Source organism: Arachis hypogaea, chromosome 8, assembly GCF_003086295.3.
Source record: "Arachis hypogaea cultivar Tifrunner chromosome 8, arahy.Tifrunner.gnm2.J5K5, whole genome shotgun sequence".
NCBI classification, from domain to species: Eukaryota; Viridiplantae; Streptophyta; class Magnoliopsida; order Fabales; family Fabaceae; genus Arachis; species Arachis hypogaea.
Genome location: NC_092043.1, coordinates 24858706 through 25001239, shown reverse-complemented (window position 1 = coordinate 25001239; position 142534 = coordinate 24858706). Strand labels below are relative to the sequence as shown.

The window sequence follows — 142534 nt, the reverse complement described above, 5'->3', positions numbered from 1 at the left end:
GGATAATATATATTTGAGGAAGGGCCTGCTACACATACAAGTAAAAAGATCGTACAAGTTTTACAAGTTATCAGCCCAAACTTTATTAACACGCGCACTAACTCATTTTGAATGGAGCGTAACTACACGCGCCCCACTCAAACAGTTCCTCTTCGTCTTCCTCTTCCTCTTCCTCTTCTTCTTCTTCGTCTTCGTCTTCTTCTTCTTCCTCTTCCTCTTCCTCTTCCTCTTCCTCTTCCTCTTCCTCTTCTTCTTCTTCTTTTTCGTTTTTTTCGATTTTCATGGTTTCTGAAATTCTTCTTCCTCTTCCTCTTCTTCTTCTCCTTTTCTTTCGTTTCTGCACGTTCTTCTTCCTCGTTTTCTTTTTCTTCTTCTTCATTTACGTCTTTTCTCTCTGTTTTCTCTTTTTTTTTTTTCAATTTTTCATGGTAAAATCGTTTTTGAAGAAGAAGAAGCAGCAGAAGATGAGGAAGAGAAAGAGAAAGAGTTCTGAATTATGCATAAGATGTACTTCAACGAATTTTGGGTGTATTTTCTTAAATCCTTTGGGCGTATTTTCTGTAACCCTTTGGGTGTATTCTATAATCGTTTGGGTGAATTCTTGTAACCGTTTGGGTGTATTTTCTGTAATCCTTTGGGTGTATTTCTGTAATCATTTGGGTGTATTTGAGTGATATCTGACTGATATCTATGGGTGTATCTGACTCATATCTATGGGGTGTATCTTACTGATATCTATGGGTGTATTTTTCATTTCAGAAAAAATAGCAGGCATTACAAAAATACACCCAAACGATTACATAAAATACACCCAAGAGATTACAGAAATACACCCAAACGGTTACAGGAATTCACCCAAACGATTATAGAAATACACCCAAAAGATTACAGAAAATACACCCAAAGGATTTAAGAAAATACACCCAAGATCATGCATAATTCAGAACTCTTTCTCTTTCTCCTCCTCATCTTCTGCTACTTCTTCTTCTTCAAAAACGATTTCAGAGTTTGATGTCAAAAAATAATAGAAATCGAGAATAACGAAAAAAGAAAACAGAGAGAAAAGCACGTAAATGAAGAAGAAGAACAGAAAGAGTAAGAAGAACGTGTAGCAAGAAGAAGAAGAAGAAGGAGAAAGAGAAGGCAAGAAACGTACCTTGAATAATATTTCTTCGTTTTTTCTAGTGATTTTGATGAAGGAGAAAGAGAAAACGAAAAGAGGAGAAGAAATTTCAATAAAAAAAAGAGGGAGGAAGAGAAAAAAAAGAGACACAGAGAAAGAAGAAGAAGAAGAAAAAGAGGAAGAGGAAGAGGAAGAGGAAGAGGAAGAAGAAGAGGAAGCACGGAGAAAGAAGAAGAAGAAAAAGAGGCACAAAAAAAACGTAAAACGACATGAATAAAGCGCGTGTAAGTGACGTAGGAGTTGCAACACGTTTTGGTGGATTAGGCATTAATAAACTTATAATAGTTACAAGCCTTAATCGCTTGTATACCAAGCTTTTCCCTCTAAGGAAACATAATTTTATGCTCTTACATTAATAATTTCGCATTTAATCCAAAGACTACTAAGGCACAAATTCCACAAGTTCGTGAAAAATGATTTGCATTTGTCCAATCATTAACCAAGACAAGAAGATCTTTTCCACCATTTGAAGGAATGGATCATATCATATCATGCATTGTAGTGTGTAAACGTGTCAGGTCGGTTATGCTTTTGAGTTATGACTTATGACACCAATTAATCAGAATCACCCAATAGAAAAGCAACATAAGCGAATTCCTTTTTGTGATCCAAAAGATAAGGCCCAACTTAGTTTGAAGCAAACAGCCTATGAGTTTGGGTTTGGTTAATTGACTTTTCTCACATTAGTTTGGTTTTGAATAGCCCACAAATCATAAAGTGTTTTGCACTATTGGGATAATGTTCTTTTGGATAATCATTTAGATAGTTAATATAAAAAATATTTATTTTTACTAATATAAAATTAAATAATTGAATACAGGTATAAAACAATTTTACATTATAGTGCATCAAAATTAAATTCTTAAACTAAATCCATACAAAAAACATGTAGAACCTTGTTCCAGTGGTCATTTTCTATACCTTACAATTAGTGCACTAAATTCGAAAATTGTATAATGCTTAAAATTGAGAGCCGAAAAAAATTTATTTTTTTATTATATTTTAGATCAATAATTTAAATTTAAAAATTTAGAATATTATTTTTTAACCTTTAATAATAAGTTAATTTTTGGTGAATACTAATTTTTTTTTATAAAGCATTAGCATTGGCCAGAAAACAAATCATGAAAAATAGTACTAAGAAAAGACCCTGAAAAAAGAGAGAAAAAAAAGGGCAAAAAATCTTAATAAGCCAAGGATAGTTGGGATTTACCTAAATAAGCCAAAATGAAATTCGTTTCAGCAATGAGTCAGGACCTATCTTTATGTAATTCGAACCAGCATGGTTCGAATTACAATCCTTAGTAAATCGAACCATACCAGTTCGAATTAGGTTGGGAGAACGATGCAAGTAATTCGAACCAATGAGGTTCGAACTCTAATCCTACATAGTTCGAACAAGGCTAGTTCGAATTATGGCTAAGAGTGCAACGTGAGTAAATCGAACCAACCTGGTTCGAACTTCCCTTTGTGTGGAGGCTTAATAATTTAAACCTACCTGGTTCGAATTAGTAGTGATACGGCTATTTAAGGAGTTCGAATCAGCCTCATTCGAACCATTCTTCCTTTCCCCTACCCCACCAAATCTCTGAGAAAACGACCCAGATTTTCTCCGACGAAGACCTGAACGGTATACTCTGCTAATGGGGGACGATCCGGCATGGTTATATCGCTTGGACGGAGTTGCTCATATAGCCGGGGTCATCAACGACGAGGTTAGTACGGAAATAAGTTCGAGCTAGTGGTATATGTGACTTAGTGGTTTTGCATGCGGGCTAGTTGGTGGTTTGGTTGGTGGTTTATCTAGGTGGTTTATGTTAGTGGTTTATGTTAGTGGTTTATCTAGGTGGTTTATGTTAGTGGTTTATGTTAGTGGTTTATGTTAGTGGTTTATCTAGGTGGTTTATGTTAGTGATTTATGTTAGTGGTTTATGTTAGTGGTTTATGTTAGTGGTTTATCAAGGTGGTTTACGTTAGTGGTTTCATGTAAGTGGTTTCATGTTAGCTGTTTTATGTTAGTGGTTTGTGGTAGTTGTTTTATGCTAGCTGTTTTATGTTAATGGTTTTTCGTTAGCTGTTTTATGTTAGTGTTTCTATTTACGCTGTTTTATGTTAGCGGTTCAGTTGTGCGGTTTAGGAGTTTGTTTTGCATGTGGTTTTTGTTCAATGATTTTAATGCGGTTTTATTTAATACATTGTTTTGTTGCTGATTGGTGGACGAAATTGTGATCACTTGTTTTGTATTTATAAAAGATGTATACTCTGAGGGCATTGTTTATTTTCTTCACAATCTCGTTCAACTAACCAGCAAGTGTACTGGGTCGTCCAAGTAATAACCTTACGTGAGTAAGGGTCGAATCCACAGAGATTGTTGGTATGAAGCAAGCTATGGTCACCTTGCAAATCTCAGTTAGGCAGATTAAAAATGGTTTATGGGTTTTCGAATAATTAATAATAAAAAGAAATAAATAATAAAAGAGATAGAACACTTATGCAGATTCATTGGTAGAGGTATCTTTTAAGTATATACAGCTGCTGCATGGCTCAAGCACGCCTGCTCTCCTACTGCTTCTACTCAATCCTTCTTACTCCTTTCCATGGCAAGCTATGGTCACCTTGTAAATCTCAGTCAGGCAGAAAAAAGAGGAATTGTAATTATAATAAATAAAAAGGAATAATAAAAGGGATAGAAGACTTATGCAGATTCATTGGTAGGAATTTCAGATAAGCGGATGGAGATGCTGTAGAGCCCAAGGACGCCTGCTCTCCTACTGCTTCTACTCAATCCTTCTTACTCCTTTCCATGGCAAGCTTTGTATAGGGGTTCACCATCAACTGTGGCTACTTTCATTCCTCACGGGGAAATAACCTGTGCGGCTGTCACTCGCACAGCTAACCAGTCTGGAGGCATCACCCATGGCTGATGGCTACATCCCATCCTCGCAGTGAAAACTATGCAACGCACTCTGTCACAGTACGGCTAATCACCGGTTGGTTCCCGCTCCTACTGGAATAGAATCCCTCTTTTGCGTCTGTCACCAACGCTCAGCAGGTTAAAGTTTGAAGCACGTCACGGTCATTCATGATCGGAATCCTACTCGGAACACCACAGACAAGGTTGGACTTTCCGGACTCCCAGGATCCTACTCGGAACACCACAGACAAGGTTGGACTTTCCGGATCCAGATGAATGCCGCCAACTATCTAACTTATACCACGAAGATTCTGTTGGGGAATCTAAGAGATACGCATTCAAGCTCTGTTGCATGTAGAACGGACATGGTTGTCAATCACGCGCATTCATAAGTGAGAATGATAATGAGGGTAATCTGACTCATCACATTCATCATGTTCTTGGGTACGAATGAATATCTTGGAATAAGAATAAAAGAGAATTGAATAGAAGAAGATAGAATTTCATTAATACTTGAGGTACAGCAGAGCTCCACACCCTTAATCTATGGTGTGCAGAAACTCCACTGTTGAAAATACATAAGCAAAGAGTTCAGGCATGGCCGAATGGCCAGCCCTCTCTAACGTGATCACAGGATCAAAATACAATCCAGGATGTCTAATACAATAGATAAATGTCCTATATATACTAGACTAGCTACTAGGGTTTACATGAATAAGTAATTGATGCATAAATCCACTTCCGGGGCCCACTTGGTGTATGTTTGGGCTGAGCTTGATCAATCCACGAGCTAAGGCATTTCTTGGCGTCAAACTCCAGGTTATGACGTGTTTTGGGCGTTCAACTCCGGATCATGACGTTTTTCTGGCGTTTAACTCCAGACAGCAGCATGAACTTGGCGTTCAACGCCAAGTTACGTCGTCATTCTTCGAATAAAGTATGGACTATTATATATTGCTGGAAAGCCCTGGATGTCTACTTTCCAACGCCATTGAGAGCGCGCCAATTGGAGTTCTGTAGCTCCAGAAAATCCATTTCGAGTGCAGGGAGGTCAGATTCCAACAGCATCAGCAGTCCTTTTGTCAGCCTTTTTCAGAGTTTTGCTCAAGTCCCTCAATTTCAGCCAGAATTTACCTGAAATCACAGAAAAACACACAAACTCATAGTAAAGTCCAGAAATGTGAATTTAACATAAAAACTAATGAAAACATCCCTAAAAGTAGCTCAAACTTACTAAAAACTATATAAAAACAATGCCAAAAAGCGTATAAATTATCCGCTCATCACAACACCAAACTTAAATTGTTGCTTGTCCCCAAGCAACTGAAAATCAAATAGGATAAAAGAAGAGAATATACTATAAATTTCAGAATATCAATGAATATTAATTTAATTAGATGAGCGGGACTTGTAGCTTTTTGCTCCTGAATAGTTTTGGCATCTCACTTTTTCCTTTGAAGTTCAGAGTGATTGGCGTCTCTGGGAACTTAGAATTTTGGATAGTGTTATTGACTTTCCTAATTAGGCATGTTGATTCTTGAACACAGCTACTTTATGAGTCTTGGCTGTGGCCCTAAGCACTTTGTCTTCCAGTATTACCACCGGATACACAAATGCCACAGACACATAACTGGGTGAACCTTTTCAGATTGTGACTTAGCTTTGCTAAAGTCCACAGTTAGTGGTGTCCAGAGCTCTTAAGCACACTCTTTTGCTTTGGATCACGACTTTAACCACTCAGTCTCAAGCTTTTCACTTGGACCTTCATGACACAAGCACATGGTTAGGGACAGCTTGATTTAGCCGCTTAGGCCTGGATTTTATTTCCTTGGGCCCTCCTATCCATTGATGCTCAAAGCCTTGGATCCTTGCTACCCTTGCCTTTTGGTTTTAAGGGCTATTGGCTTTTTCTGCTTGCTTTTTCTTTCTATTTTATTTTTTTTTCGCCACTTTTTTTTTTCTTTTTCACTGCTTTTTCTTGCTTCAAGAATCAATTCATGAATTTTTCAGTTCATCAATAACATTTCTCTTTGTTCATCATTCTTTCAAGAGCCAACAATTTTAACACTCATAAACAACAAGATCAAAAAATATGCACTGTTCAAGCATTCATTCAGAAAACAAAAATTATTGCCACCACATCAATATAATTAAATTAAATTCACTAATAATTTCGAAAATTATGTACTTCTTGTTCTTTTGAATTAAAACATTTTTCTTTTAAGAGAGGTGAAAGACTAATGGATTTTATTCATAGCTTTAAGGCATGGTTACACACTAATGATCATGAAGTAGAGACACAAAAACATAGATAAACATAACACTTAAAAACCGAAAACAGAAAGAAAATAAAGAACAAGGAATGAATCCACCTCTAGTGGCGTCTTCTTCTTGAAGGACCAATGATGTTCTTCAACTCTTCTATGTCCCTTCCTTGCCTTTGTTGCTCCTCTCTCATAGCTCTTTGATCTTCTCTTATTTCTTGGAGAGTGAGGGCGTGTTCATGGTGTTCCACCCTTAGTTGTTCCACGTTTTGGCTCAAGTCTTCTAAGGAGGTACTGAGTTGCTCCCAATAGTTGTTGGGAGGAAAGTGCATTCCATGAGGCATTTGTTGATGAACTTCCTCATGTTCTCCTTGGGGGCCGTGAGGGACTTCCCTTGTTTGCTCCATCCTTTTCTTAGTGATGGGCTTGTCTTCTTCAATGGAGACATCTCCATCTATGATAACTCCAGCTGAATAACATAGATGGCATATGAGGTGGGGGAAGGCTAGCCGTGCCATGTATGAAGGCTTGTCAGCTATTTTGTAGAGTTCATTGGCTATGACTTCATGAACCTCTACTTCCTCTCCAATCATGATGCTATGAATCATGATTGCCCGATCCACAGTAACTTCAGATCGGTTGCTTGTAGGGATGATGGATCTTTGGATGAACTCCAGCCATCCTCTAGCTACAGGCTTGAGGTCCAGTCTTCTTAGTTGGACTGGTTTGCCTTTGGAGTCTACTCTCCATTGGGCGCCTTCCACACAAATGTCCATTAGGACTTGGTCCAACCTTTGATTGAAGTTGACCCTCCTTGTGTAGGGGCGTTCATCACCTTGCATCATGGGTAGATGAAACGCCAACCTCACATTCTCCGGACTGAAATCTAAGTATTTCCCCCGAACCATTGTGAGATAGTTCTTTGGATTCGGGTTCATACTTTGATCATGGTTCCTAGTGATCCATGCATTAGCATAGAACTCTTGAACCATCAATAATCCGACTTGTTGCATGGGGTTGGTTATGACTTCCCACCCTCTTCTTTGGATCTCATGTCGGATTTCCGGATACTCATTCTTTTTGAGCTTGAAGGGGACCTCAGGGATCACCCTCTTCTTTGCCACAACATCATAGAAGTGGTCTTGGTGGCTCTTGGAGATGAATCTCTCCTTTTCCCATGATTCGGAAGTGGAAGCTTTTACCTTCCCTTTTCCTTTTCTTGAGGAAACTCCGGTCTTGGGTGCCATTGATGGTGAAAAAAATAAAAAGCTAGGCTTTTTACCACACCAAACTTAAAATTTGCTCGTCCTCGAGCAAAAAGAAAAGAAGAGTAGAAGAAGAAGAAGAAGAAAATGTGAGTAGAGAGGGAGAAGGGGGGTTCGGCTATGTAGAGAAGAAGGGGTTATGTTGTGTGAAAATGAAGAAGAAAAGGGAGGTATTTATAGGGAGGGGGGAGGGTTAGGTTTCGGCCATTTTGGGTGGGAATGGGTGGGAAATTGAATTTGAATGTAATGGGGGTAGGTGGGGTTTATGGGGAAGAGGAGGTTGTTGTGAATGGTGCATGGGGTAATTGGGAAGAGAAATTGATGTGATTGGTGAAGGTTTTTGGGAAGGGTGACATTGAGAATGAGATTTGGATTAGGAGAGTGTGAATAGGATTAAAAGAAAAGGTAGGTGGGGATCCTGTGGGGTCCACAGGTCCTGAGGTGAAAAGAAATACCATTCCTTCACCCTATAGGCGTGTAAATTGCCTTCATGCACCATTCTGGCGTTCAAATGCCCATTGGTGCATGTTCTGGGCGTTAAACGCCCATGTGATGCTTGATTCTGGCGTTGAACGCCAGTTTCAAGCTTGTTTCTGGCGTTCAGCGCCAGATTGTCCTCTGCGTGCGCATCCTGGCGTTAAACGCCAGGATGTTGCTTGTTTTGGGCATTCAGCGCCAGGAAGATGCTCTGTTCTGGCGTTGAACGCCCGCCAGATGCATCTTCTGGGCGCTGAACGCCGGCCCGTGCGTCCTCCAGGGTGAAAAATTTTTTTCTTCTGTTTTTGACTCTGTTTTTAATTTTTTTTGATTTTTTCGTGACTCCTCATGATCATGTACCTAATTAAACACAAAAATAACAAAGAAACAAAATAAAATAAAATTAGATAAATAAAATTGGGTTGCCTCCCAACAAGCGCTTCTTTAATGTCAATAGCTTGACAGTGGCTCTCATGGAGCCACAGAGCAATCAAGTCAATGTTGTCTAGTCCCAACACCAAACTTAGAGTTTGGATATGGGGCTTGAACACCAAACTTAGAGTTTGGTTGTGGCTTCACAACACCAAACTTAGAGTTTGACTGTGTGGGCTCTTCTTGACCTTGAACTGAGAGAAGCTCTTCATGCTTACTCTCTTTTGTCACAGAGGGATGGCCATGTGCTTGAAACACAAGGTATTCCCCATTTAATTGAAGGACTAGCTCTCCTCTATTGACATCTATCACAGCTTCTGCTGTGGCTAGGAAAGGTCTTCCTAGGATGATGCATTCATCATCTTTCTTCCTAGTATCTAGGACTATGAAATCAGTAGGGATGTAAAAGTTTTCAACTTTTATAAGCACGTCCTCTACTATCCCATGAGCTTGTCTTATGGATTTATCTGCCAATTGTAATGAGAACAAGGCAGGTTGTACCTCAATGATTCTTAGCTTCTCCATTACAGAAAGTAGCATAAGGTTTATCCCTGACCCAAGATCACACAGAGCTTTTTCAAAGCTCATGGTGCCAATGGTGCAAGGTATTAAGAACTTGCCAGGATCTTGTTTCTTTTGAGGTAGAGTTTCCTGAATCCAAGTTTCTAATTCATTAATGAGCAAGGGAGGTTTACTTTCCAAAGTCTCATTACCAAACAGCTTGGCATTCAGTTTCATGATAGCTCCTAGATATTGAGCAACTTGCTCACTAGTCACATCTTCATCCTCCTCAGAGGATGAATAATAGTCAGAGCTCATGAATGGCAGAAGGAGATTTAGTGGAATCTCTATGGTCTCTGTGTGAGCCTCAGATTCCTCAGGATCCTTATTAGGAAGCTCCTTCTTGCTTGGAGGACGTCCCAGGAGTTCTTTCTCACTAGGATTTTCGTCCTCCTCCTCCTTTGTGCTTTCGGCCATGTTGACTAAGTCAATGGCTTTGCACTCTCCTTTTGGATTCTCTTCTGTATTACTTGGGAGAATACTGGGAGGAGTTTCAATAACTTTCTTACTCAGCTGGCCTACTTGTGCCTCCAAATTTCTAATGGAGGATCTTGTTTCATTCATGAAACTGAAGGTGGCCTTTGACAGATCAGAGACTATATTAGCTAAACTAGAATTATTTTGTTCAGAGTTCTCTGTCTGTTGCTGAGAAGATGATGGATATGGCTTACTATTATTCAGCCTATTGCGTCCACCATTGTTAAAACCTTGTTGAGGTTTTTGTTGATCCTTCCAGGAGAAATTTGGATGATTTCTCCATGATGGGTTATAGGTATTTCCATATGGTTCACCCAGATAATTAACCTCTGCCATGGCAGGGTTCTCAGGATCATAAGCTTCTTCAGAAGCTACCTCTCTAGTACTGTTGGATGCATGTTGCAATCCATTCAGATTTTGAGAGATCATGTTGACCTGTTGAGTCAACACTTTGTTCTGAGCCAGTATGGCATTCAGAGCATCAATTTCAAGAACTCCCTTCTTCTGAGGGACCCCATTATTCACGGAATTCCTCTCAGAGGTATACATGAACTGGTTGTTTGCAACCATGTCAATGAGTTCTTGAGCCTCTTCAGGCGTTTTCTTCAGGTGAATAGATCCACCTGCAGAATGGTCCAGTGACATTTTCAAAAATTCAGAGAGACCATAATAGAATATATCTAATAGGGTCCATTCTGAAAACATGTCAGATGGACATCTCTTGGTCAGCTGCTTGTATCTTTCCCAAGCTTCATAGAGGGATTCACCATCTTTTTGTTTGAAAGTTTGAACATCCACTCTCAGCTTGCTCAGCTTTTGAGGAGGAAAGAATTTATCTAAGAAGGCAGTGACCAGCTTATCCCAGGAGTCCAGGCTATCCTTAGGTTGTGAATCCAACCATATTCTAGCTCTGTCTCTTACAGCAAAAGGGAAAAGCATGAGTCTGTAGACTTCAGGATCAACTCCATTCGTCTTTACAGTATCACAGACTTGCAAGAATTCAGTTAAGAACTGATAAGGATCTTCAGATGGAAGTCCATAAAACTTGCAGTTTTGTTGCATCAAAGCAACTAGTTGAGGCTTAAGCTCAAAGTTATTGGCTCCAATGGCAGGAATGGAGATGCTTCTTCCATCAAATTTGGATGTTGGCTTTGTGAAGTCACCAAGCATTCTCCTTGCATTATTATTATTATTATTTTCGGCCATCTCCTTCTCTTGTTCGAAAATTTCTGAAAGGTTGCTTCTGGATTGTTGTAATTTAGCTTCTCTTAATTTTCTCTTCAGAGTCCTTTCAGGTTCTGGATCAACTTCAACAAGAGTGCCCTTTTCCTTGTTCCTGCTCATAAGAAAGAGAAGAAAACAAGAAAAGAAAAAGGAATCCTCTATGTCACAGTATAGAGATTCCCTCAGGTTAGTAGAAGAAGAAAGAGGTAGAAGAATGAAGAAGGATGAAGAAGAATTCGGATGAAGAGAGGTGAAGAGAAGTGTTAGTAGTTAAATAATTAAATAGAATAAGAGAAGAGAAAGAAATTTTCGAAAATAATTTTGAAAAAATGGTTAGTGATTTTCGAAAATTAAAGATGAGATGAGATTAAAATTAGAATTTAAAACAATTAAAAAGAATTTTTGAAAAAGAGGGGGAGAATTTTCGAAAATTTAGAGAGGGAAAAGTAGTTAGGTGGTTTTGAAAAAGATAAGAAACAAACAAGGAGTTAGTTAGTTGATTGAAAAAGATTTGAAATCAAATTTTGAAAAAGATAAGAAGATAGGAGGTTAGATAAGATATTTTGAAATCAAATTTTGAAAAAGATAAAATTTTTGAAAAAGATAAGATAAAAGATAAAAAGATATATTTGAAAAAGATATTTGAAAAAAAAGATTTAATTTTTAAAAATTACTTAACTAACAAGAAACTACAAGATAAGATTCTAGAATTTAAAGATTGAACCTTTCTTAACAAGAAAGTAACAAACTTCAAATTTTTGAACCAATCACATTAATTGTTAGCTAATTTTCGAAAATTTGATAAAAAGATAAGAAAAAGATTTTGAAAATATTTTGAAAAATATTTTTGAAATTTTCGAAAATGCTAAAAAAAAATGAAAAAGATATGATTTTTGAAAAAGATTTTGAAAAGATAAGATTTTTAAAATTGAAATTTTGACTTGACTTGTAAGAAACAACTAATTTTTAAAATTTTTTTGACCAAGTCAACCCAAAATTTCGAAATTTTAGAGGAAAATAAGGAAAAGATATTTTTGATTTTTAAATATTGAATGAAAAACACAAAAATGACCCAAAACATGAAAATTTTGGATCAAGACACAAGATGCATGCAAGAATGCTATGAATGTCAAGATGAACACCAAGAACACTATGAAGATCATGATGAACATCAAGAACATAATTTTGAAAAATTTTTGATGCAAAGAAAACATGCAAGACACCAAACTTAGAAATCTTTAATGCATGAAAATTATGAATGCAAAAATGCACATGAAAAACAACAAAAGACACAAAACAAGAAATCATCAAGATCAAACAAGAGGACTTGTCAAGAACAACTTGAAGATCATGAAGAACACTATGAATGCATGAATTTTCGAAAACAATGCAAGAAAAATTTTAAAAGCATGCACTTGACACCAAACTTAAAAATTAACACAAGATTCAAACAAGAAACACAAAATATTTTTGATTTTTTATGATTTTCTAATTTTTTTGTATTTTTATAATTTTTTTTTTTTCGAAAAACATTTTTTGGAAAAAACGAAAAATAAAAGAAAAATTTTTAAAAAAAGATTTTTGAAAAGAAAATTACCTAATCTGAGCAACAAGATGAACCGTCAGTTGTCCATACTCGAACAATCCCCGGCAACGGCGCCAAAAACTTGGTGGACGAAATTGTGATCACTTGTTATGTATTTATAAAAGATGTATACTCTGAGGGCATTGTTTATTTTCTTCACAATCTCGTTCAACTAACCAGCAAGTGTACTGGGTCGTCCAAGTAATAACCTTACGTGAGTAAGGGTCGAATCCACAGAGATTGTTGGTATGAAGCAAGCTATGGTCACCTTGCAAATCTCAGTTAGGCAGATTAAAAATGGTTTATGGGTTTTCGAATAATTAATAATAAAAAGAAATAAATAATAAAAGGGATAGAACACTTATGCAGATTCATTGGTAGAGGTATCTTTTAAGTATATACAGCTGCTGCATGGCTCAAGCACGCCTGCTCTCCTACTGCTTCTACTCAATCCTTCTTACTCCTTTCCATGGCAAGCTATGGTCACCTTGTAAATCTCAGTCAGGCAGAAAAAAGAGGAATTGTAATTATAATAAATAAAAAGGAATAATAAAAGGGATAGAAGACTTATGCAGATTCATTGGTAGGAATTTCAGATAAGCGGATGGAGATGCTGTAGAGCCCAAGGACGCCTGCTCTCCTACTGCTTCTACTCAATCCTTCTTACTCCTTTCCATGGCAAGCTTTGTATAGGGGTTCACCATCAACTGTGGCTACTTTCATTCCTCACGGGGAAATAACCTGTGCGGCTGTCACTCGCACAGCTAACCAGTCTGGAGGCATCACCCATGGCTGATGGCTACATCCCATCCTCGCAGTGAAAACTATGCAACGCACTCTGTCACAGTACGGCTAATCACCGGTTGGTTCCCGCTCCTACTGGAATAGAATCCCTCTTTTGCGTCTGTCACCAACGCTCAGCAGGTTAAAGTTTGAAGCACGTCACGGTCATTCATGATCGGAATCCTACTCGGAACACCACAGACAAGGTTGGACTTTCCGGACTCCCAGGATCCTACTCGGAACACCACAGACAAGGTTGGACTTTCCGGATCCAGATGAATGCCGCCAACTATCTAACTTATACCACGAAGATTCTGTTGGGGAATCTAAGAGATACGCATTCAAGCTCTGTTGCATGTAGAACGGACATGGTTGTCAATCACGCGCATTCATAAGTGAGAATGATAATGAGGGTAATCTGACTCATCACATTCATCATGTTCTTGGGTACGAATGAATATCTTGGAATAAGAATAAAAGAGAATTGAATAGAAGAAGATAGAATTTCATTAATACTTGAGGTACAGCAGAGCTCCACACCCTTAATCTATGGTGTGCAGAAACTCCACTGTTGAAAATACATAAGCAAAGAGTTCAGGCATGGCCGAATGGCCAGCCCTCTCTAACGTGATCACAGGATCAAAATACAATCCAGGATGTCTAATACAATAGATAAATGTCCTATATATACTAGACTAGCTACTAGGGTTTACATGAATAAGTAATTGATGCATAAATCCACTTCCGGGGCCCACTTGGTGTATGTTTGGGCTGAGCTTGATCAATCCACGAGCTAAGGCATTTCTTGGCGTCAAACTCCAGGTTATGACGTGTTTTGGGCGTTCAACTCCGGATCATGACGTTTTTCTGGCGTTTAACTCCAGACAGCAGCATGAACTTGGCGTTCAACGCCAAGTTACGTCGTCATTCTTCGAATAAAGTATGGACTATTATATATTGCTGGAAAGCTCTGGATGTCTACTTTCCAACGCCGTTGAGAGCGCGCCAATTGGAGTTCTGTAGCTCCAGAAAATCCATTTCGAGTGCAGGGAGGTCAGAATCCAACAGCATCAGCAGTCCTTTTGTTAGCCTTCTTCAGAGTTTTGCTCAAATCCCTCAATTTCAGTCAGAATTTACCTGAAATCACAGAAAAACACACAAACTCATAGTAAAGTCCAGAAATGTGAATTTAACATAAAAACTAATGAAAACATCCCTAAAAGTAGCTTAAACTTACTAAAAACTATATGAAAACAATGCCAAAAAGCGTATAAATTATCCGCTCATCAGGCACCCCTCCATGTTACGCCACCTGCACAGCCTGCCCCGGATGATGACGGGGATGACATCGAGGATGAGGAGTCGTTTATCCACAGAGGTCAGAGGGCACGGGTAGCCCGTCGCTGTGGTACTGGCTCGCATCTATTTAGATGATCTACGTTTCATGTATTTTTGTTCCTTATGGTTCAATCATGTATGATAGCCATATGTACTTTTCTTTTTATTTGAGAGTCTGTTTTCCTATGTTATTTGTGCATGGTAACGTACTTTGAAACCTGGAAATTATTTAGTGGGACCGTGACTATTTATAATCATTGAATCATGTAACAGTTTAATGTTTACATTTACTTATTAAATTTTGCATTTATGGGAATTGTAGCAATACTCAAAGTGAAACACAACATAGTCATTACTACTCGCAACAATCACAGTACAATGTAGAAAGATCAACCAGTTACATAAGTTCCTAAACATAACATCTAACAGGAAAAGTTAAACATAATTACTACTAACACTAACAACATGCCAACTAATGGCCCCTGTCTGAGACGATCCTCCAAGCTGTGGACAGCTACATCGTGTGTGTCCGGGTTGGCGACAGAGGCCACACCTCTTTGGCCAGTTCGGATCTGCCTCGTCCATATTCGTCTGTATCCTCATGGATCTAGGACGACCCTCTCTCGCACGCCTCCTGTCAGGGCCCGGAATCACCGTGGGCCCGTCGTAAGGTGGCCAGAAGCCCTCCGGGATTGGAGGTGTGAATCTCATCCGATACACACTGAACACCGAACTAATCTGATAGACGCTGTGAACGTAAGAGGTCCAGGTAACCCGTGCGTAGGCACAGCATGCAAGTGCGTGCTGACACGGGAAATGAAGCGCCTGGAAGTACCCGCAGTCACATGTCCGAGAGGCAAGTGATACTCTGTAAGTACCCCAGGAGAAAGAACCTGTCGGAGTGGTCTCTGCTACGGTGAATTCGGAGTTATCCCGGTCATACAACGTCACCGTGAAGCACCTGGCTGACTTCAAGTTGGCCTCAATAGACTTCACCAAATGCTGACTGAATTGTTGTCCGGTTTCCATCTGGGCCTCAGTCTCTCTCCCCTTGCAAACAAAGAGTTCCGCAAGCCTACCATATGTTGCCTTCACCAGGGACGCTACAGGGAGATTTCTGACCCCCTTGAGGATTGAGTTCGCACACTCGGAGATGTTCGTCGTCATGTGACCGAATCTTCGCCCCGCATCACGATGCTGAGTCCACAACGAATAATCAATCCGGTTCGCCCACTCACACATCGCCAGGTCTTCAGACTGCAGAATATCAAACCAGTAATCAAATTCAACCTTGGTCTTCGCATACGCCGCATTCACTAGAAGCCTCCTTGCGTCTTTGCCCTTGAACGTAAGGGCAAAATTAGCCGCTACGTGTCGAATGCAGAATGCACGGTACGCAGATGGAGGTAACCAACCTCCGTCAGGGGCCTCAAGGGCAGCCTTGATGCCGTTATGCCTGTCCGATATAACCAGCAGTCCCAGCTGGGGTGTCACGTGCTGTCGAAGGTGCGAGAGAAAGAATGTCGAGGACTCTGCATTCTCACCCTCTACTAGTGCGAATGCAACAGGTAGAATGTTGGAGTTCCCGTCCTGTGCAATCGTGATGAGCAACGTTCCCCCATACTTCCCATACAGATGTGTGCCGTCAATGCTGACTAGCGACTTGCAATGACGGAATGCCTCGATGCACGGTAGAAAAGTCCAGAAAAGTCTGTGAAAATACGCTTGAGACTCGTCCACCTGTCCTCCAACTCGAACGGGGCTCGTCCTTAGGACTGCAACAGTACCAGGCATCGTCAGCTGGACACCCAGCACCCACCTAGGTATCTCGTTGTATGACTCATTCCAGTCTCCGTAGATGACGGCAATAGCCTTCTGCTTTGCCATCCAGACCCTCCTGTAAGTCGGCCTAAACCTGAAGTGTGCTGCCGTGGCGTTCAGGAGCACCTTTATGCTGACGGATGCATAAGCTCTAATCATTGGCATAATGAACGCCGAAATCACATGATAATCCAAACTCCTGTGGTCACTTGAGATGGATGTGGCCAGGCAAGTGTGAGGTCCATTATACCGTTTGACCTCCCAAATGCCCTTGCGCTTCCGGAGACTCAGTCGAATCAACCATGTGCACCCATTCCCAAACTCGGAACACTTGCCCACATACCGGCGGTGATCGGACTCCACTACCTTGTACTGTACCCCTCGCCGGATGCTGTAAGTCTTCACACTTAGAAGGGCTTCATCTTTATCCTGGAATTGCTGACCAACTTGGAACTCTGTCAGACCAGCAGTCCCTTCCGCATCTCTCACTCCGAATCCAACAGAGTGCCCAGAAACCCCCTCCTGCCTCATGGCATCCAAGTCCAAGGAGGAAAAATGTGGTGGATACTGCTGTGTGCCAGTGCTAGAACTACCCGCCGCCAATGCAAGCTCACTCGCTCCAATATCATCGCCGTTGTCATCGTCAATCATATCCGGCTCGACATCATCCTCATCTGGATCACCCAACACTCCGTCTCCAACGCCAAGCGGTGCAACGCCAAGTAAATCGTTCGGCAGATTTTCCCTTGAACGTACGTCGTCACCTACGCTGCCATTGAGATCAACAGCAAAAGACGGGGAGGCGACAGCTTGGACCACTGGCTGGTAAACAGGGACGAAGGAAGAAGTAACGGCAGGCCGGGAACTAGAACCGGCTGGTGTGGCTAAAGTGGTGGTATTCCGATTCGAACCCCCTGAGCTGGATACCACATCAACCAGCTTTGCCAACAACTCTGGAGTCCTGACCTCCGGAAACTGCCGCCGACAAAGAAACATTACCTGCAAGTCCTCATCACTACTAATCGTGAAACAATCATACTTCACGGTATCTTGGAGCACCGTGACTGGAATGCGATAGAAAAACTTCTTCACCTGCTTCGCATCTTCCAGACCGAGCTTCATCAGTACAGATCTAACAAGGTCATCATAGCTCGTCCAAGGAGTAACGACAATACAGAGAGGATCTTTATCTGTGAACTTCACTCCGGAACGAGTTTTCCTCTTAATGGATCCTCTGTGGTGAACCAAAACAACAAAACTCTCCTCACTAGCCATCTTACTTCCTCTAATGAGACCAACTCATGTTTACACCGGTTAAATAGAGCTCTGACTGCCACTAATTCGAACCGGCCCGGTTCGATTTATGGTTTGTTTAATTCGAACTAGCCTGGTTCGAAATACTATGGCCGGCCTCTCTCTCTATAATTCGAACCTCCCTGGTTCGAATTAGTTGCAATCGTAGTTCGAACCACCTTGGTTCGATTTATGAAGAAAAGTCAACTCGTAATTCGAACTGCCCTGGTTTGAATTGCTCTCATATGCAATTCGAACCATATCGGTTCGAATTATATAAAAATAGGATCCGGCGCATTACTGAAACGATTTTCAGTTTGGCTTATATACGTCAATTCTACATTGTATTGGCTTAAAATGGTTTTTTACCCAAAAAAAAAAAAGGGGGGGGGGAGGGGGGTGAGGTGGGAAATATGACTGAATTTTAAGCTAATATCATATATGAATGAAGCTTACAATGGAAAATAATATTACAGGAAGCAAGAGGCTTCCACACTAAGAGAAAAAAAAAAAAAAAGCAATTGCACATGGACTTAATTAGCATGTCTCAGTGTGCATCTACCAAATCTTCTTAATCTTTCACCTTTTTTGTATAACAATTAACAAGCAGAACACCAATGTATATACACATATCCACATTCATGTCTGCAATCTCTGCAGGCTTTCAACCAGATGGTGTGTTGTGGTTTCTTCAACTTCACCTTTGGAAGAAGCCAAAATCAATGCTTGTCTTCTGCTGCTCTAACAAAGTGTGAACTTTACTTCACCAGATAAACCTGTATTGAATTTGAGGGGAAAAAATAATAATAATAATAATAATGGAACTATCAGGTACATATGGCCTCCACTGAGAGTTTCTTCATAACATTTGGACATGGATCTCCTCCGAAATTTTCGGGTGACACTGTTACAGTGCACCAGCTCTGTCCAACACAATTCTGCAACAACAAAATCATTGTTGACTTATGAACCAAGTAAAAGTAACAATTGAACTTTTTGAAGATTCTGCAAGAAAGGAAGCAATACCCTTTGAAATGCATCATATGATTTGTGAGCATGGCAGCTTCCTTCATGGAAGTTTCCACAAGATCCTTCTGGAGTACCGAAGCTAGCGAATTTGATCGACGAGATCTTTTGTCCAAAGCCGCATGATAAATGCACTTTAGGCCTAATAGGTTTGTCAGCTTTGCCAGAAGCTTGCATCTGGTAGCTTCTAAGATTTGGCTGCCACTCATAAATATCAGCACACACACTATCTATATCGCGCCTAACCAGAAAGATGCCGTTGGGATCTCCCGCCAGTTCTTCAAACACAACCAATAAATTTCCAGTTGGCTTCAGCCATGAATGAGGAACATGATACCTGAAATTACCAGCTAGCCATCAGTTTGTGAATAGATTCTCAACAGCATTGATACAACTTCAGAGAAAGCTGTATGTATATTTCTCACCATCTTTGAGAAGCCTCCCCACAGTTACTTCTGCATTTATTCTCGTTGTAAGTTCCGGCATAGTCACAAGAATCACAGGTACCTGATGCTTTATAAGCAGGCCAGTATCGACCGAGACTCTGTCCATTTAGCCACACTTGACCTTTGCCCATGCTGCCCATATCTAAACCAAATGGTGCGGTTCCAGCCGGAGCATCAAAAGTAGTCTGCAATTAATAAAGAAAAGAAAAGAAAAGAAGAAAAAGAGAGTAGGATGTTATCATAAGCCTTTCAACAAGTGCAACCGAAAAGAATGCTAAAGAAGCTTTGTGATATACTCACTTTGTACCAAGTCAGTGGCTGCCTTTGAGAAATTAAAGACCCTTGAATCCAGTCAACTGAGGAAATTCCACTGAGAGAATGGAGACTCAAGGCTTCTCCTTTAAGACCAATCTAAATAAAAGAAGCATTCAAGTGAATCTCAAGCAAAATAAAGCAATAGAAAGAGATGGCATGATGAATGTTTTAGGAAGAACCTTATAAGACCATTTCTGCCAAGACAAGTCCCTTCTCCCCTCGTTGAGACCGTATAATGTAATTGGGCCAAGAACACCAGCATTCCATGTTTCAAAATGTGGACCAACATTCTGCAAGTCAGGAACAGACACAAGTTAGTTATGTAATATATACATTTCGTGATTATGAAAATTGGCAGAGTGGAAATGAAGGTGGTGAATCTGACAATATCGTTTGTGTATGTGTGCGCACGTGTGTGTGATGGAGAACATACCGGTAGTCCAACTGCAACACTTAGAAGAGAGATTTTATTAACACCAGCTCTGAGCTTCACAGCCTGGCTAAATGTTAGTTTGGGGAATTCTAAGCTTCCATAAGCAGTTCCTGTTCACCAAGTGTTATGTACATAAATTACTTGATGAACCCTGATATATTAATTCCATTCAATCTTCTAATTTGTCAAATCTCAAATACAATACCCTAACTTGTTTTATGATGAATTAAGTATAACCGAAAATTCATAAACCAGCAATATGCTGCTCACCTGATAGCTGACCATTGACAAACACATGCAAGGCATGCCCAGCAGATAACACTGTAAGAACAGGATCCTTTCCATTCCACAAAAATCCTTCATTGGAATCAATCACAACACTAGCAAGAAATGGAGCAAGACAAATTTAAGATATGGAAAAACCAGAATGGATAACTGGAATATGATCTGTTAAGTTTATAGCAAAGGATTGTGATAGAAAGAAATTGTATGTCACTCACTCTGTGGAGTACCAAAGGTAGTCAGATAAATCTCTAGTTGTATTTAACTGTTCCAATAGGCCAGTCATGGTGAAGGAACTGTCATCAGTAGAGGCTGGTTCTTCATTAAATGATTGCCAAGTGAGTCCTCCATGAATGGGAATTCGGGTCATCTTCATCTGTGCCTTCTGCGAACCAACCTGTACAGATATTTGCAACTTCACTTCAACTGAAATCTATACTTGATCTTGAATATGCTGAAAGAGGATATCCTTCTCTTTATTTCAAGCATGCTATTAATTCACTCAATCATATATACTTGGTATATCTCTTTAATCAAATCTCAAATTATATTATAATTCTAAAGAAGATCCGCTCACCCTTGCAGTGTTATAAACAGTGTTCTTGCAGTCAGGAAGAATGCTAATAGACCAAGGAGGCAGGTTATAGTGCATATTCCCAAATGCCACTTTTGCAAAAGATTTTGGGTCATAGTTTGCAAGGAATGCAGCACAAGCTCCTGAGTCTGATTTGAAGACATGAGCCTGGACATCAAAGTTAGGAATTCACTTTGATTAGAGCATCTCACTCAGGATCGATAATTGTCACATTACTAGATCAAGTTATACCTCTTGATAGTTTCCAATCTTTGTTACAGCAGGATCCCCCGAAACTAAAGCAGGTTCACAGAGTTTTATTGCTCTATGTAAATCTTTAAGATGACCCCACTTCGGCTGCCTGAGAAGTCCTGAATATAGGAAGAAAAATATAGTCCAATTTACTCCAATGTGTAAATGTGTGTTATGTCAATCAAGTTAACTTCACATATAGTATGATAGAGTCTACAAGAGAAAGAATGAAGCAATTCCAGAAAAGGACCTACTAATAGATGTTGAAAATGAATAATTTCAAATTATTTCTTATTTTGGAATCTAATGTATATAATGAGACAAACCAAAGTATTTATGGTTCATGTCAACTATTTGAATGCTGTGTGTTTACCATATTCATCAATAGGTGCATCATAATCATAGCTTGTAGCAATAAATGGACCACCAGCAGTTCTACCGAAATTTGTTCCCCCGTGATACTGAAATGAACAAATAGTTAGAAAGGATGAGTATTTAGAAAAGGTGAACCTAAAAACTGCTACCAACAAATAATCAAGTTACCATGTAATAATTGACAAATGCTCCCCCTTTCTGTATAAATCTTGCAACTGCAAATGCCAAATCTTCAGCAGGTCGATAAGGAACCGAACCTCCGAATTCAGTAAACCTGAAAAAGCATAAAGGTAAAGAGTCATAAAATGAAAAACCAGGCATTACCCTCTAGCTTGTATGTTACTAATTCTCATGGAAACCCCGAAGAAATAATAAACAGGAAAGAGGGAATCAATACCATGCAGTCCAAGCTTCCGTCCACATCTTTGGTTTGTAAGCTTTATTTGGAGAGAAGTAATCACAATAGAAACCATTGCAAGTGTTAATCTGAAAAAAAGTTTTTCACATTGAAATTAGAAGCTGCCTAAAACCTATAAAGCATTGCATCAACAATGCAATAATAGAGGCTTCAAAAATATAACCCTTTTTAGTATCCTCACTTAGGTGAGAATGCTAAAGAGAATTACAGTTTAGGTTGAACTTACCATAGGATCAGGAGCATCATCTTGTTTGCACATGACCCATGGAACCCCAGTACCAAGTCCTACAGCCATATCTGCTGCCCACTTAGTGTAGGACTTACCAGAAGCACCAATTTCATACTCCATAGGTCCATATTCATTTTCAATCTGCACAATGAGTCAATGACACCAGTGTAAAATATAAAGTCTCAATACAAGTCTCCAAGATTGGACTAAGTAACAAACAAGGTGAACAAATAAGTGATGTCTGCAAGATAATGTAAATTAAGAGATTGGACTTATTAGAGGATTGCAGAAGCACATACCTGGGATAGAATTATTGGACCTCCCTGAGTTTCATATAATCTTTCTGCCTTCATCATATCGACAATCTTCGTGGTAAACTTTTGCATTTGAAACTTCAACATGGCAATGCAAAAGTCAAGATTAATTAGAAGATGCTCACATGACATCAATGGAGAAGAAAAAGGTTGACATTTTCCAATTATGTCTCCTATCTTACCTTAAAAGGGCCATTGTCTGTTCTGAAGCTGATACCTGGAATGTACTTCAGCCAAACAGGGAAACCCCTAAAATCCAATCAGGCAAAATTGCTATAAGATATTTCTAGTTCTAACATGTGCCAGAATAATTTTTCCAATGTTCTTAGGAGGAAAGGAAATCAATGCTTTCATTACCCAAAGTTCCACTCAGCACAGACATAAGGACCAATCCTTAGATGCACATAAAGGCCTGCTTGCTGCACCAACTTTATGAACTTCACCAGATCATAGTTTCCCTCAAAATAATACTACAATTACCAAAGGGGGGAAAACTTGTTAACCATTAATCACTCAGTGAAAAGCAAAACACACAAGGCAATAGCTTACTTTGCCAGGTGAAGGTTCATGGCCATTCCAGAAAACATAAGTCTGAATCACATCCAAACCTCCTTCCTTAGCCTTTTGAATGAGATCTGGCCACATCTGAAATAGCCACAAGCAAAGACCAGAACCTCAGGAATCCATAAAACAAAACACTAAAAAGGAAGAAACTTCAAGGTACCCATTTGAGCAAAAAGAATAATAGAACATCAGAAACCAGAAAGGACACTGAGAGCAATACCTCAGGGGTGCTTCTAGGGTAATGAATGGATCCAGAAATGAGGATCCTTCTTTGGCCATTAATGGTGATAGCCTTTGAGTCATAGGACACAGAAGCATTACAAGAAACAAAGAATGAAGATGCCAGGAGCAGCAGGGGAAGAAGCACATTCCACATTATGAGCTTGAGGCTCATGCTCACCATTGAAGAACAAGACCTTCGCTTCCCCCCTTCAGCTTGGTAAAGTCAAAAAGCAAAAGCAAAAGCAAATGCAGGTTGTGTTATTCTAAGCAAATGAAGAAGGGAAGTAACATGGAAATGGCTTTTGATTCTTTCTCACACTTTTGTGTTTTGTCTTCTATGAACTCTCTCTCTTTCTATTATTTAATCCTTCTTTTTCTTATTTTTGCAGTGAATGAATGATTGAAGTGGTAGCCAGAAACAAGTTGGGAGCTTCAGAAAGACATTGTTTTTGAGTTTTTCTTTCAATTTTCATCTCCCTTCTATTTTTTATTGCCTTTTCTCTTTCCTGCAGCATAGATTAAATTTAACAGGAAAAAAAAAGTACATAGAACAATATTTTAGTAAGAAAATGAATGCTATTTGCATGTACTTATATAAAGAGAGAGAGAGAGAGAGTGAAGTGAATGGAGTGGGGAATGAGGAGTGTAACACAGTGAGGAGGTGCTGTTGGATATATGGTGGACCCAACTAAATATTTGTAATTTTTTTGTTTGGGGAAAAAGTATTTGTATGATTTTATTTTTTTATTATTATTGTTATTATATTGAAGAGGTTCAAACCTTCAAACTTCAAACTCCAAATTTGTTATGAAAAGCTAAAGATTAGTGTTGCTCTTGTCAAGATTCGTGTGTTTAATGTGTTTTTCTTTTTTTTTTTTTTTGAGTAATGAGATTCGAATTTGTGATTCTTACTTCTTAGATGAATACGAAGAAATTATACTATTTGAACTAATTTATTGACTAGTATCGTCTAATTTAATATTAAATAACTATTATTTTTAAATAATTGTTTATATAGAATATAATATATTATTTATTTTATGCCAAAAAAATTTAGTAAACACCCCAACTAAACATTTCATAGAAAAAATAGTTTTTATTCTAAAAGTATCTTCGGAAGCGTCAATTTCCAACTTCTTATTAAATAGCGTTTTGTTTTTGTCCAATATGTATGTGTTTCACACACTTGCTAAATATCAAAATAAAAAATACTTTGTTTAGCAAAATTCTATAAATTTAAAAAAGTGGATTAAATAATTTATAAGAATCTGGGTTGACGGGGAACACAAAACATAGGTTGATCTTCCAAGACACTGAATTCCATTTTCGAAGGTATTTAAATCATTAAATGGGCTCTAAGTCTCTAACATGATTTTTGAAAGTTAAAGGCGTGTTTGGGTGAGGAAGTTGCCCGAAAACGAGTTTTGGAGGACAGGAAGAAAGAAAGATTCTCCACCCAATCCCGATGTGGTCGGTTCCTTTTTCACCGCCCGTATGTTCCTCATCCACGCGCTTCATCCCTTCGTGTCCATACGAGAACCAACTCAATTCAGATTTAAGTGAAAATTTAATTACAGTTAATTTCATATAAAATTGATAGTTTAAAGTTATTAGATGATAATTTAGTTAAATTTATTAAATTATTTAATAATTTTTAATTATCAACTTTATATAAAATTAACTATATATAAATTTCCACCATTATAAAATTGTCTGAATTGTTTAAATTCGAGTCAAATCAAATCGGTTCGGATAATTAGATATTAAATACGAAATTAGAAATAATATAGAAAAAAAAAGTTTATATGACTTTAAGAACTTTTTTAAAAACAATTGATGAAGTATAGATGACAATTATTTTGTTTTCATAGTTTGGGATGAGTGAAATTAGTATTAAATTAGTAAAAGTTATATATATATTTTAATATAATATGTTGGGTTATTAGATAATTGAATCTGGGTCAAGTTCTACACTTAGATTTTATCTGATCAATTATCAGTTAAGTAGTATTTTGTAATGATCGAGTCGAATCAAATTTAAATGGTTTAATCAAATTATCCATATCTCTTATACTTTTATTAACAAATAATTTAGAACATATTTAAATTTCGTTTAAATATTATTGTTAATTAATAGATTATTATATATATAAATTAATATTTAAATATTTAAAAATTATTTAAATATACGAATACGTTAATCACTCTAATAAATTCAAATTGATTGTTCTGAGTCTAATTTTATCTTACCTTTTAGTGTGAAGCCAATGAATCTTTTAAGTTAAACGAGTATAAAAATGGTACATTATGGTAAATTAGTGACCATATATGAAGCTAAATTAAGGGAATCAATGGTTACTTGTGGGGGGATAAAGGGAAGTAAAAGAACCGATATATAACAGAAGTAGTGCTTTTTATTTATGATATGATGTGAATTGTGAAGTATAAGCATCATCTGATTGCATTTCCGTTACAACTTCCAAATCCCACAAACAAAGCAATAATATATTAATTAAATCAACTCTAAATCAGCAACTTAACTTGAATTGGTTTCCATTGCAATTTCATACTAACCCAAGTACCAACCTCTTATTTTCCATGATTTTTCAACAACCTGCAGGCAGCAACCTAACCTTCCCAACCACATTAATTCATGTATTCAGATTTATTAGAATTTTTCTAAATGAAAAAGAAAAGGTTGAACTTTGAATTAAAAGGCTTGTGATTTCTACCAAAAAAAAAAAGCTTAAATATGATGGTTTAGTTTAAATTAAAATGACTAGCTATATAAAATGAATGCATTATATGTGTTACTGATTAGTTATTTATAAATATTAAATTATTAATTAAAATTGAAGGCAATTTTCTATATAAATTGAACAAGGGATTATTGAAGTAACAGATAGTAATTTTTTATATTTTCATTTATTGTTCAAGAATTTTGTTAATGAGTATTTTTGAACGCTTGCAAAAGTTTTTTATTTTTATATATATTTAGAGCTAGAAAATTTATTTTTGGTGTAAAATTTAATGCATAGCATTGTAATACAAAGTTGGGAGCGATGGTTTGGTTGGTTGGTTGCTTGTAGCGTGAGAAACCAAAGAATCAATGTCGTGTGTCATAGAAAGCCACAAAAACAGTTTCGTAGTCACTGGTCAAATTTTGTAGGCAGTTTTTTTTTTTTTTAATAACATGCATCAAAATCTTTTTTATATAGCTCATCTTCATGGACACATTTGCCCATTCCAATTCACTGTTATAGGGGAATGTGACGCAGAAATTGTTTCTTTATTTACTAACAAAATGTTATTTTGACAATAGGATATATTTTTTTTTTGGTGACTAAATAGAAAAGAAAGAAAAAAGAGACAAAACTAAATTAATTGGCTAGGGTCATATCTAAATCTATTAGATGTTGAAGCTCACTCCATGGTTGGCTCCAATTCGAGTGAATGTCCGCGACAGAAGCAGCTGCTTTAGCCATACAATCTGCAACACTATTGGCAGTCCTCTGAATTAAAAGAATAGAGACTCTCCAATTCCAATTCATAACCTCCTGAATATGCTTTGCCAAATCCCATTCCGGAATATCCTTACTAAGCATTCTCTGGTTTACCAAGAAAAGAGCTTCTAAACAGTCTGTTTCACAAATAACCTCACGAAATCCACTCTCCCAAGCAAGAAGCAAACCTCTCCAAATTGCATACAATTCAGCAAAAAGAACACTGCACACTTCGACTTTTTCAGTGCAACCTTTCAACCAACATCCATCAGGATTGCGAATAATACAACCAAAACCAGCATAGCCAGAAGGAGCAAACCAACTAGCATCACAATTCAATTTAACAGAATGAACTGGAGGTGGAACCCAATGCAAACAAAGTGAAGGAGGAGACAGAGATTGATGCATAGCAAAAATAGTGTGAAACTCCCTTACTGAACTACGAATCAAACTCACCACTTTACTAGCACTCCATGAATCATCTATATTAAATAAGTCATGATTTCTGCTTCTCCAAATCCACCAGATAGTCGAAAAGAAAAGAAAAGCATCTCCACTCCTTGCACCTCTGTAGAGCCAATCATGTAAATTCGAGTTATCTGAATACAAGCCTAAAAGGGTCCAGACCTCCTTGGCACTAGGGCACTCCCGAAGACAATGAAGAATGGATTCAGAACCATTCTGACACCGATGACAGGTGCTAGATAAAGCTAAACCACGACCCAAACGAAACTCTGCTGTAGGAATAGCATTATGGAGACTGAGCCAAATCAAGAACTTATACTTCTCAGGAATATGCAAACGCCATACCCACAACCAATTATCATGCTCATTCCAGTCAAACTTTCTTTTGGCTAGCCAATTGTACCCACTCCTAGCTGAGTAGAGTCTAGAAGATGCCACACCCCACGACCAACCCGAACTCTCTCCAGCATTCAAATCCGGATTATAAGCATTCAAACGCTATTTGACATCTTCTGGAATGATAGAGAAAATATCATGGAGATTCCATTGACCATCTTTCCAAACGTCTCTAATAGTTAAATCAGAGTCAGATATATGTACAAAAGGGACATCTTGAGCAATTGGGCCCTCAATACTCCAATTATCAAACCAAAAAGATTGATCAAGTGACCCAACGCACCAAGAGAATGCATCCTTAAGAGCACCAAAAGCCTTTGAGATACTCTTCCAAACATGAGAAGCATTGCAAGGGACAGGGCCATCTAAAACTCCCTCATTCCTCAGATACTTCGCCCTCAATAGAGCAACCCAAGGCTTGTCCTGACAATGAAAAAGTTGCCACACCAATTTACCAAGTAAAGATATATTAACACACGCAGGGTCTCTAACACCCAGGCCACCAAATTTTTTTGGAGTGATCACGGTCCTCCAATTAACAAGAGAAAGACCTCTACCATCAACTTGACCCTTCCAAAGGAACTGTCTCATCATAGAAGATAATTTATCGCAAACCCAATTTGGAAAAAATGATACCTGCATATGATAGACAGGGATGGATGCTGCAACAGAATTGATCAGGCAAAGTCTCCCTGCTTTATTTAGAAGCCTTCCTTTCCAATTAGCTAATCTTCCCCTCACCTTTTCAATCACCGAATGAAAAGAAGCCCTACTGGTACGGGAATGATTAAGGTTAACTCCAAGATATCTTCCTAAGTCCAAAGCAAAACGTATTGAAGAAACACTAGTAAAAATATTTCTTCTACGAGCAGTCACATTTTTAGAACAAAAAGCTTTAGACTTTTCAAGATTCACTTTCATGCCAGATGCCTTGCAAAAAATATTAAGAGAATACATGACCATTTGGACCTGACTTTTTGTAGCCTGGCAGAAGAGTAAGAGATCATCTGCAAACATCAAATGAGAAAATTTTGGGCCACCCCTAGTGACAGAAACTGGTTTCCACACACCCTCGACCACCTTATGAGATATATAGCAGGCAAGTCTTTCCATACAAAGCACAAATAAGTAAGGAGACATTGGATTGCCCTGTCTAAGCCCCCTTCTAGGAGCAAAACTATCCAATCTATTCCCATTCCACATAATAGAAAGAGAGGATGCACGGACACAAGTCATAATCAAATTAACAGTGATGATAGGAAAACCAAAAGCAATGAGAGTACTCTCCAAAAACCTCCAATCCACCCTATCATAAGCTTTTTCAAGATCAATTTTAAAAGCAAGAGTACCTTTCTTGGATTTTGTGTGCTTCATGAAATTCAAAATTTCTTGGGCCACAATAATATTATCAGGAGCACCACGACCCGGAATAAAACCTCCTTGTAAAGGACTAACAATATCTGGAAGAAAAGGCCGAAGTCGGTTAGTCAATACTTTGGTGATAATTTTATAAACAACATTACACAAGCTAATAGGCCTGAAATCCTTCATAAAGGTAGGATTATCAATTTTAGGAATAAGCACAATCAGCGTTTCCATGATGCTAGGATTTAAGAACTCTCCCAAAAAAGCGCTCCGGACAATATTCCAAATCTCAGTGCCTACTATCTCCCAATATTCTTTAAAAAAATAAGCTTGAAAGCCATCTGGACCAGGAGCCTTAAAAGGGCTCATACTGAATACTGCTGACTTGACTTCCGCAAAAGAGACAGGGTCAATTAACCTAGCACAAGCCTCAGTGCTTAGAGTGGGCATCGGAACATCCCCTAAACAATCAACCTCAACCTCTTCCGTTGTACCAAAGAGATTCTTGTAAAAAGAGAGGGCTTCTTCCTGGAGAATATCTGGATCAGTAGACCAAGACCCATCTCTAACATATAATCCATGTACTCTATTATGGTTTCTACGCACCAAAGTCTGAAGATGAAAGAATTTAGTGTTTCTATCCCCATACTTGACCCACTGCTCTCTAGATTTCTGGTACCAAAAAAGTTCCTCTTGCAATAAAAGCCTATTATAATCTTCCCTCAGTTCAGCTTCTTTAATTCTCAAAGATAACACATCGGTAACCTCCAAACGCCGTTGAATCTGATCAATCTGATATTCCAGCTTATTTTTTCGCACAAAAATATTTCCAAAAATCTTTGAGTTGAAGTCCAAAGAAGCCTGTTGAACCATCTTAAGCCTTTCAGTAACGCCTCCAAACTCTTGATTCCAAGCCTTACTAATAACATGTTTATAAGAAGGATGTGTTGCCCACGCAGCTTGGAACCTAAAAGGACGAGAACCTTTCACTCTGGGGCTACCATGACAACGAACTAAAATAGGACAATGATCAGAATGAAGCCTGCTAAGAATTTCAGAATAACCCTCAGGAAACATTGACATCCACGCCTCATTAACTAGAGCTCTATCCAACCTTTTAGCCAAGTCCCTGCTAGCCTGAACTGCTCTATACCAAGTATATCTCCTACCGGTCACTTTAAGATCAAAGAGCTCACAGTCATCTAGAGTAGTAGCTAATAGACTAGCTCTGTGAGAAGAAAAATAAGCACCTGTACTCTCATTTGGTGCCACAATCTCATTAAAATCACCAATGGCCATCCATGGTCTATTATGGCCTGAATTAATAGAACGCAAATGATCCCAAAGCATACATCTTTTTTCGAATTGAGGACTCCCATATACTGCACTACAAAGCCAAACTAAGTTACCCACACTCACTTTCACTGTGATACATTGGTCAATTTGATCAATAACCACACAAGAAGCATTAGCAATAGAAGATAGAAACCAAATGCCACCCCTGTGTCCTACTGCTTCCTCAATACCAACACAATGAAAACCCAACTTATCCCAAAAAAATTTTAAATTATTAAACATGGTATGAGTCTCAAAGAGAAAGAAGAAAGATGGTTTATATATTCTCACCAAATTTTTGCAATGCACACGGGCCATCTTGTTAGACGCACCCCTCACATTCCAGGCTATGATATTGAAACTATCCATAAAAAACAGCAAAAAGGGAGCTCCAATAACAAACCCGAGACTCAACATGTTGTCCCTGTCTTCGACAATCCTGCCTTTAATGGACTCTCAAGTGGCAGCCCAATTTTCTCCGTCGAAACTTGCACCATACCTGCCGTCGATGCTCCATCCTTATCTACTGGTGAATTCTGCAAAGAGTTTGGGCGAGGACGCTTTCGCACAGTGCCATTTGTTGTCTCACATTGCTGCTGATAATGAACATTGTGCCGGGTCCCCGAAGAAGCCACACTAACCGATTTTCCAATATTGATGCCCCTGCTTAATTTTACTTTGGATCCAGTAGCATGTGTTGTACGTTGGTGGTTAGGCCTTGTCCAAGTACTGGTAGCCTTGTTAGGAGTCTTCTTTGCTTTTGGTTGGACCTGATGGGTACTAGGAGAAGGCTTTTGACCCATTTTATACTTTCCTTTCCTAATCACTTGAGTCCAACCTTCCAAATCCTCATGTTGTGCATGGTCTATATGAACAGCATGCAAATCACTCTCCACCAAATCCGGGACAGTAACATTTACAGTCTCATCTCCAAGATTCTTGCCAAAATGAAAACTTGCCTTTTCCACATGCACTGGATTTTTTGAATTTGAGCTTTCTGGCTGTTTTGCTACATCGCTGATCACCTTGGCATTAGTTCCTCCTCCTGCATTGCTGTCAGTCTTGCACACCTTCATATCATGACCAAACTTGAGACAGGAGCCACAAATAAGGTGAAGACTTTCATATTCAACCTCATATTCAACACCTTCAACAAGAATCTTCTTAGTCACTGGCAATCCTAAATCTATCTGAACACAGGCTCGAGCATATCGTCCTCTTTCAGCTAATTTTGTTGCCAAATCAACCTTAACGGGAATGCCAACTGCAGCCGCAATACGGAGCATTGCATCTTCTTGGTAGCACCAAATTGGTAATCCAGAAATTCTAATCCACACTAAAGTTGCTCCAAAACAGTTTTCACTTGATCTAAACTCTTGATCCCAAGGCTTCACAGCCACATAATTTCCCTCAATCATCCATGGACCTCCTAAGAGAACCTTTTCTCGCTCCTCAGCCACATCAAACTTCACAAGAAAGTAGTCAAATCCCACGTCCAATAAATCAAAACCTCCCTTAATCCTCCATACCGTTCGGAGTTTATGAGACAATGCAGTGTAGCTATAATGTTTACCTAGCACCTTAATCACTATAGCATCCTTATAAGGTTCTGCCAAGCAATTCTTAGCTTCTTGGGTAAATGTGACACTCGGTGGTAAGAGATCTCCTTGCTTCCCAGAAACTATCGCAATGTTATCTCCCGATAAAGTTTCAACAAGTGAAAAAGCTTTAGCAATCTTGGAACCCACAACTTTGTCCCTGAAAGAAACCTTCAAAGGCTTAGAAACCCCTCCCGAAATATGATCCTCCTTTTCTCCTGATGCAATCCCTCCCCCGCTCTCCCCCTTATCTCTTCCGCCGACATTATCGGCTGCCTCACCGTGTTTCACCCTCAAAGTCTCTTCCCCGCTCACTCCACCGCTCATCTTCGATTTTTAAAATTATGTGAAAAAAAAAGTAGTTAAATGATATGCTATGAGTGGATATTTTACATTTATAACCTACTTGATCATTTCTATTTGCAAAAAATAGATAAGGTACTTAAGATAGTCACAATTTTTTATTGTCAAAAGACGTTGCATATATATATATATATATATATATATATATATATATATATATATATATATATATATATATATATATATAATATTATTTAATGATAAGAAGTTTTATATTTTTATGGAAATTCAAATTTATACTCTATTGTTCATGTTCTGATCTAATATTATAGTCCAACTTTAAGTAAGTAAAAAAGACCCAATCCAAAAATGGTTTTTACCGTTTATTCGACCTTTTCAAAAAGGTCGAATTCAACATAAGCTAGTAGATAACACTTAGTCAAATAAGTAACTATCCCCTAAAATCTCTCACTCATTTGTAGAAGAGATATCTCAATAACCTAAGATAAAGAGACGGTTATCCACCTTTAGAAGTGGAACTATTTCAACGGTAGTTATTGGATCATCACCTATAAATACACTAACACACTCAGTAAATCTAAGTTTCAATATACTCTAAACCTACTTACCCCTTGCTAACTTAGGCATCGAAACGTCTTTGCAGGTACTACTCTCTCATTCTCTCACATACATAACTCGGACGGCGGCTCCCAAACGTAAAGCTCCCAAACGTAAAGCAAGTCGGAGACTACCTTCTCCAACGTTTGAGCCTCTCATTTAAACCCAACCATCCAGTTCTAAAAAAGCTCTGAAACACTTATATATATTGATTTGTATGTAATGTAAAATTTATAATTTTGCTATTAATTATTGTTTAAATGGTGAAAATGCTTCAATTCACTATTATATTAGTGCACTTATGAGATAATTATTATTGATGCATTCACTCTTTCCTTAATCATTTTTAATTTTATTTTTATGCTTAATTCTAATAACACTCTTTTAGACATCTAACAACTATATACATCTAATTAAATAATATAATTTTTAAAATTATTAATACACAATAATTAAACTTAAAAAATGATAAAATATTATTAAAATAAATACGATAGTACCTGTTAAACTATTAATATTTTATTATATAAATGCTTTTATTTTTATATTTTATGTGATTAATATTGTTTTTTCTTTAAATACATATATATGATGTAGTATTTTAGAATTCTCCTCAATGATATAGGCCAAACAAGAACTTGAGAGATACACTTTCCTTTCATTTTCCCCACTTGGTTTCACCTTTCATTAATGTGGTGGTTATGTAATCTCAAGTTGGAGAGGTACTTTACTCACTTTAGTGTATATAGTGAACAGTTTAGTACATAGTTGGTGATTAGCTGTGATCCAATCTAACTTCTAAGTTCTAACTCAAAATAATAATAATAATAATAATAATAATAATAATAATAATAATAATAATAAAAGAAATAAAAGTGGACCCTAGCTTGGCCATTTGCACCAACATTTTCATTGCCTTCAGTACCATTTTGTTGACTATAAATGCATAGCCAGCTCATTTTTTTGCATTACCAGCATATTGGTTTCATCACATAAAACTCCATTCGTAAGCTTAATTACTAGTAGTACAACTAATTAAATAAACGAATTAGTACCAAGCCCAATATTGCCGGTGCCCTAATTATTTGAAAGCATGTGATGTGCACGTGGTCCACAAAATTCATGACATCATAATTTTGTGTGCAACGTAACAATGCTCACAAATGAGGACCCTGGTACATGGGATGCTTCTATAATTCAAAGAATTATTGTAAGAGATGTTTATTCTATAGTATTATATGTATTACATTATCTATAATTTTATATTTTTATAGAGATTATTACTCTTAGTACAAAATTCAACATCACAAACAATTCGATTATGGTCGTTTTGACCCACATAATAAATGAATCAATGTATAGGTTAAAGGATTGTAACACGAATTGTTCTATGAGAATGCAGATCGAAATGTCAAACACGAGTTATTCTCATAGAGTATTAACACCAAGTTCGATTTATCATAAAAAGTGAAAAATAACATGGAAAATCGAGTTAATACCTTATGAGGTCGAAATATATAACAATCACACGTGATTTTATCTAAAAACATTATATAAAATATGAGGCTTGAAAATTAAAGTAAAATTATAAGATATAGGACGTCAAACTTAAGAGTCATAATTCTTAATGATTAAGACAGAGTTATCATGACTTAAAAAATAAAAGAAAATTAAATTGTGGAAAGAAAAAAAACTCTATAAATTTATCCTTATAATTTATAAAGAGGAAAAATACAGAAGTAATAGGAATTTTAATTTGAACACTACATTATCATATAAAATTTTGTAAATTTTCGGTCACACTCACACAATAAAAGAAAAAGAGAGTACAAATATATATGAGTGTCCAAAATTACTCTTCTTTTGTTATTTTAAGTAAAATTCAGGTGCAATAAATTTTATGTGAAGTTGATAATTAAAAATTATTAGATAAAAATTTAGTCAAATCAATCAAATTATTTAACTGCTATTAATTATCAACTTCACATAAAATTGACTGCACCTGAGTTTTTACCATTATTTCCTTTGTTTCCTTTTAAGTTTCAATTCATTTTTATTACTTTAATTTTCTTCTATGTTTTTTTAAACTTCAATCCACTTATTATTTCATTATATTTCTTATTTAGTTTATTTATTTTTCTTTTTATTATTTTTGTTTTTACATAACCTTATTCTTTTTCTTTGATCATTTTATTTGCGAGCTCTTTACTTTGTTAATTGTATATTTTTTAGCTTTATCTATTCTCTTGTGTTGTAATTTGTCATAAATATTTTGACATAAGTCGATTCGATACTAATGCTAAATAATTTTAGGTCGAATATATTTTTTGGTTTTTTTTTAGGAGTCGTATTTGCTCTCCAAACTGAAATCTTTATACAAGTTTGATCAATACCTCCTGTTCATACCCTGACCCAATATTATGGTCCAGGCCCAAGTAAGTAAAAAAGGTCAAACCCAAATGTTGGCCTTCACCACTTATCCGACCTATTCGAAAGAGGTCGGGCTCGACATAAGCTCCTTCCTAAAGAGGTCTGTCTCGACATGAGCTGGCAGATGACACTTATTCAAATAAGTAACTGCCCCCTAGAATCTCTCATCCACTCTTTCAGAAGCAATATCTCAACAACCCTAAGATGAAGGGACGGTTATCCACCTTCTGAAGTGGAACTACTCCAACGGTAGTTATTGGATCATCACTATAAATACACTGACACACTCAGGTAAAACCAAGTTCCAATACTCTCGAAACCTGCTTACCCCTTGCTAACTTAGGCATCAGAGTGTCTTTACAGGTACCACCTCCCATTCCTTCAAACACCTAACTCGGATGGCGGCTCCCAGACTCGAACCAGTCAGAGGCCACCTCCCACTAACATTTGGGCTAGTTCGTCAAACCCAATCCATCTATCTCAGGTTACCCACGTAACATTTGCGTCATTTCTGGGGACTTGAGAGATCACCTTATAATGGCGGATGACCAGAACAAGGACGGACATACTGCATCCGAATCTGAGCAAGAACATCAAGATGCGGTTAACAACGACAGAGCTATAATATCTCTGCAAGGAGCGAATAGCCAACACCGAGAAGGTCCTTCAGGTGTGAAAGACCCAAGGGGAATCTCCTCTGGGGTACATGAACCAGAAAAAGAGGGACAACTTCATGCTGCCGATCTCATGGGGCTGCTCCACGGCCACCAAGGACAGTTAGAACAGTTGGAACAAGAACTAGAGCGACAGAGAAAAGCGGAGAGAAACCTAAGGAGAGAAGTTGAGCGACGAAAAGAGCTTGAGGAAAAACTCTTAAGATTAGAATCTAACCTTTGGGGTAAGAGCTCTCACGCTGACCGAGAAGATACTCCATCGGGGGGGTGAAGATCCGTGTAGTGAAGATCTCATGGGGGCAAAAGTTCCAAGGAACTTCAAAAGCCTTGACATGGATCTGTATGATGGGACCATCGACCCAAAGCATCACCTGAGCAACTTCAAAAGTCGAATGTACTTAGCCGACGCCTCTAATGCTACCTGCTGCAAAAACTTTCCAATGACTTTGACAAAGGCGGCGATGAAATGGTTCGATAGCCTCCCACTAAGGTTGGTCACCAGCTTTGACGACCTCTTGCGTAAGTTCCTTATGCGGTTTTTAATTCAAAAGGATAAAATCAAGCACGCACCTAGTCTCCTGGGAGTGAAACAAGAGATCAGAGAATTACTGAGAGACTACATGAAAAGATTCAATAAGGCGTGCCTAGAAATTCAAGACCTGCCTACAGAAGCAGTAATCATGAACCTAGTGAATGGACTCCAAGAAGGCCCATTCTCTCAATCCATCTCAAAAAGGCATCCGACTTCCTTGAGCGATGTATAAGAAAGAGCAGAAAAGTACATTAATATGAAAAAAATGCCAGACTACGGAAACTGAGCTGGCAATCTGGACACCCCAACTCATCAAGGGAAAAAGAGAGGGAGCCCAAGAAGAAAGAATAAGTCGGGTCTGAGAGGCCCAGAAGATATCATTCCTACACTCCCCTACGAGTTTTCCTAGTCAATATCTACAGGAAAATTTATCACATTGAAAAGCTACCTCCCCTTCGACCCATCAAGAACAAGAAGGGGAGAAGTCGTAGCGAATACTGTGAATATCACAAGTTATATGGGCACTCAACAAATGATTGTTACGACTTGAAAAATGTGATAGAAAAACTGGCCAGGGAAAGTCGGCTTGATAGATATCTCATGGAAAGGTCGGACCATCATGGAAAGAGGAAACAAGATGAGAAAGATTGGAGAGAACCACCACCGCGGACCCCGGAACGGCAAATACATACAATCTCGGGAGGGTTGGCTGGGGGAGGACTCACCAAGTCATCTCGTAAAAGACATCTGAAGGAGGTTTACCAAGTCAGAAGTGACTTACCCGACCTCCCAACCATTTCTTTCACTAAAGAAGACTGATGCGTGAGCATCTTTCCTATCTTTTCCTAGTGAATTTGCATCTAATTTGTTGACTTTAATTAAGAATTAAATATATTTTAGCCACTATGGATGATATTTTGAGTTTTGTACAATTTTATTTATTTTAGGTAGCATTCGACTGGATTTGATGGAGTTTCTGCAGCACAATAATCAAAGGAGATGGCTGCGAGGAGCAATGCGCACGCGTGCCTGACGCGTGCGCGTGATTTGGAGGTATCCATGGCGACACGTGCGCGTGACTGACGCGTACGCGTGAATTGAAGATTTGCTTAGCGACGTGTGCGCGTGACCGACGCGTCCGCGTGACTCGCAGAAAAGACCATCGACGCGTCCGCGTGACTGACGCGTACGCGTGACATGCCCCACGTGCAGAAAAATGCAGAAAAATGTTGGGGGCAATTTCTGGGCTGTTTTGACCCAGTTTCCAACCTAGAAAACACAGATTAGAAGCTGCAGAATGGACAAATCAAGTGGTCCCCACTCATCAGCTGAAGACTTGTTAATTAATTCGAATTTAAATTCAAATCTTATTTTTAGGAAAAGATATTATTTTTAATTTTAGATAATTAGATTTTAAATTTATTAGGATTAGTTATAAATAGGAATTTAGATGCCATCAGATTGGAACTCTGTATATTTTTTACCAGAATCCTAGTTTTTTTCTCTGAACTATGAGCAACTAATCCTCCATTGTTAAGGTTAGGAGCTCTGTCTATTTGTATGGATTAATTCATTTGATCTTTCTAATTTAATCCATGTTTTGATTTATATTTCAATAATTGTTTTCGTTCTTTATTTTATGAATTTGGGTGGAACGGAAGTATGACCCATGTTCTAATTGAGTTCTTGTAAAACTTGGAAAAGCTCTTTACTTGAACAACAGCTTGAAAATATATTATTCTGAATTTCTAATTGTTTGTATTTAACGGGATATGTGACATATAATCCCCTTATTTTTGGATAATTAAGATTCTTGTGGCATATAAACTAGAATTTGATCATCACCTTCTAATTGGAATTAATTGACCAAGGAATTGGCAGTTAATGAATTTTAGAGGAGACTAGGAAGGTCTAAGGAATTAGGGTCTAGTCACATATAGTTTGCCATGAATTGAATCTTGCATGATTAAAATAGTTAGTAAGAAAAATCAATCCGGAAAAATAGATAACTCTAAAGCCTTAACTGTTTTCTCCATATTTTATTCCCAACTTATTTATTTGTCTATCCTTTTGATATTCTGAGTTCGAATTTAAACCTTTTAAATATCTCCAAACCCTTTTCTGCTTGCCTAACTAAACCAATCAATCAATCATTGTTGCTTAGTCCCAGGGACGGACCCAAGCATAACAATGAGGGGGCACTTGCCCCCATGATGTTTTTAATTTTTTTTAAAAAAATATAGTTATATATAATATGCCCCCATTTCAAATTTTAAATGATCCCATTACAAATAAAATAAATTCAATTAACTAAAGTTTTAATTTTTTTTATTTTTTTTTATCATTTTGACTATTATTTAACCTAATCAAATTTAATTATTGTACTATCAATTTTTTATTCTCTTAAACCCTCTTCTTATTTTTATATTTTCAACCTTCTTTTTCTATTCATTGTCTAATGGTCATCTTCTCTTCATCAAACAGTAAATTTTGAATTCTCCAATTTTTTTATATAGCTCTCCATGACTCTGTATCTTTCAATTTCATTATTTTTCTTTTTGATATTTTCAATTGTAATTTTTAATTCAAACAATTATAGTTTAGGTATCAATCTAATATTTTATTTTTTTCGTGACTTTATATATTTTATTTTATTCTCGATTTATAAATTCTTATTACTTATTTTTTATCTTTGTTCTATTATATGTACCTATGTTGCATATAAAATTTTAAAATGAACTGATTAATTTACTAATTTAGAATATATTTTTTATTTTTAAAAATAATGATAAAAAATATTTTAATCATAATATATAATTAAACAGATACATAAAATATTTTATCTAACATTATATTAAAATTAAATTAAAAAATATATAACAAATTTAATTATTTTTAAAAAAATTGTAAAAATTATGTTTTTATTATTTTATATAAACATACTTTTCATATAAAGATTTAATTTTTCTAGTATTTATATATAATTCTAATTTCAAATTATAAATACTAATATATCATTAAGCGCTAATATGCCAGTTAATTCAGTCTTTTATTATTAAATGTATATAAAAAGATTAGTTAGGATAATAAGTTATCTATAATTTAATTAAAATATTTTAATTTTAAATTTTAGAAATAAAAAAATATTTTTTTATAAATTATATATAATAAATAGTATTTTAAGAATAAAAGTGTTCACTAACTCTTTTTAATATATATATATATATATATATATATATATATATATATATTTTTTTTTTTGCCCCCACTCCTAAAATTTTCTGGATCCGTAAGGTATTACTTGGTACGACCCAGTGCACTTGTCGGTTAGTTTGTGGTTTGTAAAATACCGCACCAAGTTTTTGGCGCCGTTGCCGAGAATTGACTATGATTAACAACTATTAGTTGTTTGATTGCTTAGATTAGGCGTTTTATTTTTAATTTTATTAAAATTTATTTTTAAAAATTTTTCGAAAAATATATATATATATATTTATTTTGATTTATTTTATTTAAAATTTTGTTCTCTTAATTTTTGAAATTAAGTTTGGTGTCCCCGTAGTAATTTTTCTAAAAAAAATAATATATATATATATATATTTTAAAAAAAATCCTAGTATCTTTCTTTGTTTAATTTTTGGAATTTATAGTTTACTTCTTTTCATTTATTTTCGAATTTTTATTTATTTTATTATTCTTTATTTTATTCCTTTTCCAAAAAAAAAAATTCTGTTCTGTCTTCTTTACTTTTCTGTTTACCACATGGTGCGTTTAATTCTGTTTGGTGTGTTGTGCTAAGAAAAAATAATGAAGAGAGATCACATGGGTTACTACCCACACCCGAGTAGTAATTCATATTATGGTGGATGGAGGAGCTATCCAAATTTTGGTTGGCAAGGTCAAAACCAAAGAGACTTCAATGCTCCATGTTCCAACTATCAAGAGCCACCACCTCCATATTCATATCAAGAACCACCATCTCATTATTCATATCAAGAACCATCATCTTTCTATCCATATCAAGAACCATTATCTTTCTACTCATACCTAGAGCCATCATCTCCCTATTCATATCAAGAACCATCATCTCCTTCTTATTCATATCAAGAGCCACAATCTCCTTATTCATCTCAAATACCATCAGATCTTGAGCTCCTCATGAAAGAATTCCTACATGATATAAAGACGAGTGTCAAAAATGTAGACAATTATGTTCAGACAATTATTAAGAACCAGGAAGAAGAACAAGCAAATTCCTTCCCAAAAGATACAATGCAAGATCCTATGGAAGAAAGTGAGGAAACCAATCAAAGAATTTTATACTCCAGTGAATTAGAGAACTTTTCACGCTCACATATGGAAGAAGAGGAAGATGCACAACCTCCCATTCCCTTGGTAAGCAATGAAGAAGAGATTGAATTAGAAGAAAGCTACCCAGAGGAAGAAGTTGGAATTAAGGAAGCTTGCAAAGAGGTAGAAGAATTCAAAGAAGAACACAAGGGAGTGGAGCTTGCAAGACCTCTTCCAAAGCCATCACCAACCAATACAACATTCAAGTGGGTAAAATTCCTATCCTTAACCTTTACTTTTCCACTTGAATATGGGCTACTGGAGACAGATGGTCAACTTAGAGCTATTTGTGGCATTAAGAGTAAGAGGAAGATGGTTAGTGGCAAGAGTTGTTAAGCAAGGTTCAATATGGTTGCAAGCTCCAAATTAAAATGCAAGGATTGGTGTAGAGCTCAATTAAATGGGTTTAGAAGGTTGTTTGGATGTCTCTGTGAGAATTCAGATTGCTTGCTACCCAGTGGGAACAATGGTGATCCACAAGAAGACGAATGTAAGAGTAAGGTTTGGGACCCTGGGATTCATTCCCAAAATCAACACTCTTGGGGTCCTGTCACTTGTTTCAACTTGCTCGAAGGTGTTATGTGCCTAGTTTGGGATCCCGGTAACCATTGGAATTACAAACATTGGTGGAGATTCCTGGATCAGTACAAGCACAAGCCACCATGACAAGGAGCTTACCACATGTCCAACTTAAGGACTTTAACTAAAAGTGCTTGGTGGGAGACAACCCACCTTGGTATGATCGTTCTTTTTCATTCTTAGTTATTTTTCGTAGTAGTAGTTTTCTTGTTTATTTGATTTTTATTGAGTTCTTACTAATTTTCTGATCATGCAGCTATTTTAGAACAAGAACCGGATAATAAAAAAAAGAGAAGAGGAGCATATGACATGCAAGCGTCGCTGACGCGTACGCGTTATATGCATGTGCGTGAAAAATAAATATGAACAGAGAGTTACGCGGGAGTGGCGCCAGAATGAAGCCTTTCGCACAAACAAGCTCACGCGTACGCGTCCATGATGCGTGCGCGTCATTCGTGATTTTGGCACTCCACGCGTACGCGTCACTGACGCGTAAGCGTGACCTTGAATTTCGACGTAAATATATGTTAGCCAGAGAGTTGTGCTAGCTTAGGGCTGGAAGCGTGCTAGAGGCACAAATTTACTCACGCGTACGCGTCCCTGCTGCGTGCGCGTCATTTGCATAAATGGCCCTCCACGCGTGTGCGTGCATGACGCGCACGCGTCGTATGAAATTATTGGTTCCTAAGCCACACGAACAGAGAGTTGCACGTGCGCGCGGCTGGATTCGCATGAATCGCACAAAACCCATGGCACGCAGATGCGTGCCTGACGCTAACGCGTCCTAAAGAAAATTCGCGACCCACGCGTACGCGTGCTGCACGCGTACGCGTCGCCTTCGCCGCACAACTACACTTGTTCGCTGCAGAGTTTTCACTTTTCTTTCTCTCTCTCCCATTCCTAATTCTCTCTTGTTCTTTTATCTTTATATTTTTTTCTTTCCTCTCACTATTTTTTTTATTTTCAATTCTTCTTTGCTTGAGGACAAGCAAACCTTTAAGTTTGGTGTTGATGCTTCGCTTAAGGGTTTTCTATTTATTCCTATGGCACCAAAAGGGAGGCGAATCATCTTCACGGAGGAGCACAACCTGAAGAATAAAGCGACTGCTAGGATAATTAAGGTGGTTAAGTTCCTTTCATTTTTATTCCTCCCTTTTTTTCCTATGTTATGTTCCAGTTTTCTGCTATTTTTCTTTGTTTGTTTTATGATCCTTTATTAGTTAGAATCCTAGGACTAGTTTAGTTTTCTCTTAATTACTTTAATTCTGAAAAGATGTCTCATGTATTACTCACTGAGCTTGAACTCAAATAAAAAAAATACAGAAGTGATGTATTACATGAGAAATTGAGTTAATTTTAAGAATAGTCTTATTTACTTAAAGGTGGTGGTATTCTCTGTGATTTTTGAATGCATGATATGAACAGTGCATATTTGAATCTGAATCAAGGGATGTTGATGTATAAGAAACATGAATTTAGAGAATTATTATAACTTATCTGAAATAAACAAAAATTTAATCCTTGAAGCAAAAGAAACAAAAAAAATTAAATAAATAAATAATAAAAGCAAGGTCCAAGGCTCTGAGCATCAATAACTAAGGAGGTCAAACATGATTAAAAGCTCAAAGAGTTGTTTCCCTAGTCATATGTTTGTGGTGTGATTGTGTCAAGTAATCCTTGAGACAAAACACTTAGAGTCGAGACCAAGTGCGTTTAACAGAGTATGCCAAAGGTTTTGAGCACCATTGTCTATGAGTAACTGAAAGAAAAATCAGGACTAAAAGGAAGTCCCCCAGTTAAGTGCTTGTGGTGTTTCTGTGTCAAGTAATCCTTAAGACAAAACATTTAAAGTCACGGATAGGCTCAAGGTGCAAAGCACCAAAGAAAAATAAATTAAACTAAATTTTGCTGTGTTCAAAGATTAAACTGAAATATAAAGATCAGAGAATTCATAATATTATCCGGATTCTAATTCCGAATGACAATGACATCCTCCTGATTCAAAGGAGAGTGAGATGCCAAACCTATCCAGGATTACAGTTATAAACCCCACTATAAAAAGAGACATGAGTTTAATCGAACTCTCATTCTCATGCAAATTCACATCCTAAGCTTATATTAGTTTTGGTTGCTTGAGGACAAGCAACAGTTTAAGTTTGGTGTTGTGATGCGTGAGCATCTTTTCTATCTTTTCCTAGTGAATTTGCATCTAATTTGTTGAGTTTAATTAAGAATTAAATATATTTTAGCCACTATGGATGCTATTTTGAGTTTTGTACAATTTTATTTATTTTAGGTAGCATTCGGCTGGATTTGATGGAGTTTCTGCAGCACAAGAATCAAAGGAGATGGCTGCGAGGAGCGATGCGCACGCATGCTTGACGCGTGCGCGTGATTTGGAGGTATCCATGGTGACGCGTGCACGTGAATTAAAAATTTGCTCAGCGATGCGTGCGTGTGACCGACGCGTCCGCATGACTCACAGAAAAGACCATCGACACGTCCGCGTGACTGACGCGTACGCGTGACATGCGCCACGTGCAGAAAAACGCTGGAGGCGATTTCTGGGCTGTTTTGACCCAGTTTTCAGCCCAGAAAACACAGATTAAAAGCTGCAGAATGGATAAATCAAGTGGTCCCCACCCATCAGCTGAAGACTTGTTAATTAGTTCAAATTTAAATTCAAATCTTATTTTTAGGAAAAGATATTATTTTTAATTTTAGATAATTATATTTTAAATTTATTATGATTAGTTATAAATAGGAATTTAGATGCCATCAGGTTGGAACTCTATACATTTTTTACTAGAATCCTAGTTTTCTTCTCTGAACCATGAGCAACTAATCCTCCATTGTTAAGGTTAGGAGCTCTGTCTATTTGAATGGATTGATTCGTTTGATCTTTCTAATTTAATCCATGTTTTGATTTATTTTTCAATAATTATTTTCGTTCTTTATTTTATGAATTTGGGTGGAACGGAAGTATGACCCATGTTCTAATTGAGTTCTTGTAAAACTTGGAAAAGCTCTTTACTTGAACAACAGCTTGAAAACATATTATCCTGAATTTCTAATTGTTTGTATTTAACGGGATACGTGACATATAATCCCTTTATTTTTGGATAATTAGGATTCTTATGGCATATAAACTGGAATTTGATCATCACCTTCTAATTGGAATTAATTGACCAAAGAATTGGCAGTTAATGAATTTTAGAGGAGACTAGGAAGGTCTAAGAAATTAGGGTATAGTCACATATAGTTTGTCATGAATTGAATCTTGCATGATTAAAATAGTTAGTAAGAAAAATCAATCCGGAAAAATAGATAACTCTGAAGCCTTAACTGTTTTCTCCATATTTTATTCCCAACTTATTTATTTGTCTATCCTTTTGATATTCTGAGTTCGAATTTAAACCTTTTGAATATCTCCAAACCCTTTTCTGCTTGCCTAACTAAGCCAATCAATCAATCATTGTTGCTTAGTCCATCAATCCTCGTGGGATCAATCCTTACTCACGTAAGGTATTACTTGGTACGATTCGGTGCACTTGCCGGTTAGTTTGTGGGTTGTAAAATACCGCACCAAAGACGGGCAGGGTATTGTTCCCGGATATGACGACCTGGTGGTGATTACTATGATTCTTGCCAACGCCCATCTACACAGAATGCTGGTCGACCAGGGGATCTCGGCAGACATCCTGTTCAAATCAGCGTTCGACAAGCTGGGATAGGATGAAAAAGAGTTAAGAGCATACCTTGACATCCTCTACGGATTGGGGGACACACCTATAAAACTATTAGGATTCATACCCCTACATACAACTTTTGGAAAGGGGATGGAATCCAAAACTCTAAGCATAGACTTCATAGTCGTTGATGTGGGCTCGGCCTATAATGTCTTAATAGGTAGAATGACCTTAAATCGTCTTGGAGTAGTGGTATCCAGCCCCCATCTTTGCATGAAATTTCCAACACCAGAGAGAATAGCAACCATCAGGGGAGACCAGAAGCTGGCGAGAAAATGCTACAACAAAAGCCTAAACCTGAGAGGTAAAGGCAAGGAGGTTAACACCCCCTGAGCTAAAGAAGAATTGCGACCACAATCCGGAAGGAAGACTGAAGAAGTGCAGATCGGGCAAGAGGACGGAAAAAATACCAACATAGGAGCCAATTTAAAAGAAGATCTGAAGTAGAAGCTGGTAAGGCTCCTACAAGAAAATTCTGACTTCTTTGCTTGGAAAGCCTCCGACATGCCCGGGATAGATCCCGAGCTCATGGCGCACAAATTGTCAGTATACCCAGGATCTCGACCTGTTTAGCAGAAAAGACGGAAGCTTGGTCTTGAATGGGCTCAAGTGGTTGAAGAGCAAATACAAGCCCTCTTAGAAGCCAGCTTCATCAGAGAGGTCAAATATGCGGCCTGGCTGGCAAACATAGTGCTAGTCAAGAAGCAGAACGACAAGTGGAGGATCTGTGTTGACTACACCGACTTGAATAAGGCGTGTCTAAAGGACCCATATTCTCTTCCAAATATTGATACCTTGGTAGACTCCAACTCGGGATATCAATACTTGTCGTTCATTGATGCGTACACCGCATATAATCAAATCCTGATGCATAGGCCGGATCAGGAAAAAACATCTTTCATCACGCCTATAGCGAATTACTGCTATGTGGTCATGCCCTTTGGGTTAAAAAATGCAGGAGCCACATACCAAAGACTAATGAACAAGGTGTTCGCACCTCACCTTGGGAGTTTAATGGAAGTATATGTGGACGACATGTTAATAAAAACCAAGGATGAGGCGGACCTCCTGACCGACCTCTCAGAGGTCTTCAGCACCATAAGGGCGCACGAGATGAGACTGAACCCCACAAAGTGCACCTTTGCAGTGTAGGCTAAAAAATTTTTAGGGTTCATGCTAACACAAAGAGGGATTGAAGCTAATCCCGATAAGTGCAGAGCAGTCCTGAAAATGAAAAGCCTGACCTGCTTAAGGGAGGTCCAGCAATTGAACGGCCGACTTGCAGCTCTCTCCAAATTTCTAGCAGGATCAGCATCGGGATCCCTACCACTTTTTTCTCTACTAAGAAAAGGATGCTAGTTCAAATGGACTCCTAAATGCGAAGAAGCTTTTCAGGAGTTCAAAAGGATTTTAAGCCAATCACCGGTTCTGACCCGACCTAAAATTGAAGAAGAACTTATCCTGTATTTATCTGCAGCCAAAAAGGCTGTAGCGTCAGCACTAATACGAGAGGACGAGGTCGGACAACATCTTGTATACTTCACTAGTAAAGTTCTACAAGGTCCCGAGTTAAGGTACCAAAAACTCGAGAAGTTCGCATACGCCTTAATAGTGGCATCTCGAAGGCTAAGACCTTATTTTCAATCTCATACAATAAAAGTTCGAACGAAACATCCCATGAAGCAAATTCTTCAAAAAACAGACATTGCGGGCAGAATGGTGGGCTATAGAGCTATCCGAGTTCGACCTAAGGTACGAAACTCGGACAGCAATTAAAGCCCATTGCCTATCTGACTTCATGGCAGAATACGCAGGAGATTAAGAGGAGGCCTCCACAACTTGGGAATTGTATGTGGATGGTTCTTCCAACAAAATCGGAAGCGGTGCAGGCATAATACTAATCAACCAAGAGGAAACCCAACTAGAAGTCTCACTGAAGTTTGAATTTTCGACCTCCAACAACCAGGCAGAATATGAAGCCTTGATTGCCGGGTTGAAGTTAGCAGAAGAAGTCGGTGCAACCAAAGTAGTGATCTTCAGTGACTCTCAAGTGGTGACTTCCCAAATAAATGGAGAGTACCAGGCTAATGATCCAAACATGAAAAGGTACTTGCACAAAATTTTGGAGTACCTTAGGCAATTCTCAGAGACTGAGGTCAGACACATAACTCGAGATCTTAACAGCAGAGCAGACGCCCTCTCTAAGTTAGCAAGTACCAAGTCAGGAGGGAGTAATAGAAGCCTGATCTAGGAAACTCTCAAATAATCCTCTGTCACAAAAACAAAGGCTAAACAAGATGTCCTGGAGGTATCCGGCTTGGACCTCAGGTGGATGACCCCTTTAATCGAATACATAAAATTCGAATCCTACCCAAGGAGGAAAAAGAGGCCAAGAAAATCCGGAGGGAAGCACAAAACTACACCTTGGTAAAAGATATCCTCTATAGAAGAGGAATATCCACACCATTATTAAAGTACGTCCCAACCTCAAAGACAATAGAAGTTTTGGAAGAGGTGCACAATGGTATCTGCGGGAACCATCTTAGAGCAAGGTCCTTGGCCAGGAAAGTCATCCGAGCCGGGTTCTATTGACCGACTTTGCAAAAGGATGCCACCGAGTTTGTGAAGAAGTGTTAGCCATGTCAAATGCATGCTAACTTTCATGTCGCTCCCCCTGAGGAACTCATAAGCATAACTTTTCCATGGCCTTTTGCGAAATGGGGATTAGATTTACTCGGACCTTTTCCTCAAGTGCCAGGACAAGTAAAATATCTCATAGTGGGAGTAAAATACTTCACAAAATGGATTGAAGCAGAACCTCTGACCTCCATTACAGCCCAAAGAAGTTGGAAGTTCCTCTACAAAAACATCATTACCAGGTACGGAATCCCCCATTTCATCACCACGGATAATGGAACCCAATTCACCGACTCTACATTCATAAACTTGGTAGCCAGCATGAAGATCAAACACTACTTCACCTCAGTTGAGCACCCACAAGCAAATGGGTAAGCTAAGGCAGCCAATAAAGTCATATTGGCTGGATTGAAGAAAATGCTTCAAGACACAAATGGAGCTTGGGTCGAGGAGCTCCCTCAAGTGTTGTGGGCCTATCAAACCACACCTCAATTAGCAACTGAAGAAACACCCTTCCAACTTGCTTATGGCATAGAAGCCATGATACATGTTGAAGTCAGCAAGCAAAGTCTAAGGGTGAGGTTCTATGATGAGGTTGGCAATATTCAGGCACAGAAAAAAAAAACTTAAACTACTCCCTGAAGTCTGAGAATAAGCCCAGATAAGGGAAGCAGCACTGAAACAAAGGATGACGAACAGATACAACAAGAAAGTCATTTATAGAAGCTTTGCCTCAGATGACTTGGTCCTGATTAGGAATGACATAGGCGTAAACAAGTCAGGCGAAGGAAAGCTTGCCGCCAATTGGAAAGGGCCATATAAGATAAGTGAAGTCCTTCGAAAGGGATATTACAAGGTGTCCGACTTGAGCAGCGCTGATCTCCCTAGATCATGGCATGCTTCCAACATGAGGAGGTATTATAGTTAGAAGCGAACTCCGCTTCCTGATGTACTCTTTTTCTCGACTTCATGGTTTTTTCCCAAAAAAGGATTTTCCTGAAGGGGGTTTTAATGAGACATCAAAGCAGGGACTAAGGGTTAAAAGTCTTAAAACCCTTAGTAGCTAAAAAAAAAACTCTTGTAGAAGTTACCTCAATCAATTGATAAGAATTTATTTTATCTCTTCGCAAATCTGTTATTACCCTTATTATCCTATGAAACGCACCGATTTAAGCTCGAAAAAGCATAAAAATCCTTTGACCAACCTAAATGGTCGGCGAGGTACAAATCAGTGTAAAGAGGTTATAAAAGACGATCATGATAACTCGGGGGCAATATTGCTAACGACTCACAAGTCGAAGAACCCAAGGAAAACAAAATGCATCGCAAAAATAACCTAAGTTATGAAAATAATTCAGTAAGCAAAAAATTGGATATGTAAGTTTGAAATAATGGAACCCAAAAGAGATACAAAAACCCCTCAGGAATAAAAGCGAAGGCTCTCTCAAGTCTTTAAAAGAGTTTTTGGCAGTAATTGCCTAAACTTAGACAAAACAGCCCACATAACGAAAAAGTTTTTCCACATGAAAAAGCAAAGGGTTTCGTAAAAACCTTAAAAAGATAAAGCATCAAAACATCCGCAAAGCATGCATAATCAAAATACTTTGTTAAAAGGCCCTTATTCAAAAAAGACCAACAAAACAAATACTTTTTTGTTAACGACCCTATTAAGGGTAAAAAATGTCATGAACCACCACCCACCAACACATAAAAATAAATTGTTCATAAAGGGCCCACAAGCCGAGCCCTAGTAGCTGGAAATCATTGTGAACCAAGAAAAGGATTAGAGTCATCAAGGAAAATGGAAGTTGGATCTGCTGCAGGAGTTGGAAGGGTCTCTTTGGGGGCAGAAGTTGGAACCTCAGAAGAAATCGGCAGGAATCCCTCCTGTTGCTCCACCTCACGGGGAGGAGACTCAACAATACGCTGCCCACAAATCTTCAGCTTGAAATCTGTTTCAGGACGAGGAGGAGAGACAACGGTTCCATCAATAACAATTTTGTCGAGATGGGGAAGGGAAAGGTCCAAGCCAAAAGCGATAACTCTGACTTGTTCCTTGAACACCCTAAAAGCCTCCTCCGAACTCTCCACTATAGAATCCTCTAAGTCCTGATAGGCCTCTCGATTTAGCTCTAGTTGCTTCTATAAGTCAATATTATCAGAAAAAAGCCTGACATAATTTTGCTCTGCCTTCTCCTTCATCCTCTCAACCAATGCACATTGGGCTATTAGCTTTTTCTCCCTATCCTGGAACTGAGCAACCTCTTCCTGCAACCAGGAGTTCTTCTCTTGCAGCCTCTTCTCCTCTTCCTGATATAGGACAATCCTCCCCTGAAAGTCCTCTATAGTTTTTTGAAAAGAGCTCAAAGGGGTTTTTCCAATATATTAAGAAGGGTAGTGCAGACTCCAGCTGTCCAAATCCCCCCTCCCCCGAGCAAGAACTTGAAGATGGTTATGCAAGGAAGCATCATCCATGAAAATTTGACTAAAAGGAAGGATGTGCTTCCTTGCAAACTTTGGACCATCGAAGTTGGCCTCCCCAGCAGTGGAAGAACCAGTCTCCGAGGTCTTCTGCTTCTTTTTTTCAGGCTCAGCGGAGGACTGAATTGGTGGGACAGAAGCAGGAGGGGGAAGAGAAGAAGCATGAATAGGGTTTACCAGAATATGGTGAGAGGAGGAGGTCTCCAAACCCGAATCACGAAGAGGAGGAGTGCCAAAAGCTCCGACCTTCGCAGCATCAGCTCGGGCATGAGCCTTCCTCTTCGCCTCTTGAACTTTTTGGTAAGCAGCGCTAGATCCACTTTTCACCATTTTTGAAAGAAGAAAACAAAAGTTGGTCAACCTGCAAATCAAAAAGGAACATATTGCAAGTCAGAATTCTTCAAAAGCAGCCACAAAGAAACAAAAGCTACCTAGCTCGGTTTTGACGAAACTCGGAGAGCTAAGAAGGATTTTTTTTAGTATCCAGATTTGGAGCCCTCCCCCAAGCCTCTTGAAAAAATTCAACAATGGCCTCCTCTACCTCGTCCAAATCATTCAAGCCATATTTTTCAACAGAGGAGGCCTTCGACCAGTACATAGGAAATCAGGGTTGGCTATTCTCATTTAAGAAAAAATAATGGTGGCCCTCTACAGCTTGGACCTTGAAGGAAAAGTTTTTGAAGTCATGGAAGGATTCATCAAAAATAAAAAACACCTTCCGACCCTGAATAGTTCGAAAAGATACCCATTGCTGTGTGTTTTGCTTATTGAAAGGCCGGGTAAGGTGGAAGAGATAAAAAAAGATTTTTAAAGAGGTCGGAAAATCAAGCTCTTGGCTGACAAGTTGGTAAATCTTCATAAAACCCCATGATTTGGGATGAAGCTGGGTAGGGACAACTCGACAATGGGACAAAACGTCCATTTTGAAATCAAAAAAGGAAAGGAAACCCCTAAACGGGTGAAAAGGCAGTTGCACATAAAGAAAAAATGAGAACCAAAATCAGCAATCCTCCCACAACAAACCCGGCCCTCAGGATTCGTTGCCACTAATTCATACTTAAGCTTGTCAGCCTCAAGGCTACAAATCCTATGATGGGTACGGAGCTCGGTGATGAAGTCGGTATCTACTAAAGGTTTCTCAATAAGTACAGAATAATCTACCCATTTCAAAAAGGTCTCAGGGATACGGGAAGACATTTTTTCAGCAATAAGGAAGTATGTTTAAAAGCAATAAGACCTACAAAGAAAAAGAAAACCATAAAAAAATAGGGTTCTCAAAGACAAAGCAGTTTCTTCCGAAAGAAAATAAGAAAAAGAATCACTAGGCGGCAACAACAATTTCCAATAAACATGCGAAAATCCTAAAGCCACACATTACAAATAAAGGAGCAGTAAAAGCACGAAATTTTCCTCAAACTCGCGATGGCACCAAGTAGAAATACAGAAAGCACTGCACAAATGTAGTTGCAGTGACAAAAAGTAACGAACCACCTGAGAACAGAAGGCCAAAGGGAGTTTTTAGTGAAAAAGCGAACAAGCAAGAAAAAACTTCAATGAGAAGACGAAGAAAAACAAAGAAAGAAGAGGGAGAATTATTTATAATAGACTAGGGGCATAACAGTAAAATGATGCAATCATTAAAGCAACGCGCCGTTACGAATGTAACTGTCCCCATGTGTAAATGCAAAATCTCCAAACGGACACGACGTTTGATTAGTCGCAACGATTGAGAAATTCAAAATCACGTCGGTTTCAAACAAAAAACCACGTCAGTTTTTTACTTGAACGAACCTAAGTCCAACTAATACTCGAATCCCACTCATGGCTAAGAGATCGGACTCGAGTAGGGGCACTGTTCATACCCTGGCCCAATACTATGGTTCAGGCCCAAGTAAGCCAAAAAGGTCCAACCCAATGGTTGGCCTTCACCACTTACCCGACCTCTTCGAAAGAGGTCGGGCTCGACATAAGCTCTTCCCCAAAGAGGTCGGGCTCGACATGAGCTGGCAGATGACACTTATTCAAATAAGTAACTGCCCCCTAGAATCTCTCATCCACTTTCAGAAGCAATATCTCAACAACCCTAAGATGAAGGGACGGTTATCCACCTTCTGAAGTGGAACTACTCCAACGATGGTTAATGGATCATCACTATAAATACACTGATACACTCAGGTAAAACCAAGTTCCAATACTCTCAAAACCTGCTTACCCCTTGCTAACTTAGACATTAGAGTGTCTTTGCAGGTACCACCCTGCATTCCTTCAAACAACTAACTCGGACGGCGGCTCCCAGACTCAAACCAGTCGGAGGCCACCTCCCACTGATATTTGGGCCAGTCCTTCAAAACCAATCCACCTATCTTAGGTTACCCACGTAACACCTCCTATTAAAATCGATAAAAGAAAAACAAAATCCAAACAAAACAATGTGAAAGCTTCATACATCACAAGAGCAACAATAGCCTTCTTTAATCATCAAATTTTTCTTATAAATTATATACAAATTTTAGTTTAGTCCTCTTTAAAATTTTTATTTTATTCTTTGTTAACTGTACATTTTTTTTATCCTTTTCTCAAAGTTAATCTAGTGCTCCCCAGTAAAATGCAATGTATATTAGCATGTTTGGAATTTAGTTTATATTTTATTTATTGCTTTTTTATAAGGGGAATGCTCCCATAAAGACGTATAAAATGTCTTTTTGTAAAGACACTTATGTGTCGCGTTATTATTGGACGTATTAATGAATCGGTTATTTTTAAATTTTTTAATAAATTAGAATAAAATCGATTCTTTTATAACAATAACAATAAACGCAATTGTTATCAGATCCGATTGAACTAACCAATTTACATAACCCACTGGATCTTGATTCTTTTTGTTTTTTTTTTAAAACAAAAATCAGGGATATATTTGTTTTTTTATAAAAAAATTTAAACATAATTCGGTTTAGATTGTGTAAATTGATCGGATCAAATCGGGTCTAATAATTATAGTATGGATAATTGGGTTTATTATTATTGCTATAATAAACCGATTTTATTATGATTTATTAAAAAATAAATTATTAACTGATTTAATAAAAATGTCCAATAACGTCTCTAAAAAAAGATATTTTTTGTGTCTTTATTGAAATACCCTTTTATAAATAAACGAATAAAAATTAAAATATATAAATGAAACACATTGGCAACGCTATGCATGTCGCTATAAAATATTAATATCTAATTCATTTGTAAAGCAAAGAGTGATGATACCGGATTTACTAATAAAATTCTCACATTTAGAATATGTCCTATTTCTGAAAATAAAAGTTACATATATTCATAAAAATTAATCTAAATAGTAAATAACTAAAAACAACCAAAAGTCATTTAAGTGAGATTTAATTGAATTTAAAAGTAGAAACTTATATATAAAATTAATAATTAAAAATTATTAAATAATAATTTAATTAATATATTAAATTATCTAACGATTAATTATTAATTTCATATAAAAATAATTGCACATGAAATTTTTATCGAATTTGAATAGGCTAAAAAGTAAATAAAAATTAAAGAGTAATAATTATGTTTCAAAGTGCACGAGCAGTATTATTTTCTATATGTTATAGTTTTTAATGAGAAAAAGCAGACGCTGCTCTTCTTTTAATAGTGTCCATTTCTCTTTTCTCTGGCCTCTAGTAATGAGTCTTTACATAAATACACTTTCAGTTTCTTTTCAGCTCCATTCAAGCACTCAAACGAAAATTACAGTTTTAACTTTTTATCTCAACAGCATAAAAAAAATTATATATTAGGCACATGGTCCCAAAATGGGCCCTTAAGCCCCATAGCCCATTTTTCATTGTAGTTGGAATTTTGCATTTCTCATTTAGTGCATTACTCACGTTTCCTTCGTCATGTTCGAAAATCCAAAGGCCATTGAATTTATAATTTTTATTATGTGTGAATTTTATTATTTTAGTTTAAATTTGATTAGACTTTTTTTTTAATTAACTTTTTATTTTAAAAGAGTTTGATCCGATTGTAATACTTTGAAATTCAAGTACTTGAGAGGGAACCATGCTTTTCTGTTTACTTTTTTCCCTTGTTTATAAGTGTGAGTTAGTTTATACTTTTTATGATCAGAATTGTTGTAAGTACTTAATTTTTATAGTTAGAAATAATGATATTCTCCTAATTTTATTTACTTATTTATTTATTTTGAATTATTATAACTAGGAATTTTAAGTGCAGAGTGACTTTACTAATATGGGAATTAGAAATGAATAAAAGAGAGCACACAAAAAATACAAGCAAGAATAAAAGAAGAACAGGGCCACACCAAGATGAGAATGACACTTTTGCATGACATAGCTAGGCATCAACATCCATTGTAATTGTTCGTACTTTTTGGTGAGGTTACAAGTTAGAAAGATTCAGAAATTAATTTGACAATGTTAGCACTAAGTCGAGAGGATAACATGCAAAACACTCAAATATTTAAGTCAAGTCAGTAGTATTTTAGGTGATAGAATGAACAGTGTTTTTTTACTGAATTTTTCTTTTTTTTTTTTATTATATCTCTTTGATGTAACTGTTATTAGACTTTTAATATACACGTTTAATACCATGATTTGACACTAATAACATAGTTTTCTCATTTATTCATAGTCTCGTCATGCCATTTTTGTCCAGAAGAGTAACATTTCTCAAAGTATATATGAAAAAGCCAAATAGTTTAGGGCGAGAGAGGTAGTGAAGCCATGCACATCCATCAAGTAGTTATCTCAAACTTAAAGGGATGAGATTGCCACATACATTTTGTGTTGGCATTACCCATTTGATTGCAACACTCTCAGTCATCAACATCATTTGTTATTGGATATTATATGGTAGGGTCTAATGTTAATTAAATCAAATACAAGTAACAACTATGGTCACTAAAATGTTGTGGGGCTGTAAAAAGTGCATATGCATAGGGACATATCACATATATGTTCATCGAAGATGATAGATCAATAACAATTCTAATCCAGATTTCCCTCTATTATTGACTTTTTCTAGAGCCCGATGCAAAATATATAATTAAATATTTACTTGTATTATTCAATAATAATTAATTAATTCTTCTGAACTTGTTGAAGTTTCAAGCTACTATATGTCTATATACAAATGTGTCTGGTTATTACTAGTAGAGTAGTAGTAGTAGGGTATTTAACTAACAATCTCCACTAATGCATCCGTTATTCAGTGGCCGGAGTTTGAAACAAAATTTTGGAAGGCAAAAATTTAATATAAAAATTTAATAATAATATTTCTATTAAAATAAAATTTATAATTTAATTATTTTTTAAGTTTATTACTAATAAGATGATAAATAAATAATTCTATAAGATAGAGGATAATTGTCAAGATGTTTTTGATATGGACCCATTTAAGATAAGCTTGTCTGACCTCATTTCGCTGGTTTGGGTGATATTGTCAAATTTAAAGCCGTTTTTTAGAGTCTCATTTCAAAAAATTAAGGTCAAACTCATCAGATGTAACTCTTTAAATTTTTGAAAGTTGTATTTCACTTCCTTCGTGATTCATTAAAGAAGTTATATATTCTTCTTCTTGAATATTAGTCTTCCTCTTAAAAATGCATCAATTCTTTGATTTTTCATCATTATTTTGTATAAAAATTTGAATATATTAGAAGGATAAATGTTACAATTTAAAATATTTATTGATTTTTTTTATCAATTTATATAAATACAATAATATCAATACTTATTGAATGTTCTAATATTTTTTATCATATAAAAAATTAAATAAAATAAATAATAATATATAAAATAATATTAAATTAAATAAATAAAAATATCTAATTTTTTAGCAAAGCTTACTTTTTATAATGAGAAGCAAAGCAACAAACATCAAGGACCGTGTTTATTATGCAATAAAAGTATGAGATAGAAATTGAATCTAAATACTCTAAATTATAGTAAAGTATTTAAACTAACTCAATTACTCTTTATTTTTTGAAGGACTACTATTAACTTTTTTATAAAAAATTTGGGAGACCATGACTCCATTACCCTAGTGAAGCTCCGCCTCTGCCGTTAATCATTGCGATTTAATGGCTCATTATTAAACAATGCTTAAGTTATATTAATGAACCATTAAAAGATCTAACTTATTATTTTAAAAATCTAAGGGGTCGAGTTCAACGCGGCAAATTATATGGTCATAAACCATAAACATGATGGTGTTTGCCACATTATTTTATAGAAGAATATAGAAGCATCAAATTATAAAGACTATGGTATCATTGATGGGTACTCACATTAAGTAATTAAAACGGCAAGATTGTTCATCAAGAGAGGGTAGAGTAGTCAACTCCTAATATGTCTTAAAGACTTAAACTCTAAGTTTTCTATATAATATGTGCATGCAAACCCTTTGTTAGTGACAAGATTGTGCTAGCTAGTTTTGAAATGATCATCATTCGATTGAATAATATTCAAACTAAAAGCAATTATCACTTTATCACTTTATTTCTTTTCCTCTTTTTGTTTGCTTTTGAAGTGCTATGAGGAGTTGCGCTAAGTTTCCTTGATGCCGAATTATTTTATTATTATTATTATTATTGATAGTTGGTTGGTTTCAAAAGACATGAAATGTTACTATCAGAAATTCATAATCATGCATCATTATTATGTGATGCCACACCAATCACCAACTTGTTTTCTTTGTTCCCTTTCAGACCGATACACATCAGCATCAACATATATTATCTGATACTTCTACGTTATTTAACAATAATCTTCCACCCATATACTCGTGATGATATATATTAACCATTATTCTACTGCAAGTAATCATGCACACGATGTTACTCTATGCTCATAAGATAAGTCAAAGACTAATCTATTATCTATCGCAGATTTAAATTCCATTTTATTATTTATTATCTGCCACTAGACAATGAATTATTATATATCCAAGACAGAATTCAAACTCTGGACATTTATTTGAGCGAATAAGTGACTACTAAATTAACCCAAGTTGATTTACATTTTAAGAATATGTGTACTCTATACTCTTTATCTGCAGCCTGAGAAGTGAGGAGAATATCATGTACTTAATCTTGATGCCCTCTTTCGGTTAATCCTGTCTGGGACCAAACAGCTCCTGAATGTGAATGTGGCTACTAGCTATAGACCCAGTTGACAAAGTACATTTTTGTTTTTGTTCAACTACCATTAGCCTTCAAAATTTTGGAGACCTTATTAGGCCGAATTAATGAATGAATTGTTCTTGAGATGGGGCCATCATACTCACGGGACATGTTCAATTAACCACACAAGTGGATAATAGGGATAATACTACATCCGATTAGACTAGTAGGGTGGGCTGTAAACTGTTGTGTTTAACACTTTTTATGCTTCCTTTAGAAAGAGGCTCCAACCATATGCTACTATCTCTTTCTCATGGTCTTGGACCACCATGACCATCTATCAGCTATTCCTACATTTCAAGTCTTGTGAAAAGAGAAATGACTCAAGTGAGGAACATCAATGTGGCTGAGACATGTGATGTAGTGGCAAAGATGTTTGCCACAAATGAAGCCACACCAAGTTAGAATCCTAGTGTAGTTGTTAGGTTAGTGTGTGTGTGTGAGTGTGTTGTATGACCCAAAAAAAAAAAAAAGGAACATCAACATGCAATTTTATGGCAGTCAAGTTGCAGGTTTTGAATATATTTCTGCTCACATAATATAATCTGTGGAATATTGAGGCAAAACGCTTTAAATGGGATGAGACAGGTTATCTGCCCATGTGATGGAAATGACATGTATTAAGCATGACCCTATTTACTGGAAGCATATCCAGAAAACTTGGGGATGGTAGGCCCTCATGTTCTTCTCTTCCTCCTCCAATTAAATGAGCATTCATGTAATGTAATTACAATTTCAGACACATATAGTCAACTTTATTCTTGAAGCATAAAATATCATACATTCAGGGCTATGAACTTATGATAACATTCTGTTGAGACCTTATCTGGCTGACTTTTCCGTAATGCAACATTCACAACCAATACCACAAACTAAAGTTTATGGAATCAAGTTGCACTTACCTATACCGACAAGATAGTATTATTATCACTTATCCCCCAGGATGCTGCTTGGTCCTTTTTTATTTTCACAAGTTGTTTGGAATGAATATAGTTGACTAGTTGAGAGGGTTTCATTTTGTTAAGCTTGCTCTCTTAACTGCCAAAATTCCAATATAAATCTTAATTTATGATACAGAAAAACAGTGCATAAGGAAAAACCTTTCGAACATGCATAATTACAAATTATGGGATTGGAATTTCTAAAAAATACTACAAAATAGATATTTGGTCCCTATCTTCTCTGCATAACATTCAAATATTATCCCAAATAAACAAATTAGCTATACCAAACTCAACCAAAATCTCATAAACCATTGCAGTACTCTACCACATACAACCAGAGATCTTCAGGTTGTATCCCTCTGAAGAAAAGATGTGATTTATGTGATTACAGCCTTTGTATAACAGAATTTTTATCGTATAAAAGACCTACAAAAAGGCTTCTGGTGCATGGCAGAATATGTGTGGTTGACGTGTGGTACTGGTACAGCATCTCCAGTGAATAAGTAAAAAGAGGGAGTCAAGTCACTAAAGTTTTGCAGAAGAACACAATGAATTGAACCTGATATTCAACAAGTTGTTTTGCCTGCTCCAATGTAGGGTCGGCTGAAGATCACCTCTATCCATTGTTCAACTCACCTGCCTTCAAGCGTAAAGATGGTAATTTTCATCTATTCGGCTATATCATAGATGTCTATGCAGAAATCAAACAGTCCAAGTGAGATTAGATAGTATGAACTATGAAGACTTACTATTGCTTCTTCCAAATTCAATGGCATTGCTGAATCAACTGAGAATCCCAACTCCGACATTAGCTTTTCCAAGCGATTCACATTTGTCAAATAAAGATAGCCAACCTAGTTCAATAGATATCTTCGTTAGGGAAGAGGCGTAAATAGCAACTCTGTTTCATACTTCTCAAATTCTTTGATCCTCAACTACTAATGAACAATACTAATGGATTCATACATTAATCTTGTAAGTTGCAACAAAAAACCAAGCTTAAATTGCCATACATGATTTCACTAGTCTTCAAATAATCAAATTAGTTTCATATAATAGTGTGTTGCATTTGTCATCCCCAATTTAAACTCAAGACATATTCACAGAAAACTCCCAAGAAAAAAGAGAACTATTTTATGCAAGAGTTACATCCAGAAGTACTGACCAATGTTTCTAGTGAAGATGCTCTGTTGTATACAGCTGCACCAGCACGCCTTTTTGTCTTGGTTTTGCTTGAAATAATATTCTTTCCCCATCGAAGAACATCCCTGAAAAAAAAAAAAATTAAAGCCATAAGCTGATAGAAGAAATTTTAACAGATCTTTTATGATCAGCCAATCTTACATGGTAAGTGTATCTAAGCCTGTATTGAACCACTATGAGATTAGCGTAGCAGTATCTTGTATCAGAAAAATAGTGAAATAACATGAATCTATAATAAAATAGTTAAAAAAAAAAGTTGCAGAGATTAGTGTATCAGTACCTCTCTTGATCTGATAAAAAGTTACTGTTAAGAAGCCTCTGAAGCAATGCATCCTGGAATATGAACAACATAAACAACTTACTATATGCCACAATAGAGTTGAAATCAACACAAAAATTATATCAGTGGCCAACAGAAGCCATATATCTCACATACTTATTCACTTTAGGAGCACCAAAAAGACACAACAATGATTATTACAGGAAAATGAAGAAACTCTTTTGAAAAAACACAGCCTTTGAGGGAAAAAAGCCTTCTTAAGTTTGCGAACAAGAGTTCATACTTACAACTTACAAGGAATGAAAACCACCACTACTAGTCTACTACTACTACTAATAATAATAATCATAATGATCATCTTATTATCACAACTCAATGACATTTTCCACCATGAAATATGCCCATTACAAAAAATAGAAGTTCACAACACTATTCAAGAAGCAGCATCTCAATCATCTAACTTCATTGCATAAACAGCAAAACATTGAGTTAAAGAACCACTGATTAAATTTCATTTATTTATTTTTTTTTAAATGTCATACCTGAGCTTCACATCGCACCACTGCCATGACACGATCATTGTATTCTTCAATACTGAGGGGAGGGAATAAAAAGTGCCTACGAGCATAGAGCTGCAAAATTTCATTTAAAAAAGGAAAAAAAGAAAAACCTAATAAATAAAAAATAATTTATATTCATAAATAAATAATCAATGAAAAGTAAGAGACCTCATATATGCAATCACCGATATAAGCTAACGTTGCAGCATTGAATACAGATCGAGGCTTCACCACTTTAGGTGGAGTCGGTAACCACTTCTCATATCCTAAGTATGTTTCATCATCTTCTTCTTTTTCTTTCTCTCTATCTACAATTATACATTCATTGCATTTCATTCAGCTAAGACTACGAAAATATAAACATTTTTGAAGCTTATAGTAACGGAATTAGTCAATTAGGTAACTAGTTAAATACCAGTCGCGGCGGGAGGAGTGGCGCGTTTGAGAAGATCATTGATGAATTCATCTTTACGCGTGGTTGCAGTGGTCGTCGGAGGCGACTGGGTTTGTGTGAGAGTCCGAGTTTGAAGCTGCTTGGTGAGCTTGCGAGGCGCGTTGGGGTTGTAAGTGAGTCTCTGTTGTGTGTCCCATGAAGCCCTCACTCCTAATTTCACCAAACATGATGACGAAGACGCCGTCGCCGTCGCCGATGCGGCACCGTATAGACCCTGCATTATTAGCTTCGAACTTCGAACTCAACTGAAGATAGTTATGGATAAAGCTGAACTGAAATCTGGAGAAGATATTTATCTCCTATTGGGCCTAGTTGGGCTCTGCTTTGGTCCAATAAGGCCCAACTATAAGGTCAAGTTTTCTGGCCCATATATTTCTTACCTTGCAGGCCCGAATCATATGAAAAACAAAATAATTATTAAATTAAATTAAATTAAATTAAATTACCATGAGGATTTAATAAAACCTTTGCCAGTTGGTGGTGGTAGTGGTCTGCTTCCACTACGACTCTCGCTGCTTATCGAACTCCCCAGTCACCGCCATGAGCCGTTATGACAGCCGCGCCGCCGACCCAGCTTCCTATCGTGACCGGAGAAGGTAAACGCCATTCCTCCTTACTCCATTTCTACTTCAGCTTCCTTTCTAGGGTTTCTCTTCTCAGCTCCTACTTCAATTCATTACAAACTGGAACGTAACAATTCAAAATGGAATCATTTTTTTGTGTGTTTAGCGATTCGGGGCTAGGAGCACCTCCGGCTTCAGCTTCAGCTTCAGCTTCTAGTAGAAGGGATTACGATGACGGTGGAGCCTCCCCAAGGAAGCTGAATTTGGACGGCTTGCCCCATTTCGAGAAGAATTTCTACCATGAATCGCCTTCCGTTAGGGCAATGACTGAGTCCGAGGTTGACGACTACCGTCTCCGCAGGGAAATCACCGTTGAAGGCCGTGACGTCCCCAAACCTGTCAAGTCCTTTCACGATGTTGGCTTTCCAGGTATATTAATCTCCTTTCTGGCCAGAATAGTGTAGTGGAATTGTTTGAATATGATTGTATTCGAATGAAATGGAAGAGTTTCTGTGAGATTATGTGGGTGCTGCTGTGTTTCCAACATTGTACTGATTTCACAACATTGAACTTCAATTAGAATATGTACTGCAAGAGATTAAGAAAGCTGGCTTTGTCGAACCTACGCCCATTCAATCTCAGGGTTGGCCAATGGCTTTGAAAGGGCGCGATCTGATCGGAATTGCGGAAACAGGGTCAGGGAAGACGCTTGCTTACTTGTTGCCTGCCATAGTTCATGTAAATGCTCAGCCAATTCTAGGTAAGGGGATAATGATGCTGTATGACTGAGTTGTTAAGCTTCTTTTTTGTTGTGTATTCTAAGAATTTGGAACAATGTTTTCAGATCCTGGAGATGGACCAATTGTGTTAGTTTTGGCCCCAACTCGTGAACTTGCCGTCCAAATACAACAGGAGGCTACTAAATTTGGTGCATCATCAAGGATTAAGAGTACATGCATCTATGGTGGGGTTCCGAAGGGGCCTCAGGTGCGTGATCTCCAGAAAGGTATGTGGTGAAGTAAGTATTACAATGCCAGGACTTGCCTTTCCATTGCAAGTTCCACCCTCCTCTTGATGCAGCTTTTATTGTGTTATAGTTTTGAATCTGATGATGCTTCTGTTAATTTTTGGGTTAGGCGTTGAGATTGTAATTGCTACTCCCGGAAGGTTAATTGATATGCTTGAGTCAAATCATACTAACTTGCGGAGGGTCACATACCTAGTATTGGACGAAGCTGATAGGATGTTGGACATGGGGTTTGATCCTCAGATAAGGAAGATTGTCTCACAGGTAGGTGACTCTATTATATCATCTTATTCTTATTTTAAAATAGTACAATCTTGAGAAATGGCATAAAGTAATATTGGGTGGGAAATTTGTTTGCTTCCATTTTCTGGTGGCTCAAATTTCCAAGGCTTGCTATAATTTTTTGTAATCCAATTCTGTTTTCTTATGGGTGGATAAGAGAATTTTATATGTTAGAAAGGTTCCAACTTAGTAAAGCAAACCAACAATATACAGAAAAAAAAAAAAAACAGCTACACAATAGAATGGCAACACTGTAAGATATCACACGACCCTTTCCCTTTTGTAGCAATTGCTGGCCAAAAAGCCCACTGAAAATCAAAATGAAATTATGTTATCATATATACAATCCCTTTCCTTTTGAAGAAGTGCAAGATTGAGGTCCAACAAATGCAGCAATAGATACCTACTGTTCTCTTTCAGACGATATACTAATTTCAGGAGACATTATTCTGCATCACTTGCTGAATAGATTACCTTGTGATTTAGACAGCCTCATCATAAAAATTGATACCAATCTATGTGGTCTAAATTTGCAAAGATAGATTTCTGAAGCTGCAACTGGAATTTTATTCTTCTGGTTGTCTGATTAATATTTTTTTTCAAATTTATGTAGATTCGTCCAGATCGTCAGACTCTGTACTGGAGTGCTACCTGGCCAAAGGAGGTTGAACAATTGGCAAGGCAGTTCCTTTATAACCCGTACAAAGTGAGATACTTTCATGTCCGTTTATCTTTGCATGGATATCATATGTGTAATTTGAGATTGAATTGATTTTTGTAACCATTTTACAGGTAATTATAGGTTCTTCAGATTTAAAAGCTAACCATGCCATACGACAATATGTTGACATTGTTCCTGAAAAGCAGAAATATGACAAGTAGGAGATGTTCTGCCTTATTTTCATTACCTAACATTATTACCCCATCATATGGGACCATTTAATGGGGTTGTCTAATTTATCAGATTGGTGAAGCTGCTGGAGGACATCATGGATGGCAGCCGAATACTGATATTCATGGATACCAAGAAGGGATGTGATCAGATCACTAGGCAGCTCCGCATGGATGGTTGGCCCGCACTATCAATTCATGGAGATAAAAGTCAAGCAGAAAGAGATTGGGTGCTCTCAGAGTTTAAATCTGGAAAGAGTCCAATAATGACTGCAACAGATGTTGCAGCTCGGGGTTTAGGTATAGAAGCTTGTGTTTGTGTTCATTTAATCATTCTGTTGCATCAGATATTTCATTTTTGATATGTGTGCATCAACCAGATCATAATTGAAATTGTCTTAATGATGGATGAATTCTACATGAATTGTTTTTCTTTTTGAGGTAGAATTGCTTTCTACTGCTTCCCATGAATTTGGCATCATCTATTGTCTATTTACTGACAGATGTGAAGGATGTGAAGTATGTGATAAATTATGACTTCCCGGGATCACTTGAAGATTATGTACATCGTATTGGTCGGACAGGGAGAGCTGGTGCAAAAGGAACTGCATACACGTTTTTCACAGCTGCTAATGCCAGATTTGCAAAGGAACTTATAACCATACTTGAGGAAGCTGGACAAAGAGTGAGCCCTGAATTGGCTGCAATGGGGCGTGGTGCACCTCCTCCACCATCAGGTCTGTTTACCGTGGACACTTGTATAACTTGGCTAACATATAACATTAGTTCCTTGCCCCAGCCGTTCTTTTTTGGTTTGAGTGCATCTCTTAGTTATTTCCGAATGGCACTTCTTGTTCCTTTGGTCCCTTGCCCTGGTCTGCCAAAATTGAACTTTACCATCATGCCATGGCAGTCTCTTAAGGATTCTATCCAAAATGCTTACTGTAGACATGCATCAGTTGTTCTCAAATTCTATCCTGGGCCGAGAGGCCTGGCCTGTTCATTAATATGCTTGATAACATGCTTTGCTTGTAGAATTTTGTGCCTCGTTTATGGGACGGTTTTATTTATGAGATCTTTAATTTCTGCAACAACAAATCAGGTTTCCGAGACCGAGGGAAGGGTTATGGCAGCAGTCGCCCGTGGAGCTAATCGATGGAGATGGCCAGGTCTTCAGCGACCCATTATTACTGTCCTTTTAAATTAGGTTTTGTAAGAATGGTGGTAGGAATTTGATTTACAGCTTTTGTTAGACTCTTCTTCCTTACTTGGTTCGAATGTCCATAGAACATGGAGAAGCCTTGTATCACTGTAAAATCAAAACACTTGTTTATACTTGATAGTTCATACCCCATTAATTCATTTTGCAGTCGCATTTGATTTAATTATGTCACTGCAATGTTTTTATTCCTTGTGGCTAAGCTGCTCGGCACAGAGGAAAATAAAATGAAAAATACGATGGCTTCCTATGTTTAGAGTGATGACTTAATGTACTAAAGGCACTTCAAGTTTTTTAATCATCAGAAAGCTTAATTAAAGAACTTTAATTAAATTCTATTATTTACTGCTAAGTACCCTTTATAAAATTCATTCTGGAAGGATCTTTCTTGGCTATAGAAGTTTTCTTAAATATACCTACAACATGAGTCTCATACTCTCATTGGTTATCATATTTACAATAATAAATGTTATCAAATCGAGTTCTGGTCACGTGAGCTTAATGCAAACATGCACAATTCCCTTGGACGTGGACAGGGTACGGTACTATGCAGACTCTACGAGTTCCCACAACATAGAACCAACTTTAATTTCATTACGGTAGCAACCACCAACCTCTATAACAATGCTACTATATATAGTTAAAATATTTGAATCAATATATACTCCTATTCCTATATATAATGTTTTACTATAATGAAATGCCAACAAAATTTGACAAAGGTATTCCGCATGCCACTGAAGTTATTATTGCGTAGTTCTTATACGCACGTATGGTCATTCTTTTCTAAGATTCTAAATGATGATCTTGTTGAATAATTAAAGGGAACTTAAAAAGCAAGAGAGAAAAATATAAACAAGTAATCTAAGTTGTTATGATGATACACCGGAGTGTGAAATTTGAATGTTGAACTAGGTCGCTTGCATGAAGATTAATTTAAATAACCAAGATACAAACGCTGCGCTAGCTGATTATTTTGAGTTTAGAATTAGAATTTTTCTTTTCTTTTTTTCTTCTTTTTAATTTTAAAGGGTAATCAAGAAATGGGCCATTGCGAGGAGCTACTGACAACAGTCAAACAAAGATTTATAAAAGCTTAATCATACATGGGTAAGCACATGGAATCTTCATTTTCTCCTTGGAAAAGAGATGATTTACTTTTATATACAAATTTGGCACTCTTATCCTTGTTAGGTCCAATTAAGAGAATATACTAATGCTAGCACTCTCCCAATATCTTAATTGTAATTAAAAGAATGGTATATATAGTAATTTTTGTTAAAGAAAAAAGCACATGTATGAGGGGCCTCTAGCATATATATGATATATAATATTAGAAAGAGTGGAAATGATTGTAACACGAGAGGTTATGAAGGAAGATTGGATTGGGACATAATTTTGATGATGATGGAGCAATGTGGTTGGACTAATTGAGTCTCACATGAATGCACGAAACCGAACAAAGAAAGAGAGAAAAGGTGGGGGACGCCCTTAATCTACAACAACATTAATCATTCATTCCCTTAATTTGTGGGGTAATTCAATTCTCCTTTATTCATTTATGTCAAAACTATTCACAACTATGTTACGTATTTATAAAAGCGTAGATATTCCAACCAAGATTTTATAATTGTCTTCATATAAAAATACTTCATTTTAACCATTGGATATAGATTTTAGGACTTGATTTTTATATGCTATAAAAGTGTTATCTTTGTTTAAAGTATAGCAAAATAAATAAGTCACTTTTTAAACCAAGATCATCATGAGAAGATATTTTTGTCATTTTTATTGGAGTAATTAGTTGAAAATGTGTAAAATAATACATCTATTCATACATAAATACATATAATAACTGATATGATAAATATTTTTCTTTTGTGCATAACATTTTTGAACTACTAAATCAAAAACTTAGATTTCATATTTTACTGAGTCAAGATTTGAAAAGCCTAACTTATTATCTATCACTATTAATGCAACATAATGCTTGACATTTTCTGTCTCTTCCTTCTTTTACATCAACAATAATGAGAAGACTCCCAGAAGATAAAAACAAAAAAATAGAAACAATAATGCAATATTCTAAATAAGTACTCTTAAGAACCTTCAAGTATTTATGTGCTCAGACCAGCAAATTTTGCTCAAATCCATCACGTCTCTTGATCATGATGAACAACACATAGTATCCTGTTATATATTAATAAATTTAATATCAATATGAAGGTATATAAATATCTACATAGAACAATACATAATTACTTCATTCCATTTGATGTTCCAAGTTACTATTTAAACTTAATTATTCAATTAAAATAACAGTACTACTATAATCTACTCACATGTGGATGACACTGACTAATAGCTGATTGAGCAGAAAACCAAACAAATTTATATAATTTCCCTCGTCATTATATTCAGCAAGTTGTGATATATAGTATATAGTAACAGACAGACAGAGACTAAGTTAAATTAAATGAAGCTGAAGATAATATTCCCAAAATTCAGAGCAAAACTATTAAACTATTTGAGTATTGACCTCAGTTAAGTCCAAAGGTAGTAGCATCAGTAAAAATTCTTTTTTGGTTAAAGAGAACAATAAAAGGCAATCTTGTATCTATAGTCTATAGTACTATACTTCTTTTTTCTCAATGCACTGCATATATAAATATTCTCACTATCACAACACTTTTGCTCATACTTCATCACTTCACAACACTCAATAAAACTTTGTTATTGCTGTGGCCACCTTAGCTTATGAATGATATAGCAATATTTAAGCCAAATATATAGTGTCATATTAGAAAAGAAAAATGGACAAAGTTGTTTTGATTGTGTTTGTGACACCATTACTCTTGTTCTTCATCCTCTTCTACAGAAGGATCACATGGCTTAGACTCATCAAATCTAAACACATGAAGAATCAACTTCCCTTAGGCACTCTTGGATGGCCTTTTGTTGGTGAAACCATTGAGTTTATTTCCTGTGCCTACTCTGATCATCCTGAGAGCTTCATGGACAAGCGTCGAAACATGTAAGTTCATTGCGGTTAATTTGATACATTCATATCTCAATTATCTCAAAATAAATTGTATTCAGATACATTAAATGCTTATATACAACTTGAATTTTTGCAGGTATGGGAAGGTGTTCAAGTCTCACATATTTGGGAGCCCAACAATTGTGTCCACAGATGCAGAAGTTAATAAGTTCATTCTGCAAAGTGATGCAAAGGCTTTTGTTCCTTCATATCCCAAGTCTCTGACTGAGTTGATGGGAAAGTCTTCCATTTTGCTCATCAATGGAAGCTTGCAGAGGAGAATACATGGACTAGTTGGAGCTTTCTTTAAGTCTCAGCAGCTTAAGGTTCAGATCACTAGAGAGATGCAGAACTATGTCCAACAATCAATGACTAATTGGAAGGAGGATCAACCTGTATACATACAAGATGAGACAAAAAATGTTAGCTTTCTTTCTTTCCTTCTTATTTCTCTGTTCTCTATCCATCTCCCAAGTTTGATATTTTGTCTTCAAATCCAAGTTTAGTGTGGTATCTTGGCCGAGATTAATAACTGTCACAAGAGACAAATACAAAGACACTGAGATAGTAAAGACGAAAAAAATCTGTTCAAAAACTAGACATTTGTGAATGTTACAAATGCAAAGTTGTATAACAAGGTGAAGCTCTCTTTCTCATTCTCATTAAGCTTGTTGAATTGTAAAAATAAAAATTATATTAGGTGACATAGTTATTTATCTGGCTCATACTTGAGTTTCAAGGTGAAATAGTAGACAGCAGCTAAGATTACAAAAGTCAAAAAATTCCAGTTGTCTTTTTCCGAGGTTCATAATCATTTTGCATGGATTATGCTGCCTTGAAAATGATATTCACAATTATTATGATGTTATATTATTTTTTAATATATCATACCAATTATCACCCCAGATTGCCTTTCAAGTACTAGTCAAGGCATTGATTAGTTTGGATCCTGGTGAAGAAATGGAGCTTCTGAAGAAACATTTTCAGGAATTCATGTCTGGCCTCATGTCTCTACCAATAAATTTGCCAGGAACTAAACTTCATCAATCCTTACAGGTAAGTGGTAAGTCATTAATTGGATTTTTTTTTTTATATTACTTCATGCTATGATTTTTAGCCTAATTGTTTTTTATTTTTTCAGGCAAAAAAAAAGATGGTGAAGTTAATGCTGAGAACTATTGAAAGTAGAAGAGAATGTGGAATCTCCAAAGTTCCAAAAGATGTAGTGGATGTGCTTCTGAATGATGAAAATGATAGGTTAACAGATGAATTAATAGCAGACAATATGATTGATATGATGATTCCAGGGGAGGATTCAGTGCCAGTTCTTATGACTCTTGCTGTAAAGTATTTATCAGAATGCCCTACTGCTTTGCAACAATTGAGAGTATGCCATTTTATTTTATTTTTTATTTTATTTTACAAATAAAGAAATTACATTAAAATTAGTTCCAGCATATTGTTCAGTTTCAAAATACTGTCACTCTTAATGATTTGGTTAATTAGTGGTTTTGCATAGTTACCTATTGGCCTAATATAAAACTAGAACAACTTTTTGTTATTTTATTATGAAAATTACATTTTGTGAAACCATGATGTCATTTCTTGTTCTGTTATTATTAAAGATTCTAAGTTCTATTCTTGGACAAATAGACAAAGTGGTTAATAGGCTTAGTCCTTGCTATGGTAGTAGGGATTAGACATTGCACCATGATAGCTATGTGACAAATTGACAATGAATGAACCCTATAAAGAGAAGCAGACATCACAATTGTAGAAAATTTCATCCACTTAAATTATATGTTAATGTCAAGGAATACCTGATTAATAATTCTTGGTAAACGATCAAATAATTTTGTTGTGGACAAAATTTAACTAAAGTGATTACTGATTAATCACTTCTTTGGTAAATGGTTCCACTGTTGGTAATAGGAGGAGAATGTGAAGCTTAAGAAACTCAAAGATCAGCTTGGGGAGCCCTTGAATTGGAGTGATTACTTATCATTGCCATTTACTCAAACAGTAAGTCAAACATAGATGATATATATTAAATTATATATGGTTTACTAATGCATTTGGCTTATAAAAAATGGTACGTGTATACCAAAAACTAGCTACTAAATTAGTTACTTAGTATGTATTTGTGTATAAATATATGTGTTGTTTTAATATTTTTAATGCGTATTTTCTTATATATTAGTTGTATTTTGATATACATATAGTATGGCTGCTTACTTATGCAGGTTATCACAGAAACTTTGAGGATAGGAAATGTAATAATTGGAGTTATGAGAAAGGCTATGAAAGATGTAGAAATAAAAGGGTATTTTATACCGAAAGGATGGTGTGTGTTAGCATATTTTAGATCAATTCATCTAGATGACAAAAACTATGACAAGCCTTACCAATTCAATCCATGGAGGTGGCAAGTAAGAGAAGCATATAAACTATAACACACGTAGTTGTTTATTGTCAATCTTCTAGTTATTTAGCAAAACAAATTGTTGGGGTGATGACAGGACAAAGACACAAGCACTTGCAATTTCACTCCTTTTGGAGGTGGACAAAGATTGTGCCCTGGCCTTGACTTGGCCAGGCTTGAAGCTTCTATCTTCTTGCATCACTTGGTCACTCAATTTAGGTGCTCATCGATTCTCATTCTGCATTTAATTCTCTATTAAATCACTTAACACATTGAATTTACTTCCAATAAAGTAACAGAATAGTTGAAAACACAAAGATACATGTCCAAGAAAATATATATGTACTACTAAATTCAGGTGAAGCCATAGATTCCACACATGTATGTATGTGATTATGCTATTTAAGAAATGACATAATTATAGAAATGTGTATATGTACAGGGCTAGAAAGGAATAATTGACTGGTCAAGCAACCTAAGTCCATGTGTTTGTCACTTTGTCTTCTTGTTGATGATGAGAACAAGAGAAATATTATTCAAGCATATACTATGTATTTACATAGTATGGAACATAAAAGGATGCATTTGTCTGTGATTTTGGGAGTGCAGAAAGTACCTTTCTTTTTCACATAATTTTTAGTATTGTTTAACATGTGATTGTGGTAGAGATGTTGTGTACATAATTTTATAAGAGAGACAATATTATATTTGATATGTTAAATAATGTGCAAATTACACAACTCCACTAAAAAAGAAACTTTATTTACTTATTGGAACTGTTTTCTTTTTTGTTTTTAGCTTGGAGACAAATTGCATGTTGTTGATATTATTCCTTAGGTCTATAGATCATGTCTTATTGCACCATCCTCTAGGAAGATACACTATGCTACAACTTGAGATTAGCTTGGTCCTCATAATAAATATGCAATCTTTAGTGCTTTTTTTCTGTTTTTGTATACTATAATACAAGAAAGTATAGTCATTGCTAGTTTGCTACCCTCTATATGACTACTAGTTAGGAATCTGAAACTCTCTTGGTGTTTTTCATGAACAGATGGTATGCAGAAGAAGATACAATTGTGAATTTCCCCACAGTAAGAATGAAAAGGAGGATGCCAATCTTGGTTAGAAGAGTGGAATCTTAGAGAAAATCTATGTATAAATTAACTGACAATAAAAAACAGTCAAAATTTATTTTATTTAATATTTATTAATTAAAACAAGTTTTGATTTTTTTTATCTCTTTAGCATTACGAAAAGAATCAGTAGAGAAAAAAAAGACAAGATGGAGAAGAATAGCTAGGAAAGAAAAAAAGGGGGTCCATAAAGAAGGTTGGTTAATATGTACACACGTGTGGGGAACTTTCATATATAAGGTTAATGAATTTGTCCCCTTTGCTTTTGTCTTTGCACATCAAGACAACACAAAACAAAAGGTTTCATCTTTTGAGGGACCCTCAATTAGGCATTTTACTTTTCACTAATTCTTCTTTCCCATTTCACCTTGTATGCATTTTTTTTTTGGTTTTAGAGAAGGGTAGATATGCTTTTTGTTGTTGTTCTTTCTTTTGTTAGCTTTTGGATTTGCTTTGGAAGAGGGTAGGGGAAAGATTGAATCAGAAGAGTAAGTGGAATAATAGTTTTGAGTTTAAGGGACCCATGTAATAATGATGAAATTCATAGGACAACTTGATGGAATTCTATATACCCCATAAAATATAAATGTATCATTCATGCTTGAGTTTTGATATGGAGATTATTGGGGACCCACAGCCACAAACACTTAGATCTGAATGAAGTAGTTCCACTTGTAACGGCGCCAAGATCATTTTGTGGGTCTAAGATTTTTTTTTTTAAAGTAAAAAGTTCTACACAACAAGCCGGAATAAGTAAAAATAAAATTATAATTTATAGTTATTTTGGCATTTGTTCTTAATCTATTCTTAATATATAAAAATAGATATATAAGTATGTACCACATTACTTTTGAGATAATTCTTATTAATGTCATCTCAGTAATATTGTTTACTTGGCACAATTTTAGAATCAACCATTTAATTCTTGTCAAATCAACTATTATTTCTAAATCAGCAAAAAAATTAAATATACAAATAAAAAAACTAAAAAATAGAATCTAATAAATTTGTAACCTACAAATACATTGAATTTATATTCCTATATTTATTATATCTTACCATTATAAACAATACAATAAATTTATAATCGCAACAATTAATTTATTAATTTTTATAAATAACTCCCTAAAAATAATAAATATCCATATTACAAATATCATAATAATATTATTAATCATAATAAATTTTACGTTATAAGTATTTAAATTTCATATTATTTAAACTACATATATAAGTCTCTTATCACTATTCCTTCACATAACATCAAATTTAGCACAAAAAATTTATTTTCGAACTGTACATTTCAAACTTACTCAATAGAGCATCATTCTTTCAGAGCAGAACGATTAGAAATCGAATAACTATCCAAGATCTAATGGCCATGCAATGAGAATTTGATGATCAGGTATGACAAAAAAAAATCACAACATGCATCGTATATTCATACTTACTCAAATACCATATACCTAATGATAACATAAATTGAATATTGTAATAGGAAAAGATCTTCACAATTTTAGCAACTATAAACGAAATTGATGACAAATTAGGATGGAACTATGTTAAATGTAAAAAGTGTTATATCTAAAAAAAGAAACAACTACATTTGTGGCACATGTAATCAAACACCACAATATCCAACAATAAGGTAACTCTATATACTTTTCATAATCTCATTTATCAAATTATTAATTGCTAACCCAATACTTATTTTAGGTTCATAATTCAATTAAAGATTTCAGATTAAAGTGTTACAACAATTTTTTTACTATTTGATGGCGACGCAAAAAGTTTATTAGGCACCACTGCTTCAAATCTAATGACATTTCAGAAAAAGAATGACATTGAAGCACCACCCCCATCAAGAGATTAAGGAGAAAAAAAACTATACAAATTCAAGACACATCTTCGGAAGAAGAACATACATATAAAGATGGAACTAAATAACACAATAGAAAGTGCATCAAACTCAACAATTCATAAAGAACATGTCTTCACAAGAACCTACGACAAAAAGGAAAAAGCAGCTACTCTAACAATTAACAAAAAAAAAAGGACGAGCGCCACATAAGATGACTAAGTCCATCAATTAAAACAAATGCAAAAATCAAACCACCAAATAAAAATGTCATTTTGTATAATTCCAACATCCAAATCTTTTGTACTACAAATTATTAAAAATAAAATACCTTTTAAATTTAATTTCAATTCACATATATTTAATTTATTTCTACAAAACATAACAATTTTTAATATTTATTATATGCTATCATTAATTTACCGTCCCGCACATCGCACGGATCTCATTTTAGTTGTCATTAATAATCATAGGAGCTAACACTTTGCTATTTTTAGTAGTTATTCACCGTTCTATTAATGATATCATTTACATCCACTTAAAAGATTTATTATTCTTTTCGAGCCAAACATTTCACACAACAACAAAGAACTAAGCCAAATATTCTTTTCAACCCAACTTTCAAAATGTTGTTTAATATTATTTGTAATTGTCCACAGTCTACCTAACGCAAACAACTAAACACATCACACCTTTTAAAAATACTCACAACTAATAAACAAGTGAAATATGTGCTCTACCTCTTTTTTACATAGTACATAAAACATATCTTTCTGACCAATAACTCATAATCGAGCCAATCTTTCTTTAGTGTTTACCTTTCTTACCAATACAAACTAAACAAATAATTCAACTCTTAGTAGAGCATAATCTCTCCATATAGTACTAGTGAAACTGTAACTGGTGATATCCTCTGGGACCATTTCTGCCTACATAACCTATACAAATGAGTTAGTAGAATAAAATCAATAAATGTCTTTTTTTTAAATCAAATTTTCATATGACTCGATCCTCTCTCACAGTAGTTAACTTGGCCAATTGTAAATTTGCTTGGAGCTGATTAAGTAACTCCATCTCTCATTGGAACAACTCCCTCTTGCATTGAAAATTTTAAATCTATTCTAGTCCATCCCAAAAATCATAATCCCCTATAACATAACTTTGTTGGTTTGAAATCGAGATAAGTCTTGAAAAGGTATCTTTCAAAGCACCGCTTTGTAGCCAGATGTCCTCCCAAAACCGAATCCTCTTTCCATTTCCTATCTCCCAACTCAAACCCCGAATCAATTTTTCCCTAACACGTTGATCAATAATCTGTAACCGACAAATATCCTTCCACAGACTACCCTGTTTAGGCACAAGTTGACTAACAAGCATCTCTAAAGGATTCAAGTTATTACACGAGCACACAATTTTATTTCATGACGGATCGTCTTCTTTTGAAAATCATCACCACCACTTAAACAAGAAGGCTGTATTACGAATTACTGTGTCTTCCACACTTAGACCACCTATTTTTTTCGGAGCTTGTACTAGTTGCCATTTTACTAACAGTATACCATCTTTCCCATCCTCCTTACTTCACAAAAATCTTCTTTGCAATAAAATTGGCTTTTTCGCCACAGATTTTGGCATTTTATATAAACTAAGATAATACACAAGCAGATTATTTAGGACAGACTTAATAAGAACTAGTTTACCCGCCTTATTGAGAATTTTTGCTTTTCACATACTAAATTTTGCTTTTACTTTATTTATCACTGGTTTCCAAGTCTTGACAAGTTTTGGATTTGCACCTAGAGATATTCCAAAATACTTTACTGGTAATGAATCCTCCTTGCATCCCAACAAACTGTACATCCTCCTCGTCCAGCCTTACTTGCAATTGACCGGAATCAAACTTGACTTTTCAAATTTGATGTTCAACCTAATATCATCTCAAAGCACCTCAACAACCTCTTATAACTCTTGATAGTGTCTTTTTCTTGGGGATAGAATATGATAGTATCGTCTGTAAACTGAAGATGAGACAGTTCAATACTATCCTTACCTACCAAAAGAGGCGTAATCCGACCATTTCGTACTGCCTCTCCAACTATTCGATGTAAAACATCCACGACCAGCACAAAAAAATAAGAGATAGGATCACCTTGTCTCAGGCCTTGTTCCATCCGAAAAGGCTTAGATGGAGATCCATTAATGAGGACCGACATAGATGTTGTACCTACACATTCTTTAACCCATTGCCTCCACTTTAGACCAAACCGCATCTTCTAAGCACCACTTAATTCTATCATACGCTTTCTAAAAATTCAACTTAATTATAGTCGCACATATCTTTCACACCTTTAATCATTAAACAATCTCGCACGTTCTCAATGTCCCATCATGTATTTTCTTCTTCTTTACAAATATACTCGGAATCTCTCCTACTAATCGTAATATTATTCTAGATCTAAGATTTTTACTTTTTACTAGTTTAAATAATTCTCTCTTTTTTGTACTTCTACATCTCATCAATACAATTCAGTTTTCAAAATAAACAAATTATTTGATAATCCATTGTTATCTTTAAACTATAGGCTAAAACAATTGTATATAATTTCAAAAAATCTGAATTTCTTTAAAACAGATTATATAGGCCATCAAAATTTTTTACAGTTTACAAAAGATAATATATATTTTCTTTTAGATTGTATAATTCTTCTCTAGTTTTTTGCAGGGTATAAAAAGTAAGAATTTAGATCTTCTAAATTCTAGATTTTTATTTTAGAAGAAAAAATGAGATCTTCCAACATTGAATGTTTTTTTTCTCATATTTTCTCTTAGTCTTACCTATAAAATAAATAGTGATAGATCATACTTTACTTTTTAAAATAAAATTTAAAATTTAGAAAATTCAAATTCAAAAAGTAAACTAGTTCATATCGATGTACATCACTTCAATCACTTATTTTGGTGAATTACATCAGAAAAAATATTTAAAAATTAATTTGTCAAATGTGGGATTGAACTTTTTATAATTCATTTATAAGAGAAATTTCTAAGAACCAAGAGTAAGTATAAAAACTGGGATAACAAAAGAATATGGATCAACAAATTCTTTTTCAAGTATGTTTTTTGTTCTATTTTCGGTATTGATATTGGGCTTCTCTATACAATGTTTTACTTATGGGCCATTATGTGTTAAAGAAACCCAATCTAACGTTGCACATTGCATTTAAAAGAATTAATGGGATCAGCCCAATCCAACCCAATTGTTGGCCCATTATTTTTAGACTTTGGAACGACGCCGTTGATGAGAATTGCGGTTGAGTCTTGTGTGTGTTTGCCTTCCGCTGCCGCAGAGAGGAGGAACAAGACCTTCTTTTCTGCTCTTCGATCACATCAGCATCACCCTACACCTTCATCTTCATCTTCGTCTTCTCCCTCTCACAAGGTTCGCTTTTTTTCCCGTAACCTCTCTCTCTCTCTCTCTCTCTCTCTCTCTCTCTCTCTCTCTCTCTCTCTCTCTCTCATATTGAAATCCGATTTCATTCATCTTTTCTTTCTATCATTCATTTTCCTAATTTCTGTTTACGTCAGCAGCGCTTCATTCATGATTCTAAATGAAATATATGATATCATATGTGTTTGTGAGATTATTATAGGTTGTTAGGTAGATAAGGTAGGCTTACTTCAAATGTCATCAAGGCACCGCGTTCATCACCGGGAACCCTTGAGTTCCCGCCGGGGTTACCCTTCCGACGCCCCTTATGCCCGCCCGCCTCCTCCCATTCCCCGCCCAGCCATCCCGCCGCCGCATCCCGCCGCCCTCCTCGAAGAAGAACTCGAATTGCAGCACGCCGAGATGCGTAGGGTTGTGGCCGACAACCGCAGGCTCATTGAGGACCGTGTGGTATTGCAGCGTGACCTTGCTGCTGCCAAGGAGGAACTTCACCGTATGAACCTTGCCATTGGTGATATTCGTGCTGAGCATGAGTTGCATTCCAGGGAGCTCATTGACAAAGGAAGGAAGATGGAGTCTGATCTCAGGGCTGCCGAGCCCCTGAAGAGTGAGGTTGCGCAGCTGCGAGCCGAGGTTCAGAAACTTAACACTCTTAAGCAAGAACTTACAGGGAAGGTTCAGACGCTTAATCAGGATGTTGCAAGGTTACAAGCTGATAATAAACAGATTCCCATGTTGAAGTCCGAGATTGATGGCCTACGCCAGGAGCTAATGCGTGCAAGGTGTGTGGCTCTGCTGTGATCGCAGTTTCCATATTCTGCTTCGAGCCCTTCTGTGATGTGCATTCCTGAATTTGTTAGCTTAAACTGATGGTGATTAGTTTTTTTTTTTTAGAACCATGGTGGATTATGAAAAGAAGGCAAACATAGAGTTCATGGAACAAAGGCAATCAATGGAGAAAAACTTGGTTTCCATGGCTCGGGAAGTGGAGAAGCTACGTGCAGAGCTTGCTAGTGTTGATGGCAGACAGTGGGGTGCTGGTATGACCTCTTTGTTATCCTTCTATAGATATCTTATTGTGTTTTATTAACTGTATGGGTTGTTAGAAAAGTTATAATTGCCTGATTTGATTTAATGGCTTGAATAAGGAAGGCCATTCAATTAAACCAATAGATGGCCTTAATAGAGTTGTATCCTCCATTTATTGATGATCTAAATAATTAAAATGATGATGTTTTGTTTTCTAATCATTTACAAAGGCGGGCCTTATGGAACACAGTTTGGTAGCCCCAAAGGGGGTTATCCCGCTCTGTATGCAGATGGATATGGACCATATGGCGTTCACCTGGTATGTGTCATCCTTAATTTATAAGTTTTAAATGTTAGGCTTCACCTGCAAGACTTTATTCACCTCTTATATGCTTCTGTCTAGGGTGCTGTGGAGAAAGGTCCTCTGTATGGGGCAGGTGCTACTTCAAGGAAAGGACCTGAGAAGTCTCGCACTAATCGCCGTTGAAATTCTAAGTGATCGCTGTTGGTGAAGAAGTGAGGCTTGCCATCACTTTAGCCCGTGTTAACACCATGGCTGTGATTGAGTTTGGCATCCTTCTATCTGTGCATGCCTCATCAATGCTTATTTTCTGGTTACAATTGGTTCGTAACTAGCATATATAGGTTTCGGTGTTGCTTTGTTTCGTATTTATAGGGAAAGTTGTTGCAATATGTCTTAAGTTCAAAACCTAGTATGATGAAACTGTTAAATTTATCTATCTTCCATTGATACATATTTCTCGTTTTTTTATTATTGCTTTTGGCCATTATTGTTGTCTATCTTTCTTCTGGGAAAGACATGTTTTAAATAATTCATGAGATGGAATGAGGTATAGTTCCCATGTGCTGAAACATGTTGCCTGAGATTCAGTATTTGATGGGTGATCGTGGATAGCTGTTTTAGAAGGCGATGGATACTTAAGTTGTATCATTATTATTATCGGTGCTCCTTGTTGAAGTTTTAGTAATCTAGCAATATGTTAAATAAATGGTGCTGCACAGGAGAGTGGATGTGTGATATTGAAATTAGTCCCATCTAGTGGGTAATTATTTCTGTCACAGCAGTCATCAGACAGAGAGGAACTTGGGGCATAATTTATATTAGGTATTCTGTTGTTTACTGAGGTGAACAAAATGAGAAGTTACAGTTTGACGGAGAATATAGAGTATGTTTCTTTAGGCTTGATGTGATAAATCTCAGTTATAGCTATTTCTAGGATTGGATAAACGTCACCGAAGAGCAGTATGGTGTTCCTCACCTGATGTATTTTATTAGGATTAGTCGTTGTAGTCCTGCAACTGATAAAGGAGGCATCCTGCATAAATTTTTGGGAATATAACCTTGTGGGTGATTATGTTGCTAATGGCTGAACGAATGTAAGATATCCATTTCCTGGAAATTAAGCTCTAGGGTTTCATATATAGTTAAGTTTTCGGGACTTTGTTTAGTTTCATTGCTGGAAAAGGTGCTTGTATTGACGGTGGCTGTAATCAAATATCGGATTTATATCGGATTTAATATACATGCCTGGAGAAGATGTTCGGCTTTTGAAATATTCAACCTTTTATTTTGTTTTCTCTGCTAAGTTGCTGGTGGTAACTACTGCTTTTTGCTGGCATGGATGATGGGTAGTGGATGGTGGAAGTGTGTTGCGTTTGTCCAGAAGCAGTGTTGTTTGTTGGTGCATACAATGTCCAATACCCTATGATACTTTGTCGTGAGGAAAACCCCAAGAACAATGAAATTGGATGGAGTGAGTACAGATTCAGAAGTATTTTGCACCACTATTTGGCCATGCTTTAAAACATGTTCAGTTTGATTGGACCTTGAATGCTCCAAACGATTAAGTGCTGTAGTGGTACATGTTAGAGCCTGATTTTATACAAGTGGATTTTCCCAGCAAGATGGTAGTGTATTAGGTCTTGTACTGCTCTTGTTCACTGTTTATTTGAAGAGGGCCAGAAATTGGCTGCTGTCGATGTAGAATGAGATGTATGCTAGCTTACAAATCTGACCGGCACTAAGATTCAAGGGGTAAGTTAGTTCTATACCCATTCTACATGAAGAGTGAATCTCATACATCAGGGAGTTTCCCATTCTTCATATTGGTTGGGGTGCTGAAATCATCACGATGCCCAAAATTCTATCATATGTCGTAACCATCACTTTGGAATATCTGAAGAGAAGACTTTCAACCTGAAGTATGTCTGGAGGCGAGCTGGGGATCTGAAGCTCATAGGCAAGTATTCTGCTTATTTTATTGGTCTAAATGATGTAACAAGTATGGAACTTGCTATGTGTTACCCTTCTGATTACCATCATCATTTAAAGGTTTAGTATTCTGCTTAATATAAACTAGTAGTTGCACACCTGTATTAGGTCACCGAGTTCCATCATCAGATTTTGTTTCTAGGAATGTTACCTAACCAGAAAATTTAGAGTAATGAATGCTTAGGAATCTAGCCTTCTAATTCGACTTTAAGCAGTAGTATAATATTAGCTGCAATGCATCCATTCCTACGAAATTGAATCTTCTGTATTCATATTTATTAGTTATGTGCTTTGACAATTGAAGCTGTCTGGAAAGCTAAAGGATGCAAAACCTTCACATAGGTCCCAGTTGTCATTATCAATCTAATAGGAGTGAAAGGAAGGTTGAGATATTGGTTTGTATCATAACAAATTGTTACATCGTTAAGTCCCGCATTACATGAAGATATCATACTCTGGAGTCCAACCTTTTTAAGGCAGTATCAGAACCAATCATGTGGCTGTCATTGTGGTGTGTAAGCTTCTACATTTTTTATGGATATGCAAAGACAGCCTTTATAAGTACTTTAGCATCCCTTTCCCCTTGAGCTAGATTTTGAAGTGAAGTTAAAGACTCACAATTTAAGACCTACTATCATTTTGTGAAGTATGGTTAATTGCTTCTGGAATACCTCACCATCCAATTAACTTGGATGGATTCATGGCTAAAGTTGGATGCTTGCAACTTATAGGTTGAATTCCTTTCAAGTGGTGAGTTGATGTTGCTACTTCTCTCAGTAATTCATGTAGGCTATATTAATTTAGGAGCATTAACCCAGGGCTAGTAGTTACTGCTGACTTGAACATGAAGCACTCGGAGTTGGCTGTCTCTAGAGTAAGTTTGAGTCTTCTGTAGAAAAGATGAATAGTCAGCTTCCCTGGGGAGTCAGAGGCTTTGGAGTTGCTTATAATGCTGTTCCAGTGTCCAACTGGATTGGAAAATACCAGGACTCATTTTCATTATAACAAGTACTTTAGTGATTAATGTCATGAATCTCGTGAGGAGGTTTTTGTTCCACTTGGTCAGGATGAAGGATGCTAACGGTCATTTGGCTTCCTCATTAGTTTCTTATAGTTTCAAGATTGCTCCCTTATCTTGCAGTTCTCATTTTATTTTGTTTTGATAATGCTTTTCTATATGATATGGCATTAAGAGTAATGTTCATGCACTTGTCTTTTTTATGTATATATTCAAGTAACTAATGTTTTCTATTATTGTTGCAGATGAGAGGCTGGGAATTTTGTAGGGGACTCTGAAATGAGGAAAACTTTTCACGTCTTTTGGCCTAAATGTTGCAAGATTTTGAGGAACAACAATATATTCTTGATTGATTTTGAAATGCAAATGGGATGTATTTTCCCATTATGGGCTAAAGACTGTTCAATCAAGAGGATATACTTAGATAGCTTGTTGCGTCAAGGTAAACTATATATTCTGATATTAGATATGAAGCTTCGGTGGTAGCCACGGATTGTTTCGACTTACAAATGGTAATGCTGAAAGTTGTGACACAATTTTTGTCTGGTAGATGGATCATGAATGATTGCTTCAGATGTTGCTAAATGTGGTTTCTGGAGGAAGGGATGTCTCAGTTTAGATATTTTTCAACACATGCCTCAAATTCAGGTTGATGCAGACTACTTCACACCACCAATATTTGAAGCTAGGCCAATGAAGCCTGCCTTAAGGTCGTTGCTATATAATCAGATTTAGCTTGAAATCTGTTTGATAGTCATTTCAACGCTTCTCCGCACACATTTTCATGATCATGTGTTATACATGACAAAGAACTTTACCTATTATCATTTGATTATTCATTATTCCATCGAGATTTTTCATATAACCGCCACCGTTCCGTAACCGTGTGTTCCATGCATTGTACTTCCCTGGACTCAAATATGTTTCACAGATTCGATTTAGTGTACCTTTTGCTGCTGTTACAGATTTTTTTTTAAGTTAATCTATGAAGATAAGCATTTTTTGTTTTCCGTTCTCCTTCAATAACTAGACTAATATAGCTGCAGATGAAGCATTATAATTTTATTGATGTTATGCTGAGATTTGCATGACCAGGACTCTTTGCTCGGAAATTAACTGCGATTTGATTTCGTTCACTGTTAGGATTTCACTCAGAAATTCGTTTTTCATACAACTCAGAGACCAATGGAAAGACAAGTTTATTAAGTAATTTGAATTTACATCGATTGTTGTCTCAGCCTCTTGTCAACACCAATCATCACAAATGTACAAGGTCTCTGCTTTTTCAGAATCATAAATTCATAATGTACATGAACACTACTGAAGGGAAAAGGGATATATATATATATATATATATATATATATATATATATATATATCTTTTGGTTGTGAAGGGAAAAGGGATATACACAAAAGAATTGTTAGTCTTGTTTTTGTGTGCCCATATTGCTAAGTCGTAAATAGAGGGGGTAGTAACTTAGACCTCTTTCCTTTCACTAAACATTTTGTATCAGGAAAATAATCCTCACCATTAGGCATGTCCTCTACACACCCTTCTTGTGTTACCATAATGGGGTATGTTACAAGGTGCACCCCCTCCATGTCCACAATCTCTTCATTCCTGTACACTTGCCACATTTTATCTCCTATCAACCGCATTCTATGCACACAATCCAACCTTTCCGGCTCCAAGAACAGTTCATCGGTGCTCTGGGTGTGTTCATACCACAGTGACATTCTGTATGCATGAATATCACCATGATTCATGAGTTTGTCAGACTCAGCTCCATCTTGAGACTGGTAGCATCCTATAGCAATCTCTGTGTCCCTTTGTCCATCCATGGATCTTTGGTTCACATTGGCTGATCCTATTAATATGTATAGGTCGTCCACTATTCATAGAAAGAAGCAACAAAATTAAGCACTTTCATAGAATGAGCAACATAAGTTACTTTAACTAATCAACAATAATGTAATGATTTCATACCAATCATGATCTTGGAATGGACATAAACCATGAACCTTCTGTTTTTCTGTGCATTCCAGTATTGTGTTTCATGATGTGGAGAATGTGGTGGAAGAAACTCATCTATTCCCTTCTGTTCCCTATTCGCAAGGCAGAAGAAATTCAAGTAGTCTCTTGGGTGCCCAGGTTCACCACTTTCTTGTATTGCTTCTCCAATTAATCCATACATCATTGCCATTGTTTCTCTGGTCCAATGCAGTATATCTTGAACTGGTTCACTTTCAGGAACACCTTCTGGCCACATTGGTATTACTATGTACACTGCAAACCTCTCTTTTGCTTTGATCTTACTAACAACCTTGAGTGCAATCTCAACTGGAATCAGATTTCCACAGCCACTATAACTATCTTTCTCCCACAAATGGCACCCTCCAATGAAATATTGGTTCTCAATATATATGAACTTATCGGCGCGCCTAATCGCTTCCACATAAGCCTCATGTATGCTTCTCTCAACAGTAAGCTTTCTAAACATTTGACTAGCAGATACATGATCAATTGACCGATATACCTGAACTTTCCAATCCCTCTCAGAGGGATTACTTGCAAAAGAAGGATAGAGCTTTACTAAGGTGTTGGCAGGGACTAGAAGAGAAGGATCACATTGTTTTGTCCATCTTTGCTCAAAATTTGTTAAAACATCCCATGCAGCCTCACCAGTTACACAAGCATGAGCATCATGCCATGGCTCTCTTGGCCCTCCTTTGTTGAGGCTAGCTCCTGCAATGTTTGTCTGGTAGAAGTCATGGTAATGAGATTCCTTGTCAAGTGTTCGGAACAATGAGTGTGTCTCTGTGTCGTACCGGCCATCACAGAGATCAACACCACCCAAGAAGCTCAGAATCTCTCTTTCATTAGCAGAGTTGTTGGGTGCTCTGGTGTCCACAGTTATAGTTTTCTGGTGGTGAGCAAAGACTGTGGGGAACTTATGGTGTAATCTTGGACATTTTCTGCATATTACTTTTGTGTGTTTGAAGTAAGCAAAAGATTCTTCATCATGGGTGTTCATAACACCTTTGATCTTAATTAAAGGCAAAGATGTCTCATCATCCCAAATCATAATCCTCACAGCCACTCCTTCATCTGCTTTCCTCTTCAATAGTTCACCCAACTTTACTTCTCTGGCATGTGGGATTTCTGTTTGAGGATCTCTAACCTGAACAAAATAGCATGAGTGCAACTTTATCAAAACCAACATGTATATGATAAAAAATGGTATGAATCATATGATATTTATTATTTACCAGAATCATGTTGGGATTGAAGGACCACCCTGCAATGTAAATTAAATACTTTGCACCCTCAATTGCTTTGTAGACATCCTCCCATAGATTTCTTGGTGCTCCACATAGATCAAAAGGAGGTTGAAAATCATGTGAATGATGAGCATCATGATAGAGCTTAACTTGACAATTAGACCTCTGAGGGAATGTAGCATCATTAATCCCTTTATAATCCCCATTGCTAATTATCTTTGCCCAACTTGTCTCCAAATCTGCTGGCTTAAACCATAATATGAACCTCAACTTGAGTTGTGTGCTTGGTTTTCCATTTTCCATTAGGAGGGGGAGGAAACCATTCATGAAGCTTCCTTCTTTCAATTGTTGAGCCTTAATTTGGAATTTTCCCAATATGGAACATGGTGTTTTCAGAGTGATGGTGATGGTTGAATCACTTGGATGAGCACATTGAATCTGAAAGGTTTGGTTCCACACACGCCCTCTTTCTTGTGTAGTTTTTGCCATCACCTTGTTGCCTATTTTGATGGTCACAAAAGCTGGCTTTCCATTTGGCCATAGACACTGTTAAAAGAGACATTATTGAAATTAGCAAATTGGCATGCAGTTTATTCAAATTGACAGTTATTTCGAAACTGAGAGAATAATGTAAATACTATATAGAATGATAGTTATCTAAAACTCACATTAAAGGGAAATGAAGGCGAATAAGGTGTGGCATCAAAGATAGTAGCTTCAATTGTTCCATGGAGAAGAGAATGCTTTTCTTCCATTACTGCCATAACCTTGTAACAACTTTTTCACAATGAGAAAACTATCAACTTTGCTTTGACTTTTGAGGTAAACTGAATATTGTCACATTACTATTTTTTTTCCCCCAATATGATCACATTTCATATATAAAGGTTCTATGAGGTTGGTGGTGCTACATAATGCAGATGAAGAAGCAAAAAGAAGGGACCTTAAAGTGCAATTAAACTGTTAGAGGGGAGCTTGGAAAAACTTGTAGTTAACCTTCCAACAAGTTTTCGCTTGAAGCACAAGTTTCTTGTACTCAAAACACAGGAAAAGACCAAATCAATATGATGGTCAATTAAGAAGAATATGCAGAGGATTAAGAGGCTGACTTTGTTATATTAATCCTATATTAATTAATTAATTAAAGCTGGAACAGTTTTGTTGGATTCAAACAATTTCGTGTCAACTGCATCACCACTAGAATTTCTAGTCGTATTAATTATCAACTAGAATAATGATTTTCTTTTTATCAAATTGAATAGATTGAGTATCTTAATCTCATACATGGTTCACCACCATGCATGATGAATCCCAACCGTGAAGATTATGAAACATAATTCATCAAATACGTGAAGGTTTGACAATGTTGAATGTGTCACATTATTCACTTTCTTTTGATTAACATAATTGGTTGATGAGTGCCTTGCGGGATTGACAACTTATCAATACTTAAGATTCCGGAATAAAAACATGGTGGTGGAAAAAAATTAATTAAGAAACCAAAGTGTCACTGTCGTCTATTGTCTTGTTTTCAAATATGTGTTAATTAAGAGTATATGCGAAACAAATTATGCTCTTCGATATCAAGCTAACAACTATCCATGGCGTGTGCCTTGTGGGAAACATAAAAAATCATTTTTTAATGGAAGAAAGTTGCATTTGATTTTTCATTAATTATTCTTTGATTGCTCTTATTCTCAAATTGAAGTTTTCTAATGAACATCTTATAGTTAATTATAATAGAATTTCACATCAAGCACTTTTGCCACAAATTTTATTTTATTAATTATATGTGACTGTTATACTGACGTGACGATGTTATGTATTAAAAGAATAAATAGGTTTCTAACAAAACACGCATTTTGCAATTACTCAAAACTACGTATTTTAGTGAAACTAATAGGACTTAGGAGGCATTCATTGGTACATATTAGGTATGTTCTCTTTTAAAAATAATACTAAATTTCAAACTTAGGTGATAATTTATTCACAGTTGTTTTCAATCAATTGATTAGATAATTTCACAAATTTAACTAAATTATCACCTAACAGTTTTTGACTATCAATTTCAGGTAAAGAAAATTGCATGTGAGCATTTATCTAAGTTTTAATGTGAACAAACATCACATATGTTTGGTTTGGCAGTGATCATATAAGGCTGTTGCCCAAATTATACGATATTTATGCCTAACCACAAATCAGTAGTAATGGGCCATCCCACTCCAAAACAACTTGGACTTAAGAACATCCTTAAAATATTAACACACATTGTTAACTAAAGGCCTAGGCCCAGCTTTATGTTAATAAACCACTTTGCACCCTACATTATATTACCTGATAATAATTTTTGAAAAAAAAATTAAATAAGTTCTTAACTTTTAAATTCGAAAACATATAATTTTTTAATTAATTAAAAATATAAAAAATATATTTTTTAAATATAAAATATTTTTAAATATAAAATATTTAAATTTTTTATTCAAAATATACAAAAATAAATTAATTTATTAAAAAAAATTAACTATCTTACGTTCTGAAAAATAAAAAAACATTTTTATAATTTTACTTAATCGATGATTTATTTACCTTTCAGATCAAAAAGATCGGAATCTATTTATCGTTTACTCTAATTTTTGGGCAAGGTTAGATTTGATTTGCGGGCATCTATGTTGGCACTTGGCAACTAATCTAATAGCACAACAACTACTAGAATAGATGAAATTCTTCATTAACCATCAAATCATATTGATGATGATGATGGATCCAAATCACAGTTCTGCACCATCACTAATTTATATCTTCACAAAAATCTTGTGTTTAGTAGTGCATGGTCAAAAAGGGAACACTACATACTATATCATGTTTATTCATAAAAAAATTCATTAACGAAATCATAGTAATACATGAAATGTGGATCAAGTGAGTTGTCATGTTGATGATGTTTATGCTTATTTGACCAAATAGACCAAACTTTTAAAAAAATGCATAAGAAAGATTTTTTGGCAATGTTCTGGGACATTTCATAGTGGACACGTGGCTTTTCTTACTTGGTCACACGTTGTTTTATTATTTGCTTTGGGTTTAGTTATAGTCGTTACATTGCCGTCGCCTTTTGTTTTTTGATTTGCCGTCCCTACAATGTTTTAAGTGCCCTTATCCACCCAACTCATGTCCTCTCCAAATTCAATTATAAATTTCATAATATTGTTGCTGATTCATTGCTCAATTATACTTTATATATATAGTATGTAATATCTTTATTAAAAAAAAAGTTATAATTCCAGTTCTATTACTATGATTTAAATTGTATATATGTTATGATGTGTGACATTGTTTTATGTTCATCACTTTGTTCAAACTTAGAAATTATCATAATCTAATGAAAGAACTATATCATGTTTCGTCATTAGAAGCTTTAAACCTTAGATAAAAATAAATAAATATATGCTACGATAACATAAAAGGATTTTTTATTTAAATAAATAAAATAAATGTAATAATTACCGAAATAAATAATTTAAAAAATATTTACCGATTTATATTTACCAGTCATGTCTTGTTTACACTGTAAACGAGAAAAAATTGCATGCATCTCATTTACAGTATAAACGAGATATGACACGTCAGCTGAAACATGGTTATCTCGTTTACACGGTAAATGAAATAGACCCTTATTTCGTTTACACGGCCGAACGGCGCCTATAAGTATAAGTCGTTTACAACCTGTTTTTGGACCCCATTTTGACTTAGTCAAACTCTTTCTCCCCTCTTTTTACCCTTTCCAACCATATTTGAGACCGATACAGTGATGGCACGCCAGGCGAAAAATGACGGAGACATTAATAGACTAAACGAGGCGTCGCATTACGCCAGGGTGACTGACTTCGGGGTTAGTTGCATTCTGTTCGGTTAATCTAAGTATATGGACATTGTTAGGGTAGTCTCGTAATGACAAGTACTGAGTAAAATGCTAACTAGGAATTGGACTATATGATGAATTTAGAACAATATTTGCTTGTGTAAAATTGGAATGACTCAATTAAGATTTGCTTACCGACATAAGTAATTTAAAGACATTTGTAGAGTAGAGAAATGGTAGAATGTTCTTAAGTAGTAGTAGTAGTACTTTGTTCTTATGTAGAGTACAAAAATTTATTATTATCTCTTTATAGGTTAATTTTTTTTTTCATTCCGCAGAGGCCTCTCCTTCTACTGTTCCGACGAGTCAGCCATACCCTTCCTCCACTGGACGCTATCGTTTCGTATCTGACCGAGGCCGGATTCGGCAACACAGTGCCCCTCAGGGACTTCACATTTGACAATTCCCTAATTTTGGCACTCGTAGAGCGATGGCGTTCGGAGACACACACGTTTCATCTCCCGTGGGGTGAGATCACTATCACGCTGCAGGACGTGGCGTACCACCTAAGCCTACGCGCACACGGGAACCCCGTTGGGGGGTGCCTTCGTGACTTTGGTAGGTGGTACGGCACGGAGACGTGGGCCATGGTGGAGCAGCTGCTTAGTGCCAGGCCTCCGGTAGTGGCACAGCAGGCTGCGCAGAGGAAGGAGTCGTTCACGCTGAAGCTGGTTTGGTTGTGTGATCGTGTCCGTCAGATGCCTCCGACCGATGATTCTGAGACCCTCTGATAGTATGCCCGATGCTATATTATGTTACTGATTGAGGGTATCTATTGACAGACAAGTCCAACAACCTGGTGCACGTATGGTGGCTACCGCTTCTCCGAGACTTCGCGGAGTGTAAGGCATTATCTTGGGGCTCTGCTGTGCTGGCCTGGACTTACCAGTCACTCTATTTGGCGGTATAGCAGGGCGTCATGGACATCGTCAGTTGCACTCTGCTTTTGATGAGTTAGATTTATTAGAGGTTTTCTCAGTGGTGTCCACCAGATAAAGAAGTCTACCAGTATCCGCTAGCTGCAAGGTAACCAAATATTACTTTTTCATTTCGCGTTAAACATTGTTGTTAATTCGTATGGTTTGTTACTTAATGAATCGTATATATCTCTGTTACCGGGTGCCCTTCAACACTACATTGATGCACTCGGACAGATTTGTCGTCATGTGACCAAACCGACGCCCGCTGTCGCAATGTTGTAGCCAAATCTCCTTCCTGAAACGACCAGCCCAGTCAACCATTGCTGGGGAGACTCCTCTCAACGCATCCATGTACCACTCGTAACCGGCCTTGCTTGGACTATAAGCAGCGTTAATGAGGTATCTCTTACCCTCGGCTGACTTGAACCGAGTCATGAAATTCACAGCCATGCGTCTTATGCAGTAAGCATGGTAGGCTCTTGGGGGATGCCAAACACTGTCATCAGAGCTAAGCGCCGTCTTGTGGGGTGACGTGGCGTCTTAGATTAGTTAGGAAGAACGACCATGACTCGGTGCTCTCGGACTCCACATTGGCAAAAGCAATAGGCAGGATTTTGCTATTCCCATCTTGCGCCACCGCAATAAACAACACACCACCATACCTGCCATACAGACGCGTACCATCTACAGAGACAAAGGACACATGATGGGAAAGACCAAAATACCTTGTCGAACATACTGCAGTCACGTACCAGGAGGTGTCCATCGTAGAACGGTTTGACGCGTAGGTCACAAATGATACCAGGAAAATAACTCTGTAGTGCCTGAAACAACTTTGGAACCTTATTGTACGACTCTTCCTAATCCCCATAGATTTGTGTAATTGTCTTCTGCTTGGCCATCCACACCTTTCTGTAGGATGGTTTGAAGTGATAGCTTGCTGGACCACACCTTGCAAAACCGGAATGCTTACAGAGGGTTGGACTGAATCAACGAAAAGATGATCCTACAGATCAGACTGCTGTCTAACTGATGATGGTCTTGAGACATGGTGGGTGCTAGACAACTGTGCACTCCACCCACCCTCCGAACCTCCCAGAACACAACAAAACAGGATTGCTTCAACCATGTTGTACACCTACTTATCGTATAGAAGTAATGAAAAGCACAAGTAAACTTAAGCTTACCAGTATCCGAGATTCTGCCGAAGGGCCACACGGAGGCTCCATTGACACCCATTATCAGCTTAACGGCACTGCACATGGTACTTTAATCGGTCCGATTCGATCACCCGGTACTCCACACTCCTCCGAATACTGTAGTTCTTCACACCCTGAAGCATTGCCTCTCGGCTTCTAAACTTGTGGCCGACTCGAAACTCTACACTGCTGTCTAGGTTGTAATCCTCTTCACCCGTGTCAAGAAATGAAGTCCTCTCATGTATGACGTCCAGATCCAGACTGTGATAGTGAGACGGAACTGCCGAAAGCGTCGGTATTGGAAGAGGTGGAGGCAGGACATGGCGGGTTACGGTCTAAACAGGTGTCTCCAGAACACACTCATCCTCATCCCCATTATTGGACAAGTCGTTGTCACCACTATTCGCCACGTAATCCTTGTCCGGCTCCTCCTCGTCCTCCTCTGCCTCATCCACTGGAACGGCGACATGAATGGGCGGTGGTGCGAGGGGTCAGTCGTCCTGCACATAGGTCGAGTGTACGGAAGGACCACCGCCACTGTGTCCTACCTCTACAGAAAGCTCCATTACTTGCTACACCATGATCCTCCCATCAATGTCAAACATCATTCGCACATGCTCGTCCCCTAAAAGTCGGAATAGTCGAAACCAAAAGACTCCGTTACCCATGGGTGCCAGCAACCTATACGCCACCCTTCCGATTTTCCTCGCTTCTGTACCACCAAGCTTGCTCAATATCAAACTCCTCAAATCGGACAACGTCTCCACACACTGAGTGCGAAACAATATCGGATCCTCACACTCAAATGTCACCCCGTTGTCGCCATTTCTTATACGACAGTTGGGATAAACAAGTACAACTATGTATGGACTATTACTGGCCATTAATGCCTTGTATTTGTGAAAAATATGAGACACAAAAAGAATAGGAAAAGTTTGTAAAGAATACTAAGAATTACACATCCTTTTATAGCTGGTGGGATTCTACTCCATGTATCTCGTTGACACTATAAACTAAATGAACATTGCATATATCCCATTTACACTGTATAAACGAAATATAAATAAAAATCATAAATTGATAAATATTTTTTAAATTATTTATTTCGATAATTATTATATTTATTTTATTTATTTAAATAAAAAATCGTAACATAAAAGCTACATTAACATGTAACAACCATAAAAGAATATACTAATAAAACACGAGAGGACATTTGTATTATTGATGTAGTATTATTGTGTGATAAAAGCAACATTTAAGAGATCAAATCGAAACCGAAATGTTAATAAATTCTCCTTCTTCACAAAGTCAAGTGACCTTTCCATCCTACTCAACTATAGTATATTCAATCAAGAACTCCTCTTTTCGTGGCACATGATTGTTCACATCTTCAATTGTAAATTCTCTTATATATTTACAACATAATTATAGAGTATACAACACTAACAAAATCTTATTCAATTAGAGAAAATCGCTTAAACAATGCTATTATATTCTATTATATATCATATTTATCTTATATATAATTTTTTCAAATTTTTCTGTAACTTTTGACATTTGTCCTTTTTTTTCTAGGTCTTTTACTGTTTATTGGTTTTTTTTTTACACATTCAAATTCAAATTTTTTTGAACAATAAGTAATATTGTAATTTTTTTTCTTATATTCCTGTTTTTTATTCTGCAATTGTTATAGATAAATATTGAGCTTAATTAAATAAAAACAAACTAATAATTAGCTGACATTAATTTTAAATGTATAATGATTTTTTTTAAAAAAAAATATAATAATATTTACTTGTATTGTTTTTTTATGATATTTTCTAATTCTACTATGAAATTTAAAATTTTAATACTTATTAGATAAGACTAGTGACTAGAAGATAATCTTTTACTTGAATTAGACTTGAGAAAAAAAAGATCTAATTAACTAAATACTAGGATTTAAGAGTTTGTAAACTAGAAACATAAGTTACAACTTACAAGTACACAGCCCAAAAGTAAGGGTGTTTATGGATAGGATCGTATTCACATATTTGGATAAATATTCGCATCTGATTTAAAAATTGTGGATATGATCTGATCTTGTGGATATGATCTGATCCGCAGATTGATCAGATCGGATATCCGTATTTTTTGCGGATCGGATCGCGGATATCTGCTCTACATTCGTATATCCGATCCGCCGATCTACAGATCTGCACAATAATAATTAAAAAATAAATAAATATATATATATATATATATATATGTTTAGTGTTATATTTATTTGTTTGTATGTTTTAGTTAGTAATTATTATTCATATATTGTATTATTTTATTTTTGTTATTTAGAACAAATTTGATTAAAATTATTTTAAAAATAAATAAGTTTAAAAGTGTGAAAGAAATATTTTTATTGAATTTTTTCATAGAAATATGATTAAAAAGAGAAGGTTCAATTATGCGGATATATCCGATATCTAATATGTGTGTATCGGATCGGATCCAACACAAAAAAACACGGATATTATATCCGATCCGATCTGATAGAAATTGTGTGGATCGGATCGAATTTACGTACACCCCAACCCAAAAGTGAATACAAATTAAAACCCCAACTTAATCCGAAAATAATAAAGAAGAAATTAATTATTAATTAATTATCGGATAATAATTTCCAATGAATGATGAACCCAATATGAATAAAAGGAAAGCTATCATTCATAGTCCCACGAGTTCAGAAACTATACTATAGCACAAGGAGCTTATAATATAAATAAATAAATAATAAAAATTGGCATTCCTATTAATGATTCAGCGTTCATTCACCATTTTCCATTTTCCAGTTTCCATCAGCACGTTCCCTCTAAGAAAAATCCCCAAAAGCTGGTCAACATACTTCGTCGTCTTCTTCACTTGGAAGCTTAGAGAGCCATGACGACGTACGGAACCATCCCAACCTCCTCTTCTCCCTCCTCAAATCTGGAGTTCCTCTCACGCGCCAAGCAGCGGATCAAGGAAGGTCTAGGCACGCGCCGCCCATGGAAGCTCATGTTCAACCTCCACTCTTTCGGTCTCCCATCTGGATTCTCAGACGCGCTCTCGCGCGTGCGCACCAACATCGCTTACTTCCAGATGAACTACGCCATCGTCGTGCTCCTTGTTCTCTTCCTCAGCCTCCTATGGCACCCGATCTCGCTCATCGTCTTCGTCGTTCTCATGGCCGCGTGGCTCTTCCTCTACTTCCTCCGCGACGAGCCACTCACGATCTTTGGCCGCCTCATCAGTGACCGCGTCATCCTCATCGTCATGTCAGTGCTCACCGTCGTGCTCTTGCTGCTCACCGGTGCCACCGCAAACATACTCATCGCGCTCCTCGTCGGTGTGGTTCTGGTGGTGGTGCACGCCGCGCTGCGCCGGACGGATGACTTGTTCTTTGATGAGGAGGAGGCTGCTGGATTGGTACAACACCACCACCATCATCACCCTGGTGTTGCTTCTTCCTCTTGAATTTCATTCTTCTAAGTTGTGATTATGATCAAGAGATTCATATTATTTCTAATCTTTGTTCTTTTTGTTGTTGGTTATTGTTCACGTTGTGGTGGTAACTTGGTGTTGATGTTTTCAATTTTCAACCATCATTTTGTAATTTGGTTTATTGTTAGCGAAAATTTTTAGATTTTTTATATTTTTCAAAATGTTCCTCTTTTTTCCCCCTTCAGATTTATGTTTGAATTTTCTTTTTTTTTTTTAATTTTCCTCTTTAGGGGGTTTGTGAAGAAAGTTGCAATAATGCTTGGGAGAACTTTGTTCAGCTTTCATTTATTTTATTTTATATTGAATTTTACTGCAAGATATGAAGTATGAACTAAATTTAATTCTCTGTTGCGGGTGGGTTTTGGTTTGGAAGTGGTAGTTGAGATAAAAATAAATAAATTAATTAAAAAATAATTCAACGAGAGAAACAACAGGGGTCCCTTTAAATAAAATTGACACAAAGTAGCAATGATAAAAGTATTCATATGTGATGTTTGGTTGGATTTCATCTCCAAAAAATCATACCTAATTAATTATTTTGCTCAAATCGGTATTTTTTTGGAAGGTAATAGATAACCAATATTTTTCTTTTCTCGAAGTTTCCTTCAACGTTGTTTGTGTATTGCAATTTAAACAGCCATAACCTTAGATCTACGAGTAGCTCCATTGAAGGAGGATCAACGACCAAGTCAAAACCCTGTTTTATCCTTGTGTGATGTTTCAATTATCATCAAAATGCAGCATGAGTCCAAATTCTAAAACTGGGCAGGTGATTGAAACAAAGCTTTATAAATATCTACAAAAGTTCCAAAACATAGTGCCTGTTTTTCCTCCAATTACTTCGTTTTCTTATCCCGGAGGCTAGTAAGACATTTACGTAAAGGAACATGCCAAAACATCTCCCCCAAATCCGTGTAGTTAGACGCATTGAAGATATGAATAAAATCAGGGTGCCAAGTTTGGTCTCAAATCCAAACACCAACATCTGTAGTCTGATCTTGACATGGCATATAGTTCATCTGGTGTGAGGTTGCTTACTTTCTCAGATTGCCAACAATCAGACTCGCCTATGTTGTTATTGGAAGTCAATGTTCCATAGCCTTCCTCCTTATGAATTTGACCCCGGATTCTCTTATATAGTCTCATCACAGAGATACAGTCTTCATATGGGTCATGAGCGCCGCTTTGGATATCATAACTGTAAAAGCCAAAGGCCCGTTACATGAGACAGCTTAAAAACTGCATAGGATCTGCAATTACTAGCTAATGATGATATTGTGTCAACATAAAACTATATAGTCATTCCAAGAATCTATCATGTTTAACCTAGAGCAACCAAATTCAAGCGCAATGTAAATGCAAGATTTTAAAAAACAGAAAGCAAAATGCGGAAGAAGAGACGATTAAGGCTGAAAGAAACTCAAGGAAAAAGTTAACTTGCCCTAGATATGTTCGGGTAAGATACTTGAGCGAATGGCTAACCAAGTTTGTCTTCATCAATGGTCGATACTTTGCAGTGTCCCTTCATCACAAAATATAGGCATAGGCATAAAGTGAGATCAAGCATCTCAAAAAAAAAAAAAAAAACTGCTGCCAAACTAAAAATATCCATTCAAAGAATAAAAATATTTAATCAACCTAGCATAATTCAATGTAAAATATATATCCAAGCAAATGAATAGGATGGAACATACAAAAATAAACCTCTTTTTCTTTTTTCTTTTTTTTTGGGAGGGAGAGGGGGCGGACGGGGGTGCGAAGACAGGAATTTCCATCAATTATTTCATTCATCAGAGAACAAGCCTATTATAATAAGGTATGATATTTGGAATGAATTAGCACAACATAAATTTCACTCTACAAAGACCTACCTCAGCAAGTGTTTGGGATAATTCAATTTCAAGCAATCAAAATCATGTTCTAAGTCATGCCCCACCAGAAGCCTGGCCTTCCCCCCATCTAGAACTTTGCCAGTGGATTCTCCGTTATATAGAATTTGCAATACCTTTTCCTGAACCTCCTTCAGTGGCATAGCATTTCTAAGATTCTCTTCGGTCAACCCAGTTATATCATATCTGAAAATGTCAAGTGAAGTCAACCCGAATGCTCTTGGATCATTTTTCCACCTTTCTCTTGGATAGAACAGGAAAAATACCGTACAAGTTTAATGTACCTGTAGTTAGTAACAGGGATTATTGGCTGTACATATGTGTGGAAGATTAAATTCTCATCTTCATCAACCAAGCATACTCTAGCACAAATTTCCAGCGATCCATCACTCCCGCCACCAACCATTTCACAATCCATTGCAATTGCTCTAGGACGTCCACCAGGACCATTTTCATCACAGGAATCTAGATTGTCAATTTGGGAGCTTATATAGGGCATTGCATCGGTTCCCTGGAAAACAGCTTCATACCAAATATAAACATCCACACAAAAACATAAAATAGAAGACAAAGCGCATGGGTTGCTAGCAGGTTTTCTTTAGCAGGTCTTGGTTAAAGTACAGATAACACATTTTATTTGATATAGGTGCTTTATGCTGCCAACGATCAACTTACCATAGGAGCAGGGGAAGATAAGCGGCATGTTTCTAAATGCTCCCTGAGAGATACGGCACTATCAAATAGTGACAAGCAAAGTTGACAACCTTGTTGAGAGAAAATTGTTGAACAAAGTCCTTTTGGCAATGGACCTACAAAATAAAGACGCGAAGGGGAATAAAAAACTAAAAGCGGGGAGTAAGATCACAAAAGATTTGAACTTGCAATGGATTCGGAAACTAACCGGTAAGATGCTCCCTGAGAGACTCAAAAGATTTGCAATGCTTTTGACAAACCCCACATCTCGGCTGATGAAGAGAGTGGTAAGATATTTTCATGTGCTCAATAAGATGCTCCTTTTTCTTGTATTGCTTATAGCATGCCGAGCATTTGTGTCTGTAATTGAATGAATTACGCATTCTTTAAACAATTTAAGATGATGCCACATGCTCTAACATACATAACCCTCCTCTAGTCTCTTGGCATATAGAAGATCCTATCATCCATTCACTTTTGAATTTATAAGCACCCAGCACAAAGCATGCTTTAGAATTATATTAGAATTCTAACATAGAATACATTATGTTAATCTAACTTAACTTTCAATAGTAAGGGGCAGATTATTCTAGAAGCTACTATAGGCAACCTAAACAAGCTGAAAAAATGAATGGAATATTCCTGCTAGCTAGCTACCTAATATTTTTACTAACAAAGAAGCGATCGTGATTATGGTAGTTTACATTTAATTAAGTATTTAAATAATCGAAAACACGCACACATGCATACACATAGAACAGAATGAAATGATTGAAAGAGAAAAAACGTTTTTAAGTGTTTAACCTTTTGGGTGGGTTTTCAGTTTCAGGAGGGTCAGCTTCGGAGTCCATTGAGTCTCAGCAAAATATTACCGTATTCTGGAAATGAAATGAAGAAGAGGGAGTGGCGAATCAAATGAGGTTGAAGAAGATTCACAGCGAACCCTAACCCAACGGAGTACGAAGATTCACTGCGTCATGCCGTCACTGTTTCTTAATTTCTTTTCTCCCTTTGTTTTTTGTTGACTCTTTTTTTTTTTTTTCTCTCCTTTTCTTTGGTGTGGAGAAAAAGTTAATTAACTCCTTTTGACTTACTGTCTAATATATATATATGTATATATTTGATATATGTAATATATAAAAAATTTAAAAACTTTTATCCCAATATTTTTTTATGATATTTTTAAAATACATTTTAGCAAAACTAAAATTTATAACTAATTATTAAGTATCTGAATTTTTTAAATTTTTTTAATAAAAATTTAATTTTAAAACACTGATAATATAAAACAATTTTATACATACGTGCATCTAAATATTTTCATAATCAGATATCAAAATTAAATTCATTAAATACATAACTTTTTAGTAACAATAAGTTTTCTTAAGATTAAAATATATTTTATCTCACTTTAATTATATGTATTTTTTTCAATAGAAATAATCATATGTATCTTTTAGGAACAAATAAGTATCATAAACTTTTTAGAAATTAAACTAATATTATGTGTATCTTTTTTAAAGGTTAACTTAACATGACAAGTTTTTCTCAAGATTAAACTAATCTTTTGTGTGTTTTTTTTTTTTTTTTTTTGAGAGATCAAACTGAAAACGGCTAATTTACTCTTTAAACAATTAAACCATTAGGCAATTGATGTAACATACACCACACATCTAAAGACATTTCACATTCTCACTGTAAAATTGGAAGACATTGTAACTGTACCTGAAAAAGCACAAAAGGCTGCTTCTACTTATTGGACACTATCCTAGTTTCTACTATACTGTACAGATCAGAATACAAGTACAAAATTACATGACATTCATAAAATAAGAAAATATATCATCTTTATGTGGTGGTGGGATTGGTAGCTGTAATGTAATTTGTGTCCATGATCATGTCACCCTCCAGTATTCTGAGCACCTAATACAAACAAAAAACACAAACAAGAGTTAGGATTACAGCATGTAGCTGATTAAATGAAAGTAAAACTTGCTTAGAAACATGATAGTTTTGTTCACCTGTGACATGCGTGGTCTGGAATAAGGATCTCTCCTCATGCATAATGAAGCTGCATGAAGCATGCAATTGACCTCATTTTCTGCATAGTTATTTCCCAACCTTGGATCAATTAGTTCCTCAATTGCATATTCTGCTAGCAATGGCCGTGCCTTCATAATACAAATTTCATATTAACACTAATACTCTTGAAATGATGCAAAGATTATATACATAATATAAAGTGACTATTCACATGCAGTTGTCTTCAAATAAACATAATAGGTAAGAAACGTTAGATGATTTGACATATTTAACTAAACTAAGCTCTTAACAATTATCTTTACATAAGGACAACTGCACGTGAATTTTCACCAATATATTAATAGTCCTCCCTTAACTCACCCATTCAGTAAGACATTGCTGCCCCTTCGGCCTGCTAAGATCGACAGCTTTTCGTCCGGTAACAAGCTCCACCAATACCACCCCAAAGGAGTAAACATCAGCCTTTTCTGTTATTTGGCCGCTTTGAGCATATTCAGGAGCCAAATACCTAAAAACAAAACAGAATATCAACAAATTAGAGCATAGTTAGTTGCATGTTTGTTATATTACAATGACAAGTTAGATGATGAAAAACTATTACCCAAATGTTCCAATCACTCTAGTTTCAACACCAGTGTCTCTATGTTGCTGCCACCTTGCTAGCCCAAAATCACCAACCTTGCATTGCACAATTCAACACAATGTTCTCATGAAAAAAGAAACTGCATAGGATGATGTACTAAAGTTCTTCCTTTTCACCTACCAGTGGCTCAAAATCATGGGTGATAAGAATGTTATTCGGCCGCATGTCACGGTGGATAATGCAGCCTACTCTGCACTCCTCATGAAGATATCTCAAGCCTCTAGCAGCTCCCACGGCAATTCTTTGACGTGCTGACCATTCTAATGGTTCCTGTTTTTTCCCTGAAAAAATGTCAGTTTACAATTATATGAACTTAGCATCTAGAATTACTTCAATAAGTTCAATCCAACTCAAGTTAGAAGCAGAAGCAAGTAAAATTACCATATAAGTGAGTGTCCAGAGATCCATTACATATGTACTCATAAACCAGCAACCTTCTCTTATTCTCAATACAGAATCCAATGAGCATTACAACGTTTCGATGCTGAGCACAGCTGAGGACTTCAACCTCTGAGCAAAATTCAACATCACCCTGAGAACTAGCCAGTTTATGCTGCTTCACAGCAATGACTTGTCCATCAGGTAAGGCCCCTCTGTGAACAGAGCCAAATCCCCCTTCTGCCAAGAAATTAGCTTGAGAGAATCCACTCGTAGCGAGTTCCAACTCGGCATAGCTGAACCACCTTGGAGGTTTCCCAAAAACAGGAGCCTTGTGTTGACATATTGAACACAATGGAGGTGGACCAGGTGGAGCATTTCTTGATAATGTTATTGCTTCTCTTACATTTCCACTCAAATCCAACTCACTCATATGGCTTGAGATCTCCATTTCAGCTTCTCTTTCTAGCCTTGAGAACTTTTCCATCAAAGCTCTAGCTGTGGATGTTTGATTCTTGCTATGGCATCCTTCTTCTCTGCATTGAGATGATTGTTTGCATAAAAGTAAATCTTTGATCCATGGTTGGAATCTCAAGGTTGCTGAGGATAGGGACAACTTTTCGCTATCCGAGTCTGAACTAGCATCAACTTCTTCATTTTGTTTAATAGTTTCCTCTTTCTTTGACTCACCATTATTCATCTCAGAAACAAAGAATGGTGAAGTTCCAGGATCAGAGCTTGAAACAGATGAAGTACCGGCTTCAGTCGCGGTAGAAGGCGTCCCTACATCTGGACTACTAGTTGGGGTGACAACTGCTCCTTTTATGGAACTCAAAGAATCATTCTTATTCTTGGCTTGTCTTCCAAGCTTCCCATCTTGCTTGGAATGTAATGGAGCTGCTTCTTCAAGATCCTTCTTTTGTGATCCAATCAAATTCAACCGGAGCACTTTCGCTTGGGATTGTTTCATAACAACAATGTTGCAATGCAGCTCTTCCATACACTGCTTTTCTTCTTGTTTTAGCTGCCTGCAAAGAAAGCACAACCAAAATAAATACCAAAAGCAAAAAACTATCATCTCAGATCAATAAAATTGTAAATTAAACCAGGAATTGAGAATTCATCAATTTTGTTATCACTAATTACTTGTCTAATACAACCCAATTGGCTTGGGCCTTTCTAGCTTCTGCAGCCACTGCTCCACAAGGTGATCCAGAAACAATTTTAATCTTGACATTTATCTGTTGAACAAGGAAAAAAGTTTTAACATAATGATACTGAAACAGCAAGAAAGATGAACCTAACAATACATACATCAAAGGATTCTAACCTTATTTGGATCATAGATGTCATGGAGCTGAAGAATCATCTGAGAGAAAGAATCAGTAATCTCACTCTTCTGCTCTGAACTAGTTGGTGAATGAGATTTCTTCTGGGTGTTGGCACAGTCACCAGCAAACCTTGGAAAACCCCATAATCTTCTTCCTGCATATTTGCACAAAAATTCAGGTAAAAGATACCAAACAAAATAGTTATGTTTCAAAATTCTCAATTGACAACAATAACAACTTGAATGCTAGAACCTGTGAGTGCCACATAGGACAGCATCTAAACTATTCAGTACTTTGTAAAAGAGAAGTATTATCTGACAAAAAGGAAAGAAAGCACAGAAACAATGAGCATATGGAAGCAAATAGAAGGTTTACCAAAACTTTGTGAAGAAGGCACAACCACTATTAGTGTAATGCAATCCCCAGGTTGAACAACATGAGTCAGAGACCAAACAAGTGCTGTCTTTGGAATTTCCTTTGATGCCTTAACAGCAACAATAACCTTCTCAGCACCATCTGAACCTTTTTCTTCCTTCCCTCGCTTATGCTGTTCTCGACTCATCACCACCACCACCACCACCACCAACAATCCCACAAAAGCTATAACAGGTTTCAGTGAATAACCATCAAAGACATGTATTTGTATATCCTAAACAAGAAGTTGGAGAAGCATATCAGAAGAACATGATCAAAGTTACTCCTTTGGCCCCACCCCACCTTTTCAATCATCAAGCAATAGCAGAGAAACCAGTAATAAGACCCTTTTAATCAAATGCAAACAACCCCTCTTTTTAACTTCCTCATGAACTTGCTTTTTCTTCACTCAAGAACAAGATGGTTTCCGCATGTAGCTAGGTTCCCAGAATAGTATCAAATCCGTGAAGAATCCATGTGACCCTTTTGGCTCAGAAAGTAACATGCTGCATTCCCCAGCTCACAGTGCAATGTAGATTTCAAGTGTGAGAAAAAAGAAATCCATGAAGATTGAAAAGCACTGCTCACTGAACCAAAGAACATGCCTTTTCAGTTTTGCATTGGCTTTGCCTTTGAGCCTTCAAATCAACCTCCAAGTCAAAACATGGATCCAACTAGCTGGATTTACTGTTGACATGACCTTAGAGGAACCCCTCTACACCAAAAGAAACAGTAACCATGAGTTTCAATTGCCACTGATATGACTTAAGATAAAGGTTATTTTAGCTCTCTGAGCCACTCAAAGTTCAGTACTAGTTTTTTCACTCTGCACAGTCCCAAATGTCATTTCAATTAAAAAGTAGAAAAACAGTGATTTGGATGAATGAAGAAAAAGAAGAAATCCAAAACATTGTGAGAGACAAGCCACAAGAAAGAACTGGTAACTGACATCTTGTTGGTTTAGAAGATACAGAAACATAATTTGGCAACTATCAAACAAAGCAGAGAAAAAAGACACTAGGGATGAGATCCAAACCTTTCTTTATCTCTATTATCATATATTGTTTTTCTATCATTCTACTCTATTGGACATTGAACATTAAGCTAAAAAATAAGAATATAAAACAAAGATATCAACATATCATACACTTTTCTGTTTAATATTATTGTAGTAAACAAAATGAAAACCCTGTAGAGCCAAGCTCGTAACAGTTCTTCATTGGGAATAACAAAACTTTATTTGATTAAAAAAGAAAAATAGAATAACAAGAAAAAATATCCCCAAAAACCAAGCATTGTGAACATATGCATGAAAACTAAGACCTTCAATGAGCTCAAGGGGTTGTCTTGTCAAACACCCTCTTTTTTTCTTATGGTTCATTCAACTTTAAACTTGCAAAAGCTCAAAGCTTTAACGTAAATGCATTTGCTTACTTTGCTACACTTGCACTTCCAGCATCATCATTTGGGTAGTATTAACGCCATGGCACAGAATGAAAGGAAAAAGAAAATGATGAAAAGGGGTTGTCAAAACCAAAACCAAGCACAACGGAATGGACCACCATGAAAAGAAATGAGACAAAGTTTGGAACTTTTAACAACCCAAGTAGCCCAATCCTCAATGCAAGGAGAGAAAAGAGAGGAGAGTTCTTTTCTTTTGTGACATGTGACTATGTGAGTAGTAAACAATGGAGATAGAGACATATAGAGAAGTGAAGAGAACACAGATAAAGATATTAAGATTTTTTTTTCTTAAGAATAATTGCAAATTTAGGATGAAACTGAAAGTCTGAAACACAATGGTGTTCCAATTCTGCAAAGGTTCATACATGTGACATCATGTTACTTGGGAGGCAGATAAGTAAGAAAGTGAATCAGATTTTGTGCAGAGCCTAACGCTATAAATTGGCCTCAACCATAGAGCTATCTAACATTAATAACTCTGAACTAACCATTTTCCCTTATCTACATAAATACTTAATGGGCGACATAAAAATTGAGATTTTCTCTAAATTCGTTCTTTAACGGATTTTATCAATTAAATTAGCTTTTCAAAAATTATAAATTAATTATATTTGTCTTTTCTATTAACAATTTTTGTAGACTATTGATGATGTAAAATGTTAATTAATAGGATACATAACACATAATATGTTCAATTGGACGCTGACTAAATATATTTATGAAAATTTATCAATTTAGTCACTATATTATTTTGGGAATAAAGTTTATATAATTGAAAAAAATAAGTAAAATAATAGAATTTTATAAACATATTTGATTAATATCCAATTAGACATGTTAGGTTAATGTTCAATTAGACATGTTAGGTCTGATATGTGTTGCCAATTAACATTTCACAATATTAATTATTAAAAAAATTATTAATAGAATGATTAAATGACAAATATGATTAACTTTTAATGTTTGATGAACCAATTTGATTAAAAAAAAATTTCAAAAACAAATTTAAAAAATATTTTATCTTTTAAAGATTAATTTAACTGTTTACCTAATTTTTAATAGTTTGAATTAAAGTTATAACATATGGTCTCAATTTTTTGTGTATGTGTGGTTTCTGGTTTTCTATGTGATAACTTCAATTGCTGCTGAATTTGGTGATCCATGTTCCATGATTTATGATTAGTTGTGAATTGTGCATGGACTTCACGTTTGGCCACCTTCTAACTGATTTTGTTATGTTCTTCATATATTATATATATACTTCTATTAGAATCATATAATATAGTCACATTTTAATTAATTAATTAATAATAATAATAATAATAATAATAATAATAATAATAATAATAATAATAATAATAATAATAATATCTTGTAGCTTTATAGTTAGCATCATCAGGCTTTCGCATTCAAATCAGTGATACAAACTAAACAATTTCCAGAAGTTTTAATTAGATTAATACGTTGCAACATGATGGTCCAGCTTTAATTTATACTGTCATATATTTAAATGTGGCATTAAAAAATAGAATGACGTTGAATAAACACTTTTATAGACTTATTAGTTATTAATCAAACATGAGTAACCTACTTTACAATAAAGTAATATATAAAATAGGAAGAGTTTGAAAACGGCAGCAGAGATCTGAAAATTAAAGAGGTTATTCCATTAAAAAATAATTAATAAACTTTAAAACGATATGACATGAATGCACGTTTCCTTCTTTCAAATGTATTAATAATTCGTAATATTATATTTATTTTTTTTATGTACAACAAATTCGATTCATCTAATTTAATTTCAAGAATTGCAGTTATATTTTTTTAACTGAATTTTTTAGTTTTTCAAATATATTATATATGTTAAATATGGGTATTAAAGAAATGATAAATTTAACTACCACTTAATTTTTTAAATATACTTTTAGATTTTTCTGTCAATTTAAAACTATATATTTGTTTTTTTAGTCACTAGCTGGAAATCATGCACAAATTAAATCATTGAATTATGGCTAATTTACTACCATTTACCAATTGAATCGACTCTTCACAATTCAAAATGGAGGCAAATGGACTTACATCATCATTGAGTGGTTGAATTGGTGAAAGATGCTTAAAATGGGATTAAAAAAACTCCAAACAAGTACTGTATACGATGGCAAAATTGATTTAGAATACAAATTATTATTATTATTATTATTATTATTATTATTATTATTATTATTATTATTATTATTATTATTATTATTATTATTATTATTATTAGCTGTTGTAATAATAGGTAAGGCTGGCAATACATATTCTATCTGTGGGTATTCAATTTGGCTTAATTCATTTAGGTAGGGTGGGCTATCCGACCCACTAAGATTAAGATAGAGATCGGTTCAGGTATGTATGCGGATAGAATAAGATATAGGTTTATGGTGTATTCTATCTTATCTGCATTCTATATATAACACATATTTTTATAAAAGTTAGGTATATAAGTTAGCAACCACTAAATTAGTTAATTAATTTAATAATTTAGAACATTAATTTTTTATTTTTTATTTTATTAATATGTATGAAATTTAGACTGATTGAATTTTATAATTATTTTGAAAAAAATTAATATTTTCGCGGGTATGATATAATAGGATAGGATTTAAAATTTTAGGATGTGAGTAGGATTAAGATTAAAAGATTTTCAATCTAAAAAAAATAAGATAAAATTTTAATAAAATTTTCAACGCACAAATAAAATTAAGATAAAATTCAAACTCTATCCTATCCTACTTATTGCCAATTCTATTAATATAGAACATGTTAGGTACGTCAAAAATATATTAGTATAATGTGTTAAGGAAAAGTCTAGGGGGCTAGCAATTTTTGTGATTGTTAGCCATCAACTAGCCATCAATGATGATTTGATGGTGTAAGATTGGTGTGGAATTTCATCCAATGGCTCACATTCCTCTGCTGGTTACATGCTGGCCAAAATTCAATAAACTGATGCCCCTAACATTGCTCATGTGTTAATAATGAATATGCTAATATACATGATTAAGTTCCTTTTCCTTTAGACTCTGCACAAAAATGTGGCGTCTTAAGTAAACTCAACTTCAAATTAAAAGGTAACTTAACCCTGAACATGAATATATAGGTGCGTCTAATATGACTTCATGAACATGTTATAAAGTTAGTATAATAAAATATTAAATAATTTAATATATTTGATTGAATATATTTTATTAAATTATCTAACCATTTGTAATATCTTTACATAAAAATATCTTTATAAAAATAACCATTTATATATTATATACTCTTTTAATTTAATTTTTATAAGACATTGAATATATATTATAATTTATATTCTATACTTCCTTCAACCATGTATAAAGTAAGCTGAACTGTTAAAGTATATTGTATGTAGGCGAGTTTTCTGGTGTCTGGATATCGATGACTAACGGTGGCTATGCTTTGACCCACCAATAGCCTCATAATATCTGACCCCAAGGATTCTCTAGGAATGAGCGAAACAATGTCGCTGAGGATTATGCAATTAAAGATAAACACAGTTCAGTAGATTTGTTGGAAAGGTATTTATGTAATTTTGCATCCGAAAAATAATTTTTGTTTTTTTTTTAAATAAAAGTCTTGATATTCCACTGGATAAGAAGCATCACTATGGTGGAGCACCGTACCAACAGAAAATGAATACGTATGCTCTTTTATTGAAACTCGAAGCACCGTATCTTGAGACTTGGAGCCACTGGAAGAAGTGGTAGTTAGAAGTGTCCGAAAGAACAGCGGCAGCTCATCAGCGTCTTCGGCAGATTGATGAGGAAGAAAGGGCGTGTTCTCATCAGGTCTAGATTTTCAGTTGGGCATGTTTTTATGAAGGCCATGACAAATAAAAAAAAAAGCAGTGAGGGTATTTGTGAAAAATGGTACATTTGTAGATGCAGCGGATGTTTAAAACAAACTCAATAGCCAGATTGCAAGTTTCATTGGCTTATTAGAGACTAGAAACAAATTGAAGAAACCGTGACTTTCAGGTAGATAAATATGGAAGGATTTTAGCCTACCTTTGATGATTTTTAGATGTTGTAGAACATTCTGAACCAACCTTTCTATTTTTTGTATTTTCTAATTTCTTACATTTTTTTGGGATGATTTAGTTAGTTGTTTATTACTCTTAATTAATATCCAAAAATTTTATCTTTTTTCATTTTTTTTATTAACCAATTTATCATGATCAACTATGTCAAAGTCTGCCTTCTATTTGTGCTAAACATGTCACATACCAACACTGCATTGGTTAATTTAATTTAATCACCTTAATCACCATAATTACCATAAGAGAAAAGCCACCATAAAAGTCACCAACATAGTATACATATTTTTAAATTGTGAATACAATGAAAGTGACATGGATCAAGGTGGAGCCATGAAGAGAGGACCCTAATAATCCATCGTGCTGTAAGCAAAAGCCCACATGCCAATGACAATATTGACCCTACAAAAAGCTAAATGGTTATTGTCAAATGTCAATGTCTCGATCTATGTATATCCCTACATCCACAAACCTACTAATACAAAATTCACACACAATGACATAAATAACACACCCAAAATTCTTCTAGCATTGTGTGATCTAATCTAATAATCAGTTTATTCTCAAAGTTCATCACATGCTCAATGATTCAAGCCCTCTTGAGTGGGCCAATTGGAATCTCTATGCTCAAATGTGCGACATATATGTGCTGATATGCATGGAATTTCACTATAGAAAAAATTTTAAGCGTATATTAATTAATATTATAATAATTTTAATCGTTAATCTTAATTATAAAAAATATGTAATATATATTAACTAAAATCAATAATTAAAATTAGTAGAATAGTGATGTTTCGGTATATTTAAAAACTTTCTTTCATTATGTATGGTAGCAAAATTAAATGAATGAAAAGTTAAATTAGTTTCTGATAAATTATTCATTTTTTAAATTGATTTTTAAATTTTTTTAATCAATTTTATCTTTTAAAGATTTTAAGTTAGTTATGTTAGTCCTTTTATTACTTATGTTACTAATGACATTAAAGTTTATTGATATGATACATTAGGTGACACCACAACATACACCTAATAACTATAATTGGCGATTAATATGATAAGTTTATGAAATTAGATCAATTAACTCCATATTGAGTGATTCTAATGCCTCGAGGTCCCTTCAATTAAGTTTTTATTTGATTTAATTTTATAATGTTCGTAGCCAATTGCAACTCCTAGGTATATGCTGTATTATTACTTAACGTGTAATATCAACAAACTTTGAAGCCATCAATAAAGGAAGTGACGGAATAACCAACATGATTAATCTAAATATTTGAAGAACGAATTTGATTAAAAAAATTTTTTAGAGACTAATTTTATAAAACAAGTGATTTTTTAGGAACGAATTTGACTATTTACTCAAAGTTAAATTTAATCATTTATTCTCATACTTTTTTGATATAGAGAAATTACTTAATAGTTATTAGATATATAATATAAGAATTTAATTTCATGTATGAAAATACAAAATTAATTATATATTCTTATATTAATAAAAATAATTAATATTAAAATTTATTATTCAAAATAGTATCTAAATACGGATATGAATATGATTAAATAATCGTGTTGGTACATCAAAAATTAAATTAATAATATAATTTAATAAAAAGGATAGTATACGATATAAAAGTTTAACATTTAATAATCTCTAAAGACTAAAGAGAACGTATTAGATATAAAAATATAAATTTTCTTTAAATCGAATCCTTCTTTTAAATTTTCAAGTATTCGACAAATATTAGTATTTTGGTAGTTTTAATTATTAATTTTAATCATATATATTTCAATAATTAATATGTTAGGTATACATTAAAATTGGTTATTAAAATCAATTATCAGAATAAAATACATATTAAAATATAAAATATAAATTAAAAATAAATTAATATATATAAATACATAATAAATAATTTTAATAAATAGTTTTATTATGTAAATAATATTTATATTTAATAATTAAATCACAAAAACACTAATATTGTTGGAATACTTAAGAATGCTTGCAAAACTATAAAATCGCTTGAACCAAATTCTTCTTTTTTAAAGCTGCTGGAGAAAGGCACTTGGAGAGGAGAAGAGGGACTTTATTGCTGCTACCAACAATGCATATTGACATTGCTTTGTGCTTGTCAGATTCTGATAGCTTAATGATACAAAGAAAAAAGTGAAAAAACGAACCATGCATGGCAATGTAATAATTGTGCAAGACCACTTGTCCCATGAAGCCTCTTCTTTAGCCTTTGCCAACTGCAAACCCAACACAACATACATCAAATCTTGTCAGATTATATATATCCATTTTTTTTCGTTGACTAAAGACGAAAAGAAAGAAATAGCACATATAGTATAGAAAGGCTTAGAGAACGAAATGCACAACACACAAGCATTAGCAGCAAAATATTAAGCAAGTTCACCAGATATGACAAATTAATAATGACACATCGGATGGGGCATGCATATATATGGATATATATAATGATGAAAGGGAAAGTGAGATTGGATTTTTATATTTTTTACTTTGGTGGAACATTGAACAGAATCTTGACTACTGCTGCAAGAATAGAAAAATATAAAATATTATAATTCATGATAATAATTTAAGAATAATAACTTTGATAAACAAATATTCTAACATAATACAAAATATCACTTATCCGTAGGTGATGAACAAATTAAAAAATTAATCAAATAATAAACTTTAGGTGCCTTATTCTTTTTGTGTCAACATGAATCCCATTATATGATAAGTTCTAATATCATAAAAGTGTAAACTATCAGTCTGTGCTTCATCAATGAACAAATTGGATATACTTAGGTGGGATGAGGTCATGGTTGTGAGTTTCTTTAAATTTGGTGACCCGCCATTTTTGTAAAATCAAGTCATAGTAAAATTTAATCTTTGCTTGATACATTACACGTGTGATTGGCTTGTGATCCTTTTTTCTGTTATCCATCTCCAAGTACTTTTTTTATGTGTATCCTCTCTGTTACAAACCATCTGTCGCATATTAAGGTTTCTATTGAAATCTTGTCCTTTTTCGTCAAGTCTCGCAACAAAACCGTGCACTTTAGCATAATTTTCATAAAAATAACAATATTGATCAACGGTGTCAAATTCAATACCCCACATGTCATCATAGCTTAATTAGTTTAACTTCTTCTCAACTTCTTGAATTTTATAGTTACAATTTGACACCTCCATGAATTCACTAAATTTATCCTTATTGTTGATAAAATTTTCCTCCTCCTTATCAGAACTATTATCATATCCAAAACATAGCTGATCACATTCGATAAATTCCTTTAAATTCTTATTGTCATCGATGTTCATGTTTATGATGTTCAAATAAATTTTTATATCTTCGATTACTTAAAACCTGTTACATGATATATTAATAATAAATTGATGTGAGGTTTAGTTATAAAATAAAAAATTAATTAAATCATAAAATAATTATTAACCACAAATTGATCCTCCGAATTAACAATGAAGCAATTACGAAAGAGATTGACCATGAAACAATTAATTGAATGAATCAACAATTAATGCATATCTCATAATTGCAATAACAACTTGTTTGTAACGTATTAATAAATTAATAAGGTCTTTTTTTTTAAAAAGAAATAAATCATTTATTTATAATCATTTATTATTGCATATATCAAGTAGTAATATATTGGTAACGTATATATAAGATTATTGCATAAATTTTTTTGGAACAATGTGATAGAATTGTTAAAATTGTTATGTGTAGCTTTTAATATCTGTTTTTGGAATTTGAAATTAGATAAGCATGTAAATATTAAAAATTTTTAAGTTTACCCACATCTTTCTCAAATTATGATCCATGCATATTTAGTGGCATAATACAATTAAAACCATTGATTTTATGCCCCCAAATTAATGTCTTTATAATTTTTTGATTTTGAAAAATAATTATTTCGGTATTTTCATTTAAAAATACATTAATTTAATTTATTGTCTTTAAACATACCTTATTAAATTATTAATACGTTATCACTTTATACTTGAATGGTGGAAATAAATGTTAAATAATGATTATTTATTTGTATGATTATTAATTCATTACTATATTAATTTAATTTATTGTCTTTATACTTGAATGATGACAATCAGTAATTATTCTGATACTAATCAAGTTCAATTCAAATTTTAAAACAGAAATTATTTATTTGTTTTTAAAATACTTTTTCAAAAAAATAATTTTAAAAAAGTAATACTAGTAAAATTATGTGATAATTTTTTTATTAAATATAAAAAATAATATAAATACATAAAAAATATGTGTTAATAATTATACGTATATTAAAAATATTTGTTGACTATGAGTATTATTATTCAAGTAAATAATATACAATTTAATTTTTTAACCTTACTTGAAAAAACTCTTAAATGAGATAATATTTTATTTTCTCTAAATTTAAATCGTAGCCCACAATGCTCCTTCTGTCTTGTACACAGACTAATTTACAAAAATAGATAATTTTGACGACTGAAAGTAAAACTAGCATTTGTCTGTACAGTACTAAAAAGAAAAAAGGTTAATTTTGCTAACTCTCTCTCCTTTTTATTTTGGTGTGGTTAGTAGATTGGCAATGGAGATACGATGGATTGAAACTAATAATATCTCTATACAACTCATGATAATCAAAGAAAAGATACACTTAAACTGAACATAAAATATTTTAAATGCCTATAGACATGAGAGATGAAAGACAAACACAACTAAATTAAATTAGATAAAAAAAATTAAGAATGTAAATGATGAATCTGACTTCAACAATGAACTTATACTGGCTCAACAATTGAAACGATAATTCTAATTAGGCGAGTAATTACTTCATATTCCAGAATCAATCATACATATACTGCAATTAATTTAATTGATCAATCTATATAGTAGATATAGAGCTCGAAAAATTATATCCATGGCACAAAATTTGTTCCATAAAAAAATCAATAAAATAAAACTGACGGTTTGAACATGCAAGAAACAAGCCCAATAACAAAAATAAAAGAAGTTCATTGTTTGAACAGACAATGAACACCTAACCTAATATCAGGGGTGTGGAAGTCAGCGACGGTGATGGAGAACGCCGCTACGCGGGTGGATCGGAGGCGCAAACACAAGGTCACGGAGGCTTAGAACGTGAGAGACGGCGGCGACACTGCTGTTGGAGGCGGAAATAGGGGGCGCTAACGACGGGCGATAGAGATGGAGATCGACGAATGCCTGTGAGATAAAAGGGATCTGGCGGTGTCAGTGAGCGGTGGTGAACGGTGGCGGTGAACGGCGACGGTGGAGAGGTCCAGATCAGAAGGGTTGGGTGTTCAGAGTCTAACTTAGAACCAAAAACAATAACTAGTGAGTGTTTTGGGAAGAAGACAATGTTGACGAGAAAGGGAAGCGATTTTTTATTTTAATTTTGTACTAATTTTAATAAACAAAAATACTTAACCATAGTTAATCATATATGATTAAAGTATATACGTATTCGTATTTGTATACAAATAATAATTAATACACTTTTAAAATACATTAAATTTTAAGATTTTAAAATTTTTCAATTATTAATTGATTAGGATTAATGATGCCGCATGTCTATATTGTATTAGTCCACATATATAGAGTATGAATTTTATCACAAATGTTAGGGTATGAGAGCAATCACCTAAACTTTATTATGAAAAGAGTTGCTATTCAGTCTTGACAAAAATTTAATAAATTTAATTTAAATAAGATCTAAAAATTGACACTAAAATAAAAAAAAATTACATCAAAACTAAGAAACAATATATTTCTATTGTACTTATAGATTTAGATAAGCTTTTTCCTATAAATAATGATTTACCATATGCACGAAAAGAAATTAAAAAAAATAATGTTAGCTAAAATTTGATTGTTTTTAAGTAAATAAAAAGGGATTAAGTATTTTGTGAATTATTTTTACTGTGTAAATATGATTAGCATAAATCTTTATAAAATCTTTTTTAAATTTTAAATTTTTATTTATTTATAATATTTAAATTATAATAGAATTAACTTGGCTTGTAAAGGAGTTGGTTGGTAGACTTTTTTTTCAAAAGCCGAAGGTGTTGCAGTTTCAGTTAGTATTGAACGGTTCCATTCTTGAGTTCTTGTGATTCAAATCATTCAATAGAAAGTTTAAGACCAGTATTTTTATTGAAATTTAGCCAGCACTTAATTATTAAAAGAAAAATGAATAATCCTACACTATTAGATGTCATCTTACACCATTAAAAATGTTGATAACGACTAATTGATGATTATATATTACAAATTCTGTTGGTTCCTAACATTCTTCAATATTCAATAATCACTCCTAAGTGTTTTTTCCTTCCTCATTCTCTCTCTCTTTCCATAATCAGCAGGTATTTTCCTCCTTCAATCACTCCTTGATCATTTTATCCTAGCTAGTTCTACTTGATTTTATATATTGATTATACATATAGCTAATTCTACTCGATAAATTCAAGAATCATAGCTAGGTATCTAAATTAGGATTCTTTCTATATATTCATGATTCCATGTTACACTTGCAGCAACATTATATTCATTTCGTTTTGTTCCATATTACACTTGCAGTAACGTATGCCGCTTGTGGAGATTGCGATCACGGCCGCAGTTTGCTACAGGCCTGCTGAGCTCATAGTTAAAGCCGCTTTTTTTTCCTCCCTTTGGAGTTCTCGGTTGGTTCTTTATTCGCCTGAGACCAAATGGAGTAGGGAAATTATTTTACCATAAGGATTGGGATCTACAAGTGATTGGATTCGGTTTAGTGTTAGTCGGATGGAGTAAACCACTCCATGATATTGTTCAGGCACTATTGACTACCACCCCTCCCACTATTTGGGAGGGGTTGATTACGCTGTTTCTCTTTGTCATAAACTGTTGGTGGAGCTGGAGGCTGTTACTTGAGAGCTTGGATCAGTCGCGGCAGCAGTGGAATCAAATGATGCGGCAGATGCAGCTGGAGCAGCAGCAGATACAATGGATGCAGCGGTTGCAGGAACTTCGTGGGAACCGGCACGGAAGAAGAATATCCGGATTTATGAAAGGGTTAGTTGGAGATGATGCAGTGTCAAACTAGAAGAATTTCTTGTACTGCAGAAACATGATTAGTACAACATGGTTATGTGAAACTCAAATTTGCTAGTTGGTTAATAGCTAGGAGGTTCATGAAAAATTCTGTCCAGTTTAAGTTTGTTCTTCACATCTTCTGTCTCTTTCCTTTGTTTCTGTAATGGAAACAAAATGCATGGGCAAGCAAAACAGAAAAATATAGTGCTTCGGAATGTTATGCTAAACCACCTTAGACGATGCTTCCCATGAGACATCATATTTCTTATATTGCAAGAGCCATTCATTAGCCATATCATATTCAACTGTATTCGATTGAGCACAATGTGATGTTGATACTGCATTTCTCTATAAAAAGCAAAGAACATAATATGGATAGAAAAAGAAGAAAAATAATTACAACAAAAATATATAGTCAACACACCTAGAAGTCATCGGTGTCTCTACATCAAAGTACCTATAACTGCCATTTCTTTTCTCTTTCTCAGTATATTAATTAATAATTGTAATTTGTTTAAATTAAAAACAAAAAAAAGTTTACTAACGCCAAAAAGTGATTAAAATTTGTTTAAAAGATGCTTTAGATAAATATCTTTTAGCACAGATGGAGTTTAATTGAGACAATGGGGACTACAGTCTCCTAAATTTTTTATAAAAAAAAATTAATAATATTTTAGAGAGTAAAGTATGATCTCTCACCATTGATTTTATAGGTGGAACCAAGAATAAATATGAAGAATAAATATGAAAGAGAAACTATTTTAAGGGTAGAAGATCACACTTTATTCTCTAAATTAAAATTCAAACTTTAGAGAATCCAAATCCCTCTATTTATATTTCGCAACTCTCTATTTTACAAGTAATACTCTCCCTACTTTTGAGTTCAAATATAAAAAATTAGGTATTTTTTATTAATTTAATTTAATATTATTTTATATTTTATTGTTTATTTAATTTAATTTTTTATATGATAAAAAATATAAGAATATCTAATAAGTATTGATATTATTGTATTTATATAAATTGATACAAAAATTTAATAAATATTATAAACTACAAAAAAATTTAATTCTGATTTAATTATTGAAAATTTTAAGTCACTAAAAATTGAAAAAATACTATTATAAATTATTTTGTATTTTTTATCTGTAAAATTATTTATTTATTATCTTATTAGTAACAAATTTAAAGAATAATTATATTTATAAATTTTATTTTAATATAAATATTATTATTAAATTTTTATGTTAAATTTTTAGTTTCTCCAAAATTTTATTTCAAATTAGGCCACTGTCTTTGAATAAGTATAAATATTTTCACCGCTATGTCATTAGTCATAGACAAAAACTATTAAAAAACAAATTTAAAAAAGAAGTCATTTTTTAAAAATTAATTTACCTATTATCCTGACATAGTCTCTTTTTCCTCAAAACCCAAAAAGGCTCAAATCCAAACTAAACCGAGGCCAACCGTAATGAAACCCAAACTTAGACCCAAACCCAAAAAAAACACGGTAACAATTCACAATTGCACACCACACCACAAAGTCACAAACCAAGCCAATCCCTACCATAACCATTCATTCACCCAACTCAGTGACTCGCTCTCATAACGTCTTCCCTACCTACCTTTTCACACTACACAACACAAAAAACCTAACACTAACACATTACACTTCCTGTTTTCTTAGTGCCACCTAGCTCCTCCTCCTTCTTCAATGGCCGCATCTCTCACCTTCTCCAGGTTCCTCACCTCTCCCACCACCACCCTCTCTCTCTCCTCTGCCGCTCTCTTCCCACCCAAATCCCTCTCTTCTAAACTCCCCCTCTCCCCTTTCTCCCTAAAATTCAACCACTCCAAACCCTTCAAACCCTGCACCTTCCGCACCCCATCCTACGCCACCAAATCCACCACAATCTCTGCCACTATCGCCGTCGGCGACAAGCTTCCGGAAGCGACCTTCTCCTACCTAGACGACGCCGGCGAGGTTCAAACCACCACCATTTCCGACTTAACGAAGGGCAAAAAGGCCATCCTCTTCGCCGTCCCGGGAGCCTTCACACCAACCTGCTCGCAGAAGCACGTTCCGGGATTCGTGGAGAAGTCAGCGGAGCTGAAAGCTAAAGGCGTGGACACAATCGCGTGTGTTTCGGTCAACGACGCATTCGTGATGAAGGCTTGGAAGAAGGACCTGAAAGTCAACGACGAGGTTCTGTTACTTTCTGACGGTAACGGAACGTTCACGAAAGCCATTGGGTGCGAGTTGGATCTGAGCGATAAGCCCGTTGGACTTGGTGTTAGGTCAAGGAGGTACGCGCTCTTGGCGGAAGACGGTGTCGTTAAGGTCTTCAATTTGGAAGAAGGTGGTGCCTTCACTTTCAGTGGCGCTGATGATTTGCTCAAATTGCTTTGAATTTGTCTTCTTTTTCTGGAACTTTCGACATAACCGAGGTGTTCCTCTGTTTCCGAGTTTTTTTTCTTTTTTTTTTTTTTCACGATGTGAGTTTTTCCTGTTTCTTAGGATGAAGGCTTTTCATTAATAATAATGTGAATTGAAACCCCTACAAAAAAAATGCTTATCTTTTAGCACTAATAACAGGGTGAAAACACGGAAATTTTGGGTTTTATGGTGATTTTTGTTTTGTTTCGCAATGTTTGGCCACTAATTTTGAGTGCGTCTAATGACAGTATTATCCCAAAAACGACTGCGGAGATGGGTTTGGCCGATAGCGCTTTATGTGATGAAACTTTGGTTATCCCGTTACATGTTCTGACAAGAACGGGTAAATGAAAAAACTAGACGGTTTAGTGTGTGTTTGGATTTAAGTTTGCAAAACGGAAGTTTATATAAAAGTAATTTTGTAAAATTGATTTTGGGTTAACGTAATTTTTGTTTGGCAATTTTTATATCAAAATTGATTGTAGTAAAATAAATGTTGTTTGGATTATACTACTTAAAATCACTTTTAGATGAAAAATTACTAAAAGAGACATCAATTTAAATAATTTTTTTATATATGCAAAATCTAAATACTAGCAAAAATAATATAAAAATATTTATCATATATATAAAATAAATATAATAAAAAAATAAAAATATAAAAGGAAGTACTATAAATTTTATAATGTCAAAAAAAAATATTCTATAATTTTTTAGTACTGTTAGTACTTTTTAATTTAGTATTATTTTTTACTATAAATTTTCATTATTTATGATTTTGTTGTTACTTATAATTAATTTCTTATTTATTTTGTCCTTTTTTATAAGATCATAATTTATATTATACAAAATTTTGATAATAAACGTAGTATATAATAATTATAATTACAAATTTTATAAAATCAGAATAAAAAATAAAAAAATTAATACAAAACAAAAATAGAGTACTTCAAAAAATAGAAAAAAATCATACACATAAAAAATAATAAAAATTTTATAAAATCAACAACATATATCATATGAACAAAAAAATATAATAAAAAGTAAATAAAATTCGTATGAATAAAATTAAAAAATATAAAAAATTTTATACGCAACATAAATATAATGCAGTAAAAGATAGAAAAAAAGAATTCATATAAAAAATAAAATTATCCTAAAAAAAGTCAACAACATTTGTCATATGAATAAAAGAAATACAATGATATAAATAAAAAAGCCAAACAAAAATAAAAAATTTCTTAAAAAAATATACATATAAAAAATAGTATAATAAATGATTAAAAAAACTCAAAGAAACATAACATGAGATATCAGAACACTACACAAATAATATAAAAATATTTATCATATAAATAAAAAATATAAGTAAAAAGTACAATAAAAAATATAAAAATTAAAATATAAAAATGAGTATTAAAAATAATAAAAAAATAAAAATATTCAATTTGCTAGTGATTAAAACAAATTTGAACTATTTTAATGAAAAAAAATTTGGAACGAATAACTATGAAGAAGTAAGAAGAACTACAAAAAATTATTATGAAAGTAATAGTTACTAGTATCTTTTTATAGAAGAAAATAAAGGGTAGGGTTAGTAAAAAAGAAATAAAATTTCACCTAATTTTCCAAAGACAACAAGCAACCATAAAAGTGAAAAGCCACAAATTTTAGCTTCTCCTAAACGTGCGTTTAGAAGCAGAATCACTTCTGCGTTCAGGAAGATAAAAATGGCCAAACAAAAAAGTAAAACTTTCAAGAAGCTCAAACGTACTTCTCTCCTCCCCAATGTGTTTGCCAAACACACCCTAAGTTATCTTACTAGTAAAGTTGTTAATTTACTAAACTGTTAAATTATGACAATACAAGCATACATTAAAGAACGAATTTAAAAGATGCTTCAGATAAATATTTTTTAACAAGTATAAATATTTTCACCGTATTTAAAATGTAGTGACTTGTTATTGCCATAAATGCGATTTGAAAATGGATCCTCTCCAATTTTTTCAAGAGGAAATACAGTGTGATCTCTCACGTTAATTTTATAAGTTGAGTGATTTCTTACGTTAATTTTATAAGTTGGGCTAAAATTAAATATAAAAAAAAGTAATAAAAGGTAAAAGATCACGATAGATCCACTCCGATGGATGTTGGGTCCAATCTTACTAATCTACATTAAATATAGAGGCTCAACTCCTTTAAAACTTAAGTTGTTGTGCTTCGTGGATTTTCTTTACCAATACAAAAGACAATTTTTTTTTTTTACCATATTACTTTCTTTTTGTCTTCCATATTACTAAAGAGTATACATTTTATGCCAAAAACATTTAAGTTGGTTTCCAAATAATCTGTTTTTGAAACCGGGACGGGTTGGGTATGGAACTTCTGTATTAGGGTCTGGGTCAGCTTGTTGGCCCAGTATGCTGACCCAAAACAGAATTTATTCTTTTTAAAAATTATTGAGATTTGTGAATGACTGTTCTGAGTTCTTTGATAAATTAATTCTCCAGCTTTTTTGCTTTAGACGCATTTGATCCCATGCATGTGTGTATAAGAGTCCATTAATCCACTTGAATTTCTTTTATCCACAAACATCATACTCGAATATATAAATATTTTATATCCTCCCTAAAATCTTCTAACTGATGAGATTAAGTTTGAAACAAACAAACAAGAATACAAAGCAAAGCAATGTTAAAAAACTAAGCTTGGTGAAAGATTAAAAAAAAGGAAAAAATATACGCACGCATAAAAAATGTGTGCGAAATTATGAGAAATGATGAATGCTGTTCCGTTGGGTAACCGAAGATTGATGGACTGGACTCGTGAGGTTGGCCAAATCGTCTTGGAAAGAAGGCCTTTAGGTTTGGTCCCGCATTTGAGACATTCGTCCGACTTGTATTCAAAGGAATGAGAAGAAGGGGGTGGTACCTGCAAAGACACTCCGATGCCTAAGTGAGCAAGGGTCCAAGCAGGTTTAGAGAGTATGGGAACTTAGAGATACTTGAGGGTTGTCAGTGTACTTATAGTGGTGAACCCATAACTACCGTTGGAGTGGTTCCACATTTTAAGGAGGATAACCGTCCCTTTATCCTGGGGAGGTTGAGATTTGACCCCTGGAAGTGGGTTGAGAGATTTTAGGGGCAGTTACCTATTTGAATAAGTGTTATCTGCTAACTAATCTTCGTCTCCGACTTCTTTGTGCCAGTACCTATGTCGAACCCGACCTCTTACGAGGAGGTCGGTTTGCGGAGGGTGGCCAATCTTGTGGATTGGGCCTTTACGTACTATTGGATCTGGGCCCCGTCATTGGGCCTGGGTATAAACAGGGCCCCTACTCGAGTCCAAGTTCCTTTGCGAGTTGGGCTCGAGTATTTAACTCGGGGTTGTAGCCGACTTGTTGAAGAACCGACGTGATTTTCGGGAACCGACGTGATTTAAATTTTTTAATCGTCACGTCTAATCAAACGTCGCGTCTCTTAGAGGTTTGAGCATTTATACGCGGGGGCAGTTACATTGGTAATGGTGCAACTCTTAAATGGTTGCGTCATTTTACCTTTATGCCCATAACGTGCTTATAAATACTTTTCCCTCTCTTTCCTTTCGTTTCTGAAAACTTTCTCACTTACACACTCAGTTTTGAAAGAAAGCTTCATTTTTCTTTGATCAACTGCTGTTGCACTTCCGATCCTTCGAAAGTAAAGGTCAGTTTTTTCTCTTCTCTTCTTTTATAACTGCTTTTATTTGCATGTTTTTTATTTGAGAGGAGTGTTGGTCGTAGGCTTAGTGATTCTGTTTTGTCGAGGATCTAACCCCAAGCCCCTTAGAGACCCCTTTTTTTGATCCTTTTTTTCTTTTCCCTTTGTAGGTTTCGCAGTCCTTTTCCTTTTTTGAAAAAAGATCTATAGAGTCCCTTAGTGGGTGGATATTACGGTTCTTGGGGAAGAACCTTTGGTGGATACTGACTATATCACTGATCTGCGCACGCATCATAGGATTTGTGCTTCTGATGAGGATGAGCCGAAGTACGAACTGGTGGCCCCGGGTCCGAAAGACCGGGTTTGTTTTGGGAGGGCTTCTGATGCGGACCTTCATTTCTTTTTTATGTATGACAGTCTGTTCACCCGTTTGGGTGTTTTCCTTCCTTTTTTTGACTTCGAGATAGCTGTTTTATCTCATTGTCGCGTCGCCCCTACCCAGCTTCACCCCAATTCTTGGGGTTTTCTAAAAATTTATCAATTTGTCAGCCATGCACTAGATTTGCCGACCTCTTTGAAGACATTCTTTTATCTTTTTCACATGACCAAGCCCTTTAGTGGGCAAAATAACAAGCAGCAATGTGTGTCTTTTCGAGCCATACAAGGTCGGAGAGTCTTCACCCTCTTTGACGAATCCTTCCATGATTTCAAAAATTTCTTTTTTAAAGTGCAATCTGTAGAGGGTCACCACCCCTTTTTTCTGGATCAAAATTCTTCTCCTTGCTTTCCTTTATACTGGTCGGAGTCTTCTCCTTGTGAAAAATATGGGTTGGATGACCTAGATGAGGTGGAGGCAGCCGTCGTGGGGTTCTTCCGAGAAGCATGGGGAAGATCCCCTTACTTAGAGACGAAAACGTTCCTGTGGGGGTCTCCGACCTTTGTGCAGGCCCAATTAGGTAGCATCATGTTTTTATATTCTGTTTTCAACCTGATAGTTTTTTCCGAGTTGTCTTTTCCGACTTGTATGCTGACTTTTTATCTAATGGTTTTTTGCAGAAATGGCGAAGAAGAATTACCGGGAGTTTTATCAGAGAGTCCAGGTGGCCAAGCCGAGGTCTCGCGCTAGGACTAGTGGTGCTAGGACTGTGATGAGCGGATAATTTATACGCTTTTTGGCATTATTTTTAAGTAGTTTTTAGTATGATTTAGTTAGTTTTTAGTATATAATTATTAGTTTTTATGCAAAAATTACATTTCTGGACTTTACTCTGAGTTTGTGTATTTTTCTGTAATTTCAGTTATTTTCTGGCTGAAATTGAGGGACCTAAGCAAAAATCTGTTTCAGAGGCTGAAAAAGGACTACAGATGTTGTTGGATTTTGACCTCCCTTTCACTCGAAATGGATTTTCTGGAGCTACAGAAGCCCAATTGGCGCGCTCTCAATTACGTTGGAAAGTAGACATCTTGGGCTTTCCAGCAATGTATAATAGTTCATACTTTGTCCGAGATTTGATGGCCTAAATCGGCGTCAAAACGCCGGTCAGGGACCCTTTTCTGGCGTTAAATGCCAGAACTGGCATAAAAGCTGGAGTTAAACACCCAAACTGGCACCAGAGTTGGTGTTTAACTCCAAGAAAAGCCTATGCACGTGGAAGCTTCAATGCTCAGCCCAAGCACACACCAAGTGGGCCCCAGAAGTGGATTTCTGCATCATTTACTTATTTCTGTAAACCTTAGGTTACTAGTTCATTATAAATAGGACATTTTACTATTGTATTTTTATCTTTTGATCATCTTTGATCTTGGGATCAGGTCTTTGAACCCTTTTTCAATTGTTTCATGTTATTACGACCATGCCTAGACCTTGTTCTTATGTATTTTCAACGGTGGAGTTTCTATACATCATAGATTAAGGTGTGGAGCTCTGCTGTTCCTCATGAATTAATGCAAAGAACTATTGTTCTTCTATTCAATTCACGCTTATTCTTGTTCTAAGATATTCACTCGTACTTCAAACTGATGGATGTGATGATCCGTGACACTAATCATCATCCTCCCTTATGAACGCGTGCCTGACAACCACTTCCGTTCTATCTGCGAGAGCTTGAGTGAGTATCTCTTTGCCTACTGGTTCACGATGCATGGTTGCGTCTCCTGACAATAGAACCTTCCATTCCGTGCAATCAGAGTCTTCGTGGTATAAGCTAGAACCAATTGGCAGCATTCTTGAGATCCGAAAAGTCTAAACCTTGTCTGTGATATTTCAAGTAGGATCTGGGATGGGATGACTGTGACGAGCTTCAAACTCATGAATGTTACGTGCAATGATAGTGTGCAAAAGGATCAATGGATCTTATTCGGACATGATCGAGAACCGACAGATGATTAGCGCTACATACAGCTTGCCATGGAAAGGAGTATGAATGATTGGATGAAGGCAATAGGAAAGCAGAGGCTCAGAGGGAATAAAGTATCTTCATACGCTTATCTGAAATTCCCACCAATGAATTACATAAGTATCTCTGTTATTTTTCGCTTTATTTATCTTTTAATTGTTAAATCCTCATAACCATTTGAATCCGCCTGACTGAGATTTACAAGAAGACCATAGCTTGCTTCAAGCCGACAATCTCCGTGGGATCGACCCTTACTCACGTAAGGTATTACTTGGACGACCCAGTGCACTTATTGGTCAGCTGCACGGAGTTGTGTATCACGATTCCGTGTACCAAGTTTTTGGTGTCGTTGCCGGGGATTGTTCGAGTTTGGACAACTGACGGTTCATCTTGTTGCTTAGATTAGGTAATTTTCTTCTTGTTTCAACCTTTATTTTATTTTCAAAAAGTTTTCAAAAATCTCTCAAAAAAATTTGTTCTCTTCTTTTTCGTTTTTCCAAAATATATTTTTCGAAAATTTTTTTTATAAAATCATAAAATCAAAAATATTTTTTGTATTTCTTGTTTGAGTCTAGAGTCAATTTTTAAGTTTGGTGTCAATTGCATCTCTTTCTTCTTTTTTCATTTTTCGAAAGTGTGTTCTTGTGTTCTTCATTGATCTTCAAGTTGTTCTTGATGATTTTCTTTGTCCGATCTTTAAATTCTCTTGTTGTGTGTCTTTTGTTGTTTCTCATGTGCATTTTCAATTTATTAGTGTCTCTAGGATGAAAATTTATAAATTTGGTGTCTTGCATGTCTTTCTTTTCTTAAAAATTTTCATAAATATGTTCTTGCATGCATTCCTTGTTTTGATCTTAGTTTTTCATGTATACTTTCATTCTGTTGTTTTTCTCTCTCATCATTAAAAATTCAATTTTTTTCTTTTCAAGTCAATAGTATAGAAAATTGAAGATTCAGAACATACAGTAGAGGAATCACAGAGAAAAAGCTGGGCGCTCGAAACGCCCAGTAAAGAAGGATTTCTGGCGTTTAAACGCCAGCCAGGGTACCTGGCTAGGCGTTTAACGCCCAAGGAGGTAGCCAAGTGGGCGTTAAACGCCAGGATGATACCAAGGAGGTAATTTTGTTTTTAATTCAAATCTTTTTCAAATTTTCAAGTTTTAAAACTAATTTTTCAAATCTGATCTTTTTCATATCCTCTCTTATCAATCATATCTCTTTTAAAATCAAATATTTTTCATTTTTATTTTTATATTTTTGAAAATCCTTGCTAACAATTAAATATTGTGATTCAAAAATTTCAAGTTTGTTACTTTCTTGTTAAAAAAGGTTCAATATTTGAATTTTAGAATCTTATCTTTTAATTTCTTGTTATTCAAGTCATCAATTTTAAAAATCAATTTTTTTAATTTTTTTTTCATTCATATCTTTTCAACATATCTTTTTAAATCATATCTTTTTCAAATCACATCTTTTTAAATTCTAATGTCAAAAACTTTTTCTGACTACTTATCTTTTCAAAATTGATTTTCAAATCTTTTTTTTTCAACTAATTACTATTTCTTATCTTTTTCAAAACCACTTAACTATTTCTTTCACTTATCATTTTCGAAAATCACTTTCCTCTTTTTCAAAAATCTTTTTAAATTAACTAATTGTTTTAAACTCTAATTTTGTTTTATTTAAACGTTTTCGAAAATTTCCTCTCTCATCTCTTTCTATTTAATCACTAACACTTCTCCTCTCTTAATAATTCGAACCCTCTCCCTTCTTTATATGTTCAAATTCTTCTTTATCTAACTCATCCTTCTATTCTTCTTTTCCTCTAACACATCAAGGAATCTCTATACTGTGGCATAGAGGATTCCATACTTTCTTTGTTTTCTTCTTTTTCATATGAGTAGGAACAAAGATAAAGGCATTCTTGTTGAAGCTGATCCTGAACCTGAAAGGACTCTGAAGAGAAAGCTAAAAGAAGCTAAAGCATAACTCTCTAGAGAGGACCTGACAGAAATTTTCGAAAAAGAAGAAGACATGGCAGCCAAAAATAACAACAATGGCAATAATGCAAGGAAGGTACTTAGTGACTTTACTGCACCAACTCCCGACTTCTATGGGAGAAGCATCTCTATTCCTGCCATTGGAGCAAACAACTTTGAGCTTAAGCTTCAATTAGTTTCTCTGATGCAACAGAATTGCAAGTTTCATGGACTTCCATTGGAAGATCCTCACCAGTTCTTGGCTAAATTTTTGCAAATCTGTGACACTGTTAAGACCAATGGAGTTGATCCTGAGGTCTACAGACTTTTGCTTTTTCCTTTTGCTGTAAGAGATAGAGTTAGTATATGGTTGAACTTACAACCTAGAGACAGCTTGAACTCTTGGAAAAAGCTGGTCAATGCCTTCTTAGCTAAATTCTTTCCACCTCAAAAGATGAGTAAGTTTAGAGTGGAAGTTCAAACCTTCAAATAGAAGGAAGGTGAATCCCTCTATGAAGTTTGGAAAAGATACAAGCAATTGATCAGAAGGTGTCCTTCTGACATGCTTTCAGAATGGAGCATCATAGGTATCTTCTATGATGGTCTTTCTGAGTTATCCAAGATGTCATTGGACTATTCTGTAGGCGGATCTATTCATCTGAAAAAAATTCCTGCAGAAGCCCAGGAACTCATTGAAATGGTCGCAAATAACCAGTTCATGTACACTTCTGAAAGAAATCCTGTGAACAATGGGACAACTCAGAAGAAAGGAGTTCTTGAGATTGATACTCTAAATGCCATATTGGCTCAGAACAAAATATTAAATCAGCAAGTCAATATGATTTCTCAGAATCTGACTGGATTGCAAGCTTCATCCAACAGTAATAAAGAAGCATCTTCTGAAGAAGAAGCTTATGATCTTGAGAACCCTGCAATGGAAGAGGTGAATTACATGGGAGAACCCTATGGAAACACCTATAATCCTTCATGGAGAAATCATCCAAATCTCTCATGGAAGGACCAACAGAAGCCTCAACAAGGCTTCAACAACAATAATGGTGGAAGAAACAGGTTTGGCAATAGCAAACCTTTCCCATCATCTTCTTAGCAACTGATAGAGAATTCTAAGCAGAGCCTCTCTAGCTTAGCAAACATAGTCTCGGATCTATCTAAGACCACTCTCAGTTTTATGAATGAAACAAGGTCCTCCATCAGAAATTTGGAGGCACAAGTCGGTCAGCTGAGTAAAAAGGTTACTGAAACTCATCCTAGCACTCTCCTAAGCAATATAGAAGAAAATCCCAAGAGAGAGTGCAAGGCCATAACCATGACCAACATGGCCGAACCTGGAGAGAGTGAGGAGGACGTGATTCCCAGTGAGGAAGACTTCATGGGACGTCTACTGATCACTAGGGAGTTCCTTCCTGAGGAACCAAAAGAATCTGAGGCTCATCTGGAGACCATAGAGATTCCACTGAACTTCCTATTACCATTTATGAGCTCTGAAGAATATTCTTCTTCTGAAGAAGATGAAGTTACTACTGAAGAGCAAATTGCTCAGTATCTAGGAGCAATCATGAAGCTGAATGCCAAATTATTTGGTAATGAGACTTAGGAGGATGAACCTCCATTGCTCATTACTGAACTAAACGCCTTGGCTCAGCTGAAGATACCTCAAAAGAAATCGGATCCCGAAAGGTTCTTATTACCTTGCACCATTGGCACCATGACCTTTGAGAAGGCTCTGTGTGACCTGGGGTCAAGTGTAAACCTTATGCCACTCTCTGTAATGGAGAAACTGGGAATCTTTGAGGTACAAGCTGCAAAAATCTCACTAGAGATGGCAGACAAATCAAAGAAACAGGCTTATGGACTTGTAGAGGATGTCTTGGTAAAGGCATTGGGAAGGATGAGGATGAATCCATCATAATCCTAGACTTGGGAAGGATGAGGATGAATCCATCATCCTTGGCAGACCCTTCCTAGCCACAGCAGAAGCTGTGATTGATGTCGACAGAGGAGAGTTGGTCCTTCAAGTGAATGGGGACTACCTTGTGTTTAAGGCTTACGGATCTCCTTTTGTACACATGGAGAAGAAGCATGAAAAGCTTCTCTCAATACAGAGTCAAACAAAGCCCTACATTCAAACTCTAAGTTTGGTGTTGGGAGGCCCCAACCATGTTCTGAGTATCTGTGAGGCTCATGAGAGCTCACTGTCAAGCTATTGACATTAAAGAAGCGCTTGTTGGGAGGCAACCAAATTTTTACTTATCTATGTTGAATTCCTATTTTCCATTGTTATTTTATGTTTTCTTTAGGATGATGATCATGTGGAGTCACAAAAACAAAAGCAAAAATAAACAGCATTAAAAATAGCACACCCTGGAAGATGAGCTTACTGGTGTTTAAACGCCAGTAAGGGCACTAGACTGGCGTTTAACGCCAGAAAAGGGCACCGAGTTGGCGTTAAATGCCAGAAAGGGAAGAAAGGCTGGTGTTAAACGCCAGAAATGGGCAGCAACCTGGCATTAAACGCTAGGATTGGCACTCAAAGAGGGCGTTTACATGCCAGAACGATGTAGGGATAAGAAACCTTGACACCTCAGGATCTGTGGACCCCACAGGATCCCCACCTACCTCAACTCACTCTCTCTTCTTCATACATTCCAATAACACTCTTCCCAAATACCCTTCACCAATCACCTCTATCTCTCTTCCCCATCACTTCTTCACTACTCACATCCACCCACTTTTCCCCCAAAACCCCACCTACCCCACCATTTAAAATTCAAAAATTTTCCCTCCCAAACCCAATCCTCACACACAAACCCTACCCTCTCTTTCCACTCCTATATAAACCTCTCATCCATCCTTCAAATTCATAAATAAAAAACACTTCTTCTCCCCCTTGGCCGAACCACTCCCACCTCTCCATCTCCTCCACTTCTTCTTCTTCTCCATCCTTCTTTCTTATTTTGCTCGAGGACGAGCAAACCTTTTAAGTTTGGTGTGGAAAAATCATTGCTTTTTGTGTTTCCATAACCATTTATGGCACCTAAGGCCGGAGAAACCTCTAGAAAGAGGAAAGAAAAGACAAAAGCTTCCACCTCCGAGTCATGAGAGATGGAGAGATTCATCTCAAAGGCCCATCAAGACCACTTCTATGAAGTTGTGGCCAAGAAGAAGGTGATCCCTGAGGTCCCTTTCATGCTCAAAAGGAATGAGTATCTGGAGATCCGACATGAGATTCGAAGAAGAGGTTGGGAAGTTCTCACCAACCCCATTCAACAAGTCGGAATATTAATGGTTCAAGAGTTCTATGCTAATGCATGGATCTCCAAGAACCATGATCAAAGTGTGAACCCGAACCCAAAGAACTGGCTTACCATGGTTCGTGGGAAATACTTAGATTTCAGTCCGGAAAATGTAAGGTTGGCATTCAACTTACCAATGATGCAAGGAGATGTACGCCCATACACTAGAAGCGTCAACTTTGATCAAAGGTTGGACCAAGTCTTCATGGACATATGTGTGGAAGGAGCTCAGTGGAAAAGAGACTCCAAAGGCAAGCTGGTTTAATTCAGAATGCATGACCTTAAACCCGTGGCTAGAGGACTGTTGGAATTTATCCAACGCTCCATCATTCCTACTAGCAACCAATCCGAAGTAACTGTAGATTGGGCTATCATGATCCATAGCATCATGATTGGAGAGGAAGTAGAAGTTCATGAGGTCATATCTCTAGAACTCTACAATGTGGCCGACAAAACCTCCACTTTGGCAAGGTTAGCCTTTTCTCATCTCATCTGTCACCTATGCAATTTAGCTGGAGTTGTCATAGAGGAAGACATCCTCATTGAAGAGGACAAGCCCATCACTAAAAACAGGATGGAGCAAACAAGAGAGCCCACTCATGGACCTCAACAAGAGCATGAGGAAGTCCTTCATCAAGAAATCCCTGAGATGCCTCAAGGGATGCATTTTCCTCCACACAACTATTGGGAGCAACTCAAAACCTCTTTGGGAGATTTGAGTTCCAATATAGAACAACTAAGGATGGAGCACCAAGAGCACTCCATTATTCTCCCTGAAATTAAAGAGGATCAAATAGCCATGAGGGAAGAGCAACAAAGGCAAGGAAGAGATATTGAGGAGCTCAAGCACTCCATAGGATCTTCAAAAAGGAGAACTAGCCGCCATCACTAAGGTGGACCCGTTCTTTAATTTCCTTGCTCTTATTTTTCTGTTTTTCGATTTCTATGCTTGATGTTTTATTTATGTTTTGGCTTAATTACATGATCATTAGCGTCTAGTGTCTGTCTTAAAGCTATGAATAATTCCATGAATCTTTCACCTTTCTTAAATGAAAAATGTTCCTAATTACAAAAGAACAAGAAGTACATGAATTTCAAATTTTATCTTGAAATTAGTTTAATTATTTTGATGTGGTGGCAACACTTTTTGTTTTCTGAATGAATGCTTAAACAGTGCATATTTTTGATAGTGAAGTTCATGATTGTTAAATTTGTTGGCTCTTGAAAGAATGATGAAAAAAAGAGAAATATTATTGATGATCCAAAAAATCATAAAATTGATTCTTGAAGTAAGAAAAAGCAGTGAATAACAAAGATTGCAAAAAAAAAGTGGCAAAAATTAAAAGAAAGAAAAAGAAAAGAGAAAAAGCAAGCAGAAAAAGCCAATAGCCCTTAAAATCAAAAGGCAAGGGTAAAAGGATCCAAAGCTTTGAGCATTAATGGATAGGAGGACCCAAAGGAATAAAATTCTAGCCTAAGCGGCTAAATCAAGCTGTCCCTAACCATATGCTTGTGTCATGAAGGTCCAAGTGAAAAGCTTGAGACTAAGTGGTTAAAGTCGTGATCCAAAGCAAAAAGTGTGTTCAAGAATCAACATACTGAATTAGGATGAAGTGAGATGCCAATCATTCTGAATTTCAAAGGATAAAGTGAGATGCCAAAATTGTTCAGAAGCAAAAAGCTACTAGCCCCGCTCATCTTATTGGGACTAAGTTCCATTCATATTGTGGGATTTATAGTATATTATCTTCTTTTTAACCTATTTTACTTTCAATTTCTTGGGGAGAAGCAACAATTTAAGTTTGGTGTTGTGATGAGCGGATAATTTATACGCTTTTTGGCATTGTTTTTAGGTAGTTTTTAGTATGATTTAGTTAGTTTTTAGTATATAATTATTAGTTTTTATGCAAAAATCACATTTCTGGACTTTACTATGAGTTTGTGTATTTTTCTGTAATTTCAGATATTTTCTGGCTGAAATTGAGGGACCTGAGCAAAAATCTGATTCAGAGGCTAAAAAAGGACTACAGATGCTGTTGGATTCTGACCTCCCTACACTCAAAATAGATTTTCTGGAGCTACAGAAGCCCAATTGGCACGCTCTTAATTGCGTTGGAAAGTAGACATCTTGGGCTTTCCATAAATGTATAATACTCCATACTTTGTCTGAGATTTGATGGCTCAAATTGGCGTCAAAATGCCGGTCAGAGACCATTTTCTGGCGTTAAACGCCAGAATTGGCATAAAAGCTGGAGTTAAACTTCCAATCTGGCACCAGAGCTGGCGTTTAACTCCAAGAAAAGCCTATGCACGTGGAAGCTTCAATGCTCAGCCCAAGAACACACCAAGTGGGCCCCGGAAGTAGATTTCTGTATCATTTATTTATTTCTGTAAACCCCAAGTTACTAGTTCATTATAAATAGGACCTTTTACTATTGTATTTTCATCTTTTGATCATCTTTGATCTTGGGATCAGGTCTTTGAACCCTTTTTTGATGATTTCATATTATTTGGGAGGCATGGCCATTAGACCTTGTTCTTATGTATTTTCAACGGTGGAGTTTCTACACATTATAGATTAAGGTGTGGAGCTCTGCTATTCCTCATGAATTAATGCAAAGCACTATTGTTCTTTTATTCAATTGACGCTTATTCTTGTTCTAAGATATTCACTCGTACTTCAACCTGATGAATGTGATGATCCGTGACACTAATCATCATCCTCCCTTATGAACGCGTGCCTGACAACCACTTCCGTTCTATCTGCGAGAGCTTGAGTGAGTATCTCTTGGCCTACTGGTTCACGATGCATGGTTGCCTCTCCTGACAACAGAGCCTTCCATTCCGTGCAATCAGTGTCTTCGTGGTATAAGCTAGAACCAATTGGCAGCATTCTTGAGATCCAAAAAGTCTAAACCTTGTCTGTGGTATTTCGAGTAGGATCTGGGATAGGATGACTGTGACGAGCTTCAAACTCGCGAGTGTTGGGTGCAGTGACAGTGTGCAAAAGGATCAATGGATCTTATTCGGACATGATCGAGAACCGACAGATGATTAGCCCTACGTAACCCGTAGCCGGACCATTTTCTCTGAGAGAATGGATGGTAGCCATTGACAACGGTGATCCACCTACATACAGCTTGCCATGGAAAGGAGTATGAATGATTGGATGAAGGCAATAGGAAAGCAGAGGCTCAGAGGGAACAAAGCATCTCCATACGCTTATATGAAATTCCAACCAATGAATTACATAAGTATCTCTATGTTATTTTCTGCTTTATTTATCTTTTAATTGTCAAATCTTCATAACCATTTGAATTCGCCTGACTGAGATTTAAAAGATAACCATATCTTGCTTCAAGCCGACAATCTTCGTGGGATCAACCCTTACTCACGTAAGGTATTACTTGGACGATCCAGTGCACTTGCTAGTCAGCTGCACAGAGTTGTGTATCACGATTCCGTGTACTAGGCTGCTGGCCCTCTTCCTCCTCCCCCTCCTCCTCCTCCTCCTCAAAACTTGGGGACCCCTACCCGACCTATTGTCACATCCTCTTCAATCTCTTCTCTTCCCTCCCCTCCTCCCCGATCTTCCCCTGAGCTAGAGAAGAAGAAGCGCAAGACTTTAGAGTCTAGCTCTTCTTTTGAGGGTGAGGCCAAGTCTAATGCGCCTCAGTTCGTTCGGAATTATATCTATCCTCATACTCGTATAAGTATGGACGATGCTTCCGTTCGAAACCACCTTAATTTTCTGGTTCAAGGGAGTGTTAGGGCGGCAGGTGTGTGTACTAAGCTTCTTGATATTTTTGAGAAGACTCCCCTCAGCTCCTTGGGTTCATCCTTGAGGGTTGAGGAGTTAGAGGGGAGGATTCTTTTATATCAAGAAGGGGAGAAGAGGTTGAAGGAGGAGGTCGCCGAGTTGGAGGAGGAGAGGAATCGTCTCCGGGAGAGGGAGAGGAAGTTGCAGGCCCAGTGTGCCATGGCGGAGGGTCTGAGGGAGAAGGCGGAGCAAAGTTATACGAGTTTGTTCGAGGACCTTGTGGAGGTGAAGAAGGATTTGGTGAGAGCTCGGAATGCCTACGTGGAGCTGGAGGACTCTATCGCCAAAGGGGCCGAGGAGGCGTGGAGGATCTTCAAGCAACAGGTCGGGGTTATTGCTCCCGACTTGGATCTCTCTCCCTTGGATCCTGATAAGATCGTGGTCGATGGGGCTATTGTTTCTCCTCCCCGACCTGTGTCCGAATCCGAGCTGAAGACTCGGGGTCAGAGGATAATAGAATCCCCTCCCCGACCAGGAGATGCCCCGAGTTCCTCGAAGGCTTCCGAGAAGGGTTCCGATCAACTTGCCCCATCCTCCATTGGTGCTGCCCCGACTTCTCTCCCTGGTCCTGATGGTGCTCCAACTACTCTCCCTGGCTCTTGTGATGATCTTCCTATCGGTGGTGGTGACCTTCCTTCTTCCAACTGATTTATATGATGGCTATATGGGGCTCGGCATGTGGGTCCCCCGATTTTTAAACAATTTTCATTTTTATTGTTTTCTATGGTGGCTGTTGGTAAGTTGACATTTTTTGGCCCTTTGTGGCTAAAAACAAAATTAAAAATACCCTTTTTTGGATAAGGGTTTTAGGTTATGTTTACGTTGGTCTGCGTGCTTTTATTCAAGTTTTTGAGAAAACCTTTTTTGATCCTTTTCTTTGTCGAAAACCCTTTGCTTTGAAAAACCTTTACCTTGGCCGGCTGTCCTTTGTCCAAGTTTTCTTGAACTTTTTCTTAAAGACTTGGGGACAGTTTCTGCCTCTGGTTTTTGATGGATTTTCTTATCTCTTTTTGATATTCCTCGTACTCAATTTTTCCTTATTGAGTTTCCGTAACTTAGGTTATTTATGTGATGCATTTCATTTCTTCTCGATTTTTCTGACTTATAAGTCGACTAATTTCTGAGTTCTTTCATGATCTACTTTTATAACCTCTTTACACCGACTTGTACCTCGTCATTTTATCCTGACGACCATTTAGGTCAGTTCATGGGATTTTTATGCTTTGTCGAGCATAAGTCAGTGCGTTTCGTAGAGAGTGAAAGCATAAAAAGGAATTTTGCAAAGAGATATGAGAAAAACATCTTTATTCAAAGGTAATTTTTTTCTACTAAGGGTTTTGATAATTTTTGTTGCCCCTTAGTCCCCACTTTGATGCCTCGTTAAAAACCCCCCTTCAAGAAAACCCTTTCTTTGGGAAAAAACCATGAAATTGGGAAAAGAGTACATCAGGGAGTGGAGTTCACTTTTAACTATAGTACCTTTTCATATTGTAAGCATGCCATGACCTAGGTAGCTCGGTGCCATTTAAGTCGGTCATTTATAGTAGCCTTTTCCTAAGACCTCCTTAATTTTGTATGGTCCTTTCCAATTTGCCGCGAGCTTGCCATCCCCAGATTTGTTGACTCCTATGTTGTTTCTAATCAAGATCAGGTCGTCTGGGGTGAAGCTTCTTCGAATGACCTTTTTGTTATATCTGTTTATCATCCTTTGTTTCAATGCTGCCTCTCTTATTTGGGCTTGTTCTCAAACTTCAGGAAGTAGCTCAAGTTCTTCTTTGTGTCCTTGTATGTTTCCAACTTCATCGTAGAAGCTCACCCTTGGACTTTGCCCATTGATTTCTACTGGTATCATGGCTTCTACGCCGTAAGCAAGTCGGAAGGGTGTTTCCCCTGTGGCAGACTGAGGTGTAGTACGATAAGCCCAAAGTACTTGTGAGAGCTCCTCGGCCCAGGCTCCCTTTGCGTCTTGCAACCTTTTCTTCAAACCTGCCAGTATGACCTTGTTTGCTACCTCGGCTTGTCCATTTACTTGTGGATGTTCTACCGATGTAAACTAATATTTGATCTTCATGCTGGCTACCAGGTTTTTGAAGGTTGAGTCGGTGAACTGAGTGCCATTATCGGTGGTGATGGAGTGAGGTACTCCATACCTGGTGATAATATTTTTGTAGAGGAACTTTCGACTTCTCTGAGCGGTGATGGTGGCCAATGGTTCTGCTTCTATCCACTTTGTGAAATAATCTACTCCCACTATTAGGTATTTTACTTGTCCCGGTGCTTGGGGGAATGGTCCTAGCAAGTCCAACCCCCATTTTGCGAAAGGCCATGGGGAAGTTATACTAATGAGCTCCTCGAGGGGAGCTATATGGAAGCTTGCATGCATTTGGCATGGTTGGCACTTCTTCACAAATTTTGTGGCATCTCTTTGCAAGGTTGGCCAATAGAACCCAACTCGGATTACTTTTCTGGGTAACGACCTGGCCCCAAGATGGTTCCTGCAGATTCCATTGTGAACCTCCTCTAACACCTCGGTTGTCCTTGAGGTCGGGACACATTTTAGTAGTGGTGTTGATATTCCCCTTTTGTAGAGGATATTTTTCACCAGGGTGTAGTTTTGTGCTTCCCTCCGGATCTTTTTGGCCTCTTTTTCTTCTTTGGGGAGGATGTCGAATTTTAGGTATTCGACTAAGGGCTTCATCCACCCGAGGTCTAACCCGGTGACTTCAAGGACATCTTGAACGGCCTCTGTTTTGGCCATAGAGGGTTCTAGGAGAGTTTCTTGGATTAGGCTTCTGTTGTTCCCTCCTGGTTTGGTACTTGCAAGCTTGGAGAGGGCGTCTGCTCTGCTGTTGAGGTCCTGGGTTATATGCTTGATCTCGGTCTCTTCAAAGCACCTAAGATGCTCCAAGGTTTTGTCTAAGTACCTTTTCGTGTTGGGATCTTTGGCCTGATACTCTCCGTTTATTTGGGAAGTCACCACCTGAGAGTCGCTGAATATCATTACTTTGGTTGCACCAACTTCTTCTGCCAGTTTTAACCCTGCAATCAGGGCTTCGTATTCTGCCTGATTATTGGAGGCTGGAAACTCGAACTTGAGGGAGACTTCTATTTGCATTTCCCCTTCGTTGACCAGTATTATGCCTGCACCGCTTCCAACCTTGTTGGAGGATCTATCTACATATAACTCCCATGTAGTGGATTTTTCCTCTTGATCTCGTGCGTATTCTAGTATGAAGTCGGTGAGGCATTGGGCTTTTATTGCCGTCCGAGTTTCGTACTTTAGGTCGAACTCGGAGAGCTTTATTACCTATTGAACCATTCTGCCCGTAATATCCGTCTTCTAAAGGATCTGCTTCATGGGCTGGTTCGTTCGTACCTTTAATGTGTGCGCTTGAAAATAAGGCCGTAGCTGTCACGAGGCTACTACTAAGGAGTATGCAAACTTTTCAAGTTTTTGATACTTTAGTTCAGGGCCTTGTAGAACTTTGCTGATGAAGTACACAGGATGCTGCCCGACCTCATCTTCCTGTATTAGAGCTAATGCTATAACTTTGTCTGCTACCGACAGATACAGGACGAGTTCTTCCCCGACTAAGGGTCGGGTCAGAATTGGAGGTTTGCTAAAAAATCTTTTGAACTCCTGGAATGCTTCTTCGCATTCCGGAGTCCATTCGAACTGGCATCCTTTCCTTAGTAGAGAGAATAGTGGAAGGGATTTTAGTGCCGATCCCGCCAGGAACCGGAGAAAGCAGCAATTCGGCCGTTCAATTGTTGAACCTCTCTTAGGCAAGTCGGGCTTTTCATTTCTAGAATAGCTTTGCACTTGTCGGGATTTGCTTCGATCCCCCTTTGTGTTAGCATGAACCCTAGAAATTTTCCAGCCTCCACTGCGAAGGTACATTTTGTAGGATTTAGTCTCATCCCATATAACCTTACGGTGTTGAAAACTTGCGAGAGATCTGTCAAGAAGTCGGATTCCTCCCTGGTTTTTACTAGCATGTCATCCACGTAGACCTCCAGTAAGTTCCCGAGGTGGGGAGCGAACACCTTATTCATCAACTTTTGGTATGTGGCCCTAGCATTTTTCAATCCAAAAGGCATGACCACATAGCAGTAGTTCGCTCTGGGTGTGATGAATGAGGTTTTTTCTTCATCCGGCTTATACATTGGGATTTGATTGTATCCCGAGTAGGCATCCATAAACGACATGTATTGATACCCTGAGCTCGCATCTACTAGAGTATCAATACTTGGAAGTGGATATGGGTCTTTGGGGCATGTCTTGTTCAGGTCAGTATAATCGACGCACATCCTCCACTTGCCGTTTTGCTTTTTGACCAGCACTACATTTGCCAGCTGCGCCGGATACTTGACCTCTCTGATGAAGTCAGCCTCTAAGAGGGCTTGTACTTGCTGCGCCACCACTTAAGCTCATTCTGGTCTGAGCTTACGCCTGCGCTACTGTACAGGTCGTGATCCGGGGTGTACTGAAAGCTTGTGGGACATGAGTTGAGGGTCTATCCCTGGCATGTCAGAAGCTTTCCAGGCGAAGATGTCGGAATTATCTCGTAGGAGCTTTATCAGCCTCTGTTTTAAATCTCCATCTAGACTGGCTCCTATGTTGGTGTTTTTCCCTTCCTCTTCTCCGATTTGAACCTCTTCAGTTTTTCCGCCCGATTGCAACCGCAGCTCTTCTTTAGCTTTTACCCCACCGAGCTCTATGGTGTGAACTTATTTTCCTTTTTCTCTGAGGTTCAAGCTTTCATTGTAGCATTTTCTCGCCAATTTCTGGTCTCTCCGCACCGTCGCTATTCCCTTAGGCGTTGGTAATTTCATGCAAAGGTGAGGAGTCGACACTACCACTCCGAGTCGATTTAGGATGGCCCTGCCAATTAAGGCATTATATGCCAACCCAACATCGACGACTATAAAGTCGATGCTTAGAGTTTTGGATTTTTCCCCCTTTCCAAAGGTCGTGTGGAGGGGTATGTATCCTAGTGGCTTTATTGGCCTATCTCCTAGTCCATACAAGGTGTCCAGGTAAGCTTTTAGCTCCCTTTCATCCAACCCTAGTTTTTCGAATGCTGGCTTGAAGAGGATGTCAGCCGAGCTCCCTTGATCCACCAAGATTCTGTAGAGATGGGCATTTGCCAGGATCATGGTTATCACCATCGGGTCGTCATGCCCGGGGATGATCCCTTACCCATCCTCTTTGGTGAATGAGATGGTTGGGAGATCGAGAGTCTCACTCCCGACCTGGTAGACCCGTTTTAGATGTTTCTTGCGAGATGACGTGGTGAGCCCTCCTCCCTCAAATCCTCTCGAGATCATGTGTATATGTCTCTCTGGAGTCTGTGGTGGTGGGTCTCTTCGGTCGTTGTCATCTCGCTTCCTTTTTCCATGATTGTCCGACCTTTCTACGAGATATCTGTCTAGCCGACCTTCTCTGGCCAGTTTTTCTATCACGTTTTTGAGGTCGTAACAGTCATTTGTAGGGTGACCATACATCTTATGGTATTCACAGTAGTTGTCACGACTCCCCCCCTTTTTGTTCTTGATGGGCTTAGGGGGTGGAAGCCTTTCAGTGTGGCAAATTTCCCTATACACATCAACTAGAAAAACTTTCAGAGGAGTATAAGAGTGATATCTCCTTGGCTTCTCTACACCGATCTCCTCCTTCTTCTTGGGTTCTCTCTCTTTCTCTTTCGACAGATGAGAGTGCCCAAGCCGCCAACGGCTCTCGTAGTCTAGTGTTTTTGGTGCACAGAATTGTGATTTACACTTTTCACAACTCTGGTGCCACTAACCAGCAAGTGCACTGGGTCGTCCAAGTAATACCTTACGTGAGTAAGGGTCGATCCCACAGAGATTGTCAACTTGAAGCAAGCTATGGTCATCTTGTAAATCTCAGTCAGGCGGATTCAAATGGTTATGTGGTTTTGATAATTAAAAGAAAAATAAAATATAAAATAGGATAGAGATACTTATGCAATTCATTGGTGGGAATTTCAGATAAGCGTATAGAGATGCTTTGTTCCCTCTGCGCCTCTGCTTTCCTATTGTCCTCATCCAATCATGCGTACTCCCTTCCATGGCAAGCTGTATGTTGGTGGATCATCGTTGTCAATGGCTACCATCCGTCCTCTTAGTGAAAACATGTCCGCTACGGTTTCCCGCATGACTAATCAGCTGTCGGTTCTCGATCGTGTCGGAATAGGATAATACATTTATTCTTTTGCACACTGTCATTGCGCCCAACATTCACGAGTTTGAAGCTCATCACAGTCATCCCATCCCAGATCCTATTCAGAATACCATAGACAAGGTTTAGACTTTCTGGATCTCAAAAATGCTACCAATTGATTCTAGCTTATAACACGAAGGTTCTAACATCACGGATTCGACTGCTCTGTTGTAAGGAGAGGTGATTCAGATCCGTGGGTCAGAGACCAAAGAGAGTATAATTCAGCTGTCATCCAATGACTACATTGAACATCATGTAGACCGCTTTGTTGTTGTCAGGCACGCGGATCTTGGCTAAGCGAGTAACAAAGATTGTGTGATTGTCACGGGTCACCCCTTCATTCTGACTTAACTGAATTAAGTACAAGAGTATATCTTGGAGGAGAAGTAGGCGTGAATTGAATAGAAAAACAATAATACTTGCATTAATTCATGAGGAACAGCAGAGCTCCACACCTTAATCTATGAGGTGTAGAAACTCCACCGTTGAAAATACATACGTGATGAAGGTCAAGGCATGGCAGAATGGCCAGCCCCTAAACGTGATCAAGAGATCAAAAGCGATCCAAAGGTAGTCTCAAAAATGATCTAAAGATATGAATACAATAGTAAAAGGTGCGATTTATACTAAACTAGTAAACTAGGTTTATAGAAAATGAGTAACTAAGTGTAGATAGTGCAGAAATCCACTTCCGGGGACCACTGGTGTGTGTTTGGGCTGAGCATTGAAGCTTTCACGTGCATAGGCTCTTCTTGGAGTTTAAACGCCAGTTTTGGTGCCAGTTTGGGCGTTTAACTCCAGCTTTGGTGCCAGTCTTGGCGTTTTACGCCAGAAAAGGGTCTCTGACCGGCGTTTTGATGCCAGTTTGGGCCATCAAATTTCAGGCAAAGTATGAACTATTATATATTTATGGAAAGCCCAAGATGTCTACTTTCCAACGCAACTAAGAGCACGCCAATTGGACTTCTTTAGCTCCAGAAAATCCACTTTGAGTGCAGAGAGGTCAGAATCCAACAACATCTTTAGTCCTTTCTCAGCCTTTGAATCAGATTTTTGCTCAGGTCCCTCAATTTCAGCCAGAAAATACCTGAAATCACAGAAAAACACACAAACTCATAGTAAAGTCTAGAAATGTGATTTTTGCATAAAAACTAATAAAAATATACTAAAAAGTAACTAAAACATATTAAAAACTATGGAAAAACAATGCCAAAAAGCGTATAAATTATCCGCTCATCAATTTTCCTCCATGTTGATGTACTTTTTGGCTCTTTCCTATACATCATTCAAGGAGGTAGGGTGCCTTTTTGATATGGATTGGGAGAAGGAGCCTTCCCTAAGTCCATTTACTAGGCCCATGATTACTGCCTCCGTGGGCAGGTCTTGAATCTCCAAGCACGCTTTGTTGAACCTTTCCATGTGGTTCCTTAAAGGTTCTCCAACCTCCTGTTTTACACCCAGGAGGCTCGGTGCGTGCTTTACCTTATCTTTTTAAATAGAGAACCGCATCAGAAATTTTCGCAAGAGGTCGTCGAAGCTCGTGACCGATCTTGGAAGGAGGCTGTCGGACCACTTCATCGCTGCTTTCGTCAAGGTGGTCGGGAAAGCTTTGCAACGAGTGGCATCAGAAGCATTGGCCAGGTACATCCGACTTTTGAAGTTGCTCAGATGATGGTTTGGATCCGTGGTCCCGTCATAGAGGTCCATATCAGGGCTTTTGAAGTTCCTTGGAACTTTTGCCCTCATTATATCCTCACTGAACGGGTCGTCTTCCCCCAAGGGTGAATCTTCTCGGTCACTGCGACTGTTCCGGCTTTTAAGGGAAGATTCTATTTTTAAGAGTTTTTCTTCTAACTCTTTTCGTCGCTCTATCTCTTCCCTTAAGTTTCTCTCCGCCTCTCGTTGTCATTCTAATTCCTGTTCTAGCTGCTCTAGACGTCCTTGGTGGCCATGGACCAATCCCATTAGTTGAGCTGCATGGGGGCGGTCCTTCCTTTCCTGATTCGCATCCTTTCGAAGAATTTACCTTTGGGTTTTTTAACCCAGAGGTACCTTCTTTGTGTTGGTCATTCGCTTCCTGGTGGAGGGCCATGTCCGCATCATTGTTTCCCGTGTTCAGATTTTCTTATTCTGAATTGGTCGTGGCGTGGCCATCTTCAGGTGAGTTGTCCGCCATCGAAGGATGATCTCTCGGGTCCCCGGCAACGTCGCCAATATTACGTTGGGTAACCGGAGATTGATGGACTGGACTCGCGAGGTTGGCCCAATCTTATTGGGAAGAAGGCCTTCAGGCTTGGTCCCGCGTTTGAGACCTTTATCTGACTTGTATTTGAAGGAATGAGAAGAAGGGGGTGGTACCTGCAAAGACAATCCGATGCCTAAGTCAGCAAGGGTTGAAGCAGGTTTAGAGAGTATGGGAACTTAGAGATACCTGAGGGTTGTCAGTGTACTTATAGTGGTGAATCCATAACCACCGTTGGAGTGGTTCCACCTTTTAAGGAGGATAACCGTCCCTTTATCTTGGGGAGGTTGAGATTTAACCCCTGGAAGTGGGTTGAGAGATTTTAGGGGCAGTTACCTATTTGAATAAGTGTTATCTGCCAACCAATTTTTGTCCCCGACTTCTTTGTGGCAGAACCTATGTCGAACCCGACCTCTTACGAGGAGGTCGGTTTGCAGAGGGTGGCCAATCTTGTAGATTGAGCCTTTACATACTATTGGATCTGGGCCCCATCATTGGATCTGGGTATAAACAAATGCAAAACAAAGCGATAACAAAAAATAAAAAGGGACAACATATGAAATGAGAAAAGAAAAAAGATAATAATAAAAATAGGGACTAAAAAAAAAAAGAATGCAATGAAAAAGGTAACTAAGAAAATAAATGTAATTAAACTTTTAAATTATAAGAGTAAGTTGACATAGAAAAGATTCATAAAATAGTTTACTTATTTTAAAATGGTTTAATTACTCTATTGGTCCCTATAGTTTCGCAAAATTTTCAATATACTTTTTTTCTTTTTAATTGGGTCCTTGCACTAATTTTTTTTCAATTGAGTCCCTATACTTTTTTTTCCTTTTATTTGAGTCCCTGCATCAATTTTTTTAGTTGGGTCCCTATACAATTAAGCTAATTACTACTAAGAGGGACCTAATTGAAAAAAAAAAAATTAGTGCAGGACCCAATTAAAAGGAAAAAAAGTATAAGGACCTAATTGAAAATTTTGCGAAACTATAGGAACTAACAGAGTAATTAAACCTTTTAAAATTTAAACTTAAAATTCACTTATTTGTTGATGAAGTATTAAATTGAGGGTTGATTAAGCGTTAACTAACCAACATGATTCTATCTTCTATCTTTTATATTTAATTCTTAATTCTTAATTTATCTGAATAAATATCCCACAAGACCTACAACAACTACTCCCTCTCCTTCTCCCTCTGTCTTCAAATCCTAGAAATTTCTGGAAAATATGAGGACGATCAAAGAGTTTTTCTTGAGGCACTACTACTCTCTTTGGCTGTCACCATCACTATCACCACCGTCACACATGAATTCTAACGACGTAGAAAATCACAGAAACAGCGACGTCACCACAAAACAAATAAAGATCAACAAAGAGGAGGGAAGAGGCGAGTCATCCTCGATTTCCTCGTTCTTATGCGAAATCTGCATTGATACTAAAACCGAAGTAGAAAATTTCTCTATAACCGGTTGCAGCCACTCATATTGTACGAATTGCGTGGTGAAGTACGTTGGTTCTAAGCTTGACGACAACGTGATTAATATCTGGTGTCCGACTCTTCGGTGTGGTGGTTTCTTGGAACTCGACGGTTGCCGCGAGGTTCTACCAAAGATGGTTTTCGATCGATGGGATAAGTTATTGTGTGAAGCTGCTGTTGTTGAGAATGAGAGCGAGAGATTCATGTATTGCCCCTTCAAGGACTGCTCTGCCCTTATGATCGTCGACGATGATTCACCGACGGAATCAGAATGCCCTAGCTGTAATAGGCAGATCTGTGTCACGTGCGAGGCAGTTTGGCATCATGGGAGCACGTGCGAGGAATTTGGGAGGACATATAATGAATATAAAGTAGTGATGGAGGTAGCGGCCAGGAACCAGTGGATGAGGTGCCCAAACTGCAGGTTCTTTGTTGAGAAAAAATGTTTCACCTGCGATAAAATCCGTTGCAGGTGCGGACATTTGTTCTGTTACGGCTGTGGAAATTGTTGGGATTCCACCTGCGAGTGTTATCTCACCACCCTCAAGAAAAATACTACTTATCCTTTAAATACTGTCTTTAGTTCACTCTTTAAATTTAATATCTTATTATTTTAATTTTTTAATTAATCATATTTTTTATTTTTATTTAATTTATTATTATAGTTGAATATTATACAATTTTAAAAAATACCTAATTGAATTACACCCTCAATCCCCCAACCGTATTCGATCTGTTATTCAATTCTAAGTTTGTAACTCAATTTTATTTTACTTGGATTTATCAATATTTCTCTAGCTTCCAACTTCTAAGTGTTGTTTTATCACCAGAGAATAATAATAATGTCCATCTAAATAATAGATACAGGTTATTGCTTGCACCTGCAACACTCAATCCTTAATTTATTATTATTTTTCTTTTTATAGCTCATTTTTTGTTAAGGAACTCTATAAATGAATTTAAAATGAATTATTAGATCTTCAAAAATATGAATGCAGATACAAAACTGCCATATAATTACTTAGAGACTATCTTATA

The 142534-nt window shown here is 36.3% G+C and overlaps 12 protein-coding genes and 1 non-coding gene across 19 annotated transcripts; 7 read left to right on the top strand and 6 right to left on the bottom strand.

Moving 5' to 3' along the window:
- Positions 1-10276: 10276 nt before the first annotated feature.
- Positions 10277-10380, top strand: LOC112708594 (small nucleolar RNA R71). The gene has a single exon (XR_003156446.1). It is a non-coding gene; the product is annotated as a small nucleolar RNA R71 (small nucleolar RNA).
- A 7651-nt stretch (positions 10381-18031) lies between these two features.
- On the bottom strand, positions 18032-23730 carry LOC112706508 (beta-galactosidase 1). Its single transcript, XM_025757854.3, has 19 exons — positions 23066-23730; positions 22831-22926; positions 22639-22751; positions 22464-22530; positions 22267-22359; positions 21965-22108; positions 21718-21806; positions 21489-21594; positions 21319-21406; positions 20946-21064; positions 20697-20861; positions 20338-20516; positions 20108-20217; positions 19838-19947; positions 19584-19694; positions 19390-19500; positions 19069-19274; positions 18644-18980; positions 18032-18555 (listed from the first exon to the last, which is right to left on the bottom strand). The coding sequence occupies exons 1-19, from the start codon at positions 23246-23248 to the stop codon at positions 18445-18447; spliced, it is 2538 nt and encodes an 845-aa protein (XP_025613639.1). The 5' UTR covers positions 23249-23730; the 3' UTR covers positions 18032-18444.
- On the bottom strand, positions 23555-32056 carry LOC140174683 (uncharacterized). Its single transcript, XM_072200173.1, has 5 exons — positions 30631-32056; positions 30423-30478; positions 30206-30341; positions 29446-30112; positions 23555-23573 (listed from the first exon to the last, which is right to left on the bottom strand). Exons 1-5 carry the CDS (start codon positions 32054-32056, stop codon positions 23555-23557), a joined length of 2304 nt encoding a protein of 767 aa, XP_072056274.1.
- A 26325-nt stretch (positions 32057-58381) lies between these two features.
- LOC112706507 (uncharacterized) lies at positions 58382-60953 on the bottom strand. Its single transcript, XM_025757851.3, has 7 exons — positions 60695-60953; positions 60448-60587; positions 60262-60351; positions 59720-59772; positions 59402-59504; positions 58986-59090; positions 58382-58876 (listed from the first exon to the last, which is right to left on the bottom strand). The coding sequence occupies exons 1-7, from the start codon at positions 60951-60953 to the stop codon at positions 58853-58855; spliced, it is 774 nt and encodes a 257-aa protein (XP_025613636.1). The 3' UTR covers positions 58382-58852.
- A 24-nt stretch (positions 60954-60977) lies between these two features.
- LOC112706506 (DEAD-box ATP-dependent RNA helicase 20) lies at positions 60978-64881 on the top strand. The gene is made up of 10 exons (XM_025757850.3): positions 60978-61329; positions 61463-61725; positions 61877-62056; positions 62141-62302; positions 62433-62587; positions 63219-63311; positions 63398-63483; positions 63570-63796; positions 64000-64233; positions 64599-64881. The coding sequence occupies exons 1-10, from the start codon at positions 61274-61276 to the stop codon at positions 64646-64648; spliced, it is 1506 nt and encodes a 501-aa protein (XP_025613635.1). The 5' UTR covers positions 60978-61273; the 3' UTR covers positions 64649-64881.
- A 2465-nt stretch (positions 64882-67346) lies between these two features.
- LOC112706501 (3-epi-6-deoxocathasterone 23-monooxygenase CYP90D1) lies at positions 67347-71925 on the top strand. 2 transcript variants are annotated; one of them, XM_025757843.3, is made up of 8 exons: positions 67347-67749; positions 67853-68177; positions 68662-68811; positions 68897-69142; positions 69688-69777; positions 69999-70184; positions 70275-70396; positions 70620-70945. In XM_025757843.3, the coding sequence occupies exons 1-8, from the start codon at positions 67529-67531 to the stop codon at positions 70633-70635; spliced, it is 1356 nt and encodes a 451-aa protein (XP_025613628.1). In that variant the 5' UTR covers positions 67347-67528; the 3' UTR covers positions 70636-70945. The 2 variants fall into 2 exon arrangements, with proteins under 2 accessions (XP_025613628.1, XP_025613627.1); XM_025757842.3 differs by lacking the exon at positions 70620-70945 and adding an exon at positions 71232-71925 and having other exon boundaries at positions 67403-67749.
- Positions 71926-76465: 4540 nt separating this feature from the next.
- On the top strand, positions 76466-81969 carry LOC112706503 (protein FLX-like 3). Of its 5 annotated transcripts, none has more exons than XR_011864652.1 (7): positions 76467-76610; positions 76822-77401; positions 77514-77659; positions 77879-77967; positions 78052-78164; positions 81205-81401; positions 81510-81969. XR_011864652.1 is itself a non-coding variant. In XM_025757847.3 (6 exons), exons 2-5 carry the CDS (start codon positions 76854-76856, stop codon positions 78133-78135), a joined length of 867 nt encoding a protein of 288 aa, XP_025613632.1. In that variant the 5' UTR covers positions 76466-76610; positions 76822-76853; the 3' UTR covers positions 78136-78164; positions 81205-81969. The 5 variants fall into 5 exon arrangements, 2 of the variants coding, with proteins under 2 accessions (XP_025613632.1, XP_072056978.1); XR_003155784.3 differs by having other exon boundaries at positions 78052-78272; XR_003155783.3 differs by having other exon boundaries at positions 76466-76610; positions 78052-78272; positions 81205-81969.
- Positions 81970-82343: 374 nt separating this feature from the next.
- LOC112706500 (phospholipase D alpha 4-like) lies at positions 82344-85133 on the bottom strand. The gene is made up of 4 exons (XM_025757841.3): positions 84910-85133; positions 84230-84787; positions 82947-84141; positions 82344-82851 (listed from the first exon to the last, which is right to left on the bottom strand). The coding sequence occupies exons 1-4, from the start codon at positions 85003-85005 to the stop codon at positions 82409-82411; spliced, it is 2292 nt and encodes a 763-aa protein (XP_025613626.1). The 5' UTR covers positions 85006-85133; the 3' UTR covers positions 82344-82408.
- A 7814-nt stretch (positions 85134-92947) lies between these two features.
- LOC112706505 (PRA1 family protein F3) lies at positions 92948-94114 on the top strand. Its single transcript, XM_025757849.3, has one exon. The coding sequence runs from the start codon at positions 93196-93198 to the stop codon at positions 93769-93771; it is 576 nt and encodes a 191-aa protein (XP_025613634.1). The 5' UTR covers positions 92948-93195; the 3' UTR covers positions 93772-94114.
- Positions 94115-94568: 454 nt separating this feature from the next.
- On the bottom strand, positions 94569-97463 carry LOC112706502 (uncharacterized). The gene is made up of 7 exons (XM_025757845.3): positions 97185-97463; positions 96589-96740; positions 96363-96496; positions 95972-96198; positions 95670-95873; positions 95240-95320; positions 94569-94996 (listed from the first exon to the last, which is right to left on the bottom strand). The coding sequence occupies exons 1-7, from the start codon at positions 97229-97231 to the stop codon at positions 94744-94746; spliced, it is 1098 nt and encodes a 365-aa protein (XP_025613630.1). The 5' UTR covers positions 97232-97463; the 3' UTR covers positions 94569-94743.
- A 573-nt stretch (positions 97464-98036) lies between these two features.
- LOC112706499 (inactive protein kinase SELMODRAFT_444075) lies at positions 98037-103086 on the bottom strand. 2 transcript variants are annotated; one of them, XM_025757838.3, is made up of 10 exons: positions 102624-103086; positions 101151-101904; positions 100775-100929; positions 100591-100685; positions 99448-100472; positions 99187-99347; positions 99025-99101; positions 98784-98931; positions 98402-98551; positions 98037-98303 (listed from the first exon to the last, which is right to left on the bottom strand). In XM_025757838.3, the coding sequence occupies exons 2-10, from the start codon at positions 101335-101337 to the stop codon at positions 98229-98231; spliced, it is 2073 nt and encodes a 690-aa protein (XP_025613623.1). In that variant the 5' UTR covers positions 101338-101904; positions 102624-103086; the 3' UTR covers positions 98037-98228. The 2 variants fall into 2 exon arrangements, with proteins under 2 accessions (XP_025613623.1, XP_072056977.1); XM_072200876.1 differs by lacking the exon at positions 102624-103086 and having other exon boundaries at positions 101151-102551.
- A 12204-nt stretch (positions 103087-115290) lies between these two features.
- LOC112706498 (peroxiredoxin-2E, chloroplastic) lies at positions 115291-116361 on the top strand. The gene has a single exon (XM_025757837.3). The coding sequence runs from the start codon at positions 115600-115602 to the stop codon at positions 116293-116295; it is 696 nt and encodes a 231-aa protein (XP_025613622.1). The 5' UTR covers positions 115291-115599; the 3' UTR covers positions 116296-116361.
- Positions 116362-141246: 24885 nt separating this feature from the next.
- LOC112705123 (uncharacterized) lies at positions 141247-142513 on the top strand. Its single transcript, XM_025755983.1, has 2 exons — positions 141247-141968; positions 142495-142513. Exons 1-2 carry the CDS (start codon positions 141247-141249, stop codon positions 142511-142513), a joined length of 741 nt encoding a protein of 246 aa, XP_025611768.1.
- The last annotated feature ends 21 nt before the right edge of the window (positions 142514-142534 follow it).

Excerpts from the sequence above, each read along its gene's own strand:
- LOC112705123 (XM_025755983.1), top strand. The coding sequence starts at position 141,247 with ATGAGGACGATCAAAGAGTTTTTCTTGAGGCACTACTACTCTCTTTGG.
- LOC112706507 (XM_025757851.3), bottom strand. The coding sequence starts at position 60,953 with ATGCAGGGTCTATACGGTGCCGCATCGGCGACGGCGACGGCGTCTTCG. Across the intron at positions 59,505-59,719 it reads TTTTTATCAGATCAAGAGAG|GGATGTTCTTCGATGGGGAA; the intron begins GTACTGATACAC and ends TTTTTTTTTCAG. Across the intron at positions 58,877-58,985 it reads TGAATTTGGAAGAAGCAATA|GCAGGTGAGTTGAACAATGG; the intron begins GTAAGTCTTCAT and ends TTACGCTTGAAG.
- LOC112706501 (XM_025757842.3), top strand. The coding sequence starts at position 67,529 with ATGGACAAAGTTGTTTTGATTGTGTTTGTGACACCATTACTCTTGTTC. Across the intron at positions 69,143-69,687 it reads CTGCTTTGCAACAATTGAGA|GAGGAGAATGTGAAGCTTAA; the intron begins GTATGCCATTTT and ends TGTTGGTAATAG. Across the intron at positions 70,397-71,231 it reads CACTTGGTCACTCAATTTAG|ATGGTATGCAGAAGAAGATA; the intron begins GTGCTCATCGAT and ends TTTCATGAACAG.
- LOC112706506 (XM_025757850.3), top strand. The coding sequence starts at position 61,274 with ATGAGCCGTTATGACAGCCGCGCCGCCGACCCAGCTTCCTATCGTGAC. Across the intron at positions 61,726-61,876 it reads TCACGATGTTGGCTTTCCAG|AATATGTACTGCAAGAGATT; the intron begins GTATATTAATCT and ends AACTTCAATTAG. Across the intron at positions 63,312-63,397 it reads TCCTTTATAACCCGTACAAA|GTAATTATAGGTTCTTCAGA; the intron begins GTGAGATACTTT and ends ACCATTTTACAG.
- LOC140174683 (XM_072200173.1), bottom strand. The coding sequence starts at position 32,056 with ATGAGCGGTGGAGTGAGCGGGGAAGAGACTTTGAGGGTGAAACACGGT. Across the intron at positions 30,479-30,630 it reads GGATGGAGCATCGACGGCAG|CCTGGAATGTGAGGGGTGCG; the intron begins GTATGGTGCAAG and ends TCAATATCATAG. Across the intron at positions 30,342-30,422 it reads GTGTGCATTGCAAAAATTTG|TTGGGTTTTCATTGTGTTGG; the intron begins GTGAGAATATAT and ends TTTTGGGATAAG.
- LOC112706502 (XM_025757845.3), bottom strand. The coding sequence starts at position 97,231 with ATGGACTCCGAAGCTGACCCTCCTGAAACTGAAAACCCACCCAAAAG. Across the intron at positions 96,741-97,184 it reads ACTGAAAACCCACCCAAAAG|ACACAAATGCTCGGCATGCT; the intron begins GTTAAACACTTA and ends ATTCAATTACAG. Across the intron at positions 96,497-96,588 it reads TCTCAGGGAGCATCTTACCG|GTCCATTGCCAAAAGGACTT; the intron begins GTTAGTTTCCGA and ends TTTATTTTGTAG.
- LOC112706508 (XM_025757854.3), bottom strand. The coding sequence starts at position 23,248 with ATGGTGAGCATGAGCCTCAAGCTCATAATGTGGAATGTGCTTCTTCCC. Across the intron at positions 21,065-21,318 it reads TGCACCTATTGATGAATATG|GACTTCTCAGGCAGCCGAAG; the intron begins GTAAACACACAG and ends TCCTATATTCAG. Across the intron at positions 19,695-19,837 it reads GTGTTGCAGTTGGACTACCG|AATGTTGGTCCACATTTTGA; the intron begins GTATGTTCTCCA and ends CCTGACTTGCAG.
- LOC112706498 (XM_025757837.3), top strand. The coding sequence starts at position 115,600 with ATGGCCGCATCTCTCACCTTCTCCAGGTTCCTCACCTCTCCCACCACC.
- LOC112706500 (XM_025757841.3), bottom strand. The coding sequence starts at position 85,005 with ATGGCAGTAATGGAAGAAAAGCATTCTCTTCTCCATGGAACAATTGAA. Across the intron at positions 84,788-84,909 it reads CGCCTTCATTTCCCTTTAAT|TGTCTATGGCCAAATGGAAA; the intron begins GTGAGTTTTAGA and ends CTCTTTTAACAG. Across the intron at positions 82,852-82,946 it reads CCATTCCAAGATCATGATTG|TGGACGACCTATACATATTA; the intron begins GTATGAAATCAT and ends TTCTATGAATAG.
- LOC112706505 (XM_025757849.3), top strand. The coding sequence starts at position 93,196 with ATGACGACGTACGGAACCATCCCAACCTCCTCTTCTCCCTCCTCAAAT.
- LOC112706503 (XM_025757847.3), top strand. The coding sequence starts at position 76,854 with ATGTCATCAAGGCACCGCGTTCATCACCGGGAACCCTTGAGTTCCCGC. Across the intron at positions 77,660-77,878 it reads TGGCAGACAGTGGGGTGCTG|GCGGGCCTTATGGAACACAG; the intron begins GTATGACCTCTT and ends TCATTTACAAAG. Across the intron at positions 77,968-78,051 it reads GACCATATGGCGTTCACCTG|GGTGCTGTGGAGAAAGGTCC; the intron begins GTATGTGTCATC and ends GCTTCTGTCTAG.
- LOC112706499 (XM_025757838.3), bottom strand. The coding sequence starts at position 101,337 with ATGAGTCGAGAACAGCATAAGCGAGGGAAGGAAGAAAAAGGTTCAGAT. Across the intron at positions 99,348-99,447 it reads TCTGGACACTCACTTATATG|GGAAAAAACAGGAACCATTA; the intron begins GTAATTTTACTT and ends ACATTTTTTCAG. Across the intron at positions 98,552-98,783 it reads AGCAATGTCTTACTGAATGG|GCACGGCCATTGCTAGCAGA; the intron begins GTGAGTTAAGGG and ends TGTATTATGAAG.